The sequence below is a fragment of the Sminthopsis crassicaudata genome, chromosome 2 (assembly GCF_048593235.1).
Source record: "Sminthopsis crassicaudata isolate SCR6 chromosome 2, ASM4859323v1, whole genome shotgun sequence".
Lineage (NCBI taxonomy): Eukaryota > Metazoa > Chordata > Mammalia > Dasyuromorphia > Dasyuridae > Sminthopsis > Sminthopsis crassicaudata.
Genome location: NC_133618.1, coordinates 219,322,934 through 219,467,112, shown reverse-complemented (window position 1 = coordinate 219,467,112; position 144,179 = coordinate 219,322,934). Strand labels below are relative to the sequence as shown.

General features: G+C 34.3%; 1 long non-coding RNA gene and 1 pseudogene across 1 annotated transcript; both read left to right on the top strand.

The window, feature by feature from the left end:
- Positions 1-61,575: 61,575 nt before the first annotated feature.
- Positions 61,576-62,916, top strand: LOC141555398 (large ribosomal subunit protein uL3 pseudogene; annotated as a pseudogene).
- A 13,723-nt stretch (positions 62,917-76,639) lies between these two features.
- Positions 76,640-108,435, top strand: LOC141553357 (uncharacterized). Its single transcript, XR_012485421.1, has 3 exons — positions 76,640-76,722; positions 107,243-107,346; positions 108,250-108,435. It is a non-coding gene; the product is annotated as an uncharacterized LOC141553357 (long non-coding RNA).
- The last annotated feature ends 35,744 nt before the right edge of the window (positions 108,436-144,179 follow it).

The window sequence follows — 144,179 nt, the reverse complement described above, 5'->3', positions numbered from 1 at the left end:
GTACCATAAATTCTTGAGGGCAGAAGGAGTTAGGAGCTTGGAAGTCTGATTCTCCCCCTCATCTTGAGTCTCACATTGACAATTTATAACTTTAGAGCAAATGGTCCTCAATCTTAATGAACTAGAGGGGGGCTTTACAACTAAAGGGATTGAGGCAGAACAGTTAAGGCAACCGAGGTAGAACAATTCAGGGAAACTCAGGACAATTAGGGAAACTAGTGCAGAGAAATTGAGGTAGAACAGTTCAAGGAGACTGTGGCATAATAGCATGATATTTAATTAATTAAAATTAATCTCCAAAATTACCAGTGATCTCTTAATTGCTGAATCCAATAGCCTTTTCTTAGTTCTCATGTTCCTTCACTTCCCTGTAATCTTTGACCCTATTGATCATATCCCTTTTTTTCTTGATACACTCATCTTGACAGGTTTTAGGGACTCTGCTATCTATTGTTTCTCCTCCTACCTATCAAACTACTTCTCACTTTGCTTTGCTGGATCTTTATCTAGATCAAGCCTTTTAATCATAGGTGTCCAATAGGGTTCTGTCCTGAACTCTCTTCTCTTTTCCCTCTATACTACTTAGTAATCTTTTTAGTGTCTATCAATCAATTTACTATTATAATACTTATAATTCTCAAATCTACCTTTCTTGTCTAAATCTCTTGGCTTTTCTCCAATTTCACACCAATTTCATATATGCTTCAGATCTGGGAGTGCAGTAGACATCTTAACTATCATGTTTATAACTGAATTTGTTATTTTTCCCTTAAACTTTCTCACCTTCAAACTCCTCTATTACAGAAGAAAACACTATCTTTCTGGTCTTTCAGACTTACAACCTACATGTCATCCTTGATTCCTTATTATCTTTATCCTGCCCTCTTCCCTCACTCCCTTTCCAATCTATTGCCAAAGCCTATCAATTTCACTATTGACATTTATTGAATATGACCCTTTCTCTTGTCTGACATTGGTGGCACTCTGGTATAGGCCTTTATCAATTCAGGAATGGACTCTTGTAATGGTCTGCTATTAGATAAGTTTTTCCTCACTCAAATCCATCCAACATTCAGCCATAATGATGATTTCACTAAAGCACAGAGTTGACCATGTCACTCCCCTACTCAAAAAATTCTTGTAGTTCCCCATTTCCTCGAAGATCCCAAGCCCTTCTTATCTTTCCAGTCCCCTTATACCTTACTCCTTATCATATACTTTTAAATCCAGTGACAGTGGCCTACTTGCTGTTCCATGAACAATACAGTTAATTTCTCAGTTCTAGGCATTTCTTTAGTTGTCTTCCATGCCTAGAATTCTTTTCTTCCTTATTTTTACCTACTGGCTTTCTTGGCTACCTTGAAGTTCCAAACAAAATCCCATATTCTATAGAAAGCTGTTCCTCACCCCTCTAAATTTCTAGTGCTTTCTTTTAAGTATTTCCAATTTGGCCTGCATATAGCCTCTTTGTTCATATGTGCTTGTTTGGTGTCTTCCCTATTACACTGTGAGACCCTTTAGGAAGGGACTGTTTGTTGCCTCTTTTTGCATCCTTAGAAGTAAGCACAATTCCTGGCATTTAGTGCTTAATAAGAGTATATTGACTAACTGACCAAAATATAGGCAATCACATGATATAGTGGTAAGAATACTGCATTTAGGGGCACCTAGGTGGCACAGTGGATAGAATACCAGCCCTGAAGTCAGGAGGACCTAAATTCACATCTGGCCTCAGACACTTAAAACTTCCTAGCTGTGTGACCCTGGGCAAGTCACTTAACCCCAATTGCCTCAGGGAGAAAAATAAGAATGCTGCATTTGGAGTCAGAGTAGCTAGGCTTGAATTCCAAATATCCTGTTTGTTATCTGTGGAATCTTAGGTAAATCATTCTATTTCTTCAGTTGTTAGTTTTCTCATTAGTAAAATGAGAGAGGGGAGAGATTAGACTTAATGATATCTAAGGTTTTTTCCAGCTTTAGATATGTGATTCTTTGATACTCAGACCATCCAATCTCTACAACCTGTTCTATGTTCCATCTTTTCCTGATAATTTGGTATAAATTCTTCCATCTTCTGGAGTTTGCATGAATTTTATGACCTTAGTCTTAGTCTATTCATATACATACTTCTCTGGTAGTAGTTAAAACAATATACAACCCATTTCAATCTGGATCCAGTGATTTTTAGAGATAAGGCTCTGTAAGCTAGACTGGAGGCACCCTGAAATACACACTTTGAATATATACAGTTCACTTTCCTGTCAGTAGTATTGGGAATGTATTTATTGTTATTTTATAACTGATTGTGAGGCACAATATAATTCCATTTCTAGTCTTGCTGGAAACATTTTCTTGGACAGGGCTTCTTAAACTTTTTACTCTTTTGACTCCTTTTCAACTGAGAAATTTTTATTCAATCCCATTTTGAATCCGAACAGAGTTGTTTCTAGCAGTGTCCCTGCAAAATACACATATTATGTGTTCAGAATCAAGGCTGGAATACAGTCATGAGATGCAACATGGGCAAATGCTGCCAAAAGCAAAAACCTCTTAAGGAGCTCAGTCTAATAGGGAAAGCAAGATGCCAACAGTTATGTTCAAATAAGATGTATGCATCATGAATTGAGACAATATTAAAGAGAAGGCACTAAGATTAAGAAGTGGGAAAGGCTTCTTGCAGAAGATATGATTTTATCTGAGACTTGAAGGAAAACAAGAAAGCAAAACATTAGAGACGAGGGGGAAGAAAATGCTATACATAAGTGATAGCTAGTGAAAATGTCCAACATTAAGAGATGGAGTATCATCTATAAGGAACAATAAGTGAATCATTGTCATTGAACAGCAGTGTGTTTATAAAGAGATCTAAGTTATGACAGAGAAGTAAAATTGGAAGAGTCCAGGCTATGAAGAGTTTTCAAAGCAGTAGATTATCTATTTAATCTTGGAGATCATAGTAAGACCATTTAATAAAACAAATAGTGATCAGAACATTCTACAAAGTGATTATCCAGTCTTCACTTGAACACATCCAAAAAAGAAGTCCTAATTCTCTTTTAAGGTAGACTTTTCCACTTTTTGTACAGTTTAAATTGTTAGATTTTTTCCCTTAGATTGTGCCACAAATTTCCTTGTCTAAAACTTGCCCACATTATATTTAATTCAGTCCTTAAAGATACAACAAAGAGCTTATGTCTTCTCCATTCACTGCCACAGAAAAAATATTTTAAAGAAACATGAAGAAATTACTTAAGAAAAACATAATCACTACTTTGAGGAACTGTCATGTGCAATAGAGATTAGACTTTGTTCTGCTGCTTATCCTTTAGGGCAAAAGTGGGAGCAATAAGTGAAAATTGCAGAGAAATAAATTTCAATTCAACCTAAGGAAAAATTTTCTTACATTTAGTGTTATCTAAAAAGGTTATAGCCTATCTCTGAAAGTATAAGTTCCTTTTCACTGGAGATGAAGCAAAGACTGCATGATGACTTGTAAGGGATGTTGTTGTAGGGCTTTCTTTGCAGGTATTGGTCTCTGAGGTGCCTTCCAACTATAATATTTTATGATCCACTATGACTAGCTTAGTGATTTCCACATGGCAAGTCTTAATTAAATATTTATTAAATGTCTACAAAACCTATAAAAAAGAATTGGCAAGAGGAACAAATAAACCAGAATATACTGAAAGCATTTATTGATGAAACTGGAAGGAGTACAAATAGATGGGAAATAGAACAGATTTACCATCAATTCTACACAATTAAACTCCAGCTCCAGTCTACTTGTTAGATTATGGTTATTCAAAAGGGATTGGCCTTTCAGACTATTCAGGAATAAACAAACAAAAAATCAAGTCAAGTCAATAAACATTTATTAAATACCTACTATATGCTAGGCATTATGCTAATAGATAGAAAAGCAACAAACAATTCCTACTCTCAAGAAACTCATAATCTAGTGGGGAAGCAATATGCTAAGTAATAATAAGTAATAAGTTTATAGATTTTTTTTTTTACAAATTATTTCTTTTGACCTCTCAATTATATTTGAAAATTGGTACTACAAGTATTACTTTGCTTATTTTACAGATGAGGAAAATTAGAGAGTTAAATTATTTGTTCATGGTCATATATAACTAATTAGTATCAGAAGCAAGTTCAGACCCAGATGTTCCTGACTTCAAGTTTTAACACTATTTGCAATATTATAATGCTGCTTTGATCTGATAACCATTCCAATGATCCCTGGATCACTACTACTACCACTACCACTAAAGTCTATTTTTAATGCCAATTTTTCTACTGAAAAGTGAAAATTGCAGTTCTTTCCAAGGCAGTGTTGAGGTGTGAGATGATGAGATGTGTGATAGTTATGCAACATTTCCAAGGATGGCTTGCTTGAAAGAATTCATCCAAATACATCTTCAAGGCCATCTATGTATAGATAGACAAAAGTATAGATGGGTTGGTTATGTAGCAAGAGAGCTCAAGTGTTACATTGGCATCCATGAAATATGAAAATACTTAAAAATAGTCACCAGAATATTGGGTAGATCGTCCATTAAAATATAACTTGTGAGTTGTCTAGGTAGGATTCCATGAGAAGGCATATAAAATTAGAATGATATCTTTGTCCATAAATATTGATAATCTTGGGGAAATCACCTCTTATTGGTTAAATCTGTTTTCCTGATTACTATTCCCTAAAGAGGAAGGAATACCCCAAATTTATATTCAAAGGCTTCACTGCTTTTCACCAAATTATAGCAATTTAAAAGGTGATTACAAATAGTAATTAGTAAGTAATTATTTACCTCAGTAATAATTAATATTGATTGATAAGTAATCATTTATCTAAGCACATAGCAAAAATAATTAGGCAGATTATACAGATCAGAATATACCATACGATATGCATAGTAAATGATCTCTATGAGGAGCAAGATAGTTCAGCTTATTCAAGAAAGAATTTCTGATTTCACTAAAGGGGAAACTCATGAAGTCTCTTGAGAGGTAAGTTTTTCTGGGGAGCTTGGTTTCCAATACATATCTGACTTTCAAAATCTATTATCTTTCTCTTCAGAGAAGAGGGACCTGCTTCTTTCTTGCTTCAAATAATCATTTATCTAAATAAGAGTGATTAATGAGTAAACATTTGTCTAAGCACAAAGCAAATAGAACTAAGTCTCTCTTCTCCTAAACTCTGATTCTACCATTGTAACAGAGTCAAGTCAGCATCCTTTTCATTAGTGAGAAGAATCTTATATAAATGCTCCAAGTTTGAATCCCAAATTATAGAAGTTTTATAGCAACATAGGGACAAAATTCATTCTATATGTAAAGAAATGGATAGATTGCAATCTTTAGTGGTGGACTATTTTTCAAGTTAAAGCTAGATGACTATTTCTTTGGAAAATGTTAGAGGTAGGAGGGATTCTTCAGAAAGCATGGGTTGGAATAGATTGTATATAATGTCCATACCAACTTAAATTCTGATACTGTAAGAAGTAAGTCCTTCGATAAAAGGTCATATATTAATCAAACTACTAAAGAATTAATTATTTGTGAAATAATTTTAAGTTATATTTCAGTTCCACAATCTAAGATGCTAAGATATTATCTAAATTTTCTCAAAATAAATCTTGTGTTCTCTAATTCTAAATTATATAATTTTATTAATCTTCCAATATAGATTTATAAAAAAATGAGTTCCATTATCCAAATGGATAGATATATCAGAACTGATATTGCTTTCTTTAATTGCGTGATTCAGAATATATTTTAATTTTATAAAAAATGGATTTCTAAAATGCTATCATAGCAAAATTATAATTAACTTTGCCTCCTGGCATTTTTTTCCTTTTTCAGCCAAAGGAATTCATAATTTTTGAAGAGGAGTGATAGTAGCAACAAAAGGGCATCGGGATTGAAGGAAAACTATCTCATGCTCTGAGGCCCTTTATAGGATATGTTGTCAAAAACACTTTGTCTTGCCAGTATAACATGGACTGTGATTTCACCTTCAGTTTGTCCTTCCTAAAATAGAAAGAACAAATTATTTTTCTTCAAGTGATCATTTTATCCTATATTTCATGTTTTCTGTCTTTGAAATTCATCATGATTGGACAATTGTTAGAGAAAATATTCCATTTCTTATCATGATATGGCAGGATAGCATTGTTGTACCAGGGTGATCTTTTTATTGTTTTAGTTATGTGCCATAAAAATGCTCCTGGAGAGGTTAGTAGATGTCAAAAAAAAGTAATCATGAAGTTCACCAACACCAGCAGTAAAGCTATTGGAGGCCAAATGAGTCTGGATGGCAGCCAAGTTATTCCCTTTGCCCCCATACCATTTCTAGGAAGGTAAATGCAAGAATAAGACTCCACAAAATTGGAAAATGTGCATAAGCATTCCTAAAAATTAGATAATTCATCAAAAAAAGATGAAGAGGAGCAGATTCAAGGGCAGAGAAGGTAATAGCATATTAGGTTTTACTTTAATCAGAAACAATCAGAACTGCTAATGTTTAGAGAAGAGTCTACTGACAGCTTTACACATATAATTCCTCTGCTTCTCAGAGATAGCATTTCAGATAGGTCCCTGATATTAGCTTGGTGTTTGGAATCACTTTCTTAATTTCATTTAGTTTTTTGCTTCTTTCATTTATTACAGTTTTATGAAATGATTTTAGGATGATGTTATCCTAGAGTAGTTCTTTCTGTAGGGAGAAAAGAAGACATATTGATAGTTTGCTGTCTCTTGTCTGTTTTACTGCTATGCATATAACTGCTTAGATTGACTTTTTAAAGGTTAGAATACATTTATAGGTTCAAAGATTTAGAACTGGAAGGGACCTTAGAAATATTCTAGTTCAATTCCTTTATTTTATAGAAAAGGAAAATAATTCCTAGGTAGGGAAAGTGGCTCTCCATTCACAGAACACACAGTAGGGAATATGATTGTTGATTGTCTTGAAAACTATGTTCCTATTGAGCATTGTGGAATGCCCCAGTTAGTATACTAACATATTTTGACTGGAAGGTAGAGTGTGTAGTAGGCATTGTATGAAGTGTAATTGTGAATTGTTGTTAGGAAGATGGGGTACAGAAAGATTTAAATTGGGTTGTAGAATATAGCGAGGGAAATATTTTGAAGTTGCATATATCTATTATTTTTGATATATGAGTAATATGGGGCAGCTAGGTGGCACAGTGGATAGAGCACCAGCCCTGAATTCAGGAGGACCTGGTTTAAATCTGGTCTCAGACACTTAACACTTCCTAGCTGTGTGACCCTGGGCAAATCACTTAACCCCAGCCTCAGGAAAACAAAACAAAACAAAAAAAGATATATGAGTAATATTTTGTTTTTTTTACCAATTATATTTAAAAACAACTTTTAACATTCTTTAAAACAAACAAAAAGCTCTGAGTTCCAAATTTTCTTGTTCTTTCTTTTCTCCTTTCCTTGAGATATAAGCAATTTGATATTTCCATATTTCCAAATTTCCTTATTTCCATATTAGTCATGTTGTGAAAGAAAACAAATCAACAAAACAACCCACAATAAAAAGGGAAAATAGTACTTTTCAACCTTCATTCAGATTACATCAGTTATTTCTCTGGAGATATATGGCATTTTTTCATCATGAATCCTTTGGAATTGTCTTGGATCATTGTATTGCTGAGAAGAGTCATGCCATTCATAGCTAATCATCTTATGATATTGTTGTTAATTTGTACAATACTCTTCTGACTGCTCACTTCACATTGTATCGGTTCACATTAGTCTTTCCATATTTAAAAAAAATCTTGTTTTTATTTCTTGTAGCACAATAATATTACATTACAATCAAATTCCACAACTTGTTTAGTAATTAACCAATTGACGGACATCCTCTAATTTATAATTCTTTGCTATTACAAAAAGAACTGCTGTAAAATTTTTTTGTTCACATAGGTCCTTTTCCTTTTTAAAAAATTCTTTAGAAAGGAAAGGGACCCGTATGTGCCAAAATGTTTGTGGCAGCCCTTTTTGTAGTGGCTAGAAACTGGACAATGAATGGATGCCCATCAATTGGAGAATGGTTGTGTAAATTGTGGTATATGAATGTTATGGGATATTATTGTTCTATAAGAAATGATCAGCAGGATGAATACAGAGAGACTTGGAGAGACTTACATGAACTGATGCTGAGTGAAATGAGCAGAACTAGAGGATCATTATACACTTCAACAATGATACTGTATGGGTCACTTCCAATTGATCAATGATGGACAGAAACAACTACACCCAGAGAAGGAACACTGGGAAGTGAATGTAAATTGTTAGCACTACTGTCTATCTACCCAGGGTATAAGTAACCTGGGTAGATAGACAGTAGTGCCAACAATTTACATCTAATACTTAATGTGCAATAAGAAAATGGGATTTACACACATATATTGTATATAGGTTATATTATAACACATGTAAAATGTATGAGATTGCCTGTCTTCAAGGGGAGGGAGTAGAGGGAGGGAGGGGATAATTTGGAAAAATGAATACAAGGGATAATGTTATAAAAAATTACTCATGCATATATACTGTCAAAAAATTTATAAATAAAATTTAAAAAAAAGAATACTGTATGAGGATGTATTCTGATGGAAGTGAATATTTTTGACAAAGAGAAGATCTAGTTCAGTTCCTGTTGATCAATGATGGACAGAATCAGCTACACCCAGAGAAGGAAATAAGTGTAAACTGTTTGCATTTTTTGTTTTTCTTCCCAGGTTATTTTTACCTTCTGAATCCAATTCTTCCTGTGCAATAAGAAATTCGGTTCTGCACACATATATTGTATCTAGGATATACTGTAACATATTTAACATGTATAAGACTGCCTGCCATCTAGGGGAAGGGGTGGAGGGAAGGAAGGGAAAAATAGGAACAAAAGTGAATGCAAGGGATAATGTTGTAAAAAATTACCCATGCGTATGCACTGTCAAAAAAGTTATAATTACAAAATAAAAAAATTAAAATAGCTTAAAATTTATTTAGGATACAAACTTTGTAGTAGTATTCCTGGATCAAAAGGTATGCACAGTTTTATAGCATAGTTGGGCATAGTTCCAAACTGCTCATCAGAATGGTTGGATCAGGTCACAACTCCATCATAATGCATTACTGTCCCAATTTCCCCTCACCCCCTCCAACATTAAAAATTTTTTTTTGTCATATTAGCCAATCTAATAGATGTGAGGTGGTACTTAGAACTATTTTAATTTACATTTCTCCAATCAATAGAACATTCCTTTGTGTGAATATAGATAGCTTTAATTTCTTTGTATGAAAATTGCCTGTTCATAATCTTTGACCATTTATCAGCTGGAAAATGACTTGTATTTTTATGAATTTGATTCAGTTCTCTATTTCTTTGAGAAATAAGAAATAATTTCTTTTGAGAAATGAGAAAAAAACTCTTTCAGAAGCTTTCCTTCTAATATTGGTTGAATTGGTTTTGTTTTCTGCAAATCCTTTTAAATTTAACATAACTAAAATTATCCACTTTAGTTTCATTTTGTCCCCTATCTCTTTTTTATTTATAAATTCTTCCCTTATCCATAGATCTGACAGGTAAATGATTTTATGATTTCCTGTTCTGCATATGATGTCACTTTCTGTCTAAATTATGCATCTATTTTGTTCTTATCTTGGGATACAATGTAAAATGCTCTAAATCTACTTTCTATCATACTATTTTCAGTTTTCTCGAAGTTTATTTGCTTATTTTTTTAGTCAAATTTGAGTTGTCTTAAAACGTTGGGTCTTTGGGTGTATCAAACGTTAGTTTACTATAATTCATTACTGTGCATTGTATACCAAAATTTATTACTCTGTTCCACTACTATATTTCTTAGCTGATACCAAAGTGTTTTGATGATTAATTCTTTATGATGCAGTACTGTTATGCCACCTTTCTTTAATTTAACCCTTTTTAATGTTTTTCATACTCTTGATCTTTTGATCTTCAAGATGAATTTTATTATTTTTTTTCTGGTTCTATCAAATAGTCTTTGTTAGTTTGATTTGTAGGGCACTGGATTAGTAAATTGATCTATAAATGTGTTATTTTTATTATATTGTCTTGGCTTACTTATGAGCAATTGATATTTTTCTGGTTGTTTAGATCTGATGTTCTTAGTGTGAAATGTGCTTTGTAATTGTGTTTATATAGTTCCTGGGTTTGTCCTGATAGGTAGAGTCTCAAGTATTTTATGTGGCTTATAGTTATTTTGAATGGTATTTCTCTTTCTATTGCTTGCTGTTGTATTCTGTTGGAAATATATAGAAATGCTGCTGATTTGTATGAGTTTATTTTACATTTTGCAAACTTGCTAATATTCTTAATCATTTCAACTAATTTTTATTTCTCTGGTATTTTCTAAGTATATATCATACCATTTTCAAATAGTTATAGATATTCTAATTATTTCAATTTCTTTTTCTTTTCATAACTATAACAAAAATTTCTAATAGAAATTCCAGCTGTGATTAATGAACCTAACTGGAAATGAAGAATACTTCTATAAGGACAATGTAAAATTGATGACCAACTTTCTGGGTATAAGGTAAAACATTAGAGTTGTTTTGATTTACATTTCTTTTTATTATAGTGTTTTGGAGCATTCTTTTATATGTTGTTATTTTGTAATTCTTTTGAAAACTGTATATATATTTCAGCTACTTATGTGTTGGAGAATAACTTTTGGTTTTATGTATTTTAGAGTTTAAATTTTGCTAGTAGAAGACAACATCTACAGAGACAGGGCTTCATTGATTTTAACACTTCAAAGCCAAGAGTGGTAAGATAATGACTTTCAGGTTTTGAGGCTCCTGAGTTTGATTTCTAAATAACTTATTTAACACCCATTTATCCTCCCTTTCCTCCAACAATGGTATGCAGATATAGCAGAATGGGGAAAGCATGGATATGCTAATCTGTTTTTCCAATTTTATGAATTTACCATTCCAATTAATAAATTATCATGGGAAGCAGATTCAAGACTCATGACTTAAATTATCTAATTTTTTGAGGTTGAGCAATGAATGTTGAATACTTATGATTATTATATTCATTGCTACACACTTTGAATTTTATTTTAAATATATTTCTTTTTACTTTGCAATGATTTCACATTGATTTAAATTGGTAGAGGTTCAGAGAAAAAAATGAGGACTCAGGAGAATAGGGGGATAGATGGAAGGGCTAGGAACCTAAATGTGTCAGGGAATTGAAATAGTAACTATTAGAGTTAATATACATAGCAAATGTTATAGTGTTCAGCAGTTATTTTGTCACATTATTCATGTTTATATGCAATATTAATTTTAATTAAAATGAAACTTATTGAATAATGTGTGAATCTTTTTATAAATTATTCAATTATAAGGTGATAATAAAGTTTAGTTTGGTCAAGAGTGCTACAAAGGTTGGATGACTGTGAAAAGTCTGACTTTTATGTTCTGTTTAGTAAAGTTTTTGTTCATATGTATTCATATAAACCTACCATGCAGTGAAACTTTCAATATGTAGCTGATTTTTCTGTTAGTTTTGCTGTTAGTACTATTTACTAAATATAATTATTGTTTTTTTAATCCTGTTTATGCAAATATTTTATGCTTTGAAGATGTTGATATTTATGACTTGTGTCCATATTCTGAATAGTTTTTACTATGCATACAATAAACTAACTTTTAAATTTTTTTTTTTGTATTTTTTTTATTATATATATATATATATTTTATAATATTATCCCTTGTATTCATTTTTCCAAATTACCCCCCCTCCCTCTATTCCCTCCCCCCGACGACAGGCAATACCATACATTTTACATGTGTTACAATATAGTCTAAGTACAATACATGTGTGTGAATATCATTTTCTTGTTGCACAATAAACATTAGAATCCGAAGGTACATGCAACCTGGGCAGACAGATATTAGTGCTAACAATTTACATTCCCCTCCCAGTGTTTCTTCTCTGGGTGTATCTACCTCTGTCCCTCATTGATCAACTGGAAGTGAGTTGGATCTTCTTTATGTTGAAGATTTCCACTTCCATCAGAATACATCCTCATACAGTATTGTTGTTGAAGTATACAGTGATCTTATGGTTCTGCTCATTTCACTCAGCATCAGTTGATTTAAGTCTCTCCAACCCTCTCTGTATTCCTCCTGCTGGTCATTTCTTACTGAGCAATAATATTCCATAACTTTCATATACCACAATTTACCCAACCATTCTCCAACTGATGGACATCCATTCATCTTCCAGTTTCTAGCTACAACAAAAAGAGCTGCCACAAACATTTTGGCACATATATGTCTCTTTCCGCTCTTTAGTATTTCTTTGGGATATAATCCCAGTAGTAGCGCTGCTGGGTCAAAGGGTATGCACAGTTTGATAACTTTTTGGGCATAATTCCAGATTGCTCTCCAGAATGGCTGGATTCTTTCACAACTCCACCAGCAATGTATTAGTGTCCCAATTTCCCCACATCCCCTCCAACATTTGTCATTATTTGTTCCTGTCATCTTAGCCAATCTGACAGGTGTGTAGTGGTATCTCAGAGTGGTCTTAATTTGCATTTCTCTGATCAGTAGTGATTTGGAACACTCTTTCATGTGAGTGGATATAGTTTCAATTTCTTCCTCTGAGAATTGTCTGTTCATATCCTTTGACCATTTATCAATTGGAGAATGGTTCGGTTTCTTATAAATTATGGTCAGTTCTCTATATATTTTGGAAATGAGACCTTTGTCAGAACCTTTGTTTTTAAAAATATTTTCCCAATTTGTTACTTCCCTTCTAATCTTGTTTGCATTAGTATTATTTGTACAGAAACTTTTTAGTTTGATGTAATCAAAATCTTCTATTTTGTGATCAATAATGATCTCTAGTTCTCCTCTGGTCATAAATTCCTTCCTCCTCCACAAGTCTGAGAGGTAGATTATCCTCTGTTCCTCTAATCTATTTATTATCTCCCTCTTTATGCCTAAATCATGGACCCATTTTGATCTTATCTTGGTATATGGTGTTAAGTGTGGATCCATATCTAATTTCTGCCATACTAATTTCCAGTTTTCCCAACAGTTTTTTCCGAATAATGAATTTTTATCCCTAATGTTGGAATCTTTGGGTTTGTCAAAGATTAGATTGCTATAGATGTACCCTTTTTTGTCCTTTGTATCTAATCTGTTCCACTGATCTACCGGTCTATTTCGTAGCCAATACCAAATGGTTTTGGTGACTGCTGCTATATAATATAGCTTTAGATCAGGTACACTTAGACCACCTTCCTCTGAGTTTTTTTTCATTAGTTCCCTTGCAATTCTTGACCTTTTATTCTTCCATATGAATTTTGTTGTTATTTTTTCTAGGTCATTAAAATAGTTTCTTGGGAGTCTGATTGGTATAGCACTAAATAAATAGATTAGTTTGGGGAGTATTGTCATCTTTATTATATTCGCTCGGCCTATCCAAGAGCACTGAATGTCTTTCCAATTATTTAAATCTGATTTTATTTTTGTGGCAAGTGTTTTGTAATTTTTCTCATATAATTCCTGACTTTTCTTTGGTAGATGGATTCCCAAATATTTTATACTCTCAACATTTGTTTGGAATGGAATTTCTCTTTGTATCTCTTGCTGTTGCATTTTGTTAGTGATATATAAAAATGCCGAGGATTTATGTGGATTTATTTTGTATCCTGCCACTTTGCTGAAATTTTGAATTATTTCTAGTAGCTTTTTAGCAGAGTCTTTGGGGTTCTCTAAGTATACCATCATGTCATCTGCAAAAAGTGATAGTTTAATTTCCTCATTTCCTACTCTAATTCCTTGAATCTCTTTCTCGGCTCTTATTGCCGAGGCTAGCGTTTCTAGTACTATATTGAATAGTAATGGTGATAGTGGGCAACCTTGTTTCACTCCTGATCTTACTGGGAAAGGTTGCAGTTTATTTCTATTGCATATTATGCTTACTGACGGTCTTAAATATATACTCCTGATTATTCTAAGGAATAATCCATTTATTCCTATACTCTCAAGAGTTTTTAGTAGGAATGGATGTTGGATTTTGTCAAATGCTTTTTCTGCATCTATTGAGATGATCATATGGTTCTTATTAATTTGATTATTAATATGGTCAATTATATTAATAGTTTTCCTAATATTAAACCAGCCCTGCATTCCTGGAATAAATCCTACTTGATCATAGTGTATTATCTTGGAGATGATTTTCTGAAGTCTTTTTGCTAATATCTTATTTAAGATTTTAGCATCAATATTCATTAAGGAGATTGGTCTATAATTTTCTTTCTCAGTTTTCGATCTACCAGGTTTAGGTATCAGTACCATGTCTGTGTCATAAAAGGAATTTGGTAGGACTCCTTCATCCCCTATTTTTTCAAATAATTTATATAACATTGGAGCTAATTGTTCTTTAAATGTTTGGTAGAATTCACATGTGAATCCATCTGGCCCTGGGGATTTTTTCCTGGGGAGTTGATTAATAGCTTGTTCTATTTCTTTTTCTGAAATGGGACTATTTAAGCAATTTATCTCCTCCTCTGTTAATCTAGGGAGCCTATATTTTTGGAGGAAGTCATCCATTTCACTTAAGTTATCAAATTTATTGGCATAAAGTTGGGCAAAGTAACTCCTTATTATTTCTCTAATTTCCTCTTCATTGGTGGAAAGATCCCCCTTTTCATTTGTAAGACTATCAATTTGATTTTCCTCTTTCTTTTTTTTGATCAAATTTACCAAAGGTTTATCTATTTTATTGGCTTTTTCATAAAACCAACTCTTGGTTTTATTTATTAATTCAATAGTTTTTTTACTTTCAATTTTATTGATTTCTCCTTTTAATTTTTGTATTTCGAGTTTAATTTTTGGTTGGGGGTTTATAATTTGGTCTTTTTCTAGCCTTTTAAGTTGTAAGCCCAATTCGTTAATCTTCTCTTTCTCAATTTTCTTCAAATAAGCCTCTAAAGATATAAAATTTCCCCTTATTACTGCTTTAGCTGCATCCCAAAGATTTTGATATGATGTCTCATCATTATCATTATCTTGGGTGAAATTGTTAATTGTTTCTATAATTTGCTCTTTCACCCAGTCATTCTTTAAGATGAGATTATTCAGTTTCCAATTACTTTTTGGTCTATTTACCCCTAACTTTTTACTGAATGTAGCTTTTATTGCATTGTGATCTGAGAAGAAGGCATTTATTATTTCTGCCTTCCTACATTTAATTTTGAGATCTTTATGTCCTAGTATATGGTCAATTTTTGTATAGGATCCATGAACTGCTGAGAAGAAAGTATATTCCTTCCTATTGCCATTCAGTTTTCTCCAAAGGTCTATCATACCTAGTTTTTCTAATGTTCTATTTACTTTTTTAATTTCTTTCTTGTTTGTTTTGTGGTTTGATTTGTCTAAATCTGAGAGTGCAAGGTTGAGATCTCCCACTATTATAGTTTTACTGTCTATTTCTTCTTGCAGTTCTCTTAACTTTTCCTTTAGAAAGTTAGATGCTATACCACTTGGTGCATATATGTTTAGTATTGATATGGCTTCATTATTTATGCTACCTTTCAGCAGGATATAGTTTCCTTCCTTATCTTTTTTAACGAGATCTACTTCTGCTTTTGTTTGATCTGAGATAAGGATAGCTACCCCTGCTTTTTTGGCTTTACCTGAAGCATAATAGGCTCTGTTCCAACCTTTTACCTTTACTCTGTATGTATCTCCCTGCTTTAAGTGTGTTTCCTGTAGGCAACATATTGTAGGGTTCTGCTTTTTGATCCAATCTGCTATCCGTCTCCGTTTGATGGGATCGTTCATCCCATTTACATTTACAGTTAAAATTACTAATTCTGTATTTCCTGCCATCGTATTATCCCCAGATTATGCTTTTTTCCCTTGACCCCCCTGATCCCCCTCCCCGATATTTAATTTACAGACCCCCCTTGTGACGCGCAACCCTCCCTCTTTTTTTTTTTTTTTTTTAGGATCCCTCCCCCCTCCCTCCAAGTCCCTTCACTTATTCCCCTTTTCCTTTTCCCTTTTCCTCTCCCCCCTTTTAATGAGGTGAGAGAAAATTCTCTGAAAAACAAATATGTTAATTATTTACTCTTTGAGCCTCTTCTGATGAGAGTAAGATTCACACAATGATTCTCCCCCTCACTAAGTTCCCTCAGATATGGTGTATTTTCTATGTCTCTTCCTGGGATGTAGTTTCCCTCTTTTTATCACTCCTTCCCCTTTTTCTGAACCGACCTCCTTCCCTTTACTACACCCCCCTTTTTTTCTTTTATATCAGTAAAATCAAATTATCCTTGAGTATTTTTTATATACCCACAACAGAGTTACAGTTCTCAAGGGTTCTGTGTACCTTTTTCTGTTTCTCTTCAGTCTTGTGGATGTAGATCAAATTTTTTGTTTAAGTCTGGTTTTTTTCTTAGAAACATATAGAATTCCTCTGTTTCATTGAATGACCATCTTCTTCCGTGGAAAAAGATGCTAAACTTAGCTGGGTAGTTCATTCTTGGTTGCAGTCCTTGATCTTTTGCCTTACGGAATATCAGGTTCCAGGCCCTTCTATCTTTTCATGTGGAGGCAGCCAGATCTTGGGTGACCCTTATTGTGGCACCTTGGTATTTAAATTGTTTTTTTCTAGCTGCTTGCAGGATTTTCTCCTTTGTGTGGTAATTCTGCAGCTTAGCCACAATATTCCGTGGTGTTCTTTTTTTAGGGTCTATTTCAGAAGGAGTTCGATGAATTCTTTCCACATCTACTTTCCCTTCTGTTTCTATTATCTCTGGACAGTTCTCTTTGATAATTTCCTGTAAAATAGAATCTAGGCTCTTTTTTTGGTCATAGTTTTCTGGAAGTCCAATAATCCGCAGATTATCTCTCCTAGATCTATTTTCCAGGTCTATAGATTTTCCCAGTAAGTATTTGACGTTGTTCTCCAGCTTCTCATTTTTTTTGTTTTGTTTGACTGATTCTTGGGTTCTCTGTGAATCATTCATTTCTATTTGTTCCATCCTGACTTTTAAGGAGTTATTTTCTTCTTTCACAGTTTTTAGTTCTTTTTGTAAATGCCCAATTTCGTTTTTAAATGAATTATTTTGCTCTATTGAATTTTTTTCCATTTCCCTAATTTTTTTTTTTTGAGAATTATTTTCTTTTTCCAATTCAGAAATTCTATTTTCTTGAGACTTTTTTATCTTTTCCAATTCAGAAATCCTACTTTCCTGTGTTTTTTTAACCTTTTCTAATTCATAAATTTTGTTTCCCTGCATCTCCTGTGAATTCTTTATTTTTTCCAACTCCAATTTCAGGACGTTGTTATTCTCTATCATAACTTCCCTTTCTTTTCCCCATTTTTCTTCGATCTCCCTCAATTTTTTAAGAGCTTCTTCTAGGAGAGAGTTATGTGATGGGGGGCAGGAATCGTTCCCCTTTAGGTTGTTATCTTCTGAATCTTTGCTGTTAACTTCCTCAGGGTTGGATACCCGCTCTTTCTCTGTATAGAAGGAATCTATAGTTTTTCTAGCTTTTTTGCTCATACTTAAAAAATGTTTTGGGGTCTGTCCCTGGGGTAGGAAATTATTTACTTCTTTACCAGCTTCCTCCCAGACCGGATGGATGCAGCGGCCCCTGCGCCTGAGCTAAGATAGAGCTCTGGGAGAGAGTTCCCCACCCCCTCCCTGGAAGTGCCTCAGAGGTGATTAGCACTACTGTGCTTCGAGGGCGTAGAATAGTGAAGACTGCAGGAAGCCCAGCCTCTGTGTCCGGGTGGGGAGTGGATGTCTGCAGCAGGTGACGTGAGAAGCCCCTGTGCTCAAACTGGAAGTGTCTGCCAGAAACCGCGGTCCCTAGTTCAAAGGTTCCGCTTCTCTGGGACTTCCTGGAGCTGAGTTCCACTCCCTCCAGCTAAGCTAGGCAGTGTGTGTTGCCTTGGGCCGTATCCACCCACTTGTCAGTCTCTTAACTATTCTCAGGAGGTAGCTGAGGCCACACCCCCTGGTGCCGATTCTCTGCTGAGTCACCCCCCAGGATCGGGGAAAATCTAATCTGAGTTTTAAAATATTTTGGCTTTCTCTTCTGAACTGCTAAATAATTAGCAGAGAAGAGCTAACAGCCTGTGCCAGATTCCTTTACCTCAGTGGCTTCTCTGATCCCAGAGCCCTTCCCAGCGTAATGGGCGCAGTGTGCCCCTACCCCACCGTCTGTGCTGGTCTTTCTTATTCCTCCCCTGAGAACTGACCTTTCCTGTTGAAACTCCAGATTCTCTTCAGCTGGTAAGTCGTGCTTCCAGTCCTTGTGGTATCTATCAGTCCTGAGCTAATTCTGAGACTTAATTTATCTAATTGGTTGTGAGGGAGTGAGGACGTTCACTGAGTCGTGTGTTTCTTCTCCGCCATCTTGGCTCCGCCCCTAACTTTTAAATTTGAGAGACAAAATATAATTTCTCTTATTAAGAAAGTATTTGATTTTTTTTGTGTGTGTGTGGGTGAAAATAGGTGATGAAAAATTTTGGGCCTCTCATTTCTGCTGAATTACTTATGTTTGATTACTTATTGGATGGATATATGGGTTTTTTCAAATTACTTTTTATGGTTTACGGAGAAGAAAGACTTCAATATATTACTATTTTTTGTTTAAAAATATTAGACACTGCATCTAAGTTTAAACATTTACTACAATATCTAAATTTAACATCATCTAGCAGACATTTCATACAGTGAAGAGCTACCTGTGCTGAAACCATTAGAAATTTGGAATTTGAATGGAGAAAAATGTATCTAATTCTTTGTTTTGTAATGATAAGGCTCAGCATGAAAAATCTGGTAAGAGACAAGGAGGGTGATTACCTCTTATCTGAAATAATTTTTGGTCTTTAGATATTCATTTAATAATTCAAACAAACCTCAGTGGATATACTTGCCATCTTAACATCTACAAACAAAACTAGCTTTTAGTTTCCAGACTAAAATGTTGAGATTTCCTTCAAAAGAGCATCAAAATATATTTTTAAAAGCTTTTCTGAAAAGCACAAAATATGAAGCATCTTATTAGCATATGTATAGGGATATGAAAGTGACTGCTTTTTATATAGTTTACAATTTAGGTCTACCAGATACCAGTGATGTATTTGCAAATCACACAGCCAAGACAAGGAAAATCACTAAATCAAAAACAATGGCTTTAGGGGAAAGAAAAATGTGGCTACTCCTGAAAAAATTGTTTTTATCTCTATTGAAAATTAAATAGAGAGGTATTAATTTAATCTAGATAGCCATTCTTAAAACCAGAAAAGACCTGGACTCAAGTATACATATGATATACACAAACTCTGTGGCAATTCCAAAATTCAGATAGATTGCAAAGATTCTAAGTTGTAGCTCTGGAAAAATGCATATTAAATTTATGTTAATAATTTTTTTTGCAAGGGATCAAAACAGTTTAGATTTTTTTAAATCAAAAAGTTAATTTCCAAGATGCAGTAAGGCATGGGAATGTTTGTGAGTTCTCAAATAAGGAATCATGAAAGGTAAACATTTTGAAGGGTTAGTTTGATGAAGTTGAAGGATCTGCTTATAAATATTTTTTCAAGTGACCAACAACTTTTAAGGAACCTGTGGAAGAAAATTACACAGATTATTAGTGGCTTTTTTAGAGCCTATAAAGTCTTGTGATGTAACATGTCATTCAAGCTTCTTTGTCTTATTCACATTTCTTCCAAGTAGACCCAGTCCTTAGATTGGGGACCATTTTTCATCAAGAAATCTTTGCAATAGGAAACTAATATCAGTACAAGTAAATCCAAACATATTGGAGTTAGAGGAGGGTTATTCCATTGATATAGTATATTTGGAATTTTTAAAGTTAGATTTTTATGTAAGTTAAATGGGTAGTGAGGTGCCCCAGTAAATAGAAGGCAATAATTTCTGAGTTCAAATTTAGCCTCAGACACTGGACAAGTCATTAACTATTATTGTCTGCCTCAACTTTCTCAATGTTAAAATGAAGATAATAATAATAATACTTCATAGGGTCATTGAGAAGATCAAATGAGATAAAATCTGTAAATAGCTTAAAACAGTACCTGGCACATAATAGATGTTTAATAAATGTTTGTTCCTTTTCTCTAGTTTAAAAAAAATCTAAAATTGAGATTCCTCTGAACAGTGTGAACAATAGACAAAACTTTAAAGCCATATTTGAAATCTGTAAGGTTTCTTTATTTTTATGAGTGTGGCAGGTGAAAAACATAGTCCTTTTGTTTTGATTTAATGCTCAATATTATCAACACCACTTTTCTTCCCTGCCCTTACCTGTCCTGTAAGGATCCCAAGAACTCTATCCAAAACAACTTATCATCCTGGGCAGGCCTAAAACTAGGCAATCCAGGGAACTACAGAATCATACAAGAAGGGAAGATAAAGTAGTTTAATCAAAGAGGTCAGATACAAAGCCAGTGATATAGGATGTTTGAGTTCTAAGAAAACACAGTAGGCTACATACATATCTACACCCACCTGCCCCCTACAATGATCTCATTCCATGTTCCTGTAGGAGTCATGCTTTTTAAGTAAAAAAGTAGGGGTCAGGATATGGAAAACAATATTAATTCTATAAAAAACTTATTGGATTGTTCTAGTGATACTGAGGAAGGTAAATCTTGAATATGAGTTAATCAATTAATTATTTGATGAAATCAATGTTTTATTGTGGTGAAACATTCTTATACAAGAGACAATTTATTAGACTTAGCTTGGTTCATCATATTTTGAGGTTTGGTAGCAGTGACTTATTGGACTTCTAGTATGTTTAAGAATTCTCTGAAACTCCCACCATCATTAGACAGGAAATTATCTTAATTCAAATTTGTACACATCATTCTGGGCATAAGGCTTAGGAAATAAGGAGCAGGGAGATGTTTCTTCCTAATCCTTTCAAACTTTTTTTTTTTTTTTTACTTTATTCACTATCTGGTATAACTTTTACTGCATATTCTTAGCCTCTGAGATAATAGGGTAGAGTTGGATCTCTCATTCTGCAATGGACAGCAGGAAGGTAGTGAGTGAGACCTTATCAAATATTTGAATGCTAGTTATCTGTCAGAATCTTCCTTTCCTTTGTCTCCTGATCTCATAAACTTTAGGAAGCTCCCATTCACTTCTTGCAATGACCTTATCCCATATTTCCTTCTATAGTGTCATGCTTTTTAAGAAAAAAAAGGGATCATGGATATTAGAAACAATATTGGTTTTACAAATTCTGGTAGAAGGTTTGTCTCATTGCATTTTAATTATTTATTGTTGTTCTAAGGTTTCACTCAACTATGAACTCAGACTTATTACCTACTCTAATCTCACTTGGTCTGAATTCACTCACACAATGTTGTAGGCTATTCTATAAGAAGCTAATTTTTTAAAAAAGCTTTTTATTTTCAAAACATATGCATGGATAATTTTTCAACATTGACCCTTACATAGCCTTGTGTTTTCCCCTCCTTCCCATTCCCCCCTCCACTAGATGGCAAGCAATCCAATATATGTTACATATGTTTTATATATATATATATATATATGTATATATATATGTACATATATATACACACATATATATGTTAAAATTTAATTTGTTATGATATATTATGTTAAATCTAATATGTGTACACATATTTATACAATTCCATTGCTGCACAAGAAAAATCAGATTGAAAAGGGAAGAAAACAAGTAATAAAACAAAATGCAAGTGAACAATAACAAAAAGAGTGAGAATGGTATGTTGTGATCAATATTCAGTTCCCATAGTCTTCTCTCTGGGTAATGATGGCTTTCTAACACAAGATCATTGGAACTGGAATCAATCATCTGTTGGAAAGAGACATGTTCATCAGAATTGATCATTGTATAATATTAATGTTGTCATGTACAATGATCTCCTGGTTCTGTTCATTTCACTTAGCATCAGTTCATGTAAGTCTCTCCAGGTCTCTCTAAAATCATCCTGCTAGCTTTTTCTTATAGAAGAGTAATATTTCTTAACATTCATATACCATAATTTATTCAGCCATTCTCCAATTGGTGTGCATCCACTCAGTTTCCAGCTTCTTGCCAGTACACATTTCTGCATATTTGGTTTCCTTTCCTGGATATAGGCCCAGTAAAAATACTGCTGAATCAAAGAGTATGCACAGTTTGATAAAATTTTTGAGTATAGTTCCAAATTGCTCTCCAGAATGTTTGGATCCGTTCACAATTCCAGCAGCAATGTATTAGTGTCCGTGTTTTCCTACATCCCCTCCAACATTCATCATTATCTTTTCCTGTCATCTTAGCCAATCTGAGAGGTGTGTAGTGATATGTCAGAGTTGTCTTATTTTGCATTTCTCTGATCAATAATGATTTAGAACACCTTTTCATTTGACTAGAAATGGTTTTAATTTCTTCATCTGAAAACTATCTATTCATATCTTTTGACCATTTATCAAGTAGAGAATGGCTTGAATTCTTACATATTTGAGTCAATTCTCTATATATTTTTAGAAATGAGGCCTTTAGGGGCAGCTAGGTGGTGGAGTGGTTAGAGCATTAGCCCTGAGTTCAAATATGGCCTCATACACTTAACATATCCTAGCTATGTGACCCTGGGCAAGTCACTTAACCCCAATTGTCTAAGGGGGAAAAAAAAAGAAAAAAATGAGGCTTTTATCAGAACCTTTAAATATAAAAATGTTTTCCCAATTTATTGCTTCCCTTCTAATCTTGTTGGCATTAGTTTTGTTTGCACAAAACCTTTTTGACTTAATATAATCAAAATTATCTATTTGGTGTTCAATTATGAGTTACAGTTCTTTTTTGGACACAAATTCCTTCTCTACAAATCTCAGAGCTAAAATATCTTATATTCTTTTAATTTGCTTAAATTATCACTTTATGTTTAAATCATGAACCCATTTTGACCTTATCTTGATATGTGATGTTAGGTATGGGTTGGTGCCTAGTTTCTTGCATACTAGTTTCCAATTTTCTCAGCAATTTTTTTTTTTTTTTTTTTTTTTTTTTTTTTTGTCAAATAGTGAGTTTCTATCCCAGAAGCTGGAGTCTTTGGGTTTGTCAAACACTAAATTGCTATAGTTGTTTATTATTTTGTCCTGTGATCCTAACCTATACCACTGATTGATTACTCTATTTCTTAGCCAGAAGGCAATGGTTTTGATGACCACTGCTTTATAATATAATTTTTAGGTCTGACACAGGTAGGGCACATTTATTGACATTTTTTTTTTCATTAATTCTCTTGAAATTCTTGACCTTTTGTTCTTCCAGATAAACTTTGTTGTTATTTTTTCCTAGGTCTGTAAAATAATTTCTTGGGAGTTTGATTGGTATGGCACTAAGTAGATTAATTTAAGTAGTACTGTCATTTTTATTATATTCGCTTGGCCTACCCACCAGCACTTGCTATTTTTCCAATTGATTAGATCTGATTTTATTTGTGTGGAAAGTGTTTTGTAGTTGTGTTCATGTAGTTCCCGACTTTCCCTTGGCAGATAGATTCCCCAATATTTTATACTGTTGACAGTTATTTTGAATGGAATTTCTTTTTGTTTCTCTTGCTGCTGGACTTTGTTGGTAATATATAAAAACGCTGATGATTTATGTGAATTTATTTTGTATTCTGGAACTTTGCAAAAGTTGTGAATTGTTTCTAGTAGTTTTTTGGTTGATTCTCTGGAATTCTCTAAATATACCATCACATCATCTGCAAAGAGCGATAATTTGGTTTCCTCATTACCTACTCTAATTCCTTTAATTTATTTTTCTTCTCTTGTTGCCAAAGTTAATATTTATAATACAATATTGAATATTAATGGTGATAGTGGGCAACCTTGTTTCACTCCTGATCTTATTGGGAATGGTTCTAGTTTGTCCCCATAATATATGATGCTTGCTAATGGTTTTAAATAAATGTTACTGATCCTTGAAGGAAAAGTCCATTTATTCCTATACTCTCTAGTGTTTTTTTTTAATAGGAATGGATGTTGGATTTTATCAAATGCTTTTTCTGCATCTATTGAAATAATCATATAATTTTTGTTAGTTTGGTTATTGATATATCAATTATGCTAATAGTTTTCCTAATATTGAACCAGCCCTGCATTCCTGGTATAAATCCCACTTGGTCATAGTGTATTATCCTGGGGATGATTTTCTGTAATCTCATTGCTAATATTTTATTTAATATTTTTGCATAAATATTCATTAGGGACATTGGTCTATAATTTTCTTTCTCTGTTTTCACCCTACCTGGTTTAGCTATCAGCACCATATCTGTGGCCTAAAAGGAATTTGATAGGACTCCTTCTTTCCCTATTTTTTCAAATAATTTATATAGTATTGGAGTTAACTGTTCTTTAAATATTTGGTAGAATTCATATGTAAATCCAATTGACCCTGGAGATATTTTTAGGGAGTTGATTAATAGATTGTTCTATTTCTTTTTCTAAAATGGGACTATTTAAATTATTTATTTCTTCTTCTGGGAAATCTATATTTTTATAAATATTCCTCCACTTCACTTAGATTATCAAATTTATTGGCATGTAATTGGGCAAAATAAAGTTTTCCCTTTTCATTTTTGAGACTAACAATTTGATTTTCCGCTTTCCTTTTTCTAATTAAATTAACTAAAGGTTTATCTATTTTGCTGGTTTTTTCCCCCATAAAACCTACTCTTAGTTTTATCTATTAATTCAATTGTTTTTTTATTTTCAATTGTATTAATCTCCCCTTTTATTTTCAAAATTTCAAATTTGGTATTTAATTGATGGTTTTTAATTTGTTCTTTTTCTAGAGTTTTTAGTTTTAAGCCCAATTCATTGATATTTTGATTCTTTATTTTATGCAAGTAAGCATTTAGTGATATAACATTTCCCCTAATAACCGCTTTGGCTGCATCCCACACATTTTGATATGTTGTCTCATTATTGTCATTCTCTTGGATGAAATTGCTGATTGTGTCTATGACCTGTTATTTTACCCATTCGTTCTTTAGGATTAGATTGTTTAATTTCCAATTAACTTTTATTTATTTTCTCTTGGCCTTATATTGCATGTGATTTTTATTGCATCATGATCTGAAAAAATGCATTTACTATTTCTGCCTTTCTACATTTGATTTTGAGGTTTTTATGCCCTAATACATGATCAGTTTTTGTATAGGTTCATGGAACCACCAAAAAGAAAGTGTACTCCTTTCTGTCTCCATTCAATTTTCTCCAATCTATTAGAAATAATTCAGAATTTTAGCAAAGTCGCAGGATACAAAATAAATCCACATAAATCCTCAGGATTTTTATACATTACCAACACAATCCAACAGCAAGAGATACAAAGAGAAATTCCATTCAAAATAACAGTCGATAGTATCAAATATTTGGAAATATATCTACCAAAGGAGAGTCAGGAATTATATGAGCAAAATTACAAAACACTTGCCACAAAAATAAAGTCAGATTTAAATAATTGGAAAGACATTCAGTGTTCTTGGATAGGCCGAGCGAATATAATAAAGATGACAATACTCCCCAAACTAATCTATTTATTTAGTGCTATACCAATCAGACTCCCAAGAAACTATTTTAATGACCTAGAAAAAATAACAACAAAATTCATATGGAAGAATAAAAGGTCTAGAATTGCAAGGGAACTAATGAAAAAAAAGTCAGAGGAAGGTGGTCTAAGTGTACCTGATTTAAAGCTATATTATAAAGCAACAATCACCAAAACCATTTGGTATTGGCTAAGAAATAGACTAGTTGATCAGTGGCATAGGTTAGGTTTACAGGGCAAGATAGTGAATAAAAATAGCAATCTAATCTTTGACAAACCCAAAGATCCCAAATTTTGGGATAAGAATTCATTATTTGACAAAAACTGCTGGGAAAACTGGAAATTAGTATGGCAGAAACTAGGCATGGACCCACATTTAACACCACATACTAAGATTAGATCAAAATGGGTCCAAGATTTAGGCATAAAGAACGAAATCATAAATAAATTGGAGGAACATGGGATGGTTTACCTCTCAGACTTGTGGAGGAGGAAGGAGTTTGTGTCCAAGGGAGAACTAGAGACCATTATTGATCACAAAATAGAACATTTTGATTACACCAAATTAAAAAGTTTCTGCACAAACAAAACTAATGCAAACAAGATTAGAAGGGAAGTAACAAATTGGGAAAAATTTTTTACAGTTAAACGTTCTGATAAAGGCCTCATCTCCAAAATATACAGAGAATTGACTTTAATTTATAAGAAATCAAGCCATTCTCCAATTGATAAATGGTCAAAGGATATGAACAGACAATTTTCAGATGATGAAATTAAAACTATTTCCACTCATATGAAAGAGTGTTCCAAATCACTATTGATCAGAGAAATGCAAATTAAGACAACTCTGAGGTATCATTACACACCTGTCAGATTGGCTAAGATGACAGGAACAAATAACGATGAATGTTGGAGGGGCTGTGGGAAAACTGGGACACTGATGCATTGTTGGTGGAGTTGTGAAAGAATCCAACCATTCTGGAGAGCAATCTGGAATTATGCCCAAAAAGTTATCAAAATGTGCATACCCTTTGACCCAGCCATACTACTACTGGGCTTATACCCCAAGGAACTACTAGAGAAGGGAAAGGGTCCTGTATGTGCCAAAATGTTTGTGGCAGCCCTTTTCATAGTGGCTAGAAGCTGGAAGATGAATGGATGTCCATCAATTGGAGAATGGTTGGGTAAACTATGGTATATGAATGTTATGGAATATTATTGTTATATAAGAAATGACCAACAGGAGAAATACAGAGAGGCTTGGAGAGACTTACATCAACTGATGCTGAGTGAAACGAGCAGAACCAGAAGATCATTATACACTTCAACAATGATACTGTACGAGGATGTATGCTGATGGAAGTGGATTTCTTCAACATAGAGAAGAGCTAATCCAATTCCAATTGATTAATGATGGACAGAACCAGCTACATCCAGAAAAGGAACACTGGGAAATGAATGTAAACTGTTATTTTTACCTTCTGAATCCAATTCTTCCTGTGCAACAAAAAAAAAATTCGGTTCCACACACATATATTGTATCTAAATTATACTGTAATATATTTAACATATATAAGACTGCTTGCCATCTGGGGGGGGGTTGGGGGAGGAAGGGAAAAAAATCTGAATAGAAGTAAGTGCAAGGGATAATGTTGTAAAAAATTACCCATGCATATGTACTGTCAAAAAATGTTATAATTATAAAATAAAATAAAAAATTTAAAAAAAAAATTTTTCTCCAATCTATTAAACTTAACTTTTCTAATATTCTGTTTACCTTCTTATCTCCTTTCTTATTTATTTTATGGTTCCATTTATCTAGTTCTGAGAGATCAAGTTTGAGATGCCCAATTAGTATAGTTTTGCTGTCTATTTCTTCTTGTATCTCTCTTAACGTCTCCTCTAGGAATTTGGATGCTATATTGCTTGGTGTTTATATGTTTAGTATTGATATTGCTTCATTATCTAGGGTACCTTTTAGTAAAATATAGTTTCTTTCCCTCTTTTCTTTTAATTTGATCTATCTTTGCTTTTATTTGTTCTGAGATCAGGATTGCTACTCCTGCTTTTTTTTTTTTATTTCACCTGATGCATAATAGATTCTACTCCAGCCCTTTACCTTCACTCTGTATGTACCAATCTGTGTCTTGTAAACAACATATTGTAGGATTCTGGCTTTAAAATCAGTCTGCTATCTGCTTCCATTTTATGAGAGAGTGTATCCTATTCACATTAACAGTTAAAAAACTAATTCTGTATTTCCTGCCATCTTATTTACCCTAAGTTATTCTTTTCTCTTTCCTTTTCCCTTTCTCTTCTCCCCAGGAGGTCACCACCTCCCTCAAACGTCTCTCTCCCTTTAGAACCCTCCCTTTTTTACATCCTTCCCTTAATACTTCTGTTTTCCTTTCTATTAATCTTTCCTTCCTTTTCCCCTTTCTCCTCCCACTTCCCTAGAAGGTGAGACAAGTTTCTCTATGAAATCAAATATGTATGATATTCTCTCTTAGAGCTAAATCTGATGAGTGTAAGATTCAAACAATGCTCATTCCCCTCTCCCTTCTTTCCTTGAATTATAATAGGTCTTCTTTGCTTTTTTGTGAGATGTGATTTCCTTATTTTGACTCCTTTTCCTAGTATAATCCCTTCTATCTCTAGTTTCTTTTTTATATTATTATAATAAAATCAAATTATACCCATACTCTCTAAGTACACCCATAATAGAAATATAATTCTCAAGAGTTCTTTCCTTTTTACTATTTTATGCTTCTCCTGAGTTCTGTGTTTAGAGATCAATTTTTTTTGTTCATTTAAATCATTGAATATCTATTTTCTTACTTGAAAAATAATCTCATTTTAGCTGGATAGTTTATTCTTGGCTATAATTCAAATTCCTATGCCTTTTGGAATATCAGATTCTAGGCCCTTCAATCCTTTAAGGTGGAATTTGCTAGGTCCTGGGTAATCTTGATTGTGGCTCCTTGATTTTTGGATTGTTTGTTTCTGGATGACTGCAATATTTTTTTCCTTGATCTGATAATTCTGAAAATTAGCTACCATATTTCATGGAGCTTTAATTTTGGGGTCTCTTTCAGGAGATGATTGGTGAATTCATTCAATGGCTATTTTGCCTTCTGATTCTAAGACATCAGGACTGTTTTCTTTTATGATTTCCAGTAAGACAATGCCTGGGTTCTTTTTTTCATCATGTTTTCAGGAAGTCCAATAATCCTTACATTGTCTTTCCTAGATCTATTTTCTAGGACAGTTGTTTTTCCTAGGAGATATTTCATATTTTCTTCTATTTTTTTCATGTTTTTGGTTTTGTTTGACTAATTCTTGAAGTCTTATTGGGTCATTCACTTCCATTTGTTTAATTCTAATTTTTTCTTCAATTACATTTTTAGTTTGTATTTGGCCAATTGTATTGTTTTGTTCATTGAATTTTTTTCCATTTCACAAATTCTATTTATCAATGAATTGGTATCTTTTTCATATCTATTTTGTAAGAGTTATATGCTTTTTCCATTTCATCAAATCTATTTTATAGGGAGTTATATGCTTTTCTCATCCCTTCTTGAAAGATCTCATTTCCTTTCCCTATCTTTCTTCTAACTCTCTTTTAAGATCCTTTATGCAATTTTCCAAGAAAGCCATGTGAAATGGGATCAGCACATATCTCCCTTTGGGGCTTCATCTGGAGTTGATTTGTCTTTAGGAACCTCAGGATTTGAGGTCTGTTGTTTTCTCTCTCCATAAAAGCTGTCTACACCGAGAGTTCTTTTTGGTTTTTTATTCATTTTTTTTTTTAAGTTTTGAAGTGTGTTCTTAATGAAAAAGGAGCAACATTTGCTTTAGTTTGCTCTGGGGAAGTTCTGCTGATTGACTTCTAGTGCTGGGTAATTGCAACTAGGTACCGAGTTCTTCTGGGGCTCAGGGGTTTAAAATTTGCCTTTTGTAGCTAATCTGCTGGATCACCCACTTGCAATTGGGACAGAGTAGCCCACGAGACTCACAGAAGATTCCCAGGTATGTGGAAGCTGTAACACTTTGACTCCCAGTCCCAGTGCCCTTTTGAAGCAGATCTATTCTGAAGTTCTTTTAAGGTATCTTCTGGAAATGTGTTGGAATCCAAATGTTTGTGGGATATGTGACTCCAAAATCAATTTAGAGGCTTAATCTACTGTTGGTTTGAGAGAAGGTCAGAGGAAGTCACAGTCATATCTGTTCTCTGTCGTCTTAAAGGCTAAACTTTCATACAAATTGGCCCATTATAGAATGTAAGCTCCTACAGCCAGAGACAGCTTCCTGTTTTATATCTTTATATCTCTAGTTCTTGTATGGTATAGTAGGTATTTAGCAAGTGCATATTGATTGATTGATACTATACCTCTGGAAAGTTTCTTTTGTGTCTCCCTGTTATATATGTGGTGAGATATGCATTTCTTAGCTTGAGACACTCTTTAATCTGACTCTAATTTACCTTCCTAGCCTTGTTTTGTATGACTCCTATTCATGTAGTACAAAGTCTGACTCATGGAGCTAATAGCTTTTCCTAGATTTTTGCAATTAGGTGGGCTGTTCTAATTTTTCAGTTAGTGTTTGTGATAATTATCCATCACGTGTGCTGGAGGTTTGCCTCTTCATACTTATGTACTTTTCACTGGTGTCTAGGGAAGTTCCTAAGAACAGGGCTCAGTCCTTAAATTGGGTCTGGTCAGAGCCATCCCACTCCTTGTTTCAGATATTGAAACACAGATTAATAAGAAAACAGTTTATAGGGTGGAGGGAAGAGTGCAATGTTTTTATTTCAATTCAATTCAATAAGCTCTTATTATGTGCCAAATACCCTAATGGGGGCTGGTTTCCTCCCTAATCCTCAAAGTCACCATCTTTGCAATTTTGAGCCCTTTTACCAGCCAGGTCACAAAATCTAGATATCAAGACCTCAGTATCCAAGCTTCCAGCAGAGAAGATCAGAATTCTTTCATGCTATTTGTGATGGCTATAGCAATGGAATCTAGATATCTATGGTTTGTTGCGTCGCATTAATGACATCTTACACTTCATTTAAAAAGTTACAGAAAAAGGACAAAGACAGAAGGTTAATTAGTGAAGACATCTCTTTTTCATTTAAAAGCTGAGTGCTGTTAGTTTGGGGAAGTGGAGTTGATAGTTTGCAGTCATTCGGGGTGAAGTGAAATGCTGCTATTAATATTTCATAACCACAGAAAGCTTACTAAAACATGCAAATATAGAAACAAATCATTTCTTGGTGCTAATGTAATATTTTAAGGTGACTCACAGCATGTTATGCAGAAGAATTACATTTCCCCCAAAGCCAGTATTAAAATGTGTTTGGCAACACACACTGAAAGCTTTCTAACAGTTTTTTTAAATCAATTTTATCACTTTTGGAAGTGACTTATTAACAATGTCTTCAACCTTTATATTTCTCAGTAACAATTTGATGTCTTTATCTTACCTTCTTGAGTGCTAATTGGCTGAGCCTGGGTACTTGTGCCTTGAAGGCACACAGTTTTTGAGCTTTTAATGCATCATTAGGTATTTATTCATTTTAACTGAAACAACTCAGCCATTTAAGCAAAATGAACCTTTGAATGAATTAAGGAATTTTACTAATGTATAAACTAAATCATCATAGAATTTCAATGTTAAAACTTAACCTTCTTAATTTTTTTCACTTATTCCTTTCAATGGTGAAGACTGTTATCTGGCTTTCTACAAAATCCCATGATTTTATGAGAGTGATTCAAGCATTATAATTTCTTAGGTTAAAAATCAGATGTCTTTTTTCTGTATCTATTTCCTATCACAGTACAAGATTGTAGGTTCAAGGATAGCATTTCAGAGGCTGTTTTTAAAAATCATCCAGTCACTAGATTTGAAATGAATATCATGTTTGAAATATGATCTCATGATAAGAATAAAGACTTTTAATTTACATAGGCTTAGCTAAATCAAAGATCACATTTATATTCTTTTGTAAAACATAACCTATACTTAAATATAGTATAGTATAATATATAAATATACTAAACATAATATAAATATAAAATAATTAATAGCATTTTTGTAGTGCTTTAAAGTTTGCAAAACACTTTACAAACATTATCTCATTTGATACTTACAATTATCTTAGAATGTAAGCACTATTGTTATTACATCCATTTTATAGATAAAGAAACTAAAGTAGGCAGAAATTAAGTGACTTGCTCTGAATAACCTATGAAGGAAGTATCTGAGACCAAATTTGAACTTGGATCTTCCAGTTTCAACATCAGTATTCCACCCACTTTACCAGCTTATTGCCTCTAATACAAATGTATAACAAGTAAAAATCAGTAAGAAAAAAAAATACTTAATTACTAAATCACAAAACACAAAATTTCAGAAATGGAAAGGGATCTCAGAGACTGAATAGTCCCAATAAAATCTGAACAAGAATCTGATCTACACTGAGCTCTACAATTGGTCTTTGAAGACTGCCAATGGGGGAAAATGTATCTGAGGCAGTTTGTTCCGCTTTTGGATAGCACTGCTTGTTATGAAGTTTTTTTCTTTTGCCACCTAACCTCAACCTACCTCTTTACATCTCTTAACAATTGCTTCTGCTTCTTAAAACAAGTAGAATAAGTATAATCTTTCTTTTCTATGACAAACCTTCATATAATTGCCATCTCTATAATTTTTCTCTTTTTGGGGGTGGACTATTCCTAGTTTCTTCAGTTGATTCTCATATACCATAATATTGAAGCTGTTTACTGTCCTACTTATTTTCTGGATGTTCTCCAGTTTCTAAATGTTTTATGAATACATTGTATGTTAACTTCTTAAAATATTCAAATATTGTTTGATCAGGGCAGAGCATATCTAGTCTTGGATGTTATATCTTAGTCCACCTTGAGATCATATTAGTTTTGTTGTTGTTACTGGTTTTATCATTGTTATGTTAAAATGCTAACTCATAATGAGTTTGTAATCCATCAAAAAAACCAAATCTATTTTTAAAAATTGGTATCAAAAGCTATTTATGCTTTTGCAATCTTGTATCTGTGAAGCTGCTCTTTTGAACCCAATTGTAAAATTTGACATTTACCTTTAAATTTCATCTTATTTGACTTCAGTGTTTTAGGAAGCATGACTCAGGAGATAAAAAGCCAGCTTCAAAGTCAGGAAGAACTGGGTTCAAGTACTTCTAACATAATACTAGTTATGTGATTGAATAAATCACTTACTTTCTCAATGTTCTAGGCAATTATCTAATACTATTACTTTAAGAAAAGATACCAACTTACATTTATGGAAGAGATTTTTTTTATCTGGGAGTTCCCCATAGTAATAAAGTCATAGGTTTTGTTCCTAATCTTAATCTTCCTTATTTTAGCTAACTGACATGTTTTTATACACTGTCACCTAATATTTTTATAATTTCCAGATTTGTGTCATCTTCAAAGTTGATATATTTCTATGCCTTTATACAATTTGTTGATAAAAATATAGTCAGTTCAGTTATATTGCTTATTTTGGAAAACAAATTTGTTACATGATTGATATATTAAGAAAAAATTTGAGCATAATGCTTTGATGTTTGTTTATATGTAATTTCTTCCAGGAGAAACAATACAGGGAGCTTCACCAGCTGCAAACTTTTTGATGTCCATTTTTTCAAGAGTAAGTGCAATATTTATTGTACATCTTATGGCATAATAGGAGCTGTGAGTAGAAGAGGCCTGTTTAGAACCCACAAACTTCTTCCTCTCTGCCCCCAATCTTCTGACATAACTGGGGAGCCGACCCATACAACTCATTGTATCAACCCTCTGAGACAGCCCTTTTGATTGTGGCATCAGCTTTGTCATTTTGGTCCATGGGAAACAGGGAACTAGCAGGATGAAACTGCACTGCACTACTATTTACTTTACTACTTTTGTGAGTTTCTTAATCATTTAACATATATAAAACTCTCCTACCATTTCAGCTAAGTTCCCAACTGTTTTATGTGTAACTTTCAAAGCTTTTAAGTGCTATGTCCCTACTGCTAATTTTCCCAGAAGCTCTGCACTATTATTGCATGATTGTGTAGTGAGGTGATTTTAAGGAACACACATTACATTAAAGTATAACTGACAGTATTTCATAAAAAGGAATAGGGGCAGAATCCAGAAACATTATTCTACAGACTTCTTTCCAAGTTGACATTACCCATTAATGACTACTCTTAGAGTCTGATAATTTGATCAATATTGCTTCTATCTAATTACATTATCAGAGACTCCATTTATTTCTATCTTGTCTGTAACAAAAAAGATGAGAGAAAAGCATGTCATGTATGTTTTTTTGTTTTTTTGTTTTGTTTTTTTTTAAACAAGGTTTTCCCTGTCAGGCAGTTTCTAAGTCAGCTCCATTCCTTCCATCCTGTGCACTGCTACTAGATATTTACATATTAATTTACCTCAAATATAATCCTTTTCTATATTTATTTATTTCTATCACCATCCATAAGTTTTATGAATGAATAGGTAATTATGTATCTATTTTTTCAGGACATAATATTTAAAATGTTTAGATGATAGATAACATGGTTTTCACACTGAAATGAGGTGATTTCTTAAGAATTATTTAAGTTAAAGACTAAAAACTGTTTTGCTTCCTATCATATCATGCTTGCTTCACTTACTTCCTAGGGATTTTCTCTGCCCTTTCTCTATTTACATTTTTTTTGGGGGTTTTATTATAAATTTTATAATTATAACATTTTTTACAACATTATCCCTTGTATTCCCTTCTGTTCCAAATTTCCCCCTACTTCCCTCTACCCCCTCCCCTAGATGGCAGGCATTCCCATACATATTAAATATGTTATAGTATATCCTAGGTACAATATATATGTGCAGAACCGAATTTTGTTGTTGTTATTGTTGTTGCAAAGGAAGAATTGGATTCGGAAGGTAAAAATAACCTGGGGAGAAAAACAAAAAATGCTAACAGTTTACATTCATTTCCCAGTGTTCCTTTTCTGGATATAGTTGATTCTGTCCATCATTGATCAATTGGAATTGGATTAGCTCTTCTCTATGCTGAAGATATCCACTTCCATCAGAATACATCCTCATACAGTATCATTGTTGAAATGTATAATGATCCCCTAGTTCTACTCGTTTCACTCAACATCTGTTGATGTAAGTCTCTCCAAGCCTCTCTGTATTCATCCTGTTGGTCATTTCTTATAGAACAATAATATTCCATAACATTCATATACCATAATTTACCCAACCATTCTCCAATTGATGGGCATCCATTCATTTTTCAGTTTCTAGCCACTACAAAAAGGGCTGCCACAAACATTTTGGTATATACAGGTCCCTTTCCCTTCTATTTCCTTGGGATATAAGCCCAGGAGTAGCACTGCTGGGTCAAAGGGTATGCACAGTTTGATAACTTTTTGGGCATAATTCCATATTGCTATCCATAATGTTTGAATTTTTTCACAACTCCATCAACAATGTATCAGTGTCCCAGTTTTCCCACATCCCCTCCAACATTCATCATTATTCGTTCCTGTCATCTTAGCCATTCTGACAGGTGTGTAGTAGTATCTCAGAGTTGTCTTAATTTGCATTTCTCTGATCAATAGTGATTTGGAACACTCTTTCATATGAGTGGAAATAGTTTGAATTTCATCATCTGAAAATTGTCTGTTCATATCCTTTGACCATTTATCAATTGGAGAATGGCTTGATTTCTTATAAATTAAAATCAATTCTCTGTATATTTTGGAAGTGAGGCCTTTATCAGAACCTTTAACTGTAAAAATGTTTTCCCAATTTGTTACTTCTCTTCTAATCTTGTTTGCATTAGTTTTGTTTGTGCAAAAGGTTTTAATTTGATATAATCAAAATTTTCTATTTTATGATCAATAATGATCTCTAGTTCTCCTTTGGACACAAATTTACTTCCTCCTCCACAAGTCTGAGAGGTAAACTATCCTATGTTCCTCTAATTTATTTATGATCTCGTTCTTTATGCCTAAATCTTGGACCCATTTTGATCTTATCTTAGTATGTGGTGTTAAATGTGGGTCCATGCCTAGTTTCTGCCATAGTAATTTCCAGTTTTCTCAGCAATTTTTGTCAAATAATGAATTCTTTTCCCAAAAGTTGGGATCTTTGGGTTTGTCAAACACTAGATTGCTATTTTTATTCACTATCTTGCCCTGTGAACCTAACCTATTCTACTGATTAACTAGTCTATTTCTTAGCCAATACCAAATGGTTTTGGTGACTGCTGCTTTATAATATAGTTCTAGGTCAGGTACAGTTAGATCACCTTCATTTGATTTTACTTTTCATTACTTCCCTTGAAATTCTCAACCTTTTGTTCTTCTATATGAATTTTTCTAGGCCATTAAAATAGTTTCTTGGGAACCTGATTGGTATAGCACTAAATACATAGATTAGTTTAGGGAGTATTGTCATCTTAATTATATTCGCTTGGCCTATCCAACAGCACTTAATGTCTTTCCAATTATTTAAATCTGACTTTATTTTTGTGGCAAGTGTTTTGTAATTTTGTTAATATAATTCCTGACTTTCCTTTGGTGGATATATTACAAAATATTTTATATTGTCGACCGTTATTTTGAAGGGTATTTCTCTTTGTATCTCTTGCTGTTGGATTGTGTTGGTAATGTATAAAAATGCTGAGGATTTATGTGGATTAATTTTGTATCCTGCAACTTTGCTAAAGTTCTGAATTATTTATAATAGCTTTTTAGCAGAGTCTTTGGGGTTCTCTAAGTATACCATCATGTCATCTGCAAAGAGTGATAGTTTGCTTTCCTAATTTCCTATTCTAATTCCTTGAATCTCTTTCTCGGCTCTTATTGCCAAGGCTAGCGTTTCTAGTATTATATTGAATAGTAATGGTGATAGTGGGCAACCTTGTTTCCCTCCTGATCTTACTGGGAAAGGTTCTAGTTTATCGCCATTACATATAATGTTTACTGACAGTTTTAAATATATGCTCCTTATTATTTTAAGGAATAGTCCATTTATTCCTATGCTCTCAAGTGTTTTTGGTAGGAATGGATGTTGGATTTTATCAAATGCTTTTTCTGCATCTATTGAGATGATCATATGGTTTTTGTTAATTTGGTTATTGATATAGTTGATTATGCTAATAGTTTTCCCAATATTGAACCAGCCCTGCATTCCTGGTATAAATCCCACTTGGTCATAGTGTATTATCCTGGGGATGATTTTCTGAAGTCTTTTTGCTAATATCTTATTTAAGATTTTAGCATCAATATTCATTAAGGAGATTGGTCTATAGTTTTCTTTCTCAGTTTTCAATCTACCTGGTTTAGATATCAGTAGTATATCTGTGTCACAAAAGGAATTTGGTAGGACTCCTTCAATCCCTATTTTTTCAAATAGTTTATATAGCATTGGAGTTAGTTGTTCTTTAACGTTTAGTAGAATTCACATGTAAATCCATCTGGTCCTGGGGATTTTTTCTTAGGGAGTTGGTTAATAGCTTGTTCTATTTCTTTTTCTGAGATGGGACTATTTAGACTACTTACTTCTTCCTCTGTTAATCTGAGCAAGCTATATTTTTGAAGGTATTCTTCCATTTCATTTAAGTTATCAAATTTATTGGCATAAAGTTGAGCAAAGTAGCTCCTAACTATTGTTCTAATTTCCTCTTCACTAGTGGTGAGTTCTCCCTTTTCATTTTCAAGACTAACAATTTGCTTTTTCTCTTTCCTTTTTTTAATCAGGTTTACTAAGGGTTTGTCTATTTTGTTGGTTTTTTCATAGAACTAATTCTTAGTTTTATTAATTAATTCAATAGTTTTTTTACTTTCAATTTTATTAATCTCACTTTATATTTTTAGAATTTCAAGTTTTGTGTTTGTCTGGGGGTTTTTAATTTGTTCCTTTTCTAACAATTTTAGTTGTAAGCCCAATTCGTTGACCCTCTCTTTCTCTATTTTATGCAAGTAGGCCTCTAGCGATATAAAACTTCCCCTTATTACTGCTTTGGCTGTATCCCACACATTTTGGTATGATGTCTCATTATTGTCAGTTTCTTGGGTGAATTATTAATTATGTCTATGATTTGCTGTTTTACCCAATCATTCTTTAGTATAAGATTATTTAGTTTCCAATTATTTTTTGGTCTATTTTCCCCTGGCTTTTTATTAAATGTAATTTTCATTGTATTGTGGTCTGAAAAGGATGCATTTACTATTTCTGCCTTACTGCATTTGATTTTGAAGTTTTTATGTCCTAGTACATGATCAAATTTTGTATAGGTTCCAAGAACTGCTGAGAAGAAACTATACTCCTTTCTGTCTCCATTTAGATTTCGCCAAAGATCTATCATATCAAACTTTTCTAGTATTCTATTTACCTCTTTGACTTCTTTCTTATTTATTTTGTGGTTTGATTTATCTAATTCTGAGAGTGCAAGTTTGAGATCTCCCACACGTGGTGGGTATATGTTTAATATTGATACTACTTCATTATCTATGCTACTCTTTAGCAGGATATAATGCCCTTCCTTATCTCTTTTAATTAGATCAATTTTTGTTTTTGCTTGATCTGAGATAAGGATGGCTACTCCTGCTTTTTTGGCTTCACCTGAAGCATAGTAGATTCTGCTCCACCCTTATACTTTTTTTTGAATGTATCACCTTGTTTCAGGTGTGTTTCCTGTAAACAACATATAGTAGGATTCTGGATTTTACTCCAGTCTGCTAACTGCTTCCTCTTTATGAGGGAGTTTACTCCATTCACATTTATGGTTAGAATGACCAATTCTATATTACTTGCCATCCTGTTAACCCCTGCTTATGCTTTTCTCCTTTCCTTCCCTCTCACCCTCCTACCCAGTATTAAACTTGTGAACACCACTTGCTTTTCATAGCCCTCCCTTTTTAGTATCCCTCCCCCACCTTAATGTTCCTTTTCCTATTTTACCCCTTTTTCTCACAATTTCTGTATTCCCTTCCCCTTAGCTTACTCCTTCCCTCTCACTTTTCAATGAAGTGGAAGAAATTTCACCATAAATCAAATATGTCTATTGATACACGCTATGTTCATCTCCCTCCTTTCTTTCTCTCAGATATAATAGGTTACCTTTGCCTCTTCATGAGACGTAGTACCACCACTTTACCCTTTTTTATGATATAATTTCCTTTCCACCTCTAGTTTCTAGGACAAATTATACATGTGTTCTTTACATATCTTTAATGGCCGAAATATAGTTCTCAAGATTTCTTTTTATCTTTTTAGAAATCTCTTGAGTTCTGTATTTGAAGATCAAACATTTTGTGTAGATGTTTTTTTCATCAAGAATAGATGGAATTCATTTATTTTGTTAAATGTCCATCTTCTTCCCTGGAAAACGATGCTAATTTTTGCTAGATAAATTATTCTTGGCTGCATACCAAGTTCCTTAGCCTTTTGGAATATCATGTTCCAGGCCCTTCGTTCTTTTAATGTGGATGCTGCTAGATCCTGGGTTATCCTTATTGTGGCTCCTCCATATCTGAATTGCTTTTTTCTAGCAGCTTCCAATATTTTTTACTTTGTCTGTTGGTTCTTTAACTTGGCCACTAAATTTCTTGGCGTTTTGATTTTAGGGTCCCTTTCAGTAGGTGATTGATGAATTTTTTCAATGTCTATTTTACCCTCTCTTTCCAAAACATCTGGGCAGTTCTCTTTGATAATTTCCTGGAAAATAGTGTCCAGGCTCTTTTTTTCCTCACATTTTTCAGGGAGTCTGATTATTCTCAAATTGTCTCTCCTGGATCTGTTTTCCAGGTCTGTTGTCTTTCCAATAAGGTGCTTGACATTCTTTTCAATTGTTTCATGTTTCTGGTTTTGCTTGACTACTTGTTGGTTTCTCCTTGAGTCATTCATTTCTACTTGATCAAGTCTAATTTTTATTGATGTATTTTCTTCACTCACTTTTTATATCTTTTTGTAATTGTCCAATTGAGTTTTTAAGTGAGTTTTTTTTCTTCTATGGAATTTTTTTCCATTTCATCCATTTTATTTTTTAGAGAGCTGTTTTCTTTTTCCAGCTCACTAATCCTGTTTTTCTTAGAGTTGTTTACCTTTTCTAATTCACTAATTTTATTTTCAATGATTTGATCTCTTTATCCACTCTGGATAACTTCTCCAGGCTCTCTTGCCAAGCTTCCCTTTCCTTTTCCCATTTCTCTTCTAGCTCTCTTGTGAGAGCCTTTTTTATTTCCTCTATGAGATTCTTTTGTATTAAGGAGCAGATCATATTCCCCCTTAGGGGATTCCTCTGGAGACAATCTGCTTTTAGTCTCCTCAGTGTTTAAAATCTGCTCTCTCTCCATACAGAAGCTGTAAATGGTTAGAGCCCTTTTAAATTTTATGTTCATTTTGTCAGATCGGGAATTGAAGAAAACAAACTGACAAGAGAAACAATTTGGGGGAGGTGGGATGGGGCTGGATGGTGTTACCAGGCTTCCTCTACAGTCTGGGGGAGACAGCAGTAAGGCACTTACAGGACACCAATGGCTGTGCTGCTTCTGTGCTCTGAGGCTCTAAGAATGTGCTGAGTCACTTCAGGTGGGGGTGGGGGTGGCTGGGTACCTAGAGATGCTAGCTTTCTGGGGTTTTATTCTTCACCTCTGGTGTTTACACATTATCTGCTGCTCCTGGCTTGCTGCCAAGATGGAACATCCACACTGCGGTAAAAGTCTTTTTTTTTTTTTAATTTTTTTTATTTTTTTATTCATTTTTCCAAATTATCCCCTCCCTCCCTCCACTCCCTCCCCCCGATGGCAGGTAATCCCATACATTTTACATGTGTTACAATATAACCTAGATACAATATATGTGTGTAAATACCATTTTCTTGTTGCACATTAATTATTAGCTTCCGAAGGTATAAGTAACCTGGGTAGATAGACAGTAGTGCTAACAATTTACATTCGTTTCCCAATGTTCCTTCTCTGGGTATAGTTATTTCTGTCCATCATTGATCAACTGGAAGTGAGTTGGATCTTCTTTATGTTGAAGATTTCCATTTCCATCAGAATACATCCTCATACAGTATTGTTGTTGAAGTGTATAGTGATCTTCTGGTTCTGCTCATTTCACTCAGCAACAGTTGATTTAAGTCTCTCCAAGGCTCTCTGTATTCCTCCTGCTGGTCATTTCTTACAGAGCAATAATATTCCATAACCTTCATATACCATAATTTACCCAACCATTCTCCAATTGATGGACATCCATTCAACTTCCAGTTTCTAGCTACAACAAAAAGAGCTGCCACAAACATTTTGGCACATACAGGTCCCTTTCCGCTCTTTAGTATTTCTTTGGGATATAATCCCAATAACAGCAATGCTGGCTCAAAGGGTATGCACAGTTTGATAACTTTTTTGGGCATAGTTCCAAATTGCTCTCCAGAATGGCTGGATTCTTTCACAACTCCACCAACAATGTATCAGTGTCCCAGTTTTCCCACATCACCTCCAACATTCATCATTATTTGTTCCTGTCATCTTAGCTAATCTGACAGGTGTGTAGTGGTATCTCAGAGTTGTCTTAATTTGCATTTCTCTGATCAGTAGTGATTTGGAACACTCTTTCATATGAGTGGAAATAGTTTCAATTTCATCATCTGAGAATTGTCTGTTCATATTCCTTGACCATTTATCAATTGGAGAATGGTTTGGTTTCCTATAAATCAGGGTCAGTTCTCTATATATTTTGGAAATGAGATCTTTGTCAGAACCTTTCCTTTTAAAAATATTTTCCCAATTGGTTACTTCCCTTCTAATCTTGTTTGCATTAGTATTGTTTGTACAGAAACTTTTTAGTTTGATGTAATCAAAATCTTCTATTTTGTGATCAATAATGATCTCTAATTCTCCTCTGGTCATAAATTCCTTCCTCCTCCACAGGTCTGAGAGGTAGACTATCCTCTGTTCCTCTAATCTATTTATGATCTCATTCTTTATGCCTAAATCATGGACCCATTTTGATCTTATCTTGGTATATGGTGTTAAGTGTGGGTCCATATCTAATTTCTGCCATACTAATTTCCAGTTTTCCCAACAGTTTCTTCCGAATAATGAATTTTTGTCCCTAATGTTGGTATCTTTGGGCTTGTCAAAGATTAGATTGCTATAGATGTATCCTTTTTTGTCCTTTGTATATAATCTGTTCCACTGATCTACCGGTATATTTCTTAGCCAGTACCAAATGGTTTTGGTGACTGCTGCTATATAATATAGCTTTAGATCAGGTACCCTTAGACCACCTTCCTCTGACTTTTTTTTCATTAATTCCCTTGCAATTCTCGACCTTTTATTCTTCCATATGAATTTTGTTGTTATTTTTTCTAGGTCATTAAAATAGTTTCTTGGGAGTCTGTTTGGTATAGCACTAAATAAATAGATTAGTTTGGGGAGTATTGTCATCTTTATTATATTCGCTCGGCCTATCCAAGAGCACTGAATGTCTTTCCAATTATTTAAATCTGACTTTATTTTTGTGGCAAGTGTTTTGTAATTTTTCTCATATAATTCCTGACTATTCTTTGGTAGATGGATTCCCAAATCCTTTATACTCTCAATATTTGTTTGGAATGGAATTTCTCTTTGTATCTCTTGCTGTTGCCTTTTGTTGGTGATATATAAGAATGCTGAGGATTTATGTGGATTTATTTTGTATCCTGCCACTTTGCCAAAATTCTGAATTATTTCTAATAGCTTTTTAGCAGAGTCTTTGGGATTCTCTAAGTATACCATCATGTCATCTGGAAAGAGTGATAGTTTGATTTCCTCATTTCCTACTCTAATTCCTTGAATCTCTTTCTCAGCTCTTATTGCCGAGGCTAGTGTTTCTAGTACTATATTGAATAGTAATGGTGATAGTGGGCAACCTTGTTTCACTCCTGATCTTACTGGGAAAGATTGCAGTTTATTTCTATTGCATATTATGCTTACTGAAGGTCTTAAATATATGCTCCTGATTATTCTAAGGAATAATCCATTTATTCCTATACTCTCAAGAGTTTTTAGTAGGAATGGATGTTGGATTTTGTCAAATGCTTTTTCTGCATCTATTGAGATGATCATATGCTTTTTATTAATTTGATTATTAATATGGTCAATTATACTAATAGTTTTCCTAATATTAAACCAGCCCTGCATTCCTGGTATAAATCCTACTTGATCATAGTGTATTATCCTGGGGATGATTTTCTGAAGTCTTTTTGCTAATATCTTATTTAAGATTTTAGCATCAATATTCATTAAGGAAATTGGTCTATAATTTTCTTTCTCAGTTTTCGATCGACCTGGTTTAGGTATCAGTACCATGTCTGTGTCATAAAAGGAGTTTGGTAGACTCCTTCATTCCCTATTTTTTCAAATAGTTTATATAGCATTGGGGCTAATTGTTCTTTAAATGTTTGGTAGAATTCACATGTAAATCCATCTGGTCCAGGGGATTTTTTCCTGGGGAGATGATTAATAGCTTGTTCTATTTCTTTTTCTGAAATGGGACTATTTAAGCAATTTATTTCCTCCTCTGTTAATCTAGGAAGCCTATATTTTTGGAGGAAGTCATCCATTTCACTTAAGTTATCAAATTTATTGGCATAAAGTTGGGCAAAGTAACTCCTTATTATTTCTCTAATTTCCTCTTCATTGGTGGAAAGATCCCTCTTTTCATTTGTAAGACTAACAATTTGATTTTCCTCTTTCTTTTTTCTGATCAGATTTACCAAAGGTTTATCTATTTTATTGGCTTTTTCATAAAACCAACTCTTGGTTTTATTTATTAATGCAATAGTTTTTTTACTTTCAATATTATTGATTTCTCCTTTTAATTTTTGTATTTCAAGTTTAATTTTTGGTTTGGGGTTTTTAATTTGGTCTTGTTCTAGCCTTTTAAGTTGCAAGCCCAATTCATTAATCTTCTCTTTCTCTATTTTCTTCAAATAAGCCTCTAAAGATATAAAATTTCCCCTTATTACTGCTTTAGCTGCATCCCACAGATTTTGGTATGATGTCTCATCATTGTCATTTTCTTGGGTGAAATTATTAATTGTTTCTATAATTTGCTCTTTCACCCAGTCATTCTTTAAGATGAGATTATTCAGTTTCCAATTACTTTTTGGTCTATTTATCCCTAACTTTTTACTGAATGTAGCTTTTATTGCATTGTGGTCTGAGAAGAAGGCATTTATTATTTCTGCCTTCCTACATTTAATTTTGAGATCTTTATGTCTTAATATATGGTCAATTTTTGTATAAGATCCATGAACTGCTGAGAAGAAAGTATATTCCTTTCTATTGCCATTCAGTTTTCTCCAAAGGTCTATCATACCTAGTTTTTCTAATGTTCTATTCACTTTTTAAATTTCTTTCTTGTTTGTTTTGTGGTTTGATTTGTCTAAATCTGAGAGTGCAAGGTTGAGATCTCCCACTATTATAGTTTTACTGTCTATTTCTTCTTACAATTCTCTTAACTTTTCCTTTAGAAAGTTAGATGCTATACCACTTGGTGCATATATGTTTCGTATCGATATGGCTTCATTGTCTATGCTACCTTTCAGCACTATATAGTTTCCTTACTTATCTCTTTTAATTAGATCAATTTCTGCTTTTGTTTGATCTGAGATAAGGATAGCTACCCCTGCTTTTTTGGCTTTACCTGAAGCATAATAGATTCTGCTCCAACCTTTTACCTTTACTCTATATGTATCTCCCTGCTTTAAGTGTGTTTCCTGTAAACAACATATTGTAGGGTTCTGATTTTTGATCCAATCTGCTATGTGTCTCCCTTTGATGGGAGCGTTCATCCCATTCACATTTACAGTTAAAATTACTAATTATGTATTTCCTGCCATCATATTATCCCCAGATTATGCTTTTTCCCTTGACCCCCCCTGAACCCCTTCCCCAATATTTAATTTATAGTCCCCCCTTGTGATGCACAGCCCTCCCTTTTTTTTAGTATCCCTCCCCCCTCCCTCCACGTTCCTTCCCTAATTCTCCTTTTCCTTTTCCCTTTTCCTCTCCCCCATTTTAATGAGGTGAGAGAGAATTCTCTAAAAAACAAATATGACAATTATTTACTTTTTGAGCCTCTTCTGATGAGAGTAAGATTTACACAATGATTCTCCCCCTCTCTAAATTCCCTCGGATATGGTGTATTTTCTATGCCTCTTCCTGGGATGTAGTTTCTCTCTTTTTATCACTCCCTCCCCTTTTTCTGATACTACCCCACGGTAAAAGTCTTTTTGCAGAAACGGAAGAGATCGTACTCCTCGCCACTCTGGTCTGAGCTGTGTGAGCTGCCTGCCCTCAGTCTGTGCCTAGTCTGTTTGACCCTCCCCCGAGCAAACACAGACCTTTTCTAGCGAATTTCAAGGATGTCTCCTGTTGGTGATTATTTGTTGGTTTCTTTTCTGGTCAAGCATTAATTCCGAGGCTTGTCATAAAATAAGTCCTGAGAGAAAACAGAGACCTCAAGCAGCTGTCTGCCTCCACGCCACCATCATGGCCGTAAGTCCTATTTACATGTTAAAGATGATAGAACTAGAATTGGAAGATAATTCAGAGGCCATCTACTTTAACCATGGAATAAAGATCTGAAAGAGTAGATTAACCCACTCTCGAACCCCCATTCTTTTTTTCTCTCATGTCTCAAGGTATGTTCTGAAGACAAGTGGGAGTCCTCCAAAACACTTTCAAGGAATCCATAAAGGCAAAACTATCTTTTCATAATAATTTTTAAATTTATGATACCATAAATAGTAATTACTATAACTCACATAAACAAAACTTTTGACAGGAGGGATTCAATAATTTCTCAAAATATTAAGAGGTCCTAAGGCCAAAAAGCTTGAAAATTGCTGTCCACTATCTCCTTGTATCTCCCTTCTGTTTAGTGACTTCAAGGAATATACAAAGAGATAGGATGTCTAGGATGGCAGATAATATGGTAGCTAGAAACATTGTAAAGAGGCAAGTTATAGGCAAGTTTGTACTTGGAAAATATCTAATCTATTAATTGAACAAAGTGAAGTCCTCTATCTCTCTTTTGGGATTCTGCCAGTCATAGAAACAGAGAGAACATATTGATAATTAGCTGAAGTTCCTAGAACAAGTTTAATTCAATTTAGTAAATATTAAATATGCACTATATGCAAGGGACTAGCATAGCTGTGTATCAAAATTGTAATGGAGGCATAACTCCTGAGCACAGGACTTGTAATCTACATAATGGCAAGGACTAATGAGGGAATCATAACCCTATGTAAGAGGTTGGACAACTGGTCAGAAAGACATTACAGAACCCCTTTGCATTGGGTGCAAGACTTTTGTATTGCCCAATTTTGGTTCTGATTCCCACATCCAGGCCAAAAAAAAGAGTACTAATAGTTGTAGCAGCAGGAGAGCAGAGTCCCTCATCACCATTTCAGGGCCAAGCTGTACTTATAGCTACAGGGGAACAAATTCTTTTCCTACAATGATCACACTCCTTTGATCATATCACTTTGGAAATATTGAAAAGTAACAGGCTCCCACAACTAGCTTTGAAAATACCTATGCAAAAAGCTCAGGAGTATGCTCCTACCTCTGCAGGTGCAGAACTCGACTTTAATATCAGGTTAAAAATCAAGAACTAGGCTTAAAAAATGAGCAAAAGCCCTACTGGGTCTGTATCACAAGGAGATCAAAGGAAAAGGATAAGATAAGATAAGATAAGAATGTGAGTATGTGTGAGCTCAAGTTCAAGCTCAGACTCCAGAATCATGGTGACTCTTCTGCTATAATGTCTGTCCAGATATTCTCCAGAAAGCTAGCCCAGACACTACATTTTGGTGCCAAACATGGGGCACTGGATGTGGGGCCCTAGATATGAGGTTCTGTATGTAAGGCCCTACATTCAGCAGTTTGACTGATGAGATCATAAACTCAGTGGAGAAGTCCCTGTGACACAGAAATAGGGTCAGTACAAAAATAGACAAGCAGGAAACTTTGGTAAGGCCTAAATCAGTCACTTTTGTTTTTCAGCTGAAATGGAGCAAATATGAAGAAAAAAGCCTCCCCCACCTCAAGGGGAGTGTGTAGCAAGCATAGTTAGGTTAATAAAGAAGCAAGGTTTGTTGGTATGGAAATAGATCACTGGACTCTTAGATATATTAAAGTGCACATCTCCTTGGTTTTCTAAGGAAGAAAAATTAGAGCCAGATATATGGGAACTAGTGGGAGAGCAACTATTGAATATTAGGAAGCTAAGGGTCTTGATTAAATTTCTGAGGAAACATTCCTTATGTATAACATAATATAATTGGCTTTAAAGGAACCCAAAAATTCTAAAAGGAAAACAATTTAATGTGGATAGCCAGACAAGGAAGTGTGAGGAGAAAGAATAGGAGGGAGATGTTACTGACAAAGCAGCTGAAAGACATGGAGAGTTGAACAAGAAAAGGAGTTAAGTACCTTAAGGAAAGTGCTGATGAGCTTAAAGAGTGTGGTGCTTCTCCCTTTCCCAGCTCAGTTTCACTTCCACCTGCACTGGAGTAGGCACTCTTAGGGCATTCCCCATCTCCTGACCTGCCCTCCTCAATTTCATCTTCGTGGGTAGAGGAAGAAAGAGGAATGGGATGACACCATCAATACCACCCATACAGTAGCTTTGTCTACTCCTTATGACAGATTATAAAAGGCATTAGTTAAAGCTAAAGAGGAAGGACAGAATATATCTGATTTGAGAATAGAAGCATAACCTGTGATTGAAGAGTTTGACTTTTCAGGTAAAGAAAGAAGAAGATATACTCCTTTTAATCTGGAAATTATCAAAGATCTGAAAAAGGCTTGCACTCTTTATGAGTCTACATTGTTTTATGTTAAAATGCTATTAGAGAATTTAGCTTATGAAACTTTAACCCCTAGTGATTGGAAATCTATAGCAAAGATATGTTTAGAACATGGACAAAACTTATTGTGGCTTTCTGAGTAGGATACTCTGATACTCTGTAGGATACAAGCCAAACAAAATAGACAAACTGGAGTTAATATACTAGTCACCTTTGGTCAACTAGCAGATGTAGGTCCTTATGCAGACACTTTAGCACAACTTAATTACCCTATAGCCGAATATGAGCAACTTGCTGCTACTGCTATCAAAGCATGGGACACCCTCCCAGGAAGACAAGACAGAGGGGAAGCCTTCACAAAAATAGCACAAGGTCCAATGAACCCTTTGCTGATTTCTTGGGTTGTCTGCAGATAGCTGATATATGAACCATTGGTGAAAATGCAGCAACAGAAATTATGATAAGACAACTTGCTAGAGAAAATGCTAATGAGGTTTGTAGAAGAATTAATTTAGGACTATACAAGGCTGTTCCTTTAGAGATCATAAGATGCTGTGCCACAGTGGGCACAAATACCTTTTATACCCAGACTATGATGCAGACTTTTCAAGATCTGAACATGGGAAGACAGGGTCCCTTTTGGCAAGGGACTTCCAGAGAGACTTGTCAGTGCTTTCAATGTGGTAAAGTAGAGCATCTTAAAGCTCAATTTTGGCATAATAAAACAGGATAGGAGAACAAGACCCCAAACCCCCATGTCCAAAATGCAACAAAGGCTTCTACTGGACATCAGAATGCAGATTGATTCAGGGAAATAGGAAGGGGCTTTGCTCCAGGGCCCCAGGCAAAAAAAAACATTTGGAGCATGATGGCAGCCAATACTTCACCCAGAGAGTCTTTAGAAATTCAATACTCAGACATGATCAATCAGCCAAGCAGCAACCTGATCGAAGAAAGGGATTACAGTTGGGGAGAATAGAGTTGTATGCAGCTGGGACTAATGAAATATCCCCTGGAGACGTGAAATCTGTTCCTCTCCAGCCTATGGATACTTTGCCTCCAGATACTGTTTTGTAAGCACTCAGGAGGTGAAATGGTCAAGCCTTGGCACAGTAGGCTTGACCATTTTACTTCCTGAGTGCTTACAAAACAGTGTATATCCATACACTGATGTTAGAAATAAGGGAATGTGTAGCCTAATCACTAATACAGGTAGACATATGACTCATCTGCCAAGAGAAGTAGTAGCATAAAGTTTACTGATACAGACTCCTAATAGGCAATCTGATGATAGTTGTCCAGTTTTGACTCCAAGCAGCAGAATCCAGGAATATTCTTAACTGCAACTGTTACACCTGACCATACCATGCTCACTATTTATGTAAAAGGCATTCTATTAGTAGAGTTGGTAGACACAGGGGTAGATTATACAATCATTAGAGGTGCCAACTGGCCCAGTCACTGGCTAAAGATTAAGGCAGACACCTATATGTCTGGCATAGGAGGATTAATAGCAGCTGGACATTTGAAGGTTAAACAGGAGTTTTTACTTTTTTTTTTTTTTTGTAGTTGAAAAAGATCCCCATCAATCTGTGGGGAAGAGACATCTTACAACAGTTAGGATTACAACTGAGTACTTCGGCTTTTTATGCAGGGCTGCTGTTGAAGGACACCAATATGGGTAGAACAGTGGCCCTTAGCAAGTGAAAAAAACTCAGGCTTTATTAGATATAGTACAGGAGCAACTTGACCAAGGACACTTACCACCTTCTATAAGTCCTTGGAATTCCCCAGTATTTGTTGTAAAAAAGAAATCTGAAAAATGGAGCATGTTGACTGATTTGAGAAAAATAAATGAACAGATGGAGATTGTGGGAACTCTTCAGCCTGAACTTCCCTCTCCTCAACTGCCTAGAGAAAGATCTCTTTGCATTATAGACATTAAGGATTGTTTCTATTCTATCCCTCTATATAAGGAGGATATGAAAAGATTTGCCTTTTAAGTGTCCAGCATTAATTTGGCTGAGCCTTGTAAAAGATATGAATGGACAGTTTTGCCACAGGGAATGAAAAGTAGCCCTACTATGTGTCAAATATATATGGCTGCTGCTCTTACTCCAGTAAAAAAAAAAGTATTTCCAAAAGTTATGTTATTACATGGATGACATCATGGGGTGTGCACCTGAGGAGCAAATGTTAGGAACATGTCAACAAAAGACCATAGAAACACTAAGGAACTGCAAATTACACATAGCTCCCCCCCAAAATTCAAAGAGATGCTCCTTTTCAATTTTTAGGATATGGAGGTGCTTACAATACAGAAATTTCCTTTAAGAACAGAGAAATTGAACACTTTAAATGACTTTCAGAAATTGATAGGAGATATCCAATGGATGCATCCAGTGTGAGGCTTAACTACTTATCAGTTACAATCATTATATGACATGTTAAGGGGAAACAGTGCTTTAAACTCACCACGCCAGCTTACAAAAGAAGCTCAAAAGGCTTTAAAAGAAGTTGAACTGGCTTTATCCAAGGTGGTTGAAAGAGTCACTCAAAAACCGTTGGAAGTAACAGTTTTTGCTACAAAAGAGACACCCACAGCAGTTCTTCATCAAGGAGACAATGTGATAGAGCAAAACTAGACCAAAGCCTCACTTTTAAGTTAAGCCTCCCGCAAGAATCTTGTGACAAGATTCTTAATTACAGGTTGAAAATAGTAACAACAACAACAACAACAAAAGATGGTCATCTTTATTTTGTTGAAGAAAATTAATTTTAATGTATTATTTAATAATATTAAATTGTAACATACTCTTCTCTGTCAAAAGGTCATCTCTTATACTAGCTTAAAAAAGAAGCTCCTCCCTGGCCAATTCTAAGCCAATTTTGACATTCAGAAATGTTATAACATTAAATGTTTTTTCCCAGGCATCTTCCCCTTAACTAGGTGATACTGAGCCTCACCCAAATAGGAATTGGTGTTCAGTTTACTTTATTAACAGGACTCAGCTTGAGTTATCTCTTTTCCCAAGCGGAATGAGCTTTTGTCTTCACTCCTTTCATTAGAATTTGAGGCAACCTAGATCATGAAAGGGAAATAAAACCAGAGAGGTATCCAGGAAGGTATCATTACCTGTATTGGAGGCTTAAAACTCATTACTTATCTTCATTTCTTAGCTGATAATTTCTCCCCACATGATATGACAATCAGGAGGGCTTAAGAAGTCTTAGATTACCTCCTTATTGGGAAGTAACAAATTGGAAAACATTTTTACAGTTAAAGGTTCTGATAAAGGCCTCATTTCCAAAATATACAGAGAATTGACTTTAATTTATAAGAAATCAAGCCATTCTCCAATTGATAAATGGTCAAAGGATATGAACAATTTTCAGATGATGAAATTAAAACTATTTCCACTCATATGAAAGAGTGTTCCAAATCACTATTGATCAGAGAAATGAAAATTAAGACAACTCTGAGATACCACTACACACTTGTTAGATTGGCTAAGATGACAGGAACAAATAATGATGAATGTTGGAGGGGCTGTGGGAAAACTGGGACACTGATGCATTGTTGGTGGAGTTGTGAAAGAATCCAAACATTATGGATAGCAATATGGAATTATGCCCAAAAAGTTGTCAAAATGTGCATACCCTGTGACCCAGCAGTGCTACTCCTGGGCTTACATCCCAAGGAAATACTAAAGAAGGGAAAGGGACCTGTATGTGCCAAAATGTTTGTGGCAGGTCTTTTTGTAGTGGCTAGAAACTGGAAGATTTCCATCAATTGGAGAATGGTTGGGTAAATTGTGGTATATGAATGTTATGGAATATTATTGTTCTGTAAGAAATGACCAACAGGAGGAATACATAGAAGCTTGGAGAGACTTACATCAACTGATGCTAAGTGAAATGAGCAGAACCAGGAGATCATCATACACTTCAACAATGATACTATATGAGGATAATTCTGATGGAAGTGGATATCTTCAACATAGAGAAGAGCTAATCCAATTCCAATTGATCAATGATGGACAGAATCAGCTACATCCAGAAAAGGAACACTGGGAAATGAGTATAAACTGTGAGCACTGTTTTGTTTTGTTTTGTTTTGTGTTTTGTTTTGTTTTTCTTCCCAGATTATTTTTAGCTTCTGCATACAAACCTTCCTTTGCAACAACAACAACAACAAAATTCAGTTCTGCACATATATTGTACCTAGGATATACTATAAGATATTTAATATGTATAGGAATGCCTGCCATCTAGGGGAGGGGGTGGAGGGAAGGAGGGGAAAAATTTGGAACAGAAGGGAGTACAAGGGATAATGTTGTAAAAAAATTACCTATGAATATGTACTGTCAAAGAAAATGTTATAATTATAAAAATTAATTTAAAAAAAAGAGAAAGGAGAGAAAAAAAGTTTACCTCCTTATTAAATGTTTGGATTGCCTTTTACTGATCAGGGAAAGGCCCAATAATGTGCTGTTAGGAAGAAAATAAGGCATTTAAAATATTCCAAGACCCTTCATCTTGATCTTTGATCTAAGACAATTATTAACCATAAATTTATGAATTATTGTCAATTCTAATTAATATACTTATTTTTAGTTCCCAGAAACTTTATCTCTGAATTTATTTGCAACATTGCCATCTTAAAGTCAAATCTAGAATATTTGTTCTGTTCTTCACATTTTAAAAATGATATTGTAAAAATGGAAATCATCCAGAGGAGGACTTTTAGGAAAATAAATGTTCTCAGATTCATGCCAAATGAAGATCAGAACTTGGATTGTTTATCCCAGAGAAGAAATGTTTCAGGGGAAACATAATAGCTGACTTACAGTATTTGAAGGGTTGTCATATGGAAGAGTGATTAGATTTGTTCTCTTTGGCTTCTGAAAGCAAAACAGAGAGGGCTCCTCTACCCAGAAGCCATGGATATAAACTGCAGAGTCAGATTTAAATTGTGTAAGTATGTGTAGCTTCATTGTTGTTTTTGTTTATTCTTTGCTCCTGAAAAAAGACTAATGACATCACAAGTATGATGTCTTAACTTGCTCATGAATTGGTTTTAAGTGAAGTAAAACTGCACAAAGTTGTCAGCCTTATTCTCTTCTCCAGTCATTGAAGTCCACCGGCAAGACGAAAGCCAACTCAACTGATAATTTCGTGCAGGATGCTAGTGGCTATGTCAAGTCTATTATATTCAGTGTTTGTCCAAAATTTTGGGAACTGGTGAGGTAAACTTTGAGAAGTATATCAAGCATTTTGATTAATGCTGTAACATAGAGGCTTGTATTCAACAGTTCTCATCTGCTTGGTTATTGCATCATTGATTTGATGTTCTTTCTTCATTTTTACCTTTGAGTTAGGCCTGATCTTATTTGTATGTTATTATATCAGAGAGAATCCCAGTAAGCCTCAGAGGCTAAGGGAGCTTAGGGAATAAAAGATGTATCACAAACCTGTTTTTCCATGAAACAGATGTAATCAGGGAATTCCTACCCTATTCTACTCCTCCTCTTCCCAGTTCTGACTAAAGTACATCTTATAGAGCACATTGTTGGCTACGGCTCCTTTTACTGCCACAGGTTTTAAGTTATCAATATTTTGTTAGGAAAGAGAAGAAATCCCCTCTTTCACACCCTCAAGTAGTCCCTGGGAGAGACCTATATCACACCATCTGGAAAGAGAAAGGGAGAGAGAGCTCTAGAGGATGGAGTCACTCCTTTAAGTTCTACTGAATGGTTCCCTTTAGGACTCAATGACCAATGTTTTCTGACTTGAACAAAGCTTCCTCTCTCCATTTCCCTTTCCATTCCTTCTAAAGTGTCATATAGAACTGAAAGAGATATATTTGTTGCTCATAACTTTTATTAGGGGCTTAGAAGAAAGGTCTTGTAAAGGCAAATGTGTCACCAGAGGACCCGATTCTGAGGAAAGTACATCCCAGATACAAGTATACTACATGTGTGTGCCCTAGATCAGGGTTCCTTTGGGGCAAGCACATTACACCTAGCTCAGATATTTTGGATTGCAAAGACTGGTTTTTAATAAATGTCAATGCAAATTTTAACTTCCTACCTTCTGGTGGTTACTCTTATGATCTTTTGGAACCCAGTAGGGAATCTGCAATCTTCAAATAAAAAACACAGTAAAGATAGGAACAATAGCAGACCATGTCCTTATGTCAATCTTTTGGGTGAGAGCAGATGACATAGCTTTGTCTTGCCTCTTAGAAGGTCACAAGAGCTCTTTTCCCTTCTCCATGCCTTCCAGACAAGAAAGAACTAGAGCCAAGAGACTCTCTTCCTTTTTGACTAATGTCTTTTGATTCCTTCTCTGTTCCAGGTATGTAGCTAATCAACAATTTGGCTACAGAAACCAGCTAAAGGACTAATCGTGCTCAAGTCAAGGCGCAGAGTATATCCATTATATGTAATCATGCCTTTCTAAAAGAAGTGATTCAGTCACCTTATACTTTTGATGGCATACCTCATTTCTGATTTCTTCCCTTAATGATCATTTTTTAATTGTTAAACTACTTTTCAAATGCGGGAGGAAGTATGATATTGGAGAAAGGTTAGGATGTTGGAGTTCAGATCTCATCTCTGACATATTGTGACACTGTGCAAGTCATTTAACCTAGGTAACTCCCCAAAATTATAAATTTCATTCTATGGAACTGATCAGAATTGAATTTCTTTTAACTTTGAAATTACAGATATAAGCTGAGTGGATATGTATGTGTATACATATGTATCCATGTGTGTGTCAGTAGTAGGAAGTAGAGATAAAGCATTGAATTTCTTATCTGTACTTATAAGAACAAGCTACTATTTCCTTTATCTGACAAGCTAAGTCAGCCAAGATGCGGTCATGTTAGTCCCACAAATTTTGATTAGATTTCTGACTAACAAAGTTATTGAAGAACTTTGCTTCCCACAAACCGCTTAGGTAATGCCCAAATCATGATACAGAGCATGTTTAGAAGGGCACGTGGCCCATTTCATGCTGTCTTTAATCATAACTTCCATGCACATCCAAGTGAATTGTAGATTTAAGGGAAAAATTATGGCAGGGATTTTTTCTTTTCTGGAAGTGAGATTGATTGCAGAGGAACAAGCCTGTGGAAAACCTTGTTTGCACAGCAGGCATGATCTAGGGGAGTAAATGCATTTTTAGAATTTTGTTGAAAAATTTGGCTTTTAAAGGAGGCATAGCCATGACCACATTTATTATATTACCATACTTTAATACTAGAATAACATATAGGAAATAAAACTATGCATCCTAGATATGCATTTTCCCTATGTATATTCCTTTCCACATGTGGACCAATATGTTAGTTTCCTACATGGATTTTTTTAAATTATTTATGGCATATAAAGATATTAGTAAGAGAGTATTCCCAGAATTATGATGGAAATGGTTTATTGCTATTTATCTCTTTGTTAGCTCAGCAAAGATCCTTATTTTGAATAATTGTGTACATTGGCTGACTAATAAACATAAATGCAGTGGTGGGGGCTTGCAAGGCACAATTTTGAATGGATATGGATTCCTGGAATACTTTGGACCTGTATAACATAGTTTGAGGGACTACTCTGTGACTTGAGGGGTAATTCATAGAGTCCACTAAAATGATGAAATATTATGCATACGAATGTCTTATTTTAAATTTAATATAATATTCACCTTACTCAAATGATTTATAATGTAGATCCCCAGGAAGCATATGCTATACTACAATAACTTGAAAATCTCACAAATACTGCCAATATACTATCTAAGTAAGAGAGAATAAAATTCCCAAAGGCCACTGACACACAGTAGGGAAATCAATATAACTTGAATTTTTCTTTATACACTTAAGTATATGATTAGGTAAATTTAAGTAAACCCTTTTTAACTTCAGTTTCTTAATCTATAAAATTTGGATGATAATAGCACTTCATAGGATTATTGTGAGAATAAAATGAGATAGCATACATAAATTAATCTATAATATTTAAAGCATTATGTAAATAATTATGATTGTCATTCTAATCTCTATTATTATCACATTTCCAGATTATTTAATCTATTTTATCTTTTAAAAGAAGGGATGTTTTTAAAATACATTTTTATTGATATTTTGTCTGATATTACCTAGATTTTCTCCAGTATCTTTTTCTCTCACCTAAGAGAATCATCCTATATTGCAAAGGATAGTTTTCAAATTAAAACAAAAAGAAAAAAGATAAGAGACATTCAGAAAAAAAACAAACAAACAATATATCAAAACAAATCTGAAAATAAATTTGTGGACTGCCCACTTCTGCAAAAGAGATGTCTTCTAATATCTTTTAGGGGAGATGCTTGTTCTTAACTTCAATGGGAGACTAAGGAAAAACTATTCTTGAAATTGTGCTTTGAGAGGGAACGCAAGAGGATTTTTAAAAATTATCCAAACGATGTACTCCAAGGATAGATGTTTGCAAATGTGCACACACGCATGTGCGTACAGACACAGAGCCAAAATGAGATACCAACTTCTTTTCCAGGAGTTTTGTTTTTACCAAACACAATCTACCTGTTGAAGAGTGGCAGCTAATGGTAATCTCAGTAATTATTATGTCAAAGGAAGCTGGCAGCTGCAAAGGTGACAGAGACACACCCACAAACCCGCCTTGGATGGACTTGTAATGACAAGTATGCATCAAGACCTATTATCTTTCTTCTCCCTCAACCACCCATAAGAAGAATCATAAACTTGATTTCATCCCATTGCATGAGCCTTCTGGTTCCACAAAACAAAACACTGAAATTCCATTTTATGTCTATAACCTTTTATGCTGTTAGTCTTCCATTTGCCTTACTTTTACCTAAATCAATTCTCAATTCTCACCTGCCTTTCCCTTACTTCACTTTTATCCCACCAAAATATTGGTCTTTAGGTAAATAGTTTAACTTTATGCTGTCTTTATGCTTGTCCCTTATCCTATCTTTTCCTGCTCAGCTTTTCCCTAAGCTCCAGCCCCAGATTATTCTTACCATCTGCTTTCACTATTTCCATGCCTATGCTTCTGAATGAGCACTGGAAGAAATCATATAACTGCTGACTAGGTTCAATATAAACTTTTATTATCCAATCCCAACTAGGCCCTCAATGATATATTTTTATCCTTTCCTGACTAACTTTCTATTGCATTCCCTACAGTGAATATTCCAAGATTTTTTTCTTCTTTTTAAAGTCACCTACACCATCTCTCTTCCATCTCCATCTCAGCAAAGGACTTAGTGTCACATTTTATTAAAAATGTTTGGTGCTTGCTATCACAATCTAGCTTTATTTCACATTTCACCATCACTTTCCATCCTCTTCTCCCTTGCTCTAATTTCAGGGGATTATGAAGCTTTTGCCAAGGTGTACTCCACTTATGGCCTGGATTCTAGCCCTTGTAAAAATTGACAATTCTTTTTCTGAATTTTCAGCCTCCTATTGATTTTATTGACTGGCTTTTCAATCCTCATCTTTTTTGAATTCTCTGATGCTGACCATCTTCTTTTGTGTTGTGACTATGTTATGTTTTCACTTTACAGATTTTTTTGGTGATTCTTTTCTTTCATAGTTCTTTTTCTACTAATTAAACTTGTTTTCAGGTTTATCATCCATGTCTTATCTCCTATGTCTATATATATCTATTTCCTGAGCACTTTTCCTAATCTGATTGTCATTTTATTAATTTGTTTTATTTTCATGAACTCAGCAGTTATCTAGAGATGTGTATTCAATCCTCATCTGTCTCCTTTGTTTCAGTACTACTCATTTTACATTGCTTAAATGCCTTATGGCCATGTTAGATAGATAAACCTTCATCTTCTCCTAAGTTCCCCAATTCTGTCTAAGGGACAACCATTGTTTCAGTTACTCAAAGTTTGAAATATAGGAGCAATCCTTAACTTTCCTACTTTATATTTAATCACTTGTCAGTTTTACTATCTTAAAACATTCATGTCCATTGCCTTTTTTCCACTCATATCATAGCCTCTTTAGTCTAGGCCCTTGTCACCTATTTCCTGGACTATTATAGCGGCTTCCTAATTGTTCTCTTGGGATCCAGTTTCTCCCTCATGATCCATGTTCTCTATAGTTACCAAACTGATAATGTTTAAATTTCAGTAACTATTGTCCTTAAGATAAAATTCATTCCTCTGTTTGGCATTTAAATCCCTTCACACAATTTAATTGTAGCCTGTCTGAAAATCACTGTGTATTCATTTTGCATGGATTCTACATTTACTTATCAGTGAATATATTGTGTTTAGAACATAAGTTTCTTGAGGGGAGGGATAACTTATTTTTGTTTCTTTCTATTCTGTTCCCAGCACCAGTGCCTGACAAATAGTATGAGCTTAATAAATACTTTCATCTGTGATCTTGGATTTCAAACTTAAGTCTGACTGTCATTCCTATTGAGTTCCAGTACAGCTCTAGATCATACTGCCTCTCAAATTCAGTCAGGGGATTACAATACACAGAACATCCCAAAATTTGAGTTCAGTTTTAATTTGTTAACCTTTAAAGTGCATTCTCTTTTGGTACATGAGAGCAAACTTTCAAGGAGAGAGAGGGGGAGAGAGAAAGAAAGAGACAGAGAAACACAGAGAGACAGAGACAGAGAGAGAGGGGAAGATGGGGGAAAGAGAGAAGAAGAAGGAGAGAGAGGGGGAAAAGGGGAAAAGGACAGAGGGGAAGAAAGTGGAGGGAGAGTAAGAGAATTTCCAGTTAGAAAGTGATCAAGCAAAATTACACAGAGGTGATACTATCAACATTGGGCTTTATGGAAGAAATGGAATCTTAAATCTCTTTTCCTTAAATCACTTTTTTTTTCTCCATTAATCATTGAATTTTAGAAGTACAGTAGATCTCAGTATCTAGGAAATCTAATCAAAATGGAATTCCCCCACCTCATACAAGGAGTGGTCTTCCAGCCTTTGGATTGAAGAACCTTTTTGAAGGGGGAATCTCATGCCTTTAGAGGAAACCCATTTCAATTTTGGACAAGTCTCACAGAACAAATCTAACACCTCTTCTGAATGTCAGTCATTCATGTAGTTGAAGATAATTAACTTGTTTTTATCTTCAATTCTCATTATTTATTAAGTACATCTGTAAATATCTCATTTCTTTTAATAAGCCTTCATAGAGAATAAACTGAAGTATTTTAACTGTATTGATTGTTTTTCTATGGACACTCCGGTTTATCACTGTCCTTCCTGAAAATGTTTTGCCTAGAATTAAACATAATACTCTAGATCTAGTCTGAGCAAGGAAAATTACAACAAAAATTATTCCTCCTTATTTCTGACAATCATCTTCCTTAATGCAGCCCAATATCAGAGAATTTTTGCTTGTCATATGCCATTTTTGGATGACTTTTCCTTAAAAATAAGTTTCTGCTAACAAGGCAAGGATAATGAGATTTAGCTTGGGACTTGGTTTTAAATCCTAGCTCCAATACTTCCTAATGCTCTGTGACTGGAACATGACAACTTCTCAGAATGTCTTTTTTAAAATATGAAGACAAAACTTGTAATAACTACCTCAAAAATTGATTCTGACAAAAGTGTTGAGGTGTGAGAAATGAGGGTTGAGAGATCCCCTGACAACAATGGGGTCCCCTTGGCTGGTGACAGGCTTTGTGAAAGAATTTGCAAACCCTAACGAATACAGGTTCAAAGTTTGTGACAAGAATGGGTTTATTACACTGAGGAGAAAATATCTTCAGCAGCAGGCAAAATCCTATTAAGACTTTTGCAAAGGTCTGGGCACACAAGTATTCAATTTTATTGAGTTTCTTTGCTGTCCTGAGCTAGGAAGCAATATGAGGGACTAATTTTCAACTCAATAGAGGCCCTTGACTATGTGCCAGGCCGAGATTTCCAATTGAATGAGATCATTTTTCTGGGTGGGGCCCCTCTTAGAGGAGTTTGAGATTTCTGAACCAGGACTACCCTTCCCCCCAAGGTCTCAATTACATCATTCCTCCATCAAGCAGTCACCCCAAATTCATTTGGGGCAAAGGGACAAAGGTCTCATCATCTGTAGCTGCTTCAAGCTGACAAGGGCCACAGAGCTGTCCCTGTGTTCAGTGGGGGAAATGCAATCTGAAGGTAGTTACAGGGAATGTTGAATGTCCAAGTCAGTTGTCCCATGATGTTAAGATTTCTTAACCAGACCCCATCGGATCTGAGCTAACTTGGGCTGTCCCAGCCCCCACCTGCTCAGGTTTCCCCAACCTCCAAAAACAGCTTCCTCCTTATCTAAAAACACATTGAATTCTATTCAAATTCTAACCCTAGCCGAAACCAGCCAGGAGCCAATATGGGACTCCACCCACAGGCCCCTTTCAAGATTACCAAAAGCCTCCCATTATAAAAAGAGGGAAACTGGAGCCCACTCTTTGCAGGAGCCCCATATATAGCATACATCGGCTATGCCAAGGGTTCTTGTCCACCCGGTGCCAGCCCTAGCCCTGGCGTCTTTCTACCTTTAACCTTACTTCCGAACCCCCAAATAAACCTCTTTTATTAATCTAGGTTTTCGGGTCTGTAAATTCCTTTACAGAGGATTCTTGCACCACTACTAGACTTCATTTAACTCTGTATCCTTGCACCAAATCCAAATCCACTCTTATTCCCTTCCCCAGTTCCAAAGCTCTAGTTAGGGTAATGAGTTCAGCTTTCTGGGGAGAAGTCCCAGGAGGCCATAGGTTAGCTTCAGGTTAGGGAGGTTTAGTAGGACAGCCTGATGTAGTAAGCCTCCCACTAGTTAGTCACTGATGTCCTTTGGATTCTAAAATGTTCTCAGGTCCTAGAGTAAGTTTTGAGGCTTCTTCAATTAAAAGAGCTGTAGCAGCCACTGCTCTAAGGAAGGAGGGACATCCTAGGAAAAATGAGTCCAGTTTCTTTGAGAAGTAGGCAACTAGGCTGGAATCAAGTCCAAGGGCCTGAGTTAAAACCCCCAGAGCCCTGCCCTTGCCTTTCATCTACATACAGAATGAAAGGCTTTTCTAAATCAGATAGAACCTAGGCAGGGCCAGAAGTCAGTTTGGCTTTTAGGGTGGCACACTAGAAAACATAGGGGTACATGCTTCAGGTGTCATGGACAGGGCCACCAGGCCCAAAACTGTCCACTGAAGAAACTCAAAAAAATCCGCAAACCCCAATAGGTGCAAGGTTTGTGGCAAGAATGGGTTTAATTACACTGAAAAGAAAATATCTTCAGCAGCAGGAAAAATCCTATTAGGACTTTTGTAAAGGTCTGGGCACACAAGTGTTCCATTTTATTGAGTTTCTTTACTGCCCTGAGTTAGGGAGCAATTTGAGGAACTAATTTTCAACTTAATAGAGGGTCTTGACCATGCCCCATGCCAAGATTTCCAATTGAATGAGATCACTTATCTGGAAGTTTCCCCTATGAACAGGAGGGTGGAGCCCCTCCCAGAGGTGTTTGAGATTTCTACCCCAGAACCACTCTTCCCCCCAAAAAAATCTCAGTTTATATCAAAAGCACTTTGTAAAACTTCAAAGTGCCAATAAATATGATTTCCTATTATTAGTGTTTTTCTAAATGTGCTCAATGAATCAATAAATTCATCAATAGGTATTTATTAGGCATTTACTACATGCAAGGAACTTCACATTTTAAATGTTGAGATAACACCATCCTTTCTATCTCAGTACACATAGCATTCCACCCCTATTGATTAATATTAAATAGACATGAGGGTGGAGACAAGTTATTTTCTGGCAAAATAATAATGAAGAAAAAATATCTTGATGTCTTCTTCTTGGCACCCCCTTGGCCTCTTCTCAGCAAATTTCAAGACATCTAGTTACCATCTTCAATTCTGTTCACCCCTCTCTTAATTTTCATTTCCAGGGCTACCATCATACCCTTACAAGAAAGTACCTCAGCTCTCCCAGCTGGCCTCAGCGGCGTTCGTAGCCGCATCGGCAGCAACATGTCCCACAGGAAGTTCTCCACTCCCAGGCATGGGTCTCTGGGCTTCCTGCCTCGGAAGAGAAGCAGCAGGCACTGGGGGAAGGTGAAGAGCTTCCCCAAAGATGACCCCATTAAGCCCATCCACCTGACAGCCTTCCTGGGCTACAAGGCCGGCATGACCCACATTGTTCGCGAGGTGGACAGACCTGGCTCAAAGGTCAACAAGAAAGAGGTGGTGGAGGCGGTGACCATTGTGGAGACGTCCCCCATGGTGATCGTGGGCTACGTCCAAACCCCACAAGGCCTCTGGAGCTTCAAGACCATCTTTGCTGAGCACATCAGCGATGAGTGTAAGAGGCGGTTCTACAAGAACTGGCATAAGTCCAAGAAGAAGGCCTTCACCAAGTACTGCAAGAAGTGGCAGGATGATGATGGCAAGAAGCAGCTGGAGAAAGACTTCAACAGCAAGAAGAAGTACTGCCAGGTGATCTGGGTCATTGCCCACACCCAGATGCGCCTGCTCCCCCTGAGGCAGAAGAAGTCTCACCTGATGGAGATCCAGGTGAATGGAGGCAGCGTGTCTGAGAAACTGGACTGGGCCCGTGAGAAACTGGACTGGGCCCGTGAGAAACTGGAGCAGCAGGTGCCCATGTCCACTGTGTTTGGGCAAGATGAGATGATTGATGTCATTGGGGTGACCAAGGGCAAGGGCTACAAAGGTGTCACCAGCCACTGGCACACAAAGAAGCTGCCCCGAAAAACTCACCATGGCCTGTGAAAGGTGGCCTGTATTGGAGCTTGGCATCCTGCCCATGTGGCCTTCTCTGTGGCTCGGGCTGGCCAGAAGGGCTACCACCATCACACTGAGATCAACAAGAAGATCTACAAGATTGGCCAGGGCTACCAGATCAAGGACGGCAAGCTGATCAAAAACAATGCGTCCACTGACTATGATCTGTTTGACAAGAGTATCAACCCCCTGGGAGGCTTTGTCCATTATGGTGAAGTGACCAATGACTTTATTATGCTGAAAGGCTGTGTTGTTGGGACCAAGAAGCGGATCCTCACCTTGAGGAAGTCTCTGCTGGTACAGACCAAGCCTCGCGCCCTGGAGAAGATCGACTTGAAGTTTATCCCACTTCCAAATTTGGACATGGTCGGTTCCAGACTGTGGAGGAAAAGAAAGCTTTCATGGGACCACTCAAAAAAGACCGGGTTGCCAAAGAAGAAGCTGCCTGAATCAACTTGGAGCTGGTGGATTCTCAATAAATTTATTTTTAAAGCTAAGAAAAAAAAAAAAAAAAAAAAAGAAAGTACCTCAGTCTCTTCTGTGCTTATCTTCCCCATTATAATGTAAAATGTAAGAAGAAATTGTTTTATTTTTATTATTTGTATTCCCATTCTTGCTACAAACCTTGCACCTATATTCATTGGAGTTTGTGAATTCTTTTGCAAAGCCTGCAACTGGCTAGGGGGGACCCCATTGATGTCAGGGGATCTCTCAACCCTTATTTCTCACACCTCAACATTTGGTGATTTTTTAGTATGTGCTTGTTTATTGGTTGATAGAAGAGTGGCTACTACCTAGTTCCTAGTGGATAAAAGAGTATGTCCTGAGCTGTGTAGTGCAAGGAAGTTCAGATGAAAAGCATCAAAGTTAAATAGATTAAACAATCTTTGTTGCTACTCACAAGAAAGGAAGAGAACAGTTGCTAGCAAAAATAGTCTTGGTATGTGGTGGCTTCTGTGACCACGACGGACAGCAAAAGGAGGTGGTTATCCATGTTGCAGTCAAAGGCCTCTTAGGGTTCAAAATTCTATAGAGTTTTAGATAAATGAGCAGTAGTATACCAAAAAGAATCTGCCCTGTTATCCATAGGACCAACAAAGGAGGATATTTTCTAAATTGCTTAAAAAGAAGATAAGAATGAAAGTCAGGGAAGTAGGAAACTTAATCTTAATTGTGCCAATCCAGCAGGAAACTAAAACGGGTCAATTATCCTTTGAGGTAACCATTTTTGGCATATTTGCACCCTAGGGATTGGGGCCATAGAAATCAAATTAAGTTTTTATTGATTGATTGATGCTATTGAGTCATTAAGCTTACTAGGTTATTTATCACAGGGATAAGCAGTTGGTCATGTACCTGGAATAGAAAATTAAGCTAGAATATAGTTGAAGAATGAAAGTAAAAACTAGAAATGTATAAGGCAGAAACTATAAGTTATAGTAATTGGGATTACTACTATTCTTCTGACTAGAGTCTGTATTCCTCTCTCTCCTGTTAGTTGGAGCATTTCTTAGCATGGTACATCATTTATTGTTAAAATTTAACTGGAATGGAGTGAATTCCTTCCACATCTCTGCACTGGATGTTTATCTTAAAGTGATAGAACCTGTCAATGTGAATATTTCTTCTTGAATGGACTACATTCTGCCATGATCAGGCACATTTGGATGACTTTGATTTGTTCTTAGTATCACATTTTAACAAGGACATTAGAAATGAAAGAACTAGAACAAGGTTTATTAAGTCTGTAAACTTAATTTTTTTGATTACTCTATTTTAACATAATTGTTTTTTGCATTTATCATTCTACATATTTTATTTTATTCATTAAAAATTCAAAAAAATCCATGGGCTTTCACTATACCACCAAAAATGTCAATGACAAAAATCAACTTAAGGATTTTGATGTAGAAAATAGCAAATAGCCTTGTGATGACTGAAGATTATACCAGATTTGATTAAAGAAAAAAGATGTGGATTATTAGTTTGGTGAAGAATAGAATTAGAGGGAAAAACAAAAGTTGCTTTTTGATATTGAAAAGAAGAGGGATCAGACATTTTCTGTTTTCCCCAAAGATTCAATTAGGAGCTATGAACAAAAGTTTCTAAAAGGAAGATTTAGGCTTAAGATAAGGAGACTGCTCTTTCTGAAACATTTTTGAATGAAAGAATTGATAACATTATAAAACATTAACTTGATGATTAACTGGAACAAATCCCTATTGTATGGGAGACTAAATGGCAACTGAAACTAGTATTCCAGGACACAATTGATAATCTATCTTTGGCCATTAGTTTTAGTATTTTGAGTTAATGTGTAATTGGAGTGTGGAAATTCAGATTGTACCATGAGGTAATGAAATTTTAGAGGGATATGACTGTTTTTAGTTCTGAAGGTTTTCAACACATTCAACAATCATACTGTAGTTGATCACCTCTTCAAACCATCTTGCTCCATTATTCAGGTGATAGCTTCCCTAAAAACAGCTTCACAGCATCCCAATATCTCCACTCCCCTTTTCTCTCCATTGAATGAATTGAAAGCAAAAGATGTTCACCTTATTTCAGATGCACAAAAATAGTTATGTCTCTGATTCTAATACAAAGATAAGCATACATTGGCTTTGAGACTTAAGAACAGATTTTGCTAGAAAGACAAAATAAATTGGATCCTATGCTCTCGAATGATATACATAATGTGAACTTAAATTGATAGATTAAAATGATCTGGCTGGGGAGCTTGAGAAAGTTTTTGATAAATATAAAGGTGGTAATACCTGTTGCTGACATTGACAGGAATGATCTTTCTTCAAAAAGGTATGGATGACCATGAAGATGGTACTATATTATGAAGGCACATACTAAGTAAAAAATAGTCATATTCTATTGATTTTTGGCTTTTGACACACATCATTCTTTTTTATTATTAAAACTTTATTTTCAAAAAATATGCATGCATTATTTTTTAACATTGACAATTGCATAGCCTTGTGTTCCAAATTTTCCCCTCCTCCCCCCACCCTCTCTCCTAGATAGTAAGCAATCCAATATATGCTATACAATATTCAATATATGTAAACATATTTATACAATTATTATTTTTTATAATATTATCCCTTGTATTCATTTTTCCAAATTATCCCCTCCCTCCCTCCACTCCCTCCCCCCGATGACAGGTAATCCCATACATTTTACATGTGTTACAATATAACCTAGATACAATATATATGTGTAAATACCATTTTCTTGTTGCACATTAAGTATTAGATTCCGAAGGTATAAGTAACCTGGGTAGATAGACAGTAGTGCTAACAATTTACATTCACTTCCCAGTGTTCCTTCTCTGGGTGTAATTGTTTCTGTCCATCATTGATCAACTGGAAGTGAGTTGGATCTTCTTTATGTTGAAGATATCCACTTCCATCAGAATACATCTTCATACAGCATTGTTGTTGAAGTGTATAGTGATCTTCTGGTTCTGCTCATTTCACTCAGCATCAGTTGATGTAAGTCTCTCCAAGCCTTTCTGTATTCCTCCTGCTGGTCATTTCTTACAGAGCAATAATATTTCATAACCTTCATATACCATAATTTACCCAATTGATGGACATCCATTCAACTTCCAGTTTCTAGCTACAACAAAAAGAGCTGCCACAAACATTTTGGCACATACAGGTCCCTTTCCGCTCTTTAGTATTTCTTTGGGATGTAATCCCAATAACAGCAATGCTATGTCAAAGAGTATGCACAGTTTGATAACTTTTTGGGCATGGTTCCAAATTGTTTTCCAGAATGGCTGGATTCTTTCACAACTCCACCAACAATGTATCAGTGTCCCAGTTTTCCCACATCACCTCCAACATTCATCATTATTTGTTCCTGTCATCTTAGCTAATCTGACAGGTGTGTAATGTTATCTCAGAGTTGTCTTAATTTGCATTTCTCTGATCAGTAGTGATTTGGAACACTCTTTCATGTGAGTGGATATAGTTTCAATTTCATCATCTGAGAATTGTTTGTTCATATCCTTTGACCATTTATCAATTGGAGAATGGTTTGATTTCTTATAAATCAGGGTCAGTTCTCTATGTATTTTGGAAATGAGACCTTTGTCAGAACCTTTACTTTTAAAAATATTTTCCCAATTTGTTACTTCCCTTCTAATATTGTTTGCATTAGTATTGTTTGTACAGAAACTTTTTAGTTTGATGTAATCAAAATCTTCTATTTTGTGATCAATAATGATCTCTAGTTCTCCTCTGGTCATAAATTCCTTCCTCCTCCACAGGTCTGAGAGGTAGACTATTCTCTGTTCCTCTAACCTATTTATGATCTCATTCTTTATGCCTAAATCATGAACCCATTTTGATCTTATCTTGGTATATGGTGTTAAGTGTGGATCCATATCTAATTTCTGCCATACTAATTTCCAGTTTTCCTAACAGTTTTTTCCAAATAATGAATTTTTGTCCCTAATGTTAGTATCTTTGGGTTTGTCAAAGATTAGATTGCTATAGATGTACCCTTTTTTGTCCTTTGTATCTAATCTGTTCCAATTATCTACCGGTCTATTTCTTAGCCAATACCAAATGGTTTTGGTGACTGCTGCTATATAATATAGCTTTAGATCAGATACACTTAGAACACCTTCCTCTGACTTTTTTTTCATTAGTTCCCTTGCAATTCTCGACCTTTTATTCTTCCATATGAATTTTGTTGTTATTTTTTCTAGGTCATTAAAATAGTTTCTTGGGAGTCTGATTGGTATAGCACTAAATAAATAGATTAGTTTGGGAAGTATTGTCATCTTTATTATATTCTCTCGGCCTATCCAAGAGCACTGAATGTCTTTCCAATTATTTAGACACACATCATTCTTAAAGTGTAGAAGAGAAACTGACAAGCCATGATACTTATCTGTAAAGTTCTGTTGTCTCTCAATTGGAATCTTTCTCTGGGAGGAGATCTTTTTTCTGTATAATATTTTCTCTGTGAGCAGGTTTCTTGGGAGCTCTGAATGTACTCCAGCTCTTGTCCTTCCCCAATCCAGACTACTCGTCCAGGCCCACCCAATGTTGTCTTCTTTTATCCTCCCAGAGAATGGGCATGTGAGAACTTGGGGCTTGTGGGAACTCCTTCAACCAATGAACTTGCTCCCTTTAAAGGTTGTGTAAACTCCTTTTCAGAACTCCTTTTCAAAGGTGTAAACTCCTTTAAATGTAAGGTGTAAGGTGTAAAGATGTAAATGTGTAAAGGTGTAAGCTCCCTTTCAGAAGTCTAAAGGTGTAAATTCTTAAAGGTGTGAACTCTGAGCTAGAGAATGAATGGTTTAGACAACCTGAGTTCTCACCTTGTAATCCTAACACCTATCAACAGGACACTAGATTAAAATACAAATATATCAAGCTGTTATTTTAATTCAATGGAATACAATTCAACAAAATTATTTATTACTTGTGCAAAGCAATATACTCAGAATTAGGCATGCAAAAGCAATAACAAAACTATTTCTTCTGTAAGGAGCTTAAATTTTACTAGTGTCTTTGAATTCCTCTCTTGTTCCTGCTTTTGTAAGGATGTGTGACTCCAGTTGATCCTCCAATATGTTTGTTTATTTTTAATTATTCTTGTATTCCCCCTACCCTATGCTTTGGTCTCACTTATATAACCTCCTCTTTAACTAAGTTTTGGTAAAATTACTTTCTTTCTGTTTAAATTTTTTTTGTTTGTTTTTTTAATTTTGGCTCACTGCTCATCTTTGTTACTGAGTCTGATGTCAAGTTTCTTCCTTGACTTGAAGTACAGCTATTTCAAGTACAGTTTTAGCTAATTACTATTGATGGGATATGATAATAGCAGAGTGAATACAAGTTTTTTTGAGGGTGAAGACAATTTTTTTTGGTTTTGTTTTTGTGTTATGAGTGTTATGAAAGGTTTTGAATGCCAGACTAAGGACTATAGAAATTATCTTTCATTTGGTAGGAAGTTATTGAAGAATTCTGATCAGAATAGCATATTAGGAACATTATTTTGTCAGTTAATGAGATATTGGAGGGAGAATCATAATGACTCATAGCTTAAGGACAGGAAAGAACTTTAGTGGTTGTCCAGCTCAACCCCATCATTTTATTGATAAGGAAGCTTAGGCCCATAATAATGAAATGACTTGCCAAAGATCACACAAGTGGGAAGTAGTAAGGGTAAGATCTGAACCCTGCTATTTTAAATTGAAATCCACCCCAATCTTTTTTTGCTACTGTACCATGTTGCCTCATACAGAGATTGTGGGGGTATAGGGAAGCTAGTACAATAGTATGGCTAAGTTTTAATAAGAACCAAATCTAAGGTGGTGGTCATAAGAGTGAAGAGAATGAGGTAGATGTGAGGGACAATACAGAAAACTAAGACTTTTGATAAAATAAATAGAAAAGGGATGAGTTTTATCTGTGTCATGCCCAGTAGATGTCACTCTTGCATAGAGACAAAATGAATGAGCCATCTTCTGCCTTCTCTCCTTGAGTCAGAATTTTTTATGAACTAAATGCACACTGACTGGGACTTTTCCATTAGGTACTAGCTTCAAGCATGGGTGATTGCAATAGTCATACTCAATTATGAAATTACTGATACATGAAAGAACCATGTTCACACTGGGACCAGAACTATGTTGCTCATGGGACAGAGTTATTTTATGTAAATTAATACAAGACAAATGTTTTTTTGAATGGATTTGTAGGGTTATATTTTTGTTTGAATTTGTAATGTCATTCATAGAAATTCTATCTTCAAATAATTTCCCAAGAAATTATATGGTATCTAAATTGGTCTACTAATAAGCACAGATCTTGGCCATTTCAGTTCAACAGTACAAAAATGCTTACATCCATGAAATATGTAGAAACAGAGATTGCACATAAATGACCATGACTTTAAAGAAACAAATCAACAAAACCCACGTATATATAAACATAGGAACATAAACACCAAAGGAGGGATCATATCAATACAAACCTTCTGCTTTGTTGAAGATCATAAGTCATATAAGTCTTACTATCCAATGAGATATTTTTCCATGTCCTGGTCCTGAATCCTTTATAGAGTTTACACGAATATGTTTTAGGTATTATTTAAAATATTTAAGATTTCCTGGGTATCAGTGTAACTTGAACTTGTCCCTTTCCCTTGTTCTTGTTACATCACCAACTTACTTATTTTTCTTGTGCAATCCATTATTAAATACTGATTGGATGAAAGATAGGCAGCCAGATGGTATAGGAGGTAGAGTGTAGGGTTTGGATTCATGGAATTCTGAGTTAAAATTCTTACTAACTGCACGACCCTGGACAAGTCATAAAACCCTGTTTTTCTCAGTTTCCACATCTGTAAAATGATCTGGAAAAGGAAATGGCAAATATCTCCACCATCTTTGACAAGAAAAGCCCAAATGAGGTAATGAAAAGTCAGATATGTTAAGTACTGATTTAGTAAAGGGAAAACCAAAATAATCCATCATAAATAACAGATTATATTCTACTCAAGATGTTTTTCTTTCTGCATTTTTTAATGAAATCCATCATTAGAAATATGCTGAATTCCACTAATGCTCATCATGTATTTTCTTATACACATTCTATTCTTTTAAGATTATAGTATCCCATGATTTATAACCAAATAATATACCTTGGAGGTGATTAATGTTAAAGAAACACTCATTACACATTGTTTGATGATAGCTACACAAGTTGTAGCACATCTATGTAACTAAATATATTACTGAGTTAAAGAAGTATTCAATATAATGAATAGAGAATTATGGAGTGACATATGATTCAATCAATCAACTGACAAATTTTTTAAGAACTTATTTTGCACCAGACATGATACTAAGCACTGAGGATTAAGAAGAAAGGCAAAGTAGTCCCTGTCTTTAAGGAGCTTACATTTTTTTTGTTCTTATAGTAATTTTATAATTATAATTTTTTTGACAGGAAATATGCATGAGTAAATTTTTTTACAACATTATCCCTTGTATCCATTTTCCAAATTTTCCTCTCCCTCCCTCTACTCCCTCCCCTAGATGACAGGCAATCCTATATATATTAAATGTGTTATACAATTGTATCCCCTAGATACAATATATGTGTGTAAATCCAATTTACTTGCTGCATGGTAAGAATTGGATGCCGAAGGTATAAGTAACCTGGGTAGAAAGACAGTAGTGCCAACAGTTTACATTTAATTCCCAGTGTTCCTTCTCTGGGTGTAGTTGTTTTTGTCCATCATTGATCAACTGGAAGTGAATTGGATCTTCTTTATATTGAAGATACCCACTTCATACAGTATTGTTGTTGAAGTATATAGTGATCTCCTGGTTCTGCTCATTTCACTCAGTATCAGTTCATGCAAGTCTCTCCAAACCTCTCTGGATTCATCCTGCTATTCATTTCTTACAGAGCAATAATATTCCATATCGTTCATATACCATAATTTATCCAACCATTCTCCAATTGATGGATATCCACTTCATTTTCCAGTTTCTAGTCACTACAAAAAGAGCTGCCGCAAACATTTTGACACATACAGGTCCCTTTCCCTTCTTTAGTATTTCTTTGGGATATAGGCCCAGTAGTAGCACTGCTGGATCAAAGGTATGCACAGTTTGATAACTTTTTGGGCATGGTTCCAAATTGCTCTACAGAATGGCTTGATTCTTTCACAACTCTTCCAACAATGCATCAGTGTCCCAGTTTTCCCACATCCACTCCAACATTCATCATTATCTTTTCCTGTCATCTTAGCCAATCTAACAGGTGTGTAGTGGTATCTCAGAGTTGTCTTAATTTGCATTTTTCTGATCAGTAGTGATTTGGAACACTCTTTCATGTAAGTGGATAAAGTTTCAATTTCATCATTTGAAAATTGAGTGTTTATATCCTTTGATCATTTATCAATTGGAGAATGGTTTGATTTCTTATAAATTAGAATCAGTTCTCTATATATTTTGGAAGTGAGGCCTTTATCAGAACCTTTAATTGTAAAAATATTTTCCCAATTTGTTACTTCCCTTCTAATCTTGTTTGCATTGGTTTTGTTTGTACAAAAGCTTTTTAATTTGATGTAATAAAAATCTTCTATTTTGTGATCAATAATGATCTCTAGTTCTCCTTTGGTTATAAATTCCTTCCTCCTCCACAGGTCTGAGAGGGACTATCCTCTGTTCCTCTAAACTATTTATGGTCTCATTCTTTTTTTTTTTTTTTTTTTTTAATTTTTTTTATTATATATATATATATATATTTTATAATATTATCCCTTGTATTCATTTTTCCAAATTACCCCCCCTCCCTTATTCCTCCCCCCGACGACAGGCAATACCATACATTTTACATGTGTTACAATATAGTCTAAGTACAATACATGTGTGTGAATATCATTTTCTTGTTGCACAATAAACATTAGAATCCGAAGGTACATGCAACCTGGGCAGACAGATATTAGTGCTAACAATTTACATTCCCCTCCCAGTTATGGTCTCATTCTTTATGTCTAAATCATGGACCCATTTTGATCTTATCTTGGTATATGATGTTAAGTGTGGGTCCATATCTAATTTCTGCCATACTAATTTCCAGTTTTCCCAACAGTTTTTTTCAAATAATGAATTCTTATCCCAAATGTTGGTATTTTTGGGTTTGTCAAACACTAGATTGCTATAGTTGTACCCTATTTTGTCCTGTGTACCTAATCTGTTCTACTGATCGACTAGTCTATTTCTTAACTAATACCAAATGGTTTTTGTGACTGCTGCTTTATAATATAGCTTTAGATCAAGTACAGCTAGACCACCTTCATCTGACTTTTTGAAATTCTCGACCTCTTATTCTTCCATATAATTTTGTTGTTATTTTTTCTAGGTCATTACAATAGTTTCTTGGGAGTCTGATTGGTACAGCACTAAATAAATAGATTAGTTTGGGGAGTATTGTCATCTTTATTATATTCGCTCAGCTTATCCAAGAGCACTGAATGTCTTTCCAATTATTTAAATCTGAATTTATTTTTGTGGCAAGTGTTTTATAATTTTGCTCATATAATTCCTGACTTTTCTTTGTTAGATGGATTCCCAAATATTTTATACTCTCAACATTTGTTTTGAACGGGATTTCTCTTTGTATTTCTTGCTGTTGCATTTTGTTGGTGATGTATAAAAATGCTGAGGATTTATGAGGGTTTATTTTGTATATGGAAACTTTGCTAAAGCTGTGAATTATTTCTAATAACTTTTTATTAGAATCTCTGGGGTTCTCTAAGTATACCATCATATCATCTGCAAAGAGTGATAGTTTGATTTCCTCATTACCTACTCTTATTCCTCTAATCTCTTTCTTGACTCTTATTGCCAAGGCTAGCATTTCTAATACAATATTGAATGGTAATGGTGATAGTGGGCAACCTTGTTTCACTCCTGACTTTACTGGGAAAGGTTCCAGTTTATCTCCATTACATATTATACTTACTGATGTTCTTAAATATATGCTCCTGACTATTTTAAGGAATAGTCCATTTATTTCTATACTCTCAAGCGTTTTTAGTCAGACTGGATGTATTTTATCAAATGCTTTTTCTGCATCTATTGAGATGATTATATGGTTGTTTTTAATTTGATTATTAATATGGTCAATTATACTAATAGTTTTCCTAATATTAAACCAGCCCTACATTCCTGGTATAAATCCTACTTGATCATAGTGTATTATCCTGGGGATGATTTTCTGAAGTCTTTTTGCTAATATCTTATTTAAGATTTTAGCATCAATATTCATTAAGGAGATTGGTCTATAGTTTTCTTTCTCAGTTTTCAACCTACCTGGTTTAGGTATCAGTACCATGTCTGTGTCATAAAAGGAGTTTGGTAGGACTCCTTCATCCCCTATTTTTTCAAATAGTTTATATAACATTGGGGCTAATTGTTCTTTAAATGTTTGGTAGAATTCACATGTAAATCTATCTGGTCCTGGGGATTTTTTCCTGGGGAGTTGATTAATAGCTTGTTCTATTTCTTTTTCTGAAATGGGACTATTTAAGCAGTTTACCTCCTCCTCTGTTAATCTAGGAAGCCTATATTTTTGGAGGTAGTCATCCATTTCATATAAGTTATCAAATTTATTGGCATAAATTTGGACAAAGTAACTCCTCATTATTTCTCTAATTTCTTCTTCATTGGAGGAAAGATCCCCCTTTTCATTTTTAAGACTAACAATTTGATTTTCCTCTTTCCTTTTTCTGATCAGACTTACCAAAGGTTTATCTATTTTATTGGCTTTTTAATAAAACCAACTCTTAGTTTTATCTATTAATTCAACAGTATTTTTACTTTCAATATTATCAATTTCTTCTTTTAATTTTAGAATTTCAAGTTTAGTTTTTGGTTGGGGGTTTTTAATATGGTTTTTTTCTAGCTTTTTAAGTTGCAGGCCCAATTAATTGATCTTCTCTTTCTCTATTTTATTCAAGTAAGCCTCTAAAGATATAAAATTTCCTCTAATTACTGCTTTAGCTGCATCCCACAAATTTTGGTATGATGTTTCATTGTTGTCATTATCTTGGGTGAAATTATTGTTGGTATAATTTGCTGTTTCACCCAGTCATTCTTTAAGATGAGATTATTTAGTTTCCAATTACTTTTTGGTCTATTTGCCCCACTTCTTGTTGAATGTAATTTTTTATTGCATTGTGATCTGAGAAGAAGGCATTTACTATTTCTGCCTTCCTGCATTTAATTTTGAGATCTTTATGTCCCAATATATGATCAATTTTTGTATAGGTTCCATGGACTGCTGAGAAAAAAGTATACTCCTTTCTCTCACCATTCAGTTTTTTCCAAAGATCTATCATACCTAGTTTTTCTAATGATCTATTTACCTCTTTAATTTCTTTCTAATTTGTTTTGTGGTTTGATTTATCTAATTCTGAGAGTGCAAGGTTGAGATCTCCCACTATTATAGTTTTGCTGTCTATTTCTTCTTGCAACTCTCTTAACTTCTCCTTTAGGAAGTTAGATGCTATACCACTTGGTGCATATATGTTTAGTATTGATATGGCTTCATTGTCTATGCTACTTTTTAGCAGGATATAGTTTCCTTCCTTACCTTTTTTAATTAGATCAATTTCTGCTTTTGCTTGATCTGAGATAAGGATGGCTACCACTGCTTTTTTCACTTCACCTGAATCATATTAGATTCTGCTCCAACCTTTTACCTTTACTCTGTATGTATCTCCCTGCTTTAAATGTGTTTCCTGTAAACAACATATTGTAGGGTTCTGACTTTTGATCCAGTCTACTATCCGCCTCTGTGTAATGGGAGAGTTCATCCCATTCACATTTACAGTTACAATTACTAATTCTATATTTGCTGCCATCATTTTATCCCCTGATTATGTTTTTTTTCCCCCTTGTCCCCCGTGAACCCCTTCCCCAGTATTGAATTTATGGACCCCACTTGTTACACACAGCTCTCTTTTTTTTTAGTATCCCTCCCTGCTCCTTATAAGTCCCTTTCCCTTTCATCTACCCTTTCTTTATTCCTCTTTTCCTTTTACTTTTTCCTCTCCCCCCTTATAATGAGGTGTGAGAGAATTCTCTGAAAAATGTCAATTATTTCCTTTTTGAGCCTACTCTGATAAGAGTATAATTCACACAATGTTTCTCCCCTTCTCTAAATTCCCTGTAATGTGGTAAATTTTCTATGCCTCTTCCTGGGATGTAGTTTCCCTCTTTTTATCTATCCTTTCCCTTTTTCTGGTATTATTCCCCTTCCCTATACTACTTCCCTTTTTTATGTTATATCAGTAAAATAAAATTATCCATGTGGACTTTCTGTTTATCCACAACAGAGATACACTTCTCAAGAGTTCTTTTTAGCTTTTTCTGCTTCTCTTCAGTCTTGGGGATGTAGATCAAATTTTTTGTTTAAGTCTGTTTTTTTTCTTAGACATAAATGGAATTCCTCTGTTTCATTCAATGTCCATCTTCTTCCATGGAAGAAAATGCTAAACTTGGCTGGGTAGTTTATTCTTGGTTGTAGTCCTAGTTCTTTTGCCTTTTGGAATATCAGTTTCCAGGCCCTTTGATCCTTTAACATGGAGGTAGCCAGATCTTGAGTAACCCTTATTGTGGCACCTTGATATTTGAATTGTTTTTTCTACCTGCTTGCAATATTTTTTCCTTTGTTTGATAGTTCTGCAGCTTAGCCACGATGTTCCATGGAGTTCTTTTTTTAGGGTCTTTTTCAGAAGGTGCTTGATGAATTCTTTTAATGCCTATTTGCCCTTCTGTTTCTATTATCTCTGGACAATTCTCTTTGATGATTTCCTGTAAAATAGAATCTAGGTTTTTTTTATCATAATTTTTGGGAAGTACAATGATTTTCAGATTATCTCTTCTAGATCTATTTTCCAGGTCTATAGATTTTCCCAGTGAGTATTTGATGTCATTCTCCAGCTTTCCATGTTTTTTGTTTTGACTGATTCTTGATTTCTCAATGAATCATTAATTTCTATTTGTTAAGTCCTGATATTTAATGAGTTATTTTCTTCATTCACATTTTTTAGTTCTTTTTGTATATGTCCAATTGAGTTTTTAAATGAATTATTTTGCTCTGTTGAATTTTTTTCCATTTCACTAATTTTTTAAAAGTGATTTATTTTCTGTTTCCCAATCACAAATCCTACTTTCTTGGGAATTTTTTTATCTTTTCCAATTCGGAAATCCTACTTTCCTGTGATTTTTTAAACCTTTTCTAATTCACAAATTTTGTTTCCCTGCACCTCCTGTGAATTCTTTATTTTCTCCAACTCAAATTTCAGAACATTGTTATTCTCTATCATAGCTTCTTTTTCTTTTCCCCATTTTTGTTCAAACTCTCTTAACTTTTTAATAGTCTCTTCTAGGAGAGAGTTATTTGATAGGGGGCAGGTATCATTCCCCTTTAGGGTGTTATCTGGACTAAGAGAGAGTTCTGGGAGAGAGTTCCCCTCCCCCCTTCTTGGAAATGCCTCAGAGGTGGTTAGCACAGCTGCATTGTGAGGAGTGCCCAGTGAAGGACCCTAGCTGTGTGGCCTAGCAACTGCCCTAGGACTAGAGGCTGAACAGTAAAAGTGTCACAAACCCCAGCCAAAGCTTCCTGTAGGGCCGTGGATATTAGCAGCTGATGCAAAAACACTGGAAGTGTCTTCCTGGAAATCACAGTCCCTGTTGCTAAGGTTCTATTGTTATGTGAGTTCTGCTGCTGCTGGAGTTTCACTACAGGGAGAATTCCACTGCCTCAAGGTGAGCCCCACACTATGTGGATTAGAGGCTGCCCCAGCTGTGTCCCCTGCTGTTCAGGTTCTTAACTGCCCCAAGGAAAACCCCGGACAGCAGCAGGGGGCTGCATAGCCCTGCTGAGATCTGTTAGGTTGCTTCCAATTTGGGCTGAGTATATTTTCTGGCTATTGCTTTAACATGACTTTGATTTCTCTTCTGATCTGCTATTTATAAGCAGAGTAGAGCTCTCAGCCCATGCCAGATTCTTCTATCTCAGTGGCTTCTCTGATCCCAGAGTTCTCCCTAGCCCGTTTGGCACAGTTTGCTAGCCTCAATCCAACAATGTCTGTGCTGATCTTTTTTTTCCTCCCCTTTGAATTGACCTTTTCTGTCAAAATTCCAGAATCTTTTTGGCTGGTAAGTTGTGCTTCTAATCCTTGTGGTTTTTATCAGTCCAGGGTTATTTTTGAGGCTGATTTGACTAGTTGGTATTGAGGGAAGAAAGGAGCTTAGAAATTCACGTGTATCTTCTCTGCCATCTTGGTTCCACCCCCAGGAGCTTACATTCTAATGAGGTAGAAGGCACAAATATTTATATACAATATAATGAGTAAATGGGAAATATTCTTAGAGGAAAAAACTCTAGTAAATGAGGCAATAGGAAAGGTTCTGCTTTGGGGAAATAAATCTTGGGTTCAATTTTAAAGGAATCCAGGATTTCTAAAAGGTAAAGATATAGAAGGAGAACATTTTAAACAGAGGAGACAGCCATTGCCAAGGCACAAAGAAGGGAGGTAGGCTATCATGTGTGAGGAAAAACAATTAGGCCAATGTAACTAAATCATAGAATCTATTGAGAAAAGCAAAGTGTAAGAAATTTGGAAAAATAGAAAAGAATACAGTTGTAAGTAACTTTAAATGCCAAACAATGAACTTCATATTTGATTCCAGAGGTACTCCAGAGTCCTTGGAGTTTATTGAGTAGGGCAGTGAACTAAATAAAATTATACTTTAAGAAAATCACTTTGGGAGCTAAGTGGAAGATGAATTGAAGTGAGGTGAAACCAACCAACCCTTGTAAAATCAAGGGGATATTTGGTGAGGACTTGCATTTGTATTATGGTTATGAGGTTAAAAAGAGGAGGATGTGTGCAAAATATTGTGATAGCAGAAATAACAAGATTTGGCAACTAATTAATTGTAACAAGAATAAGATTAATGAGTGGATAATGGAACTGAGATTACAAAACTGATTGACTAAAAGGATGATGGTACCATTAACAATAGTAAAGAGGTTTCATGGAAGCATTTTAAGAAAAGATAATGAGTTTTATTTTGGATATGTAATGTTAGAAATGCCTATGGGACATCTACTTTGAAATGCTCAAAGGGCAGTTTTTATTAATGCAGCACTGGAACTCAGCAGTGAGGCTGGAGCTAGATATACAGATATACAAGAATATATAAACACAGGAACATTCAGCTAGAGAACAAGCCATAGATTCAGAAGGACTTGAGTTTAAATACATCTTCAGAATCTTGACATTTTACTATGTGTATGACTCTGGGCAAGTTACTTAACTCTGTTTGCCTGGAAACAAAAGAATATATAAAGACAATGTTTTAACACATGGGAGCTCTTATCAAGTGAGAGAGTATATAGAGAAAGAAGCATAGAACACAGAGTAGAAATATGGGGGATATGCACTGTAAATAGAAATTATCTAGATGAAAGCAGAGGCAAGGAGAATGATAAGGAGTGGTTAGAAAAGTTGCAGAACCAAAAGAGAGAGGAGTGTCACAAAAAATCAAGAGAGTTTAGAAAATCTGGAGTGAGAAAGTAACTGAAAATGCCAAGTGATACAAAGTTCAAAAAAGGATGAAAATTGAAAAAGGACCATTTATTTAGGCAATTATGCTATTAGAGAACTCTTCCTTTCTGTGTTCAAAGCATGAAGTTGGTTGGGAACTGCATCTTGGAGAATTAAGACATAATGCAAGGGGAATGTCAGAGGACTATCTCCCAACCTTGTTTCATATAGCTAGACATGATCACACATTCTATCTAGAGAAATCTATTATTAGAGTTAGTCTACTTCTCTTTTCTTGACTTTCAGTCCTTAGCTATGTGACTAAGCAGCAATCTCAAGATAAGATGAGTTAAGGTGACTTCATGAGTTTTAGAAGGTCATGAAATCCTTGAATACCAACATAGTAGTCACTGCAGACTGAATCAGACTGGCCAATTCCATAGAAGCAGCAAGAAGAATGATGGTATCAAAAGGTTAGTTGTCATCAGAGAAACAAACAAACAAACAAAAAGAGTGCACTTGGATCAAGCATGGCATTTGATTAGATTGTGATCAAAGATATGAAATGAGAAAGGCTAATTAATAGAAATAGCAAACTCTATGATGCCTTGATGAAGCTTACTATCAGCTTAGTACTTTGTAACCTGGCTACAAATTAAGTTTGGGAATCCTATTTGAATAGTTATTTCAATGTATGCTGTGGTTGTTTTAAGTTTTTCATTGCCTTCTATGTAGCAATAGAATTTTATACCTAAAAAATAAATAAAAACAACAATAAGTCATTGGTAATTTTGTTCAGAAGCCAAATTGCCCAGGGTTTAGAAGAAAGGAAGAGGAGAGGAAGTGTAGGCACTCAGTATTGACAAACATTTAAGGTGTTTAAGTGAGAAGTCGAGGAGTAATATAATACAATAGTTAAGAATAACAGTAAGATAAAGTGAAGAATTTTTTAAAGGCTGGGAAAGATATAGGTGTAAGTGTAGGCAGCAGGGAAGAAGCCAGTGAATAGGAAAAGATTGAAAATTAACAGAGAGAGAAAATGGGGAACATAGTTGTGGGAAGGCACAATCTATCAGAAAAGATGAGAGGGGATGGTACCAATGGTGAATATATTGGAGCTGACTTTGGCAAGAAGGTCTCCTTTTTATCAAAGGCTGACGTGAGGAAGATGAAAGAGATATCAGAGGAAAATGAAGAGAAAAGGTAGAGGGAAAAATGGAGATCTTGGCATATGGCCTGAATTTTTATTTGCTTGAGGTATAACATGAAGTTTTCAGCTTAGAGAGTAAGGATAAAGAATACAGTGGGAGATTTGAAGAGAGATGAGTAGAACAACCACTATAGTGAATGGCATAAAGAATTGAGAAAAAGTAGGAGAATTGTACTAAGAATGCAAATGCCAAATAATATATTTGCAATGGACTACATTAGCAACGGTTTTGCTACTTTTTTTGATTCCATTTAGCAATTTGTGAATAAGCAGTAAGAAGCCATATATTGTCACTAGTAAAAAAAATTTTGCTTAGAAAGATATAATTGGTGCTAGGATATGGGATCAAAGGGTATGAGAACAGATAATAATATACACTTGAATGATTCACGAGGTGTTGAGATTGAGAAGAAATAATAGACAGTTATATTATGCAAAGTAAATTGAACCAGGAAAAATAAGATCATAATGTCTAGAACAATATAAACATAAAGAAAAAATAACAATGAAATAATTAAAACCAAAACCAATCCCACTGACCAATTTTGACATCAGGGAAGTTGTATGATAATTTTTTGTTATATGATATCTTTTACCTTGCAAAGGTGGCCCTATATGTTTGGAAACACTGGAAAGGAAGAGAGAGAGTGACAGATAAAGAGAGACAGAAAAACACACAGAGACAGAGAGACAGAGAGACAGAGACAGAGTTGGGGAGCCTATATATTCTCCTGATATTGATGTAATATCTAGAGATCTAGACAAAAGTGTCCACAATTTGGGGGGGTATCTTATATTCAGGTATATTTTCTGTTCACTTTTTTGAGTTGAAAACCATTCTTTTTAAGAGGAAGATGTGTAAATAATTCCAAAATGTAAAGATTTCTCTTTAAACACTTATGCATTTCTTTACTTCACCCTAGAAGTTCTAAGATGTAGAGATACGTGGAGAAAGAGATACTTTCTTTTCTTTTTTCTTTTTATCTATTTTTTTTTCTTTTTGACACTTTCTAAGGGAAGAGTTATAGATGGACCCAAGAAGACTAGATTGAAAATGAAAAGGGAGTAGTGAAGATGATTTGGCTTAATGAGAATCACTTTAGAATTTTAAAATAGTTCTAATTTCTCTAGATGCTATTATCAATTTCATGTACATTTTAATGACAATCCCAGCAATTAATTAGAAGTAAAGGGGACATACAGGATAAAAGATAGGGATTTTTATTTTAGTTGGGGTTTTTTCATTTCCAATCTTGAGATTATATTATTCTGTAGAAGATTAAAAAAAAAAGACTGAATTTAGTAATCTGCTCAATTCGGGGACAGTTACCTTGTGAGAGTTCTTGAACTTATCTATTTCTTCTCTAAGTTTACTAAGTAGCCACTTCTTCATATGATACAAAGAGAGACAATGTTTAAGGAAGATTCAGGAAGGAGTTGGAGATTAGGAAAATCTTGATTCCAACTCTATATTTGGAATAAGCAAAATCTTGTTTACGGCAATGATAAATGTACTCCTACATGTAAAATCAAGTGTAGATAAGAGTCTCCCTTTGCAGGTGCTTTTTACATTAGTGAGCTTCTCATGTCTGTCTGTTTATGCTTCTGTAGAAAACATTAGCTAGATTTTGGCCTGAGTGATTTAGTGAAGAGCAATTATCTAGATTCTTGTTCATTCTCCTCTATGCCTTGGCACTGGAAATATTGGACCATGTAGGAATAATGATAGAGAAAAAGATGTGAATAAAAGAATAAGTTCACTGAACAAAGTAAGTTGGATGTTAATAGTTGAGGAAATGAACAGTAAATCATTCTCCTGAGCATGGTAGTGTCATCATATGTTCAAACTTTTCCTATCAGGCACATCATAGAAGTCTTATCTGATCTTATCAATCATTTATTCATTGTCTTTGATTCTAGGGTGCAAAAGTTTTTTTTAGAGTTAGAAGTGGTTAGTAGAGATAATTATTTCAAACCATTCATCTTGCAGAGGTAAAATATGACTTTTCTGAAGTCTCACAACTAAGAAGTACCAGAAATAGGACAAGATGGCATGCATTCTGTCTTTCTGTTGAAATCTCCTTTCACTTCATAGGAAGAAATATCAGACTATGTCTGGTGTCCTCTTTTTCTATAATAAATACTAGCTTGGCATGTACAATTTTCCCCCAGATTTTTTTATCTTCTTCTTTGACACTAAGTTTTTTTTTCCTTTTGATGTATTCAATTTCTCCTTTGTTTTCTCTACTGAAAGATATATTTCCAACACAAGGTCAATAATTTACCAATTTCTCTTGCTTTTATTTGACATACTTTCTCAGTAGATATCCAGATGGCAGTTTTGTTAACCTAGCCATTTTTTGTACTTCCTTATTTCATTCATGGGTACCATCATTCTTCCAGTCTTCCAGGTTTCCAAACTTAAAGTTTTCTATGACTTCTTATACTCTGTGAACCTACAAAGCCATTCAGTTGTTGAACATTTTTAATTTAAACTTTGATTAAGCATTTAAATCCCCTTATAATCTGATTCCTTTTATTTATTTATTATTTACTTATTTGTATATACATTACTCTTCTTTCAGATTTCATGCAGGCAATACACTCTTTCTTCATTTCTATCTCTTAGAATTCCTTATTTCATTCAGCATTCTATTAAAGCACCATCTATGAAATGAAGTGTTTCCCAATTCTACCAGCTTTTGTTCCCTCCCTCACACATCCTCTATTATTGTAAATATATTCTGCACATATGTGCTTATGTACAGTTCCTTCCCCTAATACAATGTAAGCTCTTTGAGTGTGAGGGCTATTTAGTTTTTGTCTTTATGTCCCTAGCAGCTAGCATAGAGCCTGGTACAAAGTCCTTATTAAATAAATGCTTGCTGATTGACTTATGTTATCCATTTCCTCTAACTGACCTGGTAGCCTTTAGTATATTATTACCATGTCATCTCTCTTTCTCTGTCCTTTAATACTCCACCAATTGCTATAATGTTTTCTATGACCTTTTAGATAAAATACAAACTCCTTTGGCATTTAAAGATTTTCAAGATCTGCCTCCAATCCATATTTATGATCACTTTCACATTACTTCCCCTCATGTACCCTGATTTCCAGCCAAATGACCACCAGCCTGTATAATGATATTCCCATTATATCTCCTGCTTTTGTGTCATAGCATAGACTATTCACTATGTCTTCAGTGCCTTTCCTCCTACCACTTTGTCTGAGAATCCCTATTCGAACTCACAAAAATGAAGTGACATTCCAATAGCCACACAATTAGTCTCTTCATTATGCCACTCTGCCTTGAATCTTAATCTTTTCTTACTACTTTAACTTTTTCTTTTTTTATATTTTTTAATATTTACAAAAATTTTATACAGAGGTAATTTTCCAGCATTGATAGTGGCAAAACCTTTTGTTTCAACTTTTCCCCTCCTTCCCCCCATCCCCTCCCCCAGATGGCAGGTTGACCAATACATGTTAAATATGTTAAACAACTTTAACTTTTTCTTAACTATTTAGGATTTCTGAATTGAAATGTACATGAAGCCTCCTCTCAGTAAATTAGAGAGGAGAGGCACAATACCTGTACTTGTTGATTTTAGTATCACGGGAAACCTCACCTGGCCCGGACACGGAAAGGATTGACAGATTGATAGCTCTTTCTCGATTCTCCATAGCCAACTACCCTAGACTACTCAGACTAGATTATACTTTTAGGTTTTGATTAAGTGTTATTTAATTTCCAAGAATCAGAACAAAAACTCAGACCCCAGAGTGCTTTTGAAGTAGAAGAATTTTTCTTGTATAACTTTTGCAAAATAATCATTCCACCAATAGTTTGTATTCTATTAATTCAATTAGATGTAGTATCTTAAAGAATCATCTGTTAAAATCTGCTGTCCTCACATCTGGGGTACATGTAAGTTTGTGCCCAGATTTCCTCTCCTCTGTCACAAACTAAGATGAAGTGGTCACTTCCCTGAAATGTTTCTATCACTTATACTCAAGCAGTTACTCCTTCCTGTGTATTGAAAATCCGAATCACATTTCTGATAAATGTGACTTTTCCAACAATGAGATGGCTAATGTCACTTACAATGATCTTGTGATGAAGAGAGTCATCTACACCCAGAGAGAGGACTGTAGGGTATGGATCATAACATAACATACTCACTCTTTTTGTTGTTCACTTGCATTTTGTTTCCTTATTCATTTACTTTCTTTTTTTGATCTGATTTCTTTTGTGCAGAAAGAGAATTGTATATAAATATTGGAGTTAACATATATTTTAACATGTTTAACATATATTGAATTGCTTACTATCTAGAGGACTAAATAGGGGGAAGGAGGAGAAAATCTGAAACACAAGGATATGCAAAGGTCAGTATTGTCAAATTATCCGTACATATGTTTTGAAACTAAAAAAAAACTTTATAAAAAAAATCAGATCCAGAATGGAATTTTCCCTTGTTAGTTCCTTCAGATTTTCATGGACAAAATTATTAAGGCAAATCAAGAAATAATTAGTTTCTTTTCTTTGCTAAGAAAGACTCTATTAGATATTTTAAACCCTTCATGAATATCATATTATCCTTCCTCTTTTTAGGGTATGATTTGTTTTCTAAAATTTTTCACCTATTTTTCTTCTTGCATATGTGTTCTGATTTGATGACCATATTGCCTATTTTTCTTTTTTTCTACTAATCTCTATTCAAAGGTTTACCCACTAACTTTGACCCACTCTGGTTGCTAGATTTTCTTACCTGAACATCTTTTTTAAAGTGTCTGAGACTGGATTTGAAGTCAGTTTCTCTTAACTCCAGAGAGAACTCCAGAGTTCTCTGACTCCTGTGCTTTATCCATTGCACTATCTAGCTGCCTCCAACATATCTTTATAATACATATTACTTTCCTCTTTTATTCTATTTCTTCTGAACAATATAGACACTTCCAGAATTAGATTCCACTCATAGATGCCATATTTCACCATTCTTAGTGATATTCTTAAGAGCAATCTTTTCATTAGGACCTCTTGTTAGAAGCCTAAACTTTGTGGATGTTTCATTTTCTTTCTTTCCCATACTTCACCCACTGGAAAAAAAGAAAAGAAAATGAAAACCCTTGTAATAAATATGCAAAGTATAGAAAACACATTTCCATATATGTAATGTCCAAAACTCTTTTTTTTTAATTCTGCAAATTTATTTATAACCTCTCTGTTAGGAAGACAGACATTCATTATTAGTCCACTGGAATCATGATTGATCATTGCATTGTTCAGAGATTCTAAATCTTTCAAAATTGTTCATTTTATAAAATTTCTGCTATAGAAAGTATTCTTGTTTTTTATGCTTTATACATTATGGGTTCATACAATTGTTCCCAGGTTTCTCTGAAGCTATCACCTTCACTATTTATGTCACAATAATGTTCAATTATGTTTATATATATATACTTTTGTTTAGCCACTGTGTAATTGATATACATTCCATTGTTTCCTAATTATTAACATCATAAAAAAGAGCAGATATAAATATTTTTGAACACATAGAACCTTTTTTCTCTTTTTTTGCTGTCCTTAACGTATAGGCTGTGTAATGATATCACTGATTGAAAGAGTTCACAAAATTTAGTAATTTAAGGAGCATAGTTCCAAATTGGTCTTTTAAAATTCTACTAACAGTCCACCAGTATACCTGTCTTCCTGCAATCTCTAAAATTTATCAACTTTTGCCATTCTGATGTCATTCTTATTCTACCACATAGTGAAAGATCAAAGTTGCTTTACTTTGTATTTCTCTAATTTTTAGTAATTTGGATCTTTTTTTCCTATATGGCTATCTGTAACTTGAATTGTTTTCCTTGAAAATTGCCTGTTAATATCCTTTGATCACTTAGCAACTGAAAAAGAAATCAGGGAATTCTTGCATTGAAGTTGAGATGATTGTTGTTTTTTTTTCCTACAAATTTCTTTTCTGGATTTTTCTCAAAATGGCTCTACTACTATCCTTCTTCCTATATTATAAAACTACTCTTTCGGCTAAGTAGTTTGATAAATATATTTAGTTTTCTCTCTTTTCCTTCATGTTTAGTAAGATTTTAAAGACATTTTAAAGGCATTTTTAAGATCAAGCTTCTTTTAGGTGAACTCTATCCCTGGCCAGATCATTTCTATACTTAAGTTTTGATCCAGAATTAGTTTCAGAATTTTTTACTTTTTTACTTTCAGATTTATCTCTCAATATATTGTGAATTTTGCTTTTGTTTTGTCTAATGGAATATATGAATTTTCTTTTTTTGCATTCAGTTGTTGCATACTATTTTTTTCAAAACTTTCATTTTTATTCTAAATATGTCTTTGAATAATGTTTCACATATGGGAAGAATTTACAATAATTAGAGCTCATTTTTCTCCTTCCTTCTTTCTCTCTTTTTCTGGAGTCATGGTTGAACATTGCCTTGATCAGAGTTCCTAAGTCTCTGAAAAAAGAAATTGGGTTGTGCTGGCTAAGGCAGTTGGAAGGAGTTTTAGCTCTTGTGTTTGGGAGATCAATTCTATCAATCAAACCTTTGTCGGGAATGATGATAATCACCATTATCTATTTTCCCATTTTGAGGGGGTGAGACATTAGTGTGTCATTTGAATAACTTGGATTAGAATGAAGTGCTGTTAATCTTTTTCTATCTGTGCTCTAATTTTTGATCTTGCTGCATACAGAGAGTTGATTCTGATTTTTCTCTGCATTGAAGGCCAAAATTATAGCTCTAATGAGTGACTGTTAAGTCAGTTGTGAGCTTTGATTATATGTATGGTGTAACTTCAAGAAGGAATGAATAGAAGATCTCAAGCAAATTTTTTTTTATATTTTCAAGAAAGAGAAGGAAACTAACACCCTAAAGGTGGAGAACCATCAATTATAAAGTGACTATATTACTTTCCTTTGAATATATTCCATATCTTTTTGTCTTGGCATGGACCTGCACAAGTAGGAGAAGGTGCCTACTTATTGGGGGAATCAAATGAACACAAATCCAGTGACGAAAGGAAGCTTTACTTAATTTTCAAGAATTGTTGAGCTATGTAATATGCATATATTGCTTATTGATATTGCTCTATATAAATAAAAATTAAGATCATGTATGTTTTCATTTTGTTATAGGACAAAAAAATAAGAAGTCATCTTGTATATTTTGGTGGAAGTTGAGAATAATGCTTATGTGTCTGGAAAACTTGCAATATATATTTTTAACTATCCAAGAAAAGATTTCCACATAAGTAGGCATTTCCTTTCTAGCAAGATATAATCTACTTTAATTTTTGTAGTATTATTGGATATTCATTGTGTATAAAACCTTCCAATTTTCTTTTGGAATAATGTATTATTATAGAGGTTAGAGACTTTAATTTATTCATCCTAAAACATATTGTCTAGCACATATTTCACCATCCTATTGATGTTCACCTGACTTTGAAGTTACTGAGCTTCAAAGTATATATGGATTTAGCTTAGAAGTTCCTTGTCCTTTAGTAGAAAGAGTACTGGCTCTGGAAACAGAAAATCTCAGTTCAGTGTTACCTTTGATTTTCCGTGTCACCCTGGCCAATTCACTTTAATTCTGTCGGCCTTAGTTTTGCTCATATAAAATGAGGGAACTGAATGACATGACTTTTAATATATAAGGTCTCTTTCATTTTTATAGTATAATTTTGTTGACTTCATAAAATTTCTTTGCTTATCAGCTGAAACAAAAGTTTCGGTTTTTTTCATACTGTTTATATTTAATTTAACTAACAAAATAATAATTTTTGCCTTCTGGTTAATGAGTAAACAAATTCCTTCAATAAATATATATTATTAATCTCTTACTAATGTAACAGGTGCCATGCTAAATTCTGGGGATATAAAGGATATAAAGGCCAAAGGCAAAAGCAATCCTTGACCTTTAGGAATTTATAATAAGACAATTCTCTCCCTTACTAATAAGGGTAACAAATTGTATATAAGTAATGATGTACAAAATACATATTGAGCAGAAATAAGGTAATTTAGAGGAGAGGGCTCAAGTAGCTAGAAAAAAGGCTCTCATACAAGGTAGAATTTGAGCTGTCTTTTGTTGTTGTTTGTTTGCTTCTTGATGAATTTCCCCCTCACTTAATAGTACATACATATATATATATATATATATATATATATATATATGTAATATATATTTATAATTACATCTAAAGAGTTTTAAATATTCATCTTTATAAGATTTTAAGTTCCAAACTTCCCACACCCTTTGCCATTTCCCAAGATGACAGGCAATCTGATATAGGTCATACATATACAATAATGTTAAGAATATTTTCTTATTAATCATTTTATGAAAGAATCAGAACAAAAACCACAAGAAAAGAAAGTGCAAATACTATGCTTCAATCTGCAGTTGTCTTGGATAATTGCATTGTTTAGAAGAGTAAATTTATCAAAGTTGAACATCACACAATATTGCTGTTATTATGTACAATGTTATTCTGGTTCTGCTCACTTCACATAGCATCAGTTCATGCACGGTTTTTCCAGGTTTTTCTGAAATCTACCTATTCAACATTTCTTATAGCACAATTGTATTCCATTACATTCATATACTATAAATGTTTAGCCATTCCCCAATTGGTGGGCATGTCCTCAATTTCCAATTCTTTGCCACTACAAAAAATATCTGCTATAAATATTTTTGTACATGTGGGTCCTTTTCTAGTTTTTAATGATCTCTTTAAGATATAGACCTAGTAGTAGTAGTATTGCTGGATCCAAGGGTATGCCTTTGGGCATTGTTCCAAAGTGCTCTCCAGAATGGTTAGATCAGTTCTTCAACTTAATTAACAAGGCATTCATAATCCAATTTTTTCATATCTTCTCCAATATTTTTCAAGCAAAAAATGGGCCTCGTTCAATTTCTGCAGAAGTATTTTATATCTACAACATAGTTCAATTAGCCTTAAACTATCAAGCAAGTTGTAGGAGAAGGAAAAGTTTTAAAAATGAACAGAGGAGGAAGTGTGAGGAAAAAAGGAAAGATCAAGATCTTGCCCTAGATCAAGAAGATTTAAATGAGGAATTATGGTATGATTCTCTTGAAGAAGCTTCAACCCTGCCTAGAGAACAGATTATTTACAGGTCCACATCAACCCCACCTTCAGAGGTGGAGGAAGAAGGAGGGGAAGAGGCAGAAACACAAACAGAATCACCTGTGAAGCAGCCTAAGCCTATGACAAGATTAGAAAAAGCATTGGTTAAAGCTAAGAGAGAAGGACAGGATATAAGTGATTTTATACATGCATATCCTGTGATTGAAGAGATTGACTCTGTAGGACATAAAAGGAGAAAATATGCACCTTTAGATTTGAATAAAATTAAAGATTTGAAAAAAGGTTGTACCCTTTATGGGGCTACATCAGCTTATGTCAAAATGTTACTAGATGGTTTGTCTTATGAAGTCTTAACCCCGAATGATTGGAAATCCATAGCAAGGACATGTCTGGAACCTGGAGAAAATTTATTATGGCTTGCGGAATTTCATGAATTATGTAAAATTCAAGTCAGATGCAATTTGGAAATAGGAGTTAACACACAATTCACTTTTGAGCACTTAGCTGGTGAAGGTCAGTATGGAGAGAATTCAGAACACATTAATTATACCATGACAATATATGAACAAATTGCTAAGGCTGCAATAAAAGCTTGGGGTGTCCTTCCTGGACAGAAAGATCGTGGAGAGGCTTTCACTAAAATACAGCAAGGTCCCAATGAACCTTTTGCAGATTTTGTGGGACGTTTGCAAACTGCTGTCAAAAGAACTATTGGAGAAAATTCAGCTACAGAAATAATGACCAGACATCTGGCTAAGGAAAATGCCAATGAGATATGCAAAAGAATTATATGGGGATTAGACAAAGATGCTCCTTTAGAGGAGATCATAAGACGCTGTGCTACAGTGGGAACAAATGCTTTTTACACCCAGACAATGATGAATGTGGAAAGACAGGGTCCCTCCTGGCAAGGGCCTTCTAGAGAAACTCGGCGATGTTTTCAATGTGGAAAAATTGGACATCTAAGAGCTCAGTGTAGATATGGAGATACAGTGAGAAGACAAGGTGAAAGAAGACCTAAAACCCCATGTCCAAAATGCAACAGAGGACTCCATTGGGCATCAGAGTGTAGAATAATTCAGGGAAATGGGATGAGGGGTCCAGGTCCAGGGCCCCAGGCAAAAAAGACTTGGGGCATGATGGCAGCTGATGTTACACCCAAAGAGCCTTTAGAAGGTCAGGACTCTGATGTGATCTATCAGCTGAAAAACAATCACATGGAAGAAAGGGATTACCCAATCAGTCAGCCAAAAGACAATCAGATTGCAAAAATGGATTACACTTGGGGAGAATACAGGCCTTTTAAACCAACAGGGATGTGTCCAGGGCAAACAATTCCAATGTAATTGCCAGATGATGAGAAGAGATTTAGAAAGTGGTAAATAGAAGGTAATTAGATAGGTTAACTGCCTGGGAGAGAGGGTTTGCTTGTATTTCTTCAGCAGGAGAAGGAATCAGATGGGTGCCAACGAGTCATATTCGCCTTGTCCATCAGAGAGAGACAGAAAAAGAGAAAAACCTCAAAATAAAGGAGAAGATCTAAGAAACATCTGACACTGAAAGAGCATGGATAATAAGAAGACTGTTAAAGAACTTTAAAAACCAGCAGGAATCATTGGACTTCCTCACACAAGATGAGACTAATGGACAATGGACTTATGGACATTTATAAATTTTCAATTTATGATTATGTTATATACTTCTAGCATGTGTTATGTTACTATGTTACTATGTGCTTATGTAATTTATGTAATTATCTGTAATACTTCCCATATTGATGGATTTATGTTTCAAGGTCATTGATGTAATTATCTGTAATACTTCCCATATTGATGGATTTATGTTTCAAGGTCATGACTGTCCTATGTTCTAAATCAAAAGAAAGGGGGAGATGTTAGGATTACTAAGTGAGAACTCAGGTTGTCTGGACAGTGACAAGGTGAGAATTCAGGTTTTCTGGACAATTACAAGGTGAGAACTCAGGTTGACTTGATAGAAGGAGCAAGCTCATTGGCTGAAGTGGTTCTTCCCAGAAGCCCTTGCATTATCCCACGCCCATTCTCTGGGAGGATAAAAAGCAACAGTGGGCCTGGAAAGTGAGTCTACATGGAGAAGGATAAGAGCTGGAGGAGATTCAAGGAGAAGTCTCTGCATTACATCAGCCCTGACGGGGCTCTCTGCAGGAAGGGAAGTCACTTCTAAGGACAAGAGTTAACAGCAACTGCCTGGACACAACGATTCACTACAGGAAGAAGAATCTGTCCAAGAGATTTTAGTTGACACAGCAGATCTCTTCCCAGAGAGCGATCCGGCAGCTTCTGGAGACGACAGCTCGCTACATATCATCTTCCTTTTTTGTCACATTAGCCAATCTGATAGATGTGAGATGGTACCTCAAAATTGTTTTAATTGTATTGTTCTAATCAATTTGCTCTAAATAAGAGCATTTTAAAATATGACTTTAAATGGTTTTAATTTCTTCACCTGAAAAGTACCTGTTAATCTATTTTAATCTTTTAGCAATTAGAGAATAACTTTACTCATTTTTTTAAAATTTTTTATTTTATTTTATAATTATAACATTTTTTGACAGTACATATGCATGGGTAATTTTTTACAACATTATCCCTTGCACTTACTTCTATTCAGATTTTTTCCCTTCCTCCCTCAACCCCCTCCCCCAGAGGGCAAGCAGTCTTATATATGTTAAATATATTACAGTATAATTTAGATACAGTATATGTGTGTAGAACCGAATTTTTTGTTGCACAGGAAGAATTGGATTCAGAAGGTAAAAATAACAGTTTACATTTATTTCCCAGTGTTCCTTTTCTGGATGTAGCTGGTTCTGTCCATCATTAATCAATTGGAATTGGATTAGCTCTTCTCTATGTTGAAGAAATCCACTTCCATCAGCATACATCCTCGTACAGTATCATTGTTGAAGTGTATAATGATTTCCTAGTTCTGCTCGTTTCACTCAGCATCAGTTGATGTAAGTCTCTCCAAGCCTCTCTGTATTTCTCCTGTTGGTCATTTCTTATAGAACAATAATATTCCATAACATTCATATACCATAGTTTACCCAACCATTCTCCAATTAATGGACATCCATTCATCTTCCAGCTTCTAGCCACTATGAAAAGGGCTGCCACAAACATTTTGGCACATACAGGACCCTTTCCCTTCTCTAGTAGTTCCTTGGGGTATAAGCCCAGTAGTAGTATGGCTGGGTCAAAGGGTATGCACATTTTGATAACTTTTTGGGCATAATTCCAGATTGCTCTCCAGAATGGTTGGATTCTTTCACAACTCCACCAACAATGCATCAGTGTCCCAGTTTTCCCACAGCCCCTCCAACATTCATCGTTATTTGTTCCTGTCATCTTAGCCAATCTGACAGGTGTGTAATGATACCTCAGAGTTGTCTTAATTTGCATTTCTCTGATCAATAGTGATTTGGAACACTCTTTCATATGAGTGGAAATAGTTTTAATTTCATCATCTGAAAATTGTCTGTTCATATCCTTTGACCATTTATCAATTGGAGAATGGCTTGATTTCTTATAAATTAAAGTCAATTCTCTGTATATTTTGGAGATGAGGCCTTTATCAGAACCTTTAACTGTAAAAATTTTTTCCCAATTTGTTACTTCCCTTCTAATCTTGTTTGCATTAGTTTTGTTTGTGCAGAAACTTTTTAATTTGGTGTAATCAAAATGTTCTATTTTGTGATCAATAATGGTCTCTAGTTCTCCCTTGGACACAAACTCCTTCCTCCTCCACAAGTCTGAGAGGTAAACCATCCCATGTTCCTCCAATTTATTTATGATTTCGTTCTTTATGCCTAAATCTTGGACCCATTTTGATCTAATCTTAGTATGTGGTGTTAAATGTGGGTCCATGCCTAGTTTCTGCCATAATAATTTCCAGTTTTCCAGCAGTTTTTGTCAAATAATGAATTCTTATCCCAAAATTTGGGATCTTTGGGTTTGTCAAAGATTAGATTGCTATTTTTATTCACTATCTTGCCCTGTGAACCTAACCTATGCCACTGATCAACTAGTCTATTTCTTAGCCAATACCAAATGGTTTTGGTGACTGCTGCTATATAATATAGCTTTAGATCAGATACACTTAGAACACCTTCCTCTGACTTTTTTTTCATTAGTTCCCTTGCAATTCTCGACCTTTTATTCTTCCATATGAATTTTGTTGTTATTTTTTCTAGGTCATTAAAATAGTTTCTTGGGAGTCTGATTGGTATAGCACTAAATAAATAGATTAGTTTGGGGAGTATTGTCATCTTTATTATATTCGCTTGGCTTATCCAAGAACACTGAATGTCTTTCCAATTATTTAAATCTGACTTTATTTTTGTGGCAAGTGTTTTGTAATTTTGCTCATATAATTCCTGACTCTCCTTTGGTAGATATATTCCCAAATATTTGATACTATCGACTGTTATTTTGAATGGAATTTCTCTTTGTATCTCTTGCTATTGGATTGTGTTGGTAATGTATAAAAATCCTGAGGATTTATGTGGATTTATTTTGTATCCTGCGACTTTGCTAAAATTCTGAATTATTTCTAATAGCTTTTTAGCAGAGTCTTTGGGGTTCTCTAAGTATACCATCATGTCATCTATACCATCATGTCATCCTCATTTTTTTATATATTTTGGGAATGAAGGATTTATTAGAAATATTGGCAGTAAACATGTTTTCTAGCTTTTTGATTTCCTTCTAATCTTGGTTACATTGATTTTGTTTGTGCTAGACCATTTTAATTTAATATAATCAAAATTATGTATTTTTTCCACTTCATATTGTTCTCTGTCTTTTGTTTGGTCATGAATTATTTCCTTCTTCATAATTTTGACAGAGGAACTATTCCTTGCTGAGCTAATTTGTTTATGTTAAATTAAGATTAACTTATGTACTCATTTTGACCTTACCTTGGTACATAGTATAAGATGTTTTTCTATGCCTTGTTTCTGCTGTAATATTTTTTAATTTTCCTCAACAGTTTTGGTCAAATAGTGAGTTCCTAAGCTGGAGCCTTTGGGTTTATCAAATAGTAGATTATTTTAATCATTTACTATTGACTATTGTTTCTTATGTATCTAGTCTATTCCACTGATCCACCACTCTTTTTTTTTTCCCCTGCTGAAGCAGTTGGGGTTAAGTGATTTGTCCAAAGTCACATAGCCAGGAAGTGTTAAGTGCCTGAGACCAGATTTGAACTCAGGTCCTTCTGACTTCAGTGCTGGTGCTCTATTCACTCTGCCAGCTAGCTGCCTCACACCACTCTTAAGTCTTTGTTTTGACGTTTGCCACTTTATACCATTTTCCTTTGAAATTTTTTATTACCTCCCTTGATATTATTGACTTTTTGCTCTTGCGGATATATTTTCTTCTTATTTTTTTTAGCTCTACAAAATAATTTTAAATAGTTTGATTGACATGACACTGTATAAGTAAATTAATTTAGATAAACTTGCTATTTTTATAATATTCACTTAGCCTACCCATGAAGAATTAATATTTTTCAAATTATTTAGATCTGCTTTTATTTATGTAAAAATTATTCTGTATTCTGTAATTTGAGCCCAGTCTTGATGAAAGCTAGGAATCTTAAGGCTGAGGTAAGGAGAGAGAGTATTCCAGACATAAAAAAAGGTAGGGTAAAGTATCTTTCAGATTAGAGCTGGTATGCCTGTCTTCTATTTAGACATAGCTTCTTTATATTGTCTGGTTTTCTTTTTAGTAATATCAATATTTAGATAGTTCATTTCCACCAGTAATGCTTTTGTTATCTGGCCTTTGTAGAAGAAACTCACATTTAGGATAGCATCAACTAAATTAAAATTATAAAACAATCTAAAATGTGATTCTTAATATTCTCCCTCTTCTCTTTTCCCCTTTCCCAGTATTTGTTTTCTTTTTTTTTTACTCAGGCTGTTAAATACTGGAAAGATGTTAGAAACTCTATGTACAGTTTACATAAAATTCAATGTCTTCATAAATTGTGACTATTCACAAAGATAAAAGTTAATTCTACTAGTTTCTTCTAGAACATAATTGAAAAAGGAACAAAAAAAGGTTTCTCATCTGATGCTAGTTTTTACCTCATCTACAATTTATTCTTTGCCATTTTGCTAAAAAATCACTAAGCTGGAGCTAGATTTTATTGAAAAGGTCACCAATCAATGAAAACAAAATTATCCTTTAGAAGCCTCAACTAAGACCTTCTTTTGGTGAGAACAGTGATAAGCCTCTGGCGCTATTGATCAATTACCACTCAGTGGTAAGGATTCCATTAAAAATGGTTTCTTTGATTTCTCATTGATGTTTTAAAACTGGAGTGAAAAATGCCTCTGCATTATTGTCAAAAGATTTTTTTTAAAGGGTAGTGGTAGTGATACAAATTCCAAAAGTGTCAATAAATATTTCTTAATATCTAATCACATTGAGAACACTAAGACAATTCACATTCCTTTATTGGAATATGGATGTTTGGCTTTTTTTTTTTTTTTTTTGCCTGAATCCTTTAATTGGCAGGGAAGATTTTGAATGTCTATGCCAGGAACATTTCAGATTAATGTTAAGTGTATTATTGGCCAAGTGTGACTATTTCGGGGAGGGGATTAGAGGACACTAGGATCAAATAATTTTTTTCTGCCACCTTTTTCTAAATTATGAATAAATTCACACTTTTACATTCATGGTTGTATTTTTTGTTTGTTTTCCCTCTTCACTGAATTACCCCTTTAAAAATAAATCATTAAATATTTATTGACTAAATAATCAGCAAATACTTATTAAGCATTTACTATGTGCTAGGCATACAATAATCAATAAAGGGATGAAAAAAGTGTATGATCTCAAAAATGGCAGAATATCTATTTAAATGCAAGGCACACAATTCAATATTACAGCAATAGAAGTCTATAAATATTAAATCATTGATTACAAAGTTGATCAGTTCTATAAAGTCCTAGAATGTTTTCTTTTTCTTTTTAAAAAAATATTTATTTATTTAATTTTTTTCCCAGTTACATTCAAAACAATTCTTTTTTACATTTATTTTTAAGATTTTTGAGTTCTAGGTTCTCCCTTATCCACACACACAATTAAGAAACCACATGTAAAGTTATGCAGAACATTTTCTTAATAATCAAGTTGTGAAAGAAAAAATAGGCTCAACCTAATAAAAATAAAAACTCTCAAGAAAAATTAAATTAAAAAGAAAGAAATAGAGAATGCTTTAATCTGTATTCAGACACAATCATTCCTTCACAATCTCGATAGGATTTTTCATTATAAGTCCTTCAGAGTGATTGTAGATGATTGTACTACTGAGAATAACAAAGTCATTTACAGCTAGTCATCTCAAAACCTTGCTTTTTTTTTTATAGACTAGTATATTTCCCTTTGTTCTTGGAGGGCTTTCCAATTTTTTTTTTCTGAGAGTATCCCGCTCATCATTTCCCAGAAAACAATAATATTCCATCACAAACACATACTACAGTTTATTGAGCTATTCTCCAATTGATGTCATCTCCTCAGTTTCTAATTTTTGTTTTCTTTTGAGAAGAAAGCTATTATGAATATTTTTATACACAGAGGTCATTTTCCAGTTTTATTCTTTTCTGTTTTTTCCAAATGTCTTTTGATTCATGCCTAGTAGTGGTATAGTTAGGTCAAAGAATATGCATGAATTTGTTGTTTTTGGACATAGATCATATCTTTCGATCATTTATCAATTGGGGTATGATTTTTTTTAAATAAATTTAACTATTCCCTCTGTGTTTGAGTAATGAGGTCTTATCAGAGAAACTTGCTTTGATTTTTTTTACAATTATTATTGTTAATTGTATTCCCCCCATTTATTCTCTCTCTCTTTTCACCCATCCCTCCTCAAGTGTCTTACTATTGAGAACTGCCTCCCCCAATATGCCCTCTCTTTTATCACCTTCTCCGCTTCCTAAATCCCATTCCTGTTCTATTTTCCTGCAGGGTAAGATAGATTTCTACTGAATATGTATGTTATTTCATATTTGAGCCAACACTGATGAGAGTAAGATTCACTCACTCATTCTCTCCTTCTCCTCTTCCCCTAAACTGTAATAGCTTTTGCTTATCCTTCATATTCAACTCACATCCATGCTCTCTGTTTATATATACTCTTTCTAATTACCAAAACAATAAGACTGTTCCAATAACTTATAAGTATCATCCTCCCATGTAGGAATATAAACAGATAAACCTTACTAAAGTTTATCTTGTTAAGGAACTTATTAAGTTTCTTATGATATTACTTACCTGATTACCTCCTCATGCTTCTCCAGCATCGTCCTATATTTGAACATCAAATTTTCTTTTCAGCTCTGGTCTTTTCATCATGAATGCTTGGACACTTTCTGTTTCATTAAATTGTGTTTAAGAGTTATATTATGAAGGTTTTATATATATATATATGCATATATATGTATATATATACATACATATATATATACATACATACATATATATATATATATGTATATATATATATATATATATGTATGTATGTATATATATATATATATGCTAGGTTGGTGGCTCCATTATATTTGAATTGTTTCTTTATGGATTCATGCAACATTTTCTTTTTTACCTGGGAGTTCCAGAATTTGGCTATAATATTTTTGGGAGTTTTTGTTTTGGATCTCTTTCAGGAGATGATTGGTAGATTCTTTCGATTTCTATTTTATCCTCTGGATCTAGAATATCAGAAAAGTTTTCCTTGATAATTTCTTGAAAGATGAAATACAGGCTCTTTTTTAAGTTATGGCTTTCAGGTGCACCACTAATTTTAAAATGATCTCTCCTGCTATTTTCCAGGTCAGTTTTTTTTTTTCAATGAAAAAGTTCATTTTTCCCTATTTTTTTCCATTTTTAATTTTTTTCTTTATTGTTTCTTGATTTCTCCCAAAGTCATTAGCTTCCCTTTGCTCAGTTCTATTTTTTAAGGAATTATTTTCCTCAGTGAGCTTTTATATCTTTCCCAATTGACCAGTTTTGCTTTTTAAGGCATTCTTTGCCTTATTAGCTTTTTGTATTTCCTTTTATAGTTCTTTTAATTCTTTCCCTAATTTTTCCTCTATCTCTCTTACTTGATTCTCAAAGCCCTTTTTGAGCTCTTCCATGGCCTTAGCCCGATTCTTATTTTTCTTGGAGGATTTGTATATAGGAAGTTTAACTTTGTCATCTTTTGAGTATGTGTTTTGATCTTCCTTGTCACAAAAATAACTTTCAGTGGTCAGAAACTTTTTTATTTTCTGCTCATTTTCCTAGCCAATTATTCAGCTTTTAACTTTTTTTCTTAAAGTGGGGCTCTGTTTTCAGGATGGACACTGCATGCTTCTAAACTTCAGGGTCTTTGTGCAGCTGTTTTCAGAAATCTTTCTAGGATTCTGATTACAAGGACTCTTTTTCTGCCCTGAAGCTATTAGATATGTCTCCATAGCTGTAATATATAGAGTGCTATCTGGGGCTGATGTTCTGTTGGCTGGGTTGTGCTAGGATTGCACACCAGATTCCCACTCTATTGCCACAGGCAGTAGGTGGGGCTTGGCCAGACCTGCACTGGCATTGCACATTGGGTTCCCACTCTGGTTCCACAAACCTTTTCTGCTGATCTTTCAGGTCCTCTTTGGTTGCTCTGGGCTGAGAAGCCACCAGTATTGCTACTCATTCAGAGGTTGGGCCTGGTCCTGGTCTGAGGCTGGATCTGGGGTTATGCTGGCCCACACTGCACTGGGACTGCATGCTAGACTCCCACCTTGGTGTCACAGACCATTTCTGCTGAGCTTCTAAGTTGCCTTTGGCTAGAAAATATTCTATCCCATCTTTTGGGCATTCTGATGCTCTAAAAATTATTTAGTCATTATTCAAAGAAATCTAGAGTGAGGTTGGGAAGAAGTTGGGTGATTTCCTGCCTTTACTCCATCTCCTTTGGCTCCACCTGCAGTCTTAGAATATTTTCAAGTAATAATACCCATATAAGATATCATTCATATATATATATATATATATATATATATATATATATATATATATATATATATATATATATATATATATATAAATAATAGAAGATTAGAATACTAAAGTAGGAAATCAAGATAGTTAATATAATAGTCAAGTTTGGCATTGGAATGCAAAATGAAGTAGGTCAGAGATTGAGAGTTTTGTCAAGATAATGCTGATCATAGCAAATATTCTTTTTTCAAGAATCCAAAATGTGACTACACATGGACATAATCAGATGGTCGATATAAAAATTAGATTAATTTTTTAAGGACCATGCCTTAAACTCAAATAACTCTGGCTCTCATTGATTAGTCAACAATAGATCTCAACCCAAGCTTTACTGGATAATGTTTTGGGCAGGATGGCTCAGAATGAGTGTAAACAGCAATTGTTTCTGTTTTGGCAAAACCATGAGAGTCTTCCCCTACATGATTGATTTTTTTTTTTTTTTTGACTAGGTAAAAGAGGTCATTTTTTGCCTCATTTTCCATCTAGTCTTAAATTACAGTATGGGTGTTGCCTTAGTCAAACTGAGAACTGGGAAAGATCTTAGTTTAAAAAGGGTCTCCAACTGCTTCCAGAGCCCTCTTTAGTTGTCCTGATTTATATCTTGCCACTGGAGGAGAAATTGAGACTGTTGGTTTTACAAACCCCTCCCTCACTTAAATCTAATTCAGTTGAGTGCTATAACATCACCTCCTGACATAGTCCACTTCAAGAATGAAAAACAGAGAACAGCTGATGAAAGAAGAAAAGGGAAAGGGAAAAAATAAAAGAAAAAGATAGACCCAACTGAAGGCAGAATTTTTGAGAGGAGTAAAGAGAGATGAGAATGTTTTCTTAAATGAGCAATGCAAAGCAATAGAATGCAAAAGACAAATCTTTTTTAAAAGTTGATATTTTAATGAAATGTTTCACATAAAAATGAACATGAAAAAAAGGGAAAAGAAAGTAGAAACTTAGAAATAGAAGAGATTTTTAAAAATCGGGCAAGAATATACAGAACTATGCAAGAAAGATTGTAATAGCACCAATAACCACAATGATTACTGATCTAGAACCACACATCCTATAGAATGAAATCAACTGGGACTTAGGAAACATTGGTAACAATAAGGCTATTCAGTTGAGTTATTTAAAATTCTAAAAGATGATGTTTAATTGATGCCTTTAGTGTGCCAGCAAATTTGTAAGACTCAATAGTAGCCAATGGATTGGAAAAGATCGGTGTATGACCCAATTATAAAGAAAGGGAATACCCCAAAATGTTTAAATTGCTGAGTAGTTGTATTCATTTCATACTCTGATGAAATTGTGCTTTATATTCTATAATCTAGGTTTCAGCAATATGTGAACTGAAAATTATCAAAAGCGAAGGCTAGTTTCAGAAAGGCAGAGGAACTAGAGACCAAATTGCCAACATTTGCTGGCTTTGGAGAAAACAAAGTTCCAGAGAAACAAATCTGCTTTTGCTTCATTGGTTACATTAAAGCCCTTGTCTGTGTGGATCATAAGATATATGGCAAATCCTCAAAGAGAAAGGAGTAATAGATCACCTCACTTGTTTCCTGAGGAACATGTATGTTGGCCAAGAAGCAATAGTTAGAACTTAATTCAGAACAGCTGATTGGTTTAGATTTAAAAAGTAATATGACAAGGCTATATATTGTCACCTTATTTATTGAACTTATTTGCAAAGTACATCATGCAAAATGTAAAACTGAATGAATCAAAAACAAGAAATATCATTTTTGAAGGCAATCCTCTCTGGGTAGAAAGTAAAAAAAAAAATTATTAAGAAGTCTCGTGATGAGCGCGAAAGAGGCAATTATAAGTTGGTTTGAAGCTTAATATAAAAACAAGCCAAAAAACAATACTTCCTGAAAAATAGAGAGAGAAGAAATGGAAGCAGTATTGGATTTTATGTACTTGGGCTCAAAGATCAATGCAGACAGTCATTGCAGTATGAAATTAAAAGACACTTGTTCATTGTAAGGAAAGCAATGGTAAGTCTGCTCAGCATACTAAACAAACAGACATATCACTTTGCCAACAGAGCTCTATATAGCCAAAGCCATGGCTTTTTTAGTAGCAATGTATAGTTGAAAGAGTTGGACTTATAAGAAAAGCTGAGGACCACAGAATCAATGCTTTTGAATTGTGGTGCTAGAAAATACTTGTGAGTCCCTTACACAGCATAGAGATTAAATCAGTGAAGATTTAAAGAAATTAATTCAGACTATTCATTAGAATACTGAAATTGAAGCTAAAATACTTTGGCCACATAGTCTGAAGACAATATTCATTGGAAAATACCTTGATGTGGGAAAGATTTAAAACAAAAGCATAGAAGATGAGATGGATAGCTTTATGGAAGAAAAGAATATGACATTGGATAGATTTTGAGAGACAGAGAAGGATAGAAAGTCCTGTTATGTTCCATGGGATCATGAAGAGTCAGACATAATTGAATGACTCAACAAGCAACAACAACGACAAGATTAAGGGCTAGATGAAATGACATCTGGGGTTGATTATAGTTCTAGAATTCAGGGGTTCTCAAACTACAGTCCGCAGGCCAGATGCTGCCCACTGTGAGGACATTTATGCAGCCCGCCAGGTTATGGCAAATGGGCTGAGGGGCAGAGACAGAGTGTGAGTTTTTGTCCGGCCCTCCAACACTATTTAAAAACTTTGAGGATCACTGTATCTAGATCTTTGATCCTTTGATTCCTTATTTCCATTTTCTTTAGGAAAAAATAGAGATTCATTTCAATTTCCTTTTCCCCCTTCCCAACTCTTTTGTAGTCCAGGCTCAAAGCCCTGGCTCTTTACCATTTCTCTTTCCTCTCCTTTGTTAATTAGCTTTCTATAATTGTAATGCAAGGGAAAAAGCATTTGCATGGCAGCTACTATGTGTCAGCTAAGCATCTTACAAGTTTTATCTCATTTAATCCTCACAGTAATTCTATGGAATACATGATGTTATTATCACCATTTTACAGTTAAGAAAACTGAGGCAAGCAGAATTGAAGTAATTAGGTCTTAACCATACAGTTAATGAACATTTGAGACTGAATTTGAACTCAGTTTTTCTTTGCCTTGTCCACTCTACTCCACTACCTTAGATTAAAGCTATACCTTTCCTGTCTCTAACTTCTAAATGTTACTAAATAAAGAGCTGACCATATCATTCCACTGCTAAATAAACCCTAGAGGTCTCCAAGTACAAGATAGGTGGGAACAGGTATCATACTAATATTATTTAAGGCATTGTCTGTAATATGAAGGAATGATGTCAAAATGTTAGTATAGCAAAACATCATGAATCCTCTGGTAAATAGCCAAGAGATTCACAGCAGCTGTTTTGACATTGATTCTCCCTTTTAAGCTGGACCATGTGAGCCTTTTTGTTTTATCCAAGCTATTACTGGTTTCTCTATATCCTTTGAATTTAAAGCACTCTTATCACTCCCATCTTCTGGTATATACAGTGTTCTCTGGAGCTTGGAGTGAGATTTCAGTGTTCCATGGATTTGGGCAGTATGTCCCAGAAGTTTCCTTATCATTTCCTTATCACTGTCTAAGAACTAGGTAACCACCTTTTCATAGGGATAAAGAAAAATGAGACTCATAGTTTGTGACTAAATAAGAAGAGAATAAGAGATTAGAATAAGCAATTCCACAGGTTTTAGGCATTCCAGCGCCATTAAAAAAAACGTATAGTCACACAATCCACTGGACAGAGAAACCAGCTCACATCTGCTTAGGTTTGCAGTCAGATGAAAGAAGGTAAAGTCGAAACATTCCTCCATGGAGCCACACTGTAGATAGTGTAAAATAACCCTCCTTGAGGATGAGGCTCCCCTTTGTGCAGAAAACCTGCTCTTAAAGACTGCCTTTTGTCTTTAAACACAACCACCTCATGTCTCTAATGTGTCAACTCAACCCCCGTGGGTGAATACATGCTGCAGCCTTATTGTTTACTTCTCATTAAGCTAAATGCTTTATGCAAATTAGCTGACATAAAGCCAGACACCCCATCTAGGAAGGCTGTAATTCCATCTGATGAGTTCATTCAGCTGAAATCTGTACTTAATTTCCATAATTATACTGCCCTGTTCTCATAATGTGAACTGATTGCCGCAAAAACACAAAATCGCCAAAATGCTTTCAATTATAAAATATGAAAATGATATGTCCCTTTGGGCTAAAAGACTTCTGTTTCACAAACATTTTGGTATTTCTTTCTGCAGATAATATATCCTTATTTAAGTCTATGAATGCTTAATTTAAACATCATTAACATGAAACTACCCATTTCTCCTACACACATTGTCCTGACCAAAAACACAAAATATGCCAGGATTTTAACAGTTCTATTGATGAGTTGTCCTTGAGGGCTCATAGACTATCGTTTCTACAGCTCAAACCTAGGACAGAAGGCGTTCGTAGTTGCTGACAAGTCTAAGTGTTTTCTTAATTAGAGAATTGGTTCAATGATTCTGTGTGGCCTCAGTGTATATGCTCAAAAGTGGTATTCTCTTGTGAGAGCTCCCTGAGCTCCTGAGACAGCATTCAGGTCACTTAGCATATACCCAGTCACTTTCCAAAATTGTTTATAATGCAAGTCTCCAAGGTCCCAAGTTACCCTCCTTACTGTGACCTCTTTCCAAATATGGAGTAATTGCTGAGCAAACTGCACGCTACTAATATAGTACCTTGACAATATTGAGCTATGATTGCATGAGACCTTGTTGTGCTTCTCGTCCAAACATCTCATTTTATAGATGAGTGAACTGATGCTTAAAAAGATTACATAATGACCAGGTCATACAGTTTGCAAGTGACAGTGGTGGGACAAGGACCAAGGTCCTTTGACTCTCCTCTCATTCTTTCCATATTGTATCCTTTTTAACATAAAGCAAGAACTCTAAATATATCAATTGGAAGCAAAAATCTTTTAGTAAACCCAAACTTCTTTATCTAACCCCTGGTGAATATCCTTTACATAAAAGAAAGACTGATGTTTTTCACACACCTTCCTCAAGTCCCAAGCTATCCAGAGCTCATTCTAGATGAGATGAATCTAGATAGATTCCTATCTCTAAGAGATAGGAATACCTGCAACTATAAGAGGTGGCTTTTCCTCTGTTTTCTACCTATATCCTTTCCTTTGATAGCCTTCCAAGAAATCTTATTGAACTGTTCATATAAATGAAATGAGATGGGCAACCCCAACTTCAGGTGAAACAAATGATTATTAAACCTTGCTTTATTCTCAATAACTTCATCTTAAGATCTTTCAGCTCTGATTTACAGACCTCCAGCACTGCCACCTGATACACTGATGTAATCTAAAGATTTCTAGATATTGTCATCTGAATCAGTGTTGGACCTGTTCTATGTCCACACTTTTCCATTTATTTTGCAGTTCAATCACTCTCTTCTTTCATTTTCATCAGAAAGTTTTTTTCCTAGTTGACCTTTGACTTGCTCAGAAGATTTTTTTGAGTGATCTTTACTAGATCTTAACCCATGATATATTTACTAATTTTGGGTTTCCCTAAGTCTCTCTTTTTGAAGAGACTTTTCTGCTATCTCATTTGGTGGATCTCATCAGTTCTCATGGATTCAATTGTAACCTCTAAACCAATGATTCTCAAATCTATATATCCAAGCCTAACCTCTCTCCTGAGCTCTTAGTAACACAATACTACCTATAATTTGCACAAATAGAGCTGGATGTTCCATTTACATTCCAACTCAACATAGAACTCAAATTCAAAATAGAACTGTCATCTTTTCTCTAAATCATTTCATCTTATTAAATTATTATCCCATCATTGTCCCAATCCCTAAGTCATAAACAAAGTGTCTTCAACTTTTAAATCACAGTTACTCCATACATCAATCTGTTGGTTTATCTTTTCAATTTCACTTTCACAATATCTCTCACATATGAACCTCTTGTTTCCATTCACATAGCCACTATCTAGTTCTCATTATCTCTTTCCCTGGAGTATGGCAATAGCCTTTGTATTGGTTTCCCTGCCAAAAGTCTTATCCTACTTTAAATTATGTTCACTCAGGTGAAAAGTGCAACTCTACTCATCCAATTCCCTTCAATAAACCCAGTTGCTCCCTATTAATTTTAGGATCAAATGTAAAGTTCTTTGTTTGGCATTTAACTTATTTAATAACCCTGTTCCTTCCTACATTTCCAAACTTTCCTTCCATGTACTCTACTGACCTGCTTGTTTTTCCTTACATATGATGCTCCATTTCTATCACTTTTCACTCATTGTCCTTCAGTCTTGGCTTCCTTGGTTTCTTTCAATATTTCATTCCAATTTCAACTTTTGTAGGAGGTCTTTTCTGACAATCATTCCTTTTCCTCCCTCTTTAGTTCATATATTCCTTATAAGATAGCTTTCCACCTACTGTTTGCATCTTGGAGATGTGTGTGTGTGTGTGTGTGTGTGTGTGTGTGTGTGTGTGTGTATAAAGAGAGAGTTAGGTAGTTAGTTACTTACATATTAGTTTTCATATTGAAATATTATCTTTCAGAGAGCCTGGACAAAAGTTTTGCCTTCCTTTGTATTCCCAGCACTTATAACACTATTATATGTATAGTAAGCACATAATAATTATTAATTTGTTATCTGAGGGCTAAATAAATGCTTTTTTATTCATTCATTCATTGTCAGCAATGATACTTATAAGAGAAATTAGTATCCTACAGGGAAATTTAGGGGAAAAAAAGAACAATTAAATTCATGTAGTTTGGGCTCTTTATTCTGAGTTGGATCAAATTTAACCACAAAAATCATTAATTGTCAAGAAACTTTCAAGATTGACTCTAGTCTAAATAAGCCCTTCAATAAGCCATGATATATTAATCATAATTTAAAACCAATTGGTAGTATATTCACTACTATCCCATTCAGCCAGGGGTTCTCATAAATGTTTATACATACATATGTATATTATATATAATTATATTTATAAGTAAATAAAGATAAAGATAAGATAATTTTGAAGCTCTCCAGAAAAGGTCTGTATCAATCAGGCACAGAGGGAGGTGGGTCAAGTGCAAGCAGGCCAAGAATAGATGTCAGTGCAGGCAGCACAGATCTGGGGTGGTGAGGGCTCCTCATGCTAAAGAATATGTGGGGCAGAATCTACTGGAGAGTTGAGTACTCTGCCCTGGTTGCAAGTAAGTAGATTAGCAGAAAAGTTATAAAACATCCAACACAAACACAAAAGGCAAATAGTGAATGTATGGGGAGGGAAGTGATTTACTTCACATTTGCTGTGAGTCCTTTTTCTCCTATTAAGACTTAATTTTCACCAATCCCATTAAGGATTATAGGCTAAACATCTCTAAACTGATGAGATATTCATTAAAATTAATGAAAATGAATGAATTAATTGACATATAATTATTGCTATTGTTGTTCCATCATTAAGTTATATCTAACTCTTTGTGATCTCATAGACTATACTATACAAAGCCATTCTATCCCTTATTATCTCCTGAAGTCTGTCCAAACTAATAATGTTCATTGCTTCTGTGACACTATAACTTGCCCTCTTTCATCCTTCTCCTTTTGCCAGCAATCTTTTCCATCATCAAAATCTTTTCCAATGAGCATTGTATTCTCATTATATATATGGCCAAAGTATTTAAACTTTAGCTTCAGTATTTGTACTTCCAATGAATAGTCAGAGTTTATTTCTTTAAGTATTGATTTCCTTGCTGTCCAAGGAACTTTCAAAGGTCTTCCATATCATAATTTATTCTTTAGCACTCAAATTTCTTTATAGTTCAATTATCACAGTCATATCAACCACCCAACTACACATTACTACTGGAAAAACCATACCTTTTAGTATATGGACCTTTGTCAGCAATGTGATGTTTCTGTTTTTTAGTATGCTATCCAGATTTGCCGTAACTTTATTTCCAAGGAACAAATGTCTATTTCATTGCCGCAGTCACCACCTGCAATGATCTTTGATGAATATGAAATCTGATACTGCTTTTATTTCTTCTCCCTCTATTTGCCAGAATATGGTGGGACAGAATGCCATGATATTAGTTTATACATATATATATATATATATATATATATATATATATATATATATATATATATATATATATATATATATATATATATATATATACATATACATATATATATATGTTAATCTTCGAGTCAGCTTTTACACTTACAAGTCCTTTGTCACCTCAATCAAGAGGCTTCTTAATTGTTTTTTTTTTTTTCAGCATAGTGATATCATCTGTGATTCCAAGAAGCTACAGAATGAACAGATGCTATATCCCTCTGGGCAAACTAGATTGAGAGTAACTGAGGGGCCTCAAAACCATTGGTGAGTGAGGGGATTTTTAAGCCAAGCATATGACAACTTTCCCCAAAAGGAATTAGCATATGAGAACAATTTGTTTCAGCAGCCATAAAGGCAGCTGTTTAGAGTGTTTAGAGCTTGATGAGATATCAAAGATGCCAAGGTCATACATTCCATCCTGGGTTATGACCAGTTATCTTGACTTTTGTCTTGTCATTGGACTTCAATTGCTCTGGAATAAAGAATGAAATTGATGACTTTGTTGCAATCATCTCTTGATGTCATTTGTCCACTTCAGAAGTAAAAGATGAACAACAACAGCCTTAAACATATCTTTAGATTTGAAATTATTGATATCTTTGCTCTAAATAAATGTTTTTGGGGTAAATCAGTAGGTACACCAAAGGAATTAAAAACACCTATGTGTAACAACTCCATAACTGAAGCTATATTTGTTGGCATGTAGTTTTGGGGCACAGGTGACTGGTTTGTGGTTTCATTGGCAAAAATATGGACCAAAGTAGAAGTGAGGAATCAAGAGAGAATACTTGTGCTGATTATATTTTCTAATTACAAATGAGGTTGGCGAAACATTTCATGTAAAATCTGCTTGCTAGAAATAGATTATTCTTATCACTGTTCTTAAAGAAATTGTCACCATAATTACTAAGAGCTGCCTTTCCTACAATGAATGTTTGGGCTACTGAAAATCTTGAGAAGTAGTTCACATTTTCATTGTGACACTTTGGGAATAGCATGTGGTGTAATTATAAGTATGTGTGTATATATATATATATATATATGTATTAGTATGTATATATCTATATTAGTATGTATATATGTATTTATATTTATATTTAAAAAATTTATTGATGTACTTTTCTTTCTTTGTTCATTCTTTTTGTATTGTCATAATGTCAATTCTAGGATTTCCAAGATCAGTTCTCTTTTTGTCTCTCATTCACACTACAGCTCCCTACCCATATTTCTGCAATAACCATTTTCTCCATCCAAGCATCAAGGGGATAGTCTACACTAGCTGGGCCTATTCTATTACCAAAATGTTCTCTTGACATTTCTAAATATGTCCTGAGAATTGTTGACAGTCAAGAGCAGATGCTGCCTACACACTTCCGGTGCACAGTTGTTGTTCTTCCTTCGCCAGCTTTTCTAGAGTCTGACATCAGAGGCTTGTGTGTAATGCTTTTATTAGTTAGCTATTTTGCATGAGATCTTCCAGTTTTTAGGTTCAGTCTGGGTTCTACAACCCCTCCCTACTCAATATTCAATGTCCTCTCTATAGGATCTATCAATAATTAGACTAGTGCTGTCATAGCACTGCTCTGGAGTTCTTCAGTTCTTTGAAACCAATGGACAGGAAGAAGGAAATATATAAATGTAAATGAAACAGAGGAGGGAGAAAATTAATACCACAGATTTTTAAATTTATAAAAAACTTGTGGTTTATGGCAATCTTACAATGTAAGAAATCTAAGTATGACCAGTTTTATTGTAATAATGGCTGCCATTTATATAGGATTTTCAGGTTTGCAAAGCACCTGAAAAGTATCTCCTTCAATAAAAGCAATTACTATCAACCTTGTGCTAATGAAGAAATTGAGGCTGGGAGAAGTAAGTTAAATGACTTCAAGGTCACATATTTAATAAGTATTCGAGGCAGGGACTGGAGTCTGATCCTACTGACTACAGATGTAGTGCTTTATCCACTGAGCCATTTGCTGAATGCTAATTTATTGAACTTAAGATTTACAAATGGAAGGGCTATTAGAGTATATCTACTTTAACCCTTTCATTTTTAGATGAAGAAACTGACATTTTAAAAATGATAAGTGGGGACAGAGCCAAGATGGAGGAAAAGATACATTTCTTTCTGATCTTGTCCCACTTCCCTCAAACTAAAAAGCAAATCCAGCCTCTGAATTAGTTCTGTACTGGAAAAACTCATGAATATTGGGAGTGTAACAAATTACCAGCAGAAGATACTTTTGAAGCTCTCCAGAAAAGGTCTGTATCAATTGGGTACAGAGGGAGGTGGGCCAAGTGCAAGCAAGCTGAAAATAGATGCCAGTACAGACAGCGCAAACCTGGGATGGTGAGGGCTTCTCATGCTGGAGAATATATGGAGAGGAATCTACAGCAGTGTTGAGTACTCTTCCCTAGTTGCAAGTCATTAGATCAGCAGAGAAGTTATAAAACATCCAATACAAACACAAAAGGTAAATAGTGAACTCTGAAACACCAGAATTTCATGGGACCTGGACATGTCCACCCAGCACCAGAAATCAGTAAGCACTAACCCAGCACCACTACTGCTGAAGAGAAAGCTTGGACAATCTCCCTTGTCCTAAAAGCAGATCTCAAATTTTAAAAAATGAGTAAAAAAGCAAAAAGAACCCTGATCATAGATAGTTTTTATGGTGAAAAAGGGCAGATTTCAAATCCTTAGAAGACTAAAAGCAGATTGTCTCCAGATTAAAACCCCAAAGGGTGATATTAATTGGTCCCCATAACACAAGGCTCTCATAGAAGAAATTGAAAAGGATCTTAAATGAAAGCTAAGAGAAAAATGGGGAAAGAAAATGAAAAGTTTGCAAGAGACTTTGGGAAAGGCAACACAAAAATATTCTGAAGAAAATTCACTACAAAATAGATTTTGTGAAATGGAGAAAATATATAACTCATTAAAAGATAGATTTGACAAAATGGAAAAAAGAAAATAACTTCCTAAGGAACAGAATTTGTTTAAAAAAATCCATAGAACAAAACAAGTCAATTAAAAACTCAATTGGATAAATACAAAAATAACTAAAAAAAATTAAATGAAGAAAATAATTCACTAAAAATCAGAACTGAACAAATGAAAATGAATGACTCAAGAATATATCAAGAACCAGTCAAACAAAACCAAAAAAATGAAAAAAAAATTGAAGAAATATAAAATACCTACTTGGAAAAACAACTGACCGGGAAAATAGGTCTGGGAAAGACAATCTAAGGATTATTGGACTTCCTGAAAACCATGATGAAAAAAAACACCCTAACACTATTTTTCAGGAAATAATCAAAGAGAACTGCCTTAATGTCATAGAATCAGAGGTAAAATAGCCATTGAAAGAATTCACCAACCACCTCCTGAAAGAGACCCCAAAATTAAAACTCCAAGAAATATTGTGGCTAAATTTTAGAATTATTAAACCAAGGAAAAACATTATAAGCAGCCAGAAAAAAATTTAAATACCAAGGAGCTACATTAAGGATTACTCAGGACCTAGCAGCTTGCACCTTAAAGGATAGAAGGGCCTGTAATCTGATATTCCAAAAGACAAAGGAACTTGAAATGCAGCCAAAAATAAATTACCCTGCTAAACTGAGCATTTTCTTTCAGGGAAGAAGATGGACATTCAACAAAATAGGTGAATTATATTTATTTGTGATGAAAAGATCCTAGCTAAAAAAAATTGACCTCCAAATATAGACCTCAAGAGAAGCATAGAAAGGTAAAAAGAAAAGAACTCTTGAGAACTGTATTTCTGTGATGGGTATACATAGAGAGTGCATGTATAATTTGAATTATTTATAATTAATATAACAAAGAAATTAGAGGTGGAAAGGGGATTGTACCAGAAAAGTGGAAAATGGAGGTAAAATGAGAGAAATTATATCTCATGAAGAGGAAAAGAAAATGTATTATAATTGAGGGGGAAAAGGAGAGGGAGGAACATTGTGTGAATCTTACTCTCATCAGATTTGGCTCAAAGAGAGAATGTTAGATATATTTGGTTTCACAGAGAAACTTTTCACCTTATAGAAAAGTGGGAGGGGAAAGGGGAAAAGGGAAGGGATAGACTAAATAGAAAGGAAAGCAGAAATAGTATCAGGAAGGTATAAGAAAGGGGGAGGAACTCTAAAGGAGGAGGGCTGCTTGAGACAAGTGGTGCTCATGAGTTAAATACTGGGTAGGAGGGAAAGGGGAAAAGAAAAGAGAAAAATAAAATTTGGGGTATATAAGAGGACAGGAAATACAGAATTAGTAGTTTTAAATGTAAATGTAAATGGGGTGAATTCTCCCATAAAATGGAAGCAGATAGCAGATTAGATTAAAAGCCAGAATCCTAAAATATGTTCTTTACAAGACACACATTAAAATCAGAGTGGTACATACAGAGTAAAGGAGAAAAACTGGAACAGAATCTATTATGCTTCAGTTGAAGTAAAAAAAATCCTGATCTCAGATCAAGCAAAAGCAAAATTTAATCTAATTAAAAGAGAGAAGGAAGGAAATTATATCTTGAGAAAAGGTACCATATATAATGAAGCAATATCATTACTAAACACATATGCATCAAGTGATATATAGCATGGAAATTCCTAAAGAACAAATTAAGAGAGCTGCAAGAAGAAATAGACAGCAAAACTATAATAGTGGGAGATCTCAACCTTGATCTCTCAGAACTAGATAAATTGAACTACAAAATAAATAAGAAAGAAGTTAAGGAGGTAAATAGAATACTAGAAAAGTTAAGTATAAGGTCTTTGGAGAAAACTGAATGGAAACAGAAGGTAATACACTTTATTCTCAGCAGTTCATGAAACCTATTAAAAAAAAAACTGACCATATATTAGGACATAAGGATCTCAAAATCAAATGCAGAAAGGCAGAAATAGTAAGTGCATTCTTTTTTTCAGAACACAATGCAATCAAAATTACATTCAATAAAAGTTCAGGGGAAAATAGACCCAAAGTAATTGGAAATTAAATAATCCCACCCTAAAGAATGAATGGGTGAAACAGCAAATTATAGACAATATTAATAATTTCATCCAAGAGAATGACAACAATGGGATAATATACCAAAATTTGTGGGATGTAGCCAAAGTGATAATAAGGGTAAATTTTATATCTCTAGATGCTTACTTGCATGACATAGAGAAAGAGAAGATCAATGAATTGAGTTTTTAATTTAAAAATCTAGAAAAAGAACAAATTAAAAAATAAAAACCAATTAAATACCAAACTTGAAATTCTAAAAATAAAAGGAGGCATTAATAAAAACAAGTCTATTGAATTAATAAATAAAACTAAAAGTTGGTTTTATTTAAAAAAAAAACCCAACAAAACAGATAAGTCTTTAGTTAATTTGATTAGAAAAAGGAAAGAGGAAAATCAAATTGTGAGTCTTAAAAAAATAAAAAGGGAGAACTTTGCACCAATGAAGAGGAAATTAGAGCAATAATTAGGAGTTCTTTTTCCTAACTTTATATTGGTAAATTTGATAACCTAAGTGAAATGGAGGAATACTTATAAAAATATAGATTGCCCAGATTAACAGAAGAGGAAATAAATTACTTTAATATTCCCATTTTAGAAAAAGAAATAGAACAAGCTATTAATCAACTCCTTAAGAAAAAAATCTTACCAAACAGTTACAGAATATTTGACTACAATACTACATAAACTATTTGAAAAATAGGGAAAGAAGGACTCCTACAAAATTCTTTTTATGACACAGACATGGTACTGATACCTAAACCAGGTAGGATGAAAACAAAGAAAGAAAATTATAGACCAATTTCCCTAATGAATATTGATGCAAAAATGCTAAAATTAATTACCCTTTTCTGCCTCAGTTAGATCATCTACAAAATGGGACTAATAATAGTTCCTACTTCTCAGGGTTGTATATATTTGTAAAGTGTTTTGAAACCTTAGGGCTCTACATAATTAGCTATTACTATTACTGCTTCTACTGTTGTTGCTGCTATTATTATTACTACCACTATCACTGTGACTACTTCTATTACTACTACTACTACTATTTTGGATATCAGCTTATAACATCCATGTAAGTCCTCCTTTTATACCTCATTGTGATCTAGAGGGCGGTTATTATTTTTCAAAAATTCTGCTGATGGAAAGGGACCTGTATGTGCCAAAATGTTTGTGGCAGCTCTTTTTGTTGTAGCTAGAAACTGGAAGATGAATGGATGTCCATCAATTGGAAAATGGTTGGGTAAATTATGGTATATGAAGGTTATGGAATATTATTGCTCTGTAAGAAATGACCAACAGGAGGAATACAGAGAGGTTTGGAGAGACTTACATCAACTGATGCTGAGTGAAATGAATAGAACCAGAAGATCGCTGTACACTTCAATGGTGTATGAAGAGGTATTCTGATGGAAGTGGATATCTTCAACATAAAGAAGATCCAACTCACTTCCAGTTGATCAATGATGGACAGAAATAACTACACCCAGAGAAAGAACACTGGGAAGTGAATGTAAATTGTTAGCACTATTGTCTATCTACCCAGGTTACTTATACATTCGGAATCTAATACTTAATGTGCAACAAGAAAATGGTATTTACACACATATATTGTATGTGGGTTATATTGTAACACATGTAAAATATATGGGATTGCCTGTCATCGGGGGGAGGGAGTGGAGGGAGGGGGATAATTTGGAAAAAATGAATACAAGGGATAATGTTATAAAAAAAATTGCTCATGCATATATACTGTGGAAAAAATTCTAAATAAATAAAAAAAATTCTGCTGATGAAGTACAAACTTAGGTAATCTTGAGTTAGGAAAATTTTCTGTGTGGATCCATGGACAGGGCATTTATCTGCCATTTTAGCGCTAGGGATCTTCTGTTCTTTTAGCCATAATAATATATGAGAAACATCAACTTGCATGGAGGAGCTGAATGTGCAATCCACCTCGATGAAGTAACAGAAATTTTGATGATATATTATTAAAACAAATTTTACTTATGCCATTCACAGAGTCTGATAAGAACAATGATTAAAACAAAAGAAACAATGAGGCAACCATTGAATACTTAGAGGCCAATGTAGTATAGTGAAAAGGATGTTGGCCATGAAATCAGGAAAGATTTAGGTTAACATCTTACTTGAATACAAGGATTGGTTTGCTTTTACTTGTGTGTCCAGGATAGTGCCTGAAACATAACAGGTATTTAATAAATGTTTACTGGCATACTTAATTGCATTTCAATTTTGATATTTTCCAGTTGTATCAAACCAGATACAAGTCATTCCTATCCAATAGATTTTAACAGTTATCTCTTTGGGTTTTAATTTCTTCACCTGTTAAAATTGGGATCAAAATATATGTAGTATCTACCTTACAGTTTTACTATGAAGATCAAATAAAATAATGTAAAACACTTAGCAGATCTTAAATAACCACATAAAATCAGTTGCTATTGTTATTTAAAGTTATGTTTTGTTTTTATGTAGTACTACTCATCTTTTCCTCTCTTGTTTCTGGGTGGTCTCAGGTTCTTTTTATTGTCTTAGATCTTTCTGCTCCACACCAATCTTTTTCAGTATAAGGAAATGGAATTGAGTAAATTGTTTATCTCAGGGTTATGCATTAGAACACTGGATTTAGAGGCAGAACTCATAATCCCTACCTTTGCCAAGAACTGACTGAAGTCCCTTAAACTTCCTGGGACTCGATTTTCATTTTCCCCCCAAAATAGAGCAGTTGGAATGTGACAATTTTCCAGAGCTAAACATATTCAGATTCTTGTTGTGCTTGTCCTCAATGAGCAAACCTAGGAGTGACAGAATTTTCAGGAGATAAATTTAGGTTTTATGTATGGAAGAATTACTATTACCACCACTACTACCATCACCACTATAACAACAATATTCTAATAACTGGCACAATTCATAAATGGAATAGGCTGATTAATAGGTGGCAAGTTCATTTGATGTAATATAGCTTCTAGGGGAGACAGCAATGACTTTGAGGTCCTCTGACCTTAGGGGGCTTCTGTTCTAACAATAAATCAGTAATTCTAAAACTGCTGTCTTTGGAGTCTGCCTCAGAGAAGTCCCACACACAATCTATAAGTAACAATCTGTCTTATTCTAAAGTCTTGGCTTTGGAATCTCTGAACCAGAGGTCCTCCACTCCCAGCTTAAACATACTATTATTCTAACAATCTGTCAAAAATGTTACTCTCAGACTTACATCAACTGATGCTGAGTGAAATAGAACCAGATGATTGCTGTACACTTCAATGCTGTATGAGGATGTATTCTGATGGAAGTGGATATCTTCAACATAAAGAATATCCAACTCACTTCCAGTTGATCAATGATGGACAGAAATAACTACATCCAGAGATGGAACACTGGGAAGTGAATGTAAATTGTTAGCACTACTGTCTATCTACCCAGGTTACTTATAACTTCGGAATCTAATGCTTAATGTGCAACAAGAAAGTGGTATTTACACACATATATTGTATCTAGTTTTTATTGTAACACATGTAAAATGTATGGGGTTACCTGTCATCGGGGGGAGGGAATGGAGGGAGGGGGGGATAATTTGGAAAAATGAATACAAGGGATAATATTATAAAAAAATTACTCATGCATATATACTGTGAAAATAAATTCTTAAAAAAAAAAAAAAGTGTTACTCTCTGTTGGTCAATGATAACCAAATTCCAGAGAGCACTCCTTGGTCCTACCTCTGGGCCATAAAATTAGCATATCTATAACATGAAGAACTAGATAAATGTGTTCCTTTTGCTTTTGTTTCTTTACTAAATTCTCTTGGAATTTAGACCACTTGTAATGGCATTACAGTTACAATAAACCTTTCTTCTTGAGTAGGAAATGGGTTCAAGTCGGCAGATTCTTTTTTTTTTTTTTTTTTTTTTTTTTTTGCTGAGGCAATTGGAATTAAGTTACTTGCCAAGGTCACATAGCTAGGATGTGTTAAGTGGCTGAGGTCAGATTTGAATTCATGTTCTGGGCTGGTGCTCTATCCACTGTGCCACCTAGTTGCCCCTAAGACTGCAAAATTTTTTAGACCTCACAACACTGGTCTGTGACTCCAAATTTTGGGGGTCCCTTTCCCAATGTCAACACATTTTCCTTGAAGTTCTTCCAGGCAATGCTGGATGATCACTTGATTTGATTTGAACACACAATTTTGACCTTTGTGATGTAGAGTAATTTTAAATATTCTATGTTAGCAATTTGATACTGTGACCCATGCTTCAAGATTTGCTTTGCATCTGCATTTTGTTCCCATACAGAGTTATACTATACATTTGCATGGTGTCATAGAATGTCAGTGCTAGAAGGGACTTCAGAGATTATCTATCTCCCTTCATTTTTTCAGTGTTCAAATCCAGTTTCAGACACTTAATCCTGAACAAATCACAATCTCTATCAGCCTCAATTTTGTCATCTATAAAAAGAGAATAATAATAGTGCCTATGTCCCAGTGTTATTGTGAGACTAAAGTGAGATATTTGTAAAGCATTTTGCAAACCATAACAAATATAGTCAACATATCAAAATGCCAGTAGCTATCTTTATTCTCTTCCTCTTTATCATTATTAATTAGGAAACAGAGCCAGTGAGGAAAAGTGACTTGCCTCGGTTCACACAAGAAATAAAAAATATGAGAGCTGACCTCATATTTCTTAACTCCTAAGTACATTCTTCTGTACTTTGTATTATTCTGTTTCTCTTTTCTTTAAAAGGACTAGACCATTTTTTCCTCCCACAACTTCAACCTCTCCAACATTTTAAAAATAGAAAGCAAAGCAAGTCAAGTTTTTTAGAGCTGCATTCACAGAGTAATGTAAACAGAGTTGATTGTTGAAGGCAAGTAAATACTTGAGCTTTCTGCAAACTTAAATGTAGTAGGAAATGTGATTGATGGATGACTGACTGAATGAGCAAAATGACCAGCATCTTTTCTTACAATTTTTGATTACTTGGACAACAATCAAAGAAGGAAAGACCTTTTCCCTTTGGCAAAGCACCTATTTCAGTCAGAACATCCCACAGGTAACAGTATTTTATCATTTTCCAGCACATATCCTGATCTCTTTTAATATTCATGCCATATACAGGCCCTAGCGTCTGATCTCCTTCCTTGCTGCAGTGCACAGTTGTAGATACCCTCTTATAGCTTCCTACTGCTGCTTCAGTTTTCAAAACCTCCCCCACCCAGAACCATCCCTTTTGTACTGTGCATGGGATATGTATAGAGTGTGTATGTAGAAAAGGAGAGAGGAAGGGATATAATGTCCAGGCTAGCTTTCTGGATTATCTTAGGACAAGCCTTGATCTCAGCAGAATAATCACCAGGAGAATAGTCAGGAATAAAGTCCAAAGTCTTTATTGTCCCCTTCACAGTCTGTGTCTGTCATAGTCTAACACAATCTTCTTTGCCAGTCTGTCATCTGACTTTGTCCCCAGTTTAAATACCTTATTTCAATTACATTAACTATAGAAATATTACATCACCATTCTAAGTTCTAAGTATATGGAAACATGAGGAATTATACATGTCCATAAATCCTAGAAGGAGAGTATATAAATAAAAATCACACATCTCCTTCAGCAGCCAAGGAATAGTCAAAAACCAATCTATTGTCCATTACTTCCTATATCAGGGAATTAAATGATTCCTGCAAGTTTTGAAGTCCTGCAATAGTCTTATTATGTGTTAGGGAATCCAATGATGCCTACAGATTTTGAAGTCCTGCATCAGTCTCATTAACAATTTTTAATGTTAATAAGTCAATTGCCATAACTGCCAGGCTCTTTCATTGGTGGGTACAGTCAGTGATGGAACTACCCGGTTTCTTGGGTCTTCTCCTTCGTTTCAAGGGTCTGCTGCGTCTCTCTCTGATGAACAAGGTGAACTTGACTCATTGACACCCATCTGATTCCTTCTCCATCTGTAGAGATACAAGCCATGCCTCTACCCCAAGCAGTTAACCTATCTGGTCCCTTCTTTCTGGATCTTACCACATCATCTGGCGATTATCTAAAAATAGTGGAGCTGCTTGCATTGGACACTGCCTTTCTGGTGGGTTATAAAATCTGTCAGCTAGAGCCAGTGCATCTTTGTCAAAAATCAAGAAAATAATAATGTAAAGAGTTAAATTTAGATGTTCTCTAGGATTGCCTGTGGATCCCCTTTCTTCTTTTTTTTTTTTTTTTTTGGAGGAGTATCTTGTGTCTCTTTCTCCTCTCTACTATTGCCTGTCCTTGAGGCTTGAAAGGTATGCCAGTGGTGTGTAAAATCTTATACTGTGCACAAAAGTGTGCAAAATGTTTATAAGTATATGCATGTCCATTATCTCTTGTTATTGCTTGTGGTAAACCCATAATTGCAAATGCTTGTATAAGGAATTCAGTGACCACTTGGGCTGTCTGTTTTGCTGCTGATATTGCAAAAGTAAATCCTGAAAAGGTGTCTACTACAACATGGATAAAAGACAGATGACCAAAAGATTTATAATGGGTCACATCCATTTGCCAAATTTCATTGGGTCTCAAACCACAAGGGATTTTCCTTTGTGTAAGGAGGGAGTGTAGGAGTATGGAAAGGAAGGCAAGCTATACAGGCTTTTACTATGCTCTTAGCTTCCTCTTTTGTTATCCCAATTTGAAAATGTAAAGCTCAAGCAGTCTGATGATATTTAGAATGAGACTCTTGGGCTGCCTGAAATAAAGGAGTATTGGCTAACATGGTTAGAAGGTGATCTGCCTTTGAATTTCCATAAAAAATAGAACCTGGAAGTCCACTGTGAGAGTGGACATGAAAGATATAAATCTTACCTGGATACTTTCTCGCTTACTCTTGAAGTTCCTTAAAGAACTAATATATATTAGAAACTACACATTTTATTTGGGCTGTGGCAATTCTTTGTACCACACCTACTGAATAGGCTGAATCAGATATATATTTACATTTCCTGGATAATAATTAAAAACTAGCATGATTGCATATAATTCATTCTGCTGAGTAGATTGAAAAGGAGTTCTGACTATTCTCTTTATAGTTAAGTCACAAGAGTATATAGCACAAATGTTATGTTTGGATGCATCTGTAAAAGTAGTTTATCTTTTAAGAAGAATTTTAGAAACCTTTTCTTCAAGAATCCATCACCAATTATATAATAATTGAGTTATTTTTAATGGAGACCTGTGTGTAAAATTTGGAGTCATGGCCAATAAAATTTGCCACTCTGGGATGGTTTCACAGCATACATTAATTTGTGCATTGGTATAAAAGATGTATATCTTGTCAGGTCTTATACCAGATAATTGTACTGCTTGCTTAATGGCCTTTAATAAAATTCTAGCCACAAGCACTGGATAAGGAGTAAGGCTTTGGTCTGGTTGGGTTGGGAGGCACACCTACTCTATCACACTGTGTCTTTGATGAAGGACTGATGTGGGTGCCTCTTTTGTAGCAAAAACTGATATTTCCAAGGGTTTTTGAGTGACTCTTTCAACCACATTGGATAAAGCCAGTTCAACTTCTCTCAAGCCTCTTGAGCTTCTTTTGTAAGCTGGCATGGTGAGTTTAAAGCACTGTCTCCCTTTAAAATGTCATATAATGGTTGTAATTGATAGGTAGTTAAGCCTAATACTGGGTACATCCATTGGATATCTCTTATCAATTTCTGAAAATCATTTAAGGTGTTTAGCTTCTCTGTACTTAACAAAAATGTTTGTACTGTAAGCATCTTAGGGTATATTTCATATCCTAAATATTGAAAAGGAGCATGTCTTTCAAATTTTTCTGGAGCTATATGAAATTTGTAGTTCCTTAGTTTTTCTATGGTCTTTTGTAGATATGCTTCTAACATTTGCTCCTCAGGTGCTCATTCCAAGATATCATCCATGTAATGTAGCAACATAACTTTTGGAAATGCTTTTCTTACTGGAATAAGAGCAGCAGCCACATACATTTGACACACAGTAGAGCTATTTTTTATTTCTTGTGGCTAAGTTAATGCTGGGCACTGAAAAGGCAAATCTTTTCATATCCTCCTTATCTAGAAGGATAGAATAGAAACAATCCTTAATGTCTATAACCCAAAGAGGCCATTTTCTAGGCAACTGAGTAGGAGATGCAAGTCCAGCCTGAAGAGTTCCCATAATTTCCATCTGTTCATTTACTTTTCTTAAATCAGTCAACATCCTCCATTTTCCAGATTTGTTTCTGACAACAAATACTGGGGAATTCCAAGGTCTTAGGGAAGATTGTAAGTGTCCTTGGTCTAGTTGCCCCTGTACTATGATAAGGCCTGAATTTTTTCACTTGCTAAGGGTGACTGATCTACCCACACTGGTGTATCAGTTTTTCCTTTGAATGGGAACAGGTGAGAGTGCAGGCAGACCTTCAACAGCAGCTTAAAAAGCTGAAGTACTCAATTGAAATCTTAACTGTTATAAGATGTCTCTTCCCCATAGATTGATGGGGATGTTTTCTTCTACAAAAGGAATAAAAACTCCTATTTCACCTTCAAATGTCCTTTATTGCTATAGTCCTTTAAATGCTATAGAGGTAGCACCAATTTCAGCTGCTATTGTTCCTCCTACCCCAGACATATAGGTGTCTGCCTTAATCTTTGGCCAGTGACTGGGCCAATTGTCAACTCTAATGAATGTATGATCTGCACTTGTGTCTACCAACTCTTTCAATGGTGTGCCACTTTCACAGATAGTGAGCATAGGAAGGTCAACTTTAACAGCTGCAATTCAGAATATTCCTGGATTCTGTTGTTGGGATTCAAAATGTGGATCAATATCATGATTTTGCCTATTAGGAGTCTGTATTAGTAAACCTGATGCCACTATTTCTCCTGGGTGATAAGTCACACATTGTCTACCTGTATTAGTGACTGGGATATTGAGTTACATATTCCCCAGTTTGCCACATCAGTGTATGGATAGATAGTTTTGTAAGTACTCTCCGGAGGTGAAATGGTCAAGCCTACTGTGCCTGGAGGCAAAGGATCCATAGGATGGATAAGGACAGATTTCACCTCTCCAGGATATCTCAGTAGTGCCAGCTGAGTTGTAACTCAGTTCTCCCCAATTGTAATCCCTTTCTCCCATTAGATTGTTTTTTTGACTGATTGACCATGTTGGAGTACTGAATTTCTAAAGGCTTTCTGGGTGTAAAATTGACTGCCATCATAATCCAAGTGTTTTTTGGATTAAGCCCCAGGACTGGCCTCACTTCCCACTTCCCTGACTCAATTCACATTCTGATGCCCAATGGAAGCCTTTGTTTCACTTTGTACATAGGGTTTTGGGTCTTGTTTTCCCATCCTGTCTTCTCACTCTGTCTTTATGCCAACATTGAGCTTTCAGATGTCTTTACCATATCAAAAGCATTGGCAAATCTCTCTGGAAGTCCCTTGCCAAAAGGGATCCTGCCTTCCCATGTTTGGATCTTGGGAAGTCTGCATGATAGACTAGGTATAAAAGGTATTTGTGCCCACTGTGGCATTTTGTCTTATGATCTCATTGAAAGGAGCATCCTTGTGGTCCTAGTATAATTCTTTTACAAACTTATTAGCATTTTCCTTTGTAAGTTGTCTTATCATAATTTCTGTTGCTACATTTTCACCAACAGTTTGTATGACATCTCTCTGCAGAAGTCCTAAGAAATCAGCAAAGGGTTCATTTGAACCTTGTGCTAGTTTTGCAAAGGCTTCCCCTCTATTTTGTCTTCCTGGGAGGGTGCCCCATGCTTTCATAGCAGCAGCAGCAATTTGCTTACATGTTGCTATAGGATGTGCTAAAGTGTCTTCATAAGGACCTGAACATGCTAGTTGGTCAAAGGTGATTGATATATTAATATTTCAGGTTGCCTATTTTGTTGGGCTTGTATTCTACAGAATTCATTATATTCGGCCCCAACAAGTTTTGTTCAGGTTCTAAACATGTCTTTGCTATAGATTTCCAATCATTAGGGGTTGAAATTTCAAAAACCAAATTCTCTAATATCTTAACATAAGATGATTTTGACCCATAAAGAGTACAAGCCTTTTTCAGATCTTTGATAATTTTCAAATTAAACAGAATGTATTTTCTATTTTCTTGACCCGAAGAGTCAAACTCTTCAATCACAGGGTACATTTCTATTTTTAAATCAGATATATCTTGTCCTTTCTTTTTAGCTTTAATTAATGCATTTTGTAATCTTGTCATGGGGGTGGACAAAACTGCTTCATAGGTGATGCTGATTGTGTCACTGACCCTCCCCTATACTTCTCCCTCCACCCATGAAGGGGAAATTGATGGGGGTAGGGTCATGAGGTGGGGAATGCCCTAATGGCTTCCACTGTGAAGTAGCACACTACTTAATTTCATTAGCACTATACTTAACTCCTCTTGTCTAATTCTTCATGCTTTTCAGCTGTTTTGTCAGTACCATCCTCCTCCTCCTATTTCTTCTTTTACCTTATTCTAAAACTTATGTAATTCTTTAAAGCCAATTGTATTATGTTGTATATATAGAATGTTTCTTCAGGAATTGAATCAGGAGCATTATCACTGTAATATTCAATTAGTTGCTCTTCCACTAATTCCCACATATCTGGCTCTAGTTTTTCTTCCTTAGATAGCCAAGGAGACATGTATTCTAATATATTTAAGAGTCCAGGGATCTACTTCCAGGTTACAATCAAATCTTGGCTTTTACTTTTGTTAGCTATGCTTTAAACATAAAACTGCAACGTGTCACATTTTTCATAACAGATCACTCTTAAGATTGAGTGTACAATAAGATCATGTGAAATCATAATAGAAGCTGTGATACACTTAAGGAAAACTGAAACACTTAACTAAATTCTTCTTCCACCATTAGCATAGGTTGTCTCTTACCTGCAAACCATTGAGTAAAGAAGAAATTAGAAGATTTTTAATATGACTGAAATGCAAAAAAGATGCCAGAAATAAATGATCATACATACATACTAGCTTAACTATGCACTCTACATACTTCCCTTGGGATGGGGGAGGTTCTTTTCTAAGCATTTGTCCCATTTCAGCTGAAACATTAATTTAGCCCTTACCAAAGTTTCCTGCTTATCTGTTTTTGTACTCACCCTATTTCCCAGAAAAGGTGACTTTTCCACTGAACTCATGATCATGTCAGTCAAATTGCTGAGTGTAAAAATCCTTACATCCATGTTCAGTACCAAAATGTAATATTTGGACAAGTTTTCTGGAGGGCCTTGGGACCTGCCTTGGTCTCAGTAGCATTATCACCACGAGAATAGTCAGGAATAAAGTCCAAAGTCTTTATTGCCCCCTTCACAATCTGTGTCTGTCATTGTCTGACCCAGTCTCCTCTGCCAGTCTGCCAGTCTGACTTTGTTCCCAATTTAAATACCCTATTATAATTACTGTAGAACTATTACATCACCATGCTAAGTACTAAGTATATGTAAACTAGAGAATCATTATCTCACAATTCCACTGTGTTAATACCTTGTTTCAAGTATATTTCTTTCAAGTATACTTCTCCAAAGTTAGGCCCTCTACAAAGGGGAAGATCCCTACAGAAGTATATGTCATCTTTATCAAGATCAGGTACTATGAGTTAACCCTTTTGCCATGGTTATTCTAAAACAAATCTATTCCTTCATTATGTGAATTCTTAATGTGCCTGTGAATGAGTTTTTAATTTTCATTTGGGGGGATGTTTTGTATCAGTCATAGAACCATAGCAGATCCTTGTTTCTAAAAAGCAAATTAAGCTGAGGTGACTCATTGATGGCATCTGATGATCTTAGGGTAAGATATTTGTGGGTGTTATACAATTAAAGAATAACCTTACCTTGTAAGATCTCCCTAAAACTCTTAAGGGGAGGCATAATAGCCACTCTTCATATAGCATATCTATCATTTTCAATGTGTCAGGAGAATTAGTTCCAAAGTATTTACTATATTGGGAACTGTCCTATGAGTAGGGATGGTTAGGAGGCATAGAAGATAAATCATGAGACTTAGAACCAGAAAGACTTATTTTCATGAGGTCAAATCTAGCCTTAGACACAAATTAGCTGTGTGACCTTGGGAAAGTCATTTAATCCTATTTGCATCATTTCTTCATCTATAAAATGAGCTGGAGAAGGAAACAGACCACTTCAGTATCTTTATCAAGAAGACCTCATAATTAGGCCACAAAGAGATGGACATGACTTAAATGACCTACTTATCATCAACCAAATCTATACTAAGCAAAAAATACATTGACAGGTATAATTGTGTATATTTCTTCCCATAAAATCATCCCGATAAATTTTGTTCCTAGGCTCCTCACTAATCTGAATCTCAGCAGTTATTATCTGTTCAATTCACTTGGCCATTAGTAATGTGTTAGGATGTGAAATCTTTTGTCATTTTTTTTTTACATTTTGTATGTCTTTCTATCTTTTTTTCTAACTATTTCTTGGTATATCCCCCAGAATCTAGTATTGGAGCTAGCCATACATGATAGTTAATATACATTTTGAGAAATAAAATAAATAAGGCTAAGACATTGAGACATGATACCCAGAAGAGCCAGATTGATTTGCAATATCTTCAACATGAAATTCCTATCATGTAATGATTGACTGAACCATGCTTCTAACTCTAACTAAATAGAGTATGATACATAGGAAAATGAAAGCTATTAGAGGCTATAGATTAATGTAGCAGAGCTTGACAGAAGGTAAGATAAAAGTTGAGTGACTCATGTTAAGAATGAAATTCTGGCATACTTTTCTAAGAACATGGTGTTTATTCTGGGAATAGTTTGAAAAGTTGTTAATGGGAGAACAGCAGAGAATCTGTGAGTTTGAATTCTGATGAAGGACTCAATGCTTTTCTTTCCCTTACATTTTTATCTCTGAAATAAGATATGAAAGTAACATCTGTCTGTGTCTCATGCCCAAGGAGAGCCAGACTAAGTAAAAATTTATTTTTCATGTGATGACCATGGTTAACATGAACTTGTTTCATTAGGAAAACAGGTTACAAAAAAGCTGAGGAAAAAGAAAGAATTAAGTCAAGTTATTGAGACTCTTAAAGAGAAAATGGTCCAAGTGAGAACTTGAATGAAAGAATGAAATTTTGAGGAATAATATGTGGATTATTCCAATTAGGAAGAAAATTGATGGTTGTTTGAAGTGATCCACCTGTCTTCAATAACCACCACTATACAGAAATGGCTATCTAAAAGAACGAGTGTCCTCTCAGTCATGAAATCTAATAGCTTTCATCAAACATTGTAATCCTTGCCAACAACTTACAACTACAATAACAATGAAGAGCATCCATATAGTGCTTTAAGATTTCCAGAGTATTTAATGTATATTAACACATTTGATCGTCTTCATACTTCAATTCAACAAAGAATCATTAAACACCTTTTCTAGTAAAGCAAGGTGCTTTACTAGATGCTGCAATGAAAAGCAATAAAAAAACAATGATGATGAGCAGTTCCTATCCTTAAATACCTTGTATTGTATTATGGGAAATCCAAAATATATGCAGATAAAATTTAAGAAAGTACTTACAATGGAGAGAATCAACACTTATGTAGAGCTTTGCATCTAAGCTGTACTTAGTAAGACATTAAAAATTCTGAGAAGCAAAGATGAGGAAATTATGAATTCCAGATATGAGGTACTTCTTTTTAAAGGTATGGTGGCAAGAGATATAACGTTTTGGTTTTCTTTTAGGAAAGTGGGAGCTAATTTGACTAGGGTTAACAGGGGCTACCTTCTTATATTTTTAAAATGAATTTTATAATTATAACATTTTTGACAGTACATATGCATAGGTAATTTTTTACAACATTATCCCTTGCACTCCTTTCTTTCCTGATTTTTTCCCCCCTTCCCTCTACCCCTTCCCTTAGATGGCATGCATTCCCATACATAGTAAATATGTTATAGTATATCCTAGATACAATATATGTGTGCAAAACTGAATTTTGTTGTTGTTGTTGTTGCTAAGGAAGAAATGGATTCAGAAAGTAAAAATAACCTGCAAAGAAAAAAAAATGCAAACAGTTTACACTCATTTCCCAGTATTTCTTTTCTGGTTGTAGCTGATTATGTCCAGTATTGATCAATTGGATCTGAGTTAGATCTTCTCTTTGTTGAAGATATCCACTTTCATCAGAATATATCCTCATACAGTATTGTTGTTGAAGTGTATAAGGATCTTCTGGTTCTATTCATTTCACTCAGCATCAGTTCATGTAAGTCTCTCCAGGCCTTTCTGAAATCATCCTGCTGGTCATTTCTTACAGAACAATACTATTCCATAACATTCATATGCCATAATTTATCCAACCATTCTCCAATTTATGGGCATCCATTCATTTTCCAGTTTCTAGCCACTACAAAAAGGGCTGCCACAAACATTTTGGCACATACAAGTCCCTTTCTCTTCTTTAGTATTTCTTTGGGATATAAGCACAGTAGTAGCACTGCTGGATCAAAGAATATGCACAGTTTGATAACTTTTGGGGCATAGTTCCAAATTGCTCTCCAGAATGGCTGGATTCTTTTGCAACTCCACGAACAATGCATCAGTGTCCCAGTTTTCTCACATCCCCTCCAACATTCATCATTATCTTTTCCTGTCATCTTAGCCAATCTGACAGGTGTGTAGTGGTATCTCAGAGTTGTCTTAATTTTCATTTCTCTGATCAGTAGTGATTTGTAACACTCTTTCATATGAGTGGATATAGTTTCAATTTCATCATCTGAAAATTGTCTGTTCATATCCTTTGACCATTTTTCAGTTGGAGAATGGCTTGATTTCTTATAAATTAAAGTCAATTCTCTGTATATTTTGGAGATGAGGCCTTTATCAAAACTTTTAACTGTAAAAATATTTTCCCAATTTGTTATTTCCCTTCTAATCTTGTTTGCATTAGTTTTGTTTGTACAAAAACCTTTTTAGTTTGATGTAATTAAAAACTTCTATTTTGTGATCAATAATGATCTCTAGTTCTCCTCTAGTCATAAATTCCTTCCCCCTCTACAGGTCTGAGAGGTAGACTATCCTCTGTTCCTCTAATCTATTTATGATCTCATTCTTCAGGCCTAAATCATGGACCCATTTTGATCTTATCTTGGTATATAGTGTTAAGTGTGGGTCCATATCTAATTTCTGCCATACTAATTTCCAGTTTTCCCAACAGTTTTTTTTTTTTCAAATAATGAATTCTTATCCCAAATGTTGGTATCTTTGGGTTTGTCAACCACTAGATTGCTATAGTTGCACCCCATTTTGTCCTGTGTACCTAATCTGTTCCACTGATCGACTAGTCTATTTCTTAGCCAATACCAAATGATTTTGGTGACTGCTGCTTTATAATATAGCTTTAGATCAGGTACAGCTAGACCGCCTTCATCTGACTTTTTTTTTTTTTCTTCATTAATTCCCTTGAAATTCTCGACCTTTTATTCTTCTATATGAATTTTGTTGTTATTTTTTCTAGGTCATTAAAATAATTTCTTGGGAGTCTGATTGGTATAGCACTAAATAAATAGATTAGTTTGGGGAGTACTGTCATCTTTATTATATTTGCTCAGCCTATTCATGAGTACTGAATTTATTTCCAATTATTTAAATCTGACTTTATTTTTGTGGCAAGTGTTTTGTAATTTTGCTCATATAATTCCTGACTTTTCTTTGGTAGATGATTCCCAAATATTTTATACTCTTGACATTTGTTTTGAATGGAATTTTTCTTTGTATCTCTTGCTGTTGCATTTTGTTGATGTATAAAAATGCTGAGGATTTATGTGGGTTTATTTTATATCCAGCAACTTTGCTAAAGTTCTGAATTATTTCTAATAACTTTTTATTAGAATCTCTGGTGTTCTCTAAGTATACCATCATATCATCTGCAAAGAGTGACAGTTTGATTTCTTCATTACCTACTGTTATTCCTTTAATCTCTTTCTTGACTCTTATTGATGAAGCTAGCATTTCTAATACACTATTAAATAGTAATGGTGATAGTGGGCAACCTTGGAAAGCTATATCTTTAAATGAATATATCAGTAAGACAGAGGAAGAACAGACCTACGAATTGGGTATGCATTTTTAAAAAGCTAGAAAAAGAATGAACTAAAAATTCCCAATTTAATTGGATAAAAAAATTGGGTTTCCCAATTAGTAAAACCAAAAATTTATTATTGTTATTATTGTCTTTAATATACTCTGTATCTCCTTTTCTAGTTGTATATTATTTTTTCATAATCTTATTTTTCTTGGATGGCATTTTTTTTGTTTTTTGCTTTACTTCAATGTGTCTCGTTTGATTTTTATTCTTTTTTGAGTTCTATAAATTCTCTTTGGGCAGGGATCCATTTAACATTACTCTTTGGAGTAGAAGAGGCTTTTAAAAAAATTCAGTTATCTCCTCTAAAAATGAACCCAGCTCTTTCCTATTTCCATACTAAGTTTCTATGATTGTTTTTTTTTCTTTGCCAATATACAACCATCTCTGGGAAAAGTGTGGGAAAAAAGAAAGAAAAAGGAAAAAACAACTTTACATGCTAACATTATTATATGTTTAAAAAGAATGGCAAGTTGTGCACAATAGATTTGCATTTTATGTGAAATATTTTATTTCAATATTATGGAAATATTTATTTTATCACAAATTAAAAATCAACTAAAATTTACAAACAAAAAATTAGCAGAAATGTTCTTGGAAATAAATAGCCTAAATAATATTAATCAAAAAATTACATAAGCATTCAACAAGTGATATTAAAGACATTATTAAGGACATGATCCATCACTGCAAAAGATGGGCCAACCATGCAGTGAAAGTGGCATGGACAATCTCAATTTTCAATTCAATTCAGTAAGTATTCATTAAGTGTCCAATATGTGCCAGCCTTTTTCAGGTTATAGAAACATAAGGTGTGAATAGAATAGTCCTTACTTTCTTGGCCTTGGAACTGAGCCCAGAACCTCTGTTTCTTTGCTACTACAAGCACTAATGCTTTTCTTGGCAGTGGAACCCAGATCTGTCTATATGTAACAGAATAGCCAATCAGTACCAGCAATAGATACCCAATAATCTCTTTCTGACCAGTTATCCAATTCCCTTGTCATTTCTGAGATGAGAGCTCTCAGAACTTCTACTGCCAAGGCTGTTTTGGCTGCTGCCATGGTTTGCATGGTTTGGACAGGTCACCCAATATCACAGACCTCTCCTTCAAACTCTTAACTTGTTTTTAACAAATTGAAAAATGGTTCAACTTGACTTTTTGTTGGCTCTGCCGCTACAAAATTTGATTTAAGACATCATTTTAAAGATTTTTTTGGGGGAATGTTAAGAAAGTTCATCTGGGTTGCTATTTCTCTTCCATTTTCTTTCATTTAACTTGTGATCATTATGTATGTTGTTTTCTTTTTTCTGTAGAATTTGCTTTTTCCATCGAGTTAGCCTACCCATGCTTCAATATATTTATCATTTTTTTATAACAGTAATATTCCATTACATTAGTGTGCCACAATTTGTTTAGACATTTCATACTTAATGAATATCTACTCAATTCTTTGCTGTTGCAAAAGTGATACTATAAATATTTTGTTATATATTGTAACTTTATTTTTGTCAAATCTCATTGGATTATGAATCTAGTGGATTCATACTGAGTCAAAAGTTAAAGATACTTTAGTTTCTTTATTTAAATAATTCCAAATTGCTTTTTAGAATGATTTGAAAAATTTACAGCTCCACAAAATGTGCATGTTTGCCCATCTTTCCACAATCTCATTTGTCTTTGCCAATTTGCTGAATGTGATATGAAGCTTTATCATCGTTTTGATGCATAATTATCTTATTATTATTGAAAAGGGGCATTATATCATAAGATTTTTTAAGAGTTTGTAATTTTTCTTTTTGGACTTGTTGGTTCATAATCCTTGATTATTTATTGGGGAATGGGTTTTAATCTTACTTGCCAATATACTGTGGATAGCAGGTACTTATTGGAATTATTTGATATAAACATTTTTGCTAGTTGATTGATTCTCTTTTTATTCTCATTGCATTAACTTGTTTCATGCAAATGTTTTTCAACTTTAGAAAATTAATTATTTTATTTTATTTTTATTTTAACTATTGCAATTTTATTTATCCTTTGTTTGCCTAAGAATTTCACCCATTAACCATTACTGCGAAATTTAAATGATCTTGATCTAACCAATAATGAGTAGGACCAGAGTGAAGAACCTCAAACTCAACATGTCCCAAACATATTTATTAGTTTTCCCCAAAACTTTATATAATTTCTTGCTTCACTTCTTCTTTTAATGGTATTGGCATTCATACCTTTGTTGTTTTTCAAGGTCTTCTTTTGATTGACTCCTCTTTTTTCCTATTCCTATAACAAACTAATTTCCAAGTACAATAAAGTCTAACAGAATTACCACATTCATTCTTTCTTCCTACCCCCTACTACTTAGTACTAGTTCTTATCCCCCCTCCTCTCACTATTTCAATAATCTTTTATCAGATCTTTGTTTTTTTTCACTCTTTACCTTATTTCAAAATAGCTTTCATGTCACTATCATATTAATCTTGTTTCTGTACAAATTTATTCTTACTTTGCTTCTGCTCAAAAGCTTTTGAGAAATCCCTAGTTATAATTATGTAAAGTCTATACTCCTTTATCTATCTTAAGGCTCCAAACTACTTTTCCACATTTCTTTCACTCCATACTCCATACTCTCCACTAGAAATTTTTTCTACTTAGGATATAAATAGAGATGGGAGTGGAGAAAAACACAAGAACAATCTAAAAAGGATGTTGGTAATTTGATGTAAAGGCTTTAACTATATATTCTAGAAGTGTACTCTTGAGGAGTATACTTCAGCCAAACTGGTCTACTTTTTCTTGTGCGCACATTACATTTATTTCCTCTGGCTTATTTTTTTTCCCTTGAAATTTCTGTTCCCTCTTCTGTGCCTAATGAAATCTTAATCATACATTAAGAATCAGCTCAAATTCAGCTTTCTATAATCCACATCCTTAATAATGATGGCTCTTTCCTTGGACTTTATGAAATGAAGCATTATTTTTATTACAGATATTTGTATATCATATGTTTCTACCAGGCAATGTTCTATATGAAGCCAAGGATCATATTTTCTATAATATTTACATTTTCCCCAATTCTTTGCATAACTTTCAGAATACTGTAAGTGCTTAATAAAAGCTTATTGAATTTATTGAATTATTCTGCAGGTTCCAAATGACTTTTATATCATTATTTCACCTTTATAATCATCATTTGAGATAGGAAAGGCAAACATTATTTCATACTTTTTAAGGGTGAAGAAATAGGCACACAGAGAGGTTAAGTGATTTACCCAGGTATTAGTGCCAATACATGACAGAACCTGGACTATAGCCTAATCACTTTGATATCAAGTCTGGTACTTTCCTGCTATTAAAAAAAAAAAACAACAACAACAATATTCTGAATTTAGAAAACACCAAATAAAATGGACATTTCCACATATATAATAGAACAGAAAAAGAGGGTTAAACATATAACTGCAAGTCTCTTACATATAACTTGCTTTTCTTTAAAAGTATACCATAAATTTAATCTGTAGTTTTCAAAGCTATTCTGTTCTTTCTTTTCTAATCTCCTCTGCATTAAAAAAAATATTAATATCTCTCCATTCTTTTCCTTTTTTCTTTAATTTTTTTTAAAAATTTCTCTTCTTCTTATGTTTTTCTTTTTCTCTTCCTTCTTCTATTCCTCCTTTCCTACCTCATTCTCTGCTTCCTTCATTTGCTTCTTTCTTTCCTTCCTTTCTTCATCAAGATTCTTTCTCTTCCTCTCACCTATCCAGCCATACTAAGTATGTAGGTGAGCAAAAAAAAAAAAGGCCTTAGAATAAATTTGCATAGCCAAGCAAAAACAACCACATCATCTATGTCTAAAAATGTATACTTTAATTGACTTTTTTGAGTCTTTCACCTCTTTTTCAAGTGGTGGGTAGTGTGCTTCATCATCAGTTCTGAAAAAATTTTGTGAGGCCGCCAGCAAAATATAACTGAACAAGGGAGCATTGGGAAGGATATTCTACTTAAGAGCTAGACAAAAAGGAATCTAATCATGGAATAAGAGAATAAAATTACTTCCAGAATTAGATACAGAATACTGTGACAGTCATAAGACTTTATTACCTATCTCCCTCCCACTCTTTCAGTATTCACTCCCACCAATTATTCTTTGATATTGTGACAGTGCTCTCCTTGCTGTTCCATGAATAAGACACTCTATCTCTAGGCTCCAGCAATTTCCCCTTGTTGTCCCTCATGTCTAGGATGTTTTCCTTTCTTATCTTTATTTATTGCTTTCTCTGGCTTCCTTTAAATCCCAACTAAAATTTCATCTTCTTCAGGAAATGTTTCCCAACCCTCCTTAAATCTAAGATCTTCCTTCTCATAATTATTTCCTACTTATTCTGCATACAGCTTTTTTACATGCATTTATTTTTATGTTATTAAAACATAGATTGGGAGTTCCTTGAGGGTAGGGGAGTACCTCTTGCCCCTTTTTATATCCCTATTGTTGAACACAGTGTCTTGTACAGAATAGGTATTTAATAAATGCTTATTGATAGACTTACTGGCAAGATTACTGAAATTATGCTTTTTAAATTCAGTTCAGCCAACAATTATTAAATATATACTATATACATGGTTCTATAGAAGGCCATGTTAATAGAAAGATAAAAATTATATAGTCTCTACCCTCAAGGATCTTTTATTACCTTGGAAGAAATATGACACCTACACAGATAAATGTAATACAAGAGTGGGTGGATGGGAAAAAGGAAAAGAAGGTAAAATGTTCTCAGTAAATTTGAGGGGGTGAAGCAATATTAAAGGCTTAGGGATCAATCAGCATTTTTTCAGGTTATAGTCATATCTCAGTTGGCAGCAGGTGTGTAGACTATGCAAATTTTCAAGGTGGAGGAGGTGTAACATCATAAAAATAAATTCTTCTCCTAAAACTCCTACTGCCAACATCTTAGATTATTCTAAATTCCTTATCTTGAAGGGAATTTCGCTTTAAATAAGAGAAAGATAGTGCATGAAATTATATGTTTGGCTAGAATTCAAAAGTATTTTATGGATCTAAAAGATTTAGAGAGTTGGAATAAGACTCAGAACAGAACTACCAAAGTTTTGCTCATTATTAAATCATATATTGAGAATGGGGCTCATAAATCATGAAGAACAACTAAAAAAGTGCAAATCTGAGTAATATCTGTTTTTCATTATGTAGCCAGGGAAAGAAAAATACATTTCTGCCTTACAAAATTCTGAGTTTTGTGTGGATCCTATTCACTTTCCTCAAGTCTCTTCTTGCCTAAATCTGTGCTAAAGAGCATATTTGTATCTGGGGAATTTGGTGGGGGGATTTATTTCTGATAGTCCAGGATGCTATCTGCTGTAAGTGTAGGGAGGAGCCAGATTAATAAACATAATGGATACCTCCATGAGGTGCCTTCATAGATCATCACCTAAAGAGCATAATTTCAAGAGAAGCACTCTCCCCTCCTCAATTTTATTTTGATTCTGCTGTCATAGTTCCTGAGCTTATACAATTAGCATTTTACTACTACTACCACTATCACTACCACCACTACCACCACCACCACCACTATTAGTACAGCTGCTACTACTACTACTACTACTACTAGTACAAAAAGACTGCCATCTTCCCAGTATAGTTTATTCTTTGTAATATCCATGCCTTTTATAACCTCTAGCTCTGTACTGTTAGGCAGGTAAGACTTTTACTTTTGAATGTTCAAGACATTACATGGCATACCAGATTCTTCTAGTAAAGACCTTTCTAAACTAGAAACTGAATGGGACTAATTCTATCTGCCTAATAGCAGACATTCACAGGAATTTTCTTAGAGATCTATTTGTGAGGAATTAAATTGGAGAATCAGATTTTTGCTTCAATAAGAAAAAAATTCTGACCAAACTTTTTCAAAGTGGATAGCCTATATATGTAGATATTGTGTACTCCTTCCTTGAATCTCATACAAAGATGGATTTATCCTCTTGTTGAACAATTTGTAGAGACAATATCTATTTATGTGTAGATTGCCTTAGATGATTTCTGACATCCTAAAATCCTAGGACTCAAATTGGCTCAGAATATTTCTGAGGTCTTAAAATGCTAGAACACAAATATTACAATACTGGAAGGTTGGAATGAGCTTTTAATATTTTTCTTTCAACTCAAATTAAAAAAAAAGGAATGGGAAGCATTAATCTTTTAATATATACCAGGCACAATGCTAAGTGTTAGAGATAAAAAAAGAAGCAAAACCCACCCCTGACCTCAAGAAGTTTATATCAAAAAGAGAAGGAATTATATTTGATAACTATTGCAAAGGTTAAAATGATGGATTTGACAACTGATTCCATATGTGGAGTGATTGAGAATGAATATTTGCGAATGACATCAAAGTTTGGAGCCTGGCTTCTTAATAAAAAAAAGCTCATAATGCATTTGATAATTATGCTTAGGTTTGGAGGAAGGATAAAATTTGGGGGAGTATGAAGTCTGTTTAGACATATTAATTTTGAGAAACCTGTAAGAATCTACTACAAAAAGTCCAATACACAGTTGATAATCTGGAACTGGAGCACAGGATAGATAAGACACTTTGGTTGTTACATATATCTTGAAATCATTAGCACAGAGATTAAAACTGAATCTATGGGAAATAAAATCACCAAGTGAGATGATATACAGAGTAAGGAGAAGAGAGCCTAAGACAAAGCCATAGAGAAGGTTCATAGGTAATGGGTATAGCATGCAGGAAGATAGCAAAGATGGCTGAGAAGAGATCATATATATATAGAAGAAGAACCAAGAAAGAAAAGTGTTATGAAAACTCAAAGAGGAGAAAATATTGAAGAGAAGGAAGTGATCTTTATTGGCACATACTAGATAAAGATCAAGAAGTACTATGACTGAAAAAAGACTTTTCTATTTGGCAATTAAGAAATCATTGGTAAATTTGGATAGATTGATTTTAGTTGAATGATGAGATCAAAAGTTAGATTGGGGAGGGTTTGGAAATGGAAATAGAGGTATGTTGTATGAATGGCTTTCTTAAGGAAATTAGCACAGAAGGGGAGGAGAGATAATGCTTAATAGCTCAAGTGATCAAGTGAGCTTTTCTTAAGTATAGAAGAAACATGAGATATTTTTGTAGGCATCAAGAAATGAATCAGAAAGTAGGGAGAGATTGAAGATTAGAGGGAGAGTAAAGCTGTTGTGGGATAATCTGCTGGAGAAAGAGGGGGGAAAAGCATCAATCATCATTGATTTAAAGGAGCATAATGTTCTCAAGAAAAACAGCCATGCCTTCATCAAAGAATTAAGTGAAATATAAGAAATTATGGTGTGATACAATAGGATTGTGAGATGATAAAAGGAGAAGCAGGAGATCTCAAAGCATAGCCTCATTTTTTTTTAAGCATCAAGCAAAGTACTCAGGTGAGAAGGGAGGTTTGGAACAATCACTGTGGTGAATTGGATAAGGGAACAAATTGTTGTACAAGAAGAGCCCAGTTTATATTAGATATCATGAATTTGTAGAAGACTCAGTCAGTAGTTTTATGACTTTCTGCAGCATTCTTTAGAAGTGAAGAAGGCAGATGTATATGGAGGGTTATTCAGGGTAATGAATTGACAAAGCATGATCAGCAATCAAATAAGAGTGCAAGGGATTTGAGAGTAGAGGTTTGAATTAAACTAGTTCACTGAGTGGGTGATATTGGGAAAGGAGGAGAGTGTGGGTAAAATTAAAATAATAGTATTAGAATAGTAACAGTATTAGAACAAATGGAGTAAATAAATTCATAAAGATGTCATCTTGTCATACAGAGAGTGTGATCCTGAATAAGTCACTCAACTTCAGTTTTGTCATCTGTAAAGTGGGGATAATGATAGCATCTAACTTCTAGGGTCTTTTTAAGTAAAAATTATAGAATATTGATAAAATACTAATTTTAATGTGCTATATAAATTCTATTATTGTGATGGTGATGGTGATGATGATGATGATGATGATATTTTGTGATTATAGAACTTTAAAAAGACAAAGACATACATTTTAAAAAATTACTGGACATTTCTGTCTGGAAACTGTGGCAAAGTACAAACTGTCAGTATGATCCTGAAAGTTTTCTTGACAATAAAATTGGGAGGAAATACATTTCCTAACACTTACAGCTATCCCAAAGTAGAATGACTTCCTTTAAGAGGTAGTAGATTCTCTCTCAGTGAAAGTCTTCAGGCAGACGCTAGGTAACCACTTGTAAATAGTGTAGTAGATATTTCTTTTCTGGCATGGGTTGAAATAGAGAGTCGCTGAGGTATACTCATATTTTAAAATTCAATGAGAATCCTATGACAGAAATCTGAGTTTTTAACTGATTAGGGTGATGATAGTGAGTTGTTTTGCATCTTGAAAATTATGTAATGCTTTTTAGTGATTCTAAACTCTTCTCTGAAAAAAAAACCAACAAATTTAAATGCCAGTATTGCTTTGTTAATGCTGTGTCTTAATGATTTGTAGTGAACTACATTTTCTAGAGAATCAAAATGTAGGGTAAACAAAACAACAATGGAGAAAATAATGTTGAACATAAGTAGGCTATAATAAAGTATCCATATTTCTTACCTAGGAGAGTTCCCAGATATAAAAAGCTCTTGAGAAAGTTAAGAATATATGTCTTGCCATTTATATTTGAATGTACCCCAAGGTTTTATCCTGGACTTCTTTTCTTCTCTCTTCATTTTCTTGGTATTTTCACCAGCTCTTAAAAGTTTCATGATCTTAGTAAATATTAATGCCAATGTAAATAGTAAACTTCTATCTGTCCCTTAACTTCAGTCCCAATATGAACAAGCGTTAGATGGACGACTTCACCTGAGTGACACATAGCTATCTCAAACTCAGCATGTCCCAGATAGAAGTCATTATCTCCCCATCCCCACCCTCTGGAAAACTTCTCTGCTTCTTTTTTGGTTTCTCTTTTATATGTTATTGTTGAAAGATATATTCCCCCTGTTACTCAGGTTCACAATCTAGGAATTATTTTCACCTTTTCAATCTTCAGTATACACCATATTCAAAATCAATTGCTCAATATCATTGATTCTAATTCAACAGCATCTCATGTATCTTTCCCCTTCTCTATACCCACAAAACCACCACCCTAGCCTTCCAGTTTTATTGTATCCATTGCTTCCTTATTCCAGTATGTCTGCCACATAGCTGCAAAATTGAATTTCCTAATGTATATATCTGACCAACTTACTACCCTGTTCTAGAAACTTCAATGTTGTTGCAATAAAATGAAAAATCTTTTTTTTTTTGGCATTTAAGACTTTTTACAACATCTTTCTGGTTTCATGATATCCAATACATTTAAATCAAATTGGTGTTATTTCTCCTTTTCATCCATGAGATTCACTATTCCACTTTGAGGCCTTTGTGCAGATGGTTTTCTATTGCTCTCCCTCTTAGTAACCCCAATTCCAGTCAAATCTCAACATAAGGTTCCTCTATTTATATGAATTCGTTATTGATTATTCAGTGATTAGCCTTCTCCTATACTTGAAATTAATTTTTCTTTTGTATGCATTTTATATTTATTTATCTTTGTATATATTATGTATATGTATATGTATATATATATATATATATATATATATATATATATATATATATATATATAAATTTCCTTTCTCCAGAAGAATGTCAGATTTTGAGAGCAGAATTTTTTGCTTTTATCTTTGTATTTTAAGTTCCTTGCAAAGTACCTGCTATAGAATAGGCTTTGATGAATCCTTTTGAACTGAATTCTTATTATATTTTTTATCTTTATAAATTACAATTTGGTTTCCACATATCACATAAACTAAAATAAAATCATAAATTAAATTCTTCACAATATCCAAATCTTGAAAAATAGCTAAGAAAAAGAGCATAAAAGAGTCATTTCTTATTATATATAACCTTATATTTTAGTAGTACACTATTTGGTAAAAGAAAGAAAGAGTATGTGCTTAGCATTTAATGCTAATACTAGCATTGTCTATCATTTTTCATCTGAGTTTTGTTGCTGTTTAAAGTCAGTTTAATATATTTCTATGGAGATAGATGTGTAGATTTGTTTTTATATACACATGTACACACGCATATATTGCTTTTGTTTTCTTTACTGGATCCCTTTTATACAAATTTTCAAATATCTCTGAATTATACATAGTCATCATTCCTTATATCACAATAATATTCTAAAATATGCATATACCATATTTTTTCCAGCAATTCTCCAATTATTAGGATCAGTATTCATTTGAAACCTTCTGTCCTAAAAACAGTGCTGAATGTTTTTGGACAGGCTAATTTTTCTCATTGTCAATGGCCTTCTTTGGACAAACCTAATATTCAGATTGATGGACCAAAAATGTAAATAATATTATAAATTTTATTGCACAATTCTAAATTATTTTCCAAATGATATTTCCAAAAATAATCATTGTTTCACCAGTTGTGAAGTAGGGTGCTTCTTTTTCTGTAAGTCCATCAAAAATGAATTACATTATATTTCATTGTTTTTGCGATTTAGGGGGGATATGAGGTGAAATCTCTGTATTGTTTTAAGATAAATTTTTGATTATTGTGATTTTTTGTTGATTTCTTTTGAAAACTATTCATATCTTTGATCCTTTATTGAAAATTGTCTTTTAAACATTTTGTTAATTTTTTATACATCTTGAAGGTTATTAATTTATAAGTGATATTTAATACAAAGTCCATAGAAAGGAGGCACAGTTTAGGTAGCTCAGTAGATAGAGCACTGGGTTTGGCATTAGAAAAATCTGAGTTCAAAACTAGCCTCACTCATTAGTTGAGTGATTTTGGGATAACCCATTTAATCCATTTGCTTTAATCCACTAAAGGAAGAAACAAATGGCAAAACACTCCAGTATCCAGATGCTGGAACCTTATATAAGTTCATGAAGAGTTGGACAAGATCAAACAAATAAACTAAATTTTTAAAAAATGATCAGTAGTATCTAACACAAAGTTTTCTACAAGTACATATATGTAGTAAGCTATTCTATGCACTCACACTCACTGATAAGCTTGATGACCAAAGGAGGGCTGCTCCTGCAAATGGTAGGATTAACCCATCAGGGTGTGTTCCTACTACTATAGCTCATGAACTCAACTGGTATGCTTCCCATTAACAATCAATAAATGGACTTCATTATTTCTTATCAAAAGAATTTACTTAAATGACATAGTAAAAAATAATAGTTACAAAACATTTCTTTCTTACCCTCCCCACCCCAAGAAAGCTAAGGGACATTTTCCCCAAAATACACATAACATCCTAGAGAAGTGTGTCCATGTGTTGAGTACAATAATAGTGAGGTAATCTGCAAAAATCGAGTGTGCTAAAAGCATTGATACTACACGGTTTGAAAGTCTCTTTTAACTTCAAGAATCCCTTTGCTAGATTTCTAGGATTTTCTCCCCTCCACAGCCTAGTTCTCAGTTGTAAGGAGTCACACTTCTTAAAGCTACTTCTTCTTTTGGGTGATTCTCTTTTTATATCTATCTGTTTCTTTATTTCCACTGGATATAATGCCTCTTTTTTGGTCTTCTAATTCTTCTTTAAAGGAAGAGAGAGTAATTTTCCTTTCCAGATCCTTTTTCAAAGATGTCTTCTAGCAATACCTTTGAGACTACAATTACTAACTCTCTTAGATTGCTAGATTCTATTTCTTGGTAGTGACCAATTGGAGTAAGAGGAAGAAGAGATAACTCCTCTTGCATGAGTGCTCTGTATAATTGATAAGAATCTTGTCTACTTTGTCCTTCAATAGGCTAAGCTATTTAAATCTCTCAGTGATATGGGTAATTTATTTATTTCTTCCCCAACTCTATCAGAGAGGAGTTCACATTTCAAAAAGTTATCAGTACATATATATATATATATATATATATATATATATATATATATATATATATATATATATATATATATTTATTTATTTATTTATTTATAAATATTTTAGTATCATCATTACCTTATGATTTCATTATATGCCCTCTGTAACTCCATTAAGTATGATGGGGAATACTTCCCCTCACTTGTATAATAAATGTAGAAGGAAGAAAATAGCATTAACAACTAAGATGATTATGAAAGACTTGATGCAAGAAATGGTATGAGTTAAACCTTGAATAAGTTAGGACATATAAGGAAAGATAACTGAAAATAAATGCACATGAAGAATGATGGAGAGGATGTGCAAAAACTGAAATGGAAGGGTGAGGTCTGTGTTTTGAAAACATCAAGTAGATTAGTTTAAGCAGGGAAGTAATGTATTCATACAGCCCATTTAAAAAAGTTCACCAACACTACTAGTCTATGCTTTCAGCCATCCACAACTGTCACTTTTTTGCTCTCTGCCCTACCACTTTACCCTCTGAATGTATTTCATGTTCAGGAGTGAGGGGGAGAGTTCATGCAAACAGTTTTGAATTCTTTCACTGGAAACAATTTCACGTAAAACACAAAAATTCATAAAGCCTTCTAACTGGTGCCAGACCATGCTTCATATAACATTTGTCCATTTTTATAATTTTTTTTGCTCTTCAATTTGTACCTACCTAACCAATTTTGACTTCTGCTGTGATGATCCTAATTAAATTAATACCACCATTACTTCTGGAGAACATATGCTAATCATGTCTCTTATGGATACATTCACTATCCCTGTGATTTCACAAAACAAGAGATACTTCCTTTGAACCACTCCACCATATATGTTGCCTCCCCTTATGAAAATGTAAGCTACTTGAGAGCTGGGACTGTCTCATTTTTATATTTTTTATTCCTTGAACTCAGAATAAATTAGATAATTAATGACTTCATGGATCTTTGTAAGGAGATGGCCAAGAATCACATTAGATGAGAAGAATGAGTATATGCATTGGCAAAGAGGATGCAATTATATTTATAAATGCCATCATATTTTACTTAGAAAACTCTAGATAATCAACAAAACATTTTCACCTTCATTCTTATAACATAGTTGAAATGTTTTTTCACATCATCCTTTTATTAGAATTTAATCATAATATTTATAAGACAGACTTTGTTTTCCTTTTTAGGGACCTATGGATTTTTTTTTTACTTTTTATAAATATAACTTCCTGTCATTATTTATAACAATGATTTTAAAAACATTATTCAGATTTCTTTGTCTTTTAAAAAAAGTTCTAGAATATTAGTAATTGCAAAATCAATGACTTTTAAGCAAACCTTCACAATTATTACTTGAATCTTCATGCTTTCTAGTTCTTTTTGATAGTTCAGTGATTTTCTTAGCCTCTTAATTATATTAATATGCATTTTGATCCTCTCTCATAAACATTGTGATACCTATTTCTTTTGGCTTTTGTAGTTTTTTGTCTATTTATTGGTTGCCTACAAATTTATTTCCTTCTAATTTTGCACATTTAATTAAAATTTAATTCTTTTTATGATTTTCATTTTTTGCAATATTAATTATTGGATTAGTTTATTTAGCATGTAATTAGTCCATTTTGGATTATTTCTTGGAATGTATTATAATTCTTTTTTTGCTATCTGTTTCTTCTAGTTTTTTAATAAAATATCACACTTATCTGAATCAGAACCTTTTCACTTTGCTTATTTTCATATTGCTTTGAAATTCTCCTCTGCTACCTTGATAGAAAAAAGACCCTGTCAGAATTTATATATTTATCCATTCTCCGCAGAAACATTGGACTTAACCATATCAATATGATGTGAGGACTTACAATGAATACTTGGGAAGATGAAGATAGGAATAGGGGCTGCACCTCACATACAGATGCAAAAATCTGAGCTGGAGTTATAATTTGATGATAAATGACCTGGATTGAAATCATACCTTTGTTATTTTTTACTTGTGTGACCAGCAAGGTACAGTATTAAGAATCCTTGCTCTGGAATCAGGGACTTTAGGTTTAAATCCTGTTTTTGAGGCTTGCTAGTTTTGTGACCTGGGACAAATCACTTAATGTTCCTGAGGCTATAGCTTTTACTTCTCAAATGAGAATGTTGTACCAATTGATCTCTAAGATTCCTTATAGATATAATCCCCATAATTCAAAGCTTGTCAGGGCTTGAATTCTGCATTGGTGGAAGGAGTATTTGTATTCAAGAACTGATTTTCAAGATAAGGATAGTTCATCTAAGATATTTTAACATTTGATATTTTAACTTCCGAAAAAAAAATAGGCCAATATTATGATGTGATAACTGTTCTGGGAGCACCTTCATTCTTGATACTTTTATTTCTTGTATTTTCTCTTTAAGATTATCTTCAACATATCCTGTATTTTTCATTTTTTATCCCTGAATCCTTGATTTTATGTACTTGCTTGAATGAGATTCCCCTCCCCATTAGATTGTGAGCTCTTTTAGAACAAAGACTATTTTTGCTTTTCTCTACATCCCCAGTATTTAGCACACTGGGCAAAGAGTAGGGATTTAATAAATACTTGTTGACTTGACATTGCTAAAGGAATCTCTGTCTTTGGGTTTATTTTGTTTTGTGTTTTTCTCTGGGAATAATTGGATGATCCTGATGAGGACATTTCAAATATTGAAGAAAATCTTACACATTCAAAATAATTGGGTGCATGAGTACCTTTTTGGAGCCAATTAATATCAGGAGAAATTTCCTGTACTCAAGAGGATAACCACTGTGAATAAGGGGATACCATGTTAAGGAAGGATTGACCAAAATACATTGCCATTGTCTAATCCATTTCATGTTGTGATTCTTGATCTCATCAACTATGATGCGCAAAGGCAATGACATTATGGCCCATAATATTTCTAAGAGTAGTATCAGATCCTAATTTCAATCTGACTCATAGCACTTGTGCCTTCTTGCTGGGCATAGAAGAACTTTGCTAGTGTCAGCTCACAGAAATGCTTTGCATTATTGAAGTATGATAGAGTTGAGAGTAGACATAGTTAAGGGTGGGCAGATGGTGCAGAGCCAGATGCCAGAGTATCCTGTCCCTAACACAATGAGATAATGGTAGTATCAGAGATAGTGCTCATCTCTAGATCTTGGAACAAGGAGGTAGCAAGTGGCCTTGGTAAAGTAGACAGAAGCTCAGTCCTTAGAGGTAGTGACCTAAAGTCAAAGGGAAGGAACATGGAACCCAGCAGTAGTGGTTAGAGGGCATTGGGCATAAATGAGTACCCCAGTGGTAATAGACAACAGTGTTTACCTGAGCATAAGAGACGATTTCAATGGATGGTACAATGGCTTTTGGGGATTATTACAATCTGGCAGCAGCTGAGTGTGTACCAGCTTGTATAGTGGCAAAAGGCAACCCAGTACTTGCTGTAGTAAAATGGATTAGCTCTTTTACACTGCTGCCAATACAATACCCAGTATTTTACAACTCCTCTTAGAGGGCTTAGGGTCTAGGGGAGATATTGTGAGATAGCTTGCTTTATGGAAAAAAAAGGAGGAGATGAAAGTACCTATTCAGTTTCCACAGAAGAAGGGACACTATATATCAGAGTCTTTTCATGGGCTAAAAATGTGTTTCTCATTTCTATGGAGCTGACATAGAGGAGGAACTCTTGACTAAAGTTTTAGATATCATGAAGAGGGTGACAACGTAGGGTAATTCTCCCTGATATGTGATGAGGATTGGCAAATATGTAGACAGTCATTTTTTTCCCTTATTGTCTTGATGTTCTTGGTGCTACTATTGCTTGTAGTAAAACATAAATATTTGGCATGAAATGATCTCTTGGATTTGATTGTTTAGACCTGGAACTTAGTTCTTCCAAAAAATTTT